General features: G+C 30.0%; 3 protein-coding genes across 3 annotated transcripts in view; 1 reads left to right on the forward strand and 2 right to left on the reverse strand.

Annotated features, from left to right (window-relative positions):
* The first annotated feature begins 22,306 nt into the window (after positions 1 to 22,306).
* LOC107450518 (neurogenic locus Notch protein) lies at positions 22,307 to 91,024 on the forward strand. The gene is made up of 32 exons (XM_016066331.3): positions 22,307 to 22,710; positions 35,658 to 35,736; positions 67,796 to 68,070; positions 68,754 to 68,949; positions 69,028 to 69,161; positions 69,350 to 69,472; positions 69,561 to 69,794; positions 69,944 to 70,099; positions 70,450 to 70,632; positions 73,622 to 73,849; positions 75,217 to 75,564; positions 75,699 to 75,917; positions 76,255 to 76,611; positions 77,175 to 77,330; positions 77,451 to 77,679; positions 78,590 to 78,791; positions 78,895 to 79,048; positions 79,635 to 79,838; positions 79,961 to 80,195; positions 80,984 to 81,203; positions 82,088 to 82,292; positions 82,992 to 83,219; positions 84,283 to 84,421; positions 84,548 to 84,707; positions 84,829 to 84,989; positions 85,094 to 85,172; positions 85,292 to 85,593; positions 86,729 to 87,051; positions 87,590 to 87,745; positions 87,856 to 88,007; positions 88,742 to 88,889; positions 89,002 to 91,024. Exons 1-32 carry the CDS (start codon positions 22,641 to 22,643, stop codon positions 90,399 to 90,401), a joined length of 7,455 nt encoding a protein of 2,484 aa, XP_015921817.1. The 5' UTR covers positions 22,307 to 22,640; the 3' UTR covers positions 90,402 to 91,024.
* Positions 91,025 to 97,577: 6,553 nt separating this feature from the next.
* LOC107450520 (serine-rich adhesin for platelets) lies at positions 97,578 to 115,012 on the reverse strand. The gene is made up of 7 exons (XM_016066332.4): positions 114,405 to 115,012; positions 110,951 to 111,034; positions 108,933 to 109,074; positions 105,036 to 105,151; positions 101,934 to 103,106; positions 99,544 to 99,803; positions 97,578 to 97,918 (listed from the first exon to the last, which is right to left on the reverse strand). The coding sequence occupies exons 1-7, from the start codon at positions 114,555 to 114,557 to the stop codon at positions 97,915 to 97,917; spliced, it is 1,932 nt and encodes a 643-aa protein (XP_015921818.1). The 5' UTR covers positions 114,558 to 115,012; the 3' UTR covers positions 97,578 to 97,914.
* A 6,128-nt stretch (positions 115,013 to 121,140) lies between these two features.
* Positions 121,141 to 129,333, reverse strand: part of LOC107439662 (tRNA-guanine transglycosylase) — a gene marked incomplete in the record, with an annotated part of 11,287 nt that continues 3,094 nt past the window's right edge. Inside the window, 3 exon segments of the mRNA XM_043052131.2 lie at positions 121,141 to 121,486; positions 123,604 to 123,798; positions 125,516 to 125,591. Coding sequence (XP_042908065.2) covers positions 121,334 to 121,486; positions 123,604 to 123,798; positions 125,516 to 125,591 — 424 coding nt within the window.

A 129,333-nucleotide genomic window follows, 5' to 3' on the forward strand; every position in this document is an offset into this window, starting at 1 on the left:
TTAAAATTGAAGTTTTATTTCCAGCTTAAAGTACTTAAACTGAGACTTTTTTTTAAAATTTTCCTTGACGAAAAGAGTTTCGATATGGCAACCTTTAATAATCTCCAAAATGGAAATGCTAATTATTAGAACCATGTCATTTTTTTTAAAATTTATTTTATGTCATACTACGATTTGCTAAAAGCAAATCGTAGTACAGCATGACATAAATTTAGCAAGGTGCCTATAAAAACAGATTTATATAAAGCTAAATAAAAACAAAGATTTTAGTTAAAATATTTTAGGATATAAAAAATCAAAAAAGTTTGCATAATTGAAGTTCCGCGCACATTGATGTAACAAACCAAACTTCCTATACCAGACGTTGAGATATCCTCCAAACACAACGGGATTCAACAGACCCAATTTTATTCCACCATACTCTACAATTCAGAAACTTTACATCCCATTTAACTGCTTACAAAACTTCTTCAAAATTAAGATTACGAACGAGAAAGAGAAAAAACCGTGTGAACTAAAGAAAACCTGGTTAAAAGTCCATACAAATTGGAGTCTTGCTGTGAAGTTCTCCTTTTTGGACCACCATCTTCGGAGACAGGAAGTTTCTCCCTTTCAGGCTTTTGTTGTACCAGAGTACGTCATGCGGAGATTTTCGAAGAGGATAGTTTTTAATCGAGTTGTTTGGTAGTTAAATTCTTACAAATCGTGGGAGTTAGTGTTACTTTAAGTTATTATTTTTTTTTCTTCTAAATGCTGCAACCATTTATATAAGGTTATTCTCCCCATAGTTCCGTTTAAAATTAGGTGAAAATATGAATTTTTTTTTAGTGAAAGATTTTTTTCTTTCTTTTCGAACTTTATTGTAATTTTTAAGTATAATTTTTTAGGACTCTGTAAGTTTTTTTATGTGTGCAACATAGTAAATGTATACTTTTTTAAGACTATTTCAATAATAATAATAAATCATCGAAGTAATTAACAATTAGACAAAAATGTATTAATATAAAAAATATATATAATTTTTTTCTTTTGTTAATATTCATTAATAGCAAATTGAAAATAAAAAGGGTTATTTTTAATAAGGACCAAGGAAGAGAGAAAACAAACAAATTCCTTTAATATATTTTTAATATCAGCTTTACACCTTTTCTTCTTCTTTTTTTTTTTGTTTTTTTCAACTTTACATAATCATTTGAAAGTTTCACTTCAAAAAGTTCATCGCGCGAATCTAAATCAGAATACCATTTAAAAAATCACAGTTAAAGTATTTTGACCTAATTACCTAATTAATTAACTTACTCCTGGCAACAGCTAGGATGATTATTAGAACAAAACGACGAATGGTTTAAGTTATTGAAAACGGATTCATGGAATTACTAATTTTTTAGTACAGCAATTGCTATATTTTCGATTTTCTAGATGGTTTAATTCGATCCTGTTTTTAATAAAATTTTAATTTGCTTCATATTTTACTGTATTTATTACGTCGTAAATTAGCTCTGTTGTTTAATAAAGTTGTTCTCTTGTTTAATGAATAAGGTTCTGACAATTTATTAGAAAGCATTTTTGAAAGCTTATACGCCAATAAAATAGAAAGCCACACTGAAAAAGCTTTAAACTCGAAGCAAAACTTTAATTTTACTCTATAAATACCATCTTGCCGAAAATAATTATTTAGGATTTAGAGCTGGCAAACAACTTGAATCTTTAAAAAATTCGGCTCGCTCCGATATCCCGTGCCCTGGTGGTAAAGTACATTATTTGGATGAGGAATCTCTCCAACTAAAGTTGATAAATGGGGAAAATGAGAATTAAAGTAGTCTTTAGTCTGAATGTAAAACTTAAATAAGAGGAAAATATCCCGTGTCCTTGAGGTAAAGTATATGATTTGGATAAGGAATCTCTCTAACTAAAGTTGATAAATGGGAAAAATCAGAATTAAATCAGACGCAGACGTAAAATATCTTCAGTGGTAGACAAATCAAGGGTTAGAATCCCCTTGCCGTCAGGATAACCGTGGGAGATTTTCGTGGTTTTCATCTCCTTGTTAAGCAATTCCAGGTTATTTTCCCGAGGGTAAATTTCTCACAATTCTTGATACAGGAGTTCCCTTGTCTTCTGGATTGGGTTCAAAATTACAAGGCTATGGGGTTGAACATTGGTAGTCGTGTACTCAAAATTGAGTCGACTGTTCAACGACAGTTAAAGTAAATTACCATAAAAAGTTTTATTCCATTGACGATAAAGCCCTAAAAAATAGCCTTTAAAATTTTACATATATATGGAATATTCGTCATGTTTTTTTGTTTTTTTTCAAATAAAATTTTTCCAATTTTTCGCACATCTGTTCGTACAGGGACTAATATAGGGGATAAGGACATTTAACTTTCCCCGGGGGGGTTCAGAAAAGCAACACGCTTTTGNCGTAAAAGTAAGCACATCAGCGGAAATAAGCTTCGTAAGTGGGAATTCCACGCAAAATGTGGGAAGTATTTAAAGATCTCGCTGAGAATTCGAACTCATTAATAGTTGGAAATGCCGCACTTAACTTACCTTTGATATCACCTTAATAATGTTTCCTCTCATGTGGAACATGATACAGATTACATAGTTGAGAAGAAAAATAAAGGAAATCTACACAAAGCTTAGTTAGTATTTAGGCATAACGGAAACTACAAATATATTTGAGTATTTCTCACGGAAGTCATTTGGTTCTGTTTCAAGGGCGAGGCACTTTCTGTGTAGGAACCACGGTTAGACAACTTTTTTTTTTGAGAAACGAATAACACCCATGTTCGCGGACATGGGTTTTTGTGTTTATTTTGAGTTGGTCTTAGATTGGCATTTGATTTAAATAGAATGGAAGTGAGATACGAAAGCGCGGAATCTTTAACATTTAATTTCCTGAGCAGGCAAAGAAGCAACATTAACGTCTTCTGTGTCCACAGTCTTTGGGACCAGTTTTTAAAATAAGGATGCATAACCGCTTGAGAAATTTTTCATGACTATTTCATTTCGATTGGAATTTCAATTTTAAATTTTTATTATGCTTCAAATTTTAAAACAAATTTCAAGAAATATTTTTTAGAAATGTATCCAATTAATTTCATAACAATTAATGTTATTATTCAAACTTTCATTGTAAAATTCTGATGTAATTTTCTGTTAGGTATTGATTTAATACAAATGAGGAGATTGCTCAAAATTTCTATTGTTATAAAGGAAAATTTCATTCACTCCCTTCATGTTTAATTAATCATTGATTGATTAAGCGTCAATTACTAATTAATTAAGCATCAATCATTAAACGATTAAGCATCAATAACAATCATTGATTTATTATTAATTTTTAAAAAAATTTTTTGAATTAATTTTTTTTCTTCTTTAGCGTAATAATTTTTGTTAGCAACGTGGCACTTTTAAATCTTAGATGTTGAATATTTATCACTTAACTATTTAAGCTTTTTACAATTGTTTTTATGATGTTTTGTAATTGTTTTTAGAAGAACATGATAATAGTGTCCTCTCTGATAATTAGTATGAAAATTATTATATTATACACGAAATGATTGTTCCAATGCAGACATGAATGTATACGTAGTAATATTTATTTACATATTATTTTTTCTGTAAGGGTAGTTAAACACAAAATTTATATGTTCCTTGCAAGAAAAAGAAATGGGCACAAATTGCTAATTCCTGTAGTTCTCGATTTTTCGCGCAAAACTTAATTTTGATCAGGATGTTAATTACTATTTTGGTGATTCGATTTAAAAATTGTTAAATATCTGAACTTATAGTGCATAATTCAACAGTAAATTAACCCACATTTGCTAGCATTAATCACTAATAATTGAAAAAGCAAGGTCTCTGATTTTCGTACTAAGTTAGATTACGCCGTCAGATTTTATCCACAGGTAAAGGATTTTTGTTATATGGCAAAGCAGTTCTAGTACTTATTGTGGCACGTCTTTAATGAGCATTGACTTTCATGAATATTGTAAACAAGTAGAAGTGACTTTAATTGGAAACGAAAAATAAAGCACTGAACTCGTCAAACACGAGAAATAGAACATTATTTGTAGAACAAAGTGAAAAACGCGGGGGTTCATTCTATGACCCCAGTAACTGGAGACAAAGCTTCTATTGGGGTAAGAAATATGCCATAAAGTCCTTCTAATTATTCACAAGTGGCAGAAAAAGATAGAAAACTCAACTATTTTCTAAAAAAGGGATATACAGGTGTCAATCTTCTTAGGAATCAGAACTTATAGTATACATGGTAACATAAATTGACCCCCCGAGTGACCTCCCGGGTTAGAAATTAACTTAATGCTAAAACAGCCGATATCAGCATATTAATGCCTTCAAAGAATTTTTTTCCAGAATTTAAAATTTTTTAAATTTTTACACCGTTTCTTAAATTGCAAATAAAATATAAGTATGAAAAATTATTCACNAAAAAAAAAAAAAAAAAAAAAAAAGAAAGAAAGAAAGAAAGGAAAAAAAAGAAGAAAAAAAAGAAAGAAAAGAAGTCACTTATCTAGCAATTTTTTGAACAAACAAATAAACAGTATAAACTATCGAAGAATAAGAAGATTGGCGTGTCAGGTGGTTTAGCCAATTCGACAACTGTTCACACGATTTTTGGCTTAGTGATCAATCATTCACAAATAAGGCGGACATTTTGAAATCCTCCAGATGAAAGGTTTCAAATCATGTCAAACAGAAAAATACGATATTTTTAAATGCAAATCCTTCTTCCTTCGCAGCATGATCAAAGAATACAAATAAATCCCTACTAATCCGCCATGAGGCTTATGTATTAGTAAAAGACCACCTCAAAGATAGAAGGAAATATCATACTAAAATTAATTTTTAGAGGGGTTTTTTAATGCTCTTATAAAAATCTCATCAACATTAAGCCATAATGTCGATACTGCAATCCGGTGCAAGTTTGCTCAAATCTTAATTAGGTGTTGACTTGAGTCACGTTTCTATTCAGGTTTGAACCGTGATATGGTGTAATGGAGTTGCTTAAAAGTGATAACGATGGTTACAATTTAGTACCATATAAAGATAGTCACAACTTCGAGCTGTATAATGATTCAAAACGTTCCTAAATATTTAACAGCGTAGCTCTCATCAAGTAGCTAATATCAATTTTCTATTTCATTTTTAAGAACTTTCGTTTCCGTTAATTTTTAGTCTTTGTTTGTTATATGATAAATTATTTATACGATTTCATTTTCTCTACTTGCGGATTTTTCAATAATCACCCCACTTAAAAATATACACATTTGAAGTCACAATTTAATATTCAAGCGAGCTTGAAATAAATCCTCATTTAAATCTGTTGAAACACTAGTGAAGAACGTTGAATCAAAAACATTAAAACCAGTAGGAATATAGTTTGTCTATATTTTATAATTTTTATAACCGTAGTTGAACAGCCGACCCAATTTTATAGATTTGCGACCACTAATGTTCAACCCCGTAGCCTTGTAATTTTGAACCCAATCCAGAAGACAAGGGAAGTTCTGGATCAAGCATTGGGAGAAATTTGCCTTCATGGAGAACTTTTTGATGGAGCTAACCCGCATTTGCGTTACATGGAGAAGAAGACCACGAGAACCCTCATGATTAGCCTGACGACAAGGGGACTCTAACCCATGATCCGTCTACCACTGAAGATATTACACGTCAGCACTGTGGTCTATGCAAGCCGGATGCGGAATTCGCATCGACTGGGATTCGAACCTGGCTCGCTTCATTGGAAGGCGCTCTATCCCCTGAGCCATCGCGGCTCATAGTTTGTCTATAAAAAAAACTCCCCTCGCCACGAAGTCTAAGACCGCCTGCTGCTATGGAAACCATTAACGTAGTTTAAACGTAGCTGCTAGTTTAACGTAGTTTAACGTAGCTGCTATGGAAACCATTAACGTCATATGCAGGGGCCCATCTGAAGAAATAGCCCATTTCAAAGAGGGGAGACCCGAGCCAAACCCTGTCTTAAATAATGACCCAACACCCCTACTTGAAATGGTTAAACCTCGTAACCATAGTGTCAGATTAAATTAACAAAATCGAAAAAAATGTTTTAGAATAACAAACTGGCTCATGTAAAACATGAATAAATATTTCTAAATAATTCTTTGTGTTTAAAATCTAATTATTCCAATTCAATAGCCCATTCCAATAACCAATTTTTTATTCAAAACCATTTTGTACAAATTAATTTCTCGAGCGGTGTAAATTACATAGGTGAATAAATATATAAATTGAGTTCTCCAGCAAAGTTTGGTTCCTTAAAGTAGTAGAGTAGTCACTACATTTCGAAAATAGTAAAGTAGTCACTACATTTTATAAAAAAAAAGAAGTTGTAGTTAACTACAATTGTAACAAAATAGTTGTAGTAAGCTACAAAAATAATGTAGTTTTTCCGACCACTGATTATGTGCCACAGAATCAATAAAAGCAATAATGTCTTTTTCCTTCAATTCAACCATATCACATAACCATTTATTAAAATTCTATCGCCAAATAAGATCGCCAGTCTCCGAGAATTCTCACGCTTCAAACACCTGTCTCAGTTTCCCAGGAATAACCACCATCAAACAAGTGCAACAAATGTCTCAAAAATGAAATGAAGGGTCTTCCCTTCATCAATCCCATCTCACACTTCAAATCCCAGTGGAGTTGGTTGCGCGCACTCTCTCTCCCAATTTGAATCGGAAGCACTTTCCCACGCAACATTGAAGTGGCTATCTACTGGTGTGGGTGTGTGTGTAGAGCCCGCGAACAACAACAGAACGAGTTGGATAATCAAGTCGGGGCTATTAATCCGATTCGCTTCTTGATTTCTTTAGTGGCTCTATAAACTGAGCTCTCTCTTTTGAACTTTTTTGATAAACTCTTTCTGAAAAAAATTATTTTAAAAATTGGAGAGAAAAAAGTAACTTAAAGGTTTCGTCGGTTTAATTTTTATTTAATTAAATATCTTATTATTATTATTATTTTTTTTTTTTTTTACAGTTAAGTAAAGGAAGTTCCTTCTGGATTTATAGTTTCTATAAGATAAATATTAAAGTTGTGTATTAAATAAATTTTTTTCCCTCCCTTTCATGTCTGTGAAAGTGAAATCTCGCCGATCTCTAAAATCTCTGCAGGAGTTTCGTATGTGATAAGGTTGCAAGTTTAATTCATCTTCGGACGGTTTGATATAGAATTTATCTTCAGTCGCAACAGGGAATTTATCACCAATCAAAGTGTCTACCATTTTTCGAACAGCAATCGATATTTTTAAAGTTGACTAAAAAATTATTTATTTTTGTCTGACTGAGCACAAAAAAATGTTGGGTATAAAAACTTTTTAATAAGCTTCTATCACCACGGAAAATTCTATCCCCGTTTTCGAAAAATACGCTCTCCGTTTTTCTTTTTAGGTTCGACAGTAATGAAACTAACGAGGGCATCACTTCTGAAATTAATTTCTATCACCACTAAAAAGTATCCTTACGTTTTTTATTCTTGACGCAGAATTTTCATAAAACAAATTTTTAATATTTTTTTTCTTCATTATTCTGTATTAATTTAGGTGAAAATACTATATTTAGTATTTTAATAATTTATGGTTACAAATTACAGCTATAAACACAGACGTCCTTTTCTGCGTTAAAGTTAAAATCTTCCAAACAATAAATAGCCAAATTTTTGCACCCATTTGCAGTTATTTAGAGCTAAGAGAAACAGTTACTAATCGTCGAAATTTCTTTAGTTTACAAAATGAATCATTGATAAATTTTTGAATATGGGGAAGAAAAAAAAACACGCAAGACAAAAAAAATAAATAAATAAATAAATAAACAAAATTCTTATGAAAATGTTCATGTTTCCATAAATATCCAAGCTAGGCTTGAGAAATTTTGTGCACTTATTGCATATAACAACCAAAATAATTTTTAAAATACACGTGCAATATATATATATATATATATATATACATATGTATATACATTTGAAAATAATGTTTTTAAACACCCTGTGCCAAAAAATGTAGCAGTATATTTGTATATATGTATATACTATATACATTGATTACTAACTAATTACTATTTTCCTGCTCCTTCGAGTAAATCGGGTTGAGAAGCGACATTAATGAGCCATATTTCTGTGAAAATCATTCTTGCTCAAATTCAGTTTCACTATTGCTATAGGTAATGTTTTCAAAACTTAAAAGAAAATAGTAATTAATTTTAAGATAAATGCACGAATTAATTCAAGTCAAAACAAACATTTTAGAGGCGTTCCTAGATCCATTAATTGAAGACAAATGATGCCGCTTTCTAAAAAGAAAAAAAAAGTTAGCCCTTTTTCTGGGAAATCAGACCAGGAGAGGACATTTGGGATTGGTCAAGCGAGAGAATACTCTCCTTGATGAAGAGGGGGTGGAATAAAAAAGAAGAATATTCACCGATGCTTATCCAAATAAAGAAGACTGTCTCTGGAATCTTCTTATGTATATACTTAAAATTAGACAAGGACACCGAATATCTGGATGCAAAGGGATAAAAAAAAAATGTTCCATAGTAAAACTATTGTTGATTCCAGGAGATCGATCTTCCACGGCATTATTTTATAAGGTCAGGGTTGTCTTCACATCTTTCAAGATTTTTTTTTCTCTTTCCTTTTCGTGTAACCTTTTATTTCGAAAGTAAAAACGATTAGATTGATTTTAGTTTAGAGGAAAGCTAAATCGTTTGCCACACCTACCCTGTTAGAAATTTTAGAGCATTTTTTAGAGGAAAGCGAAATCGTTTGTCCACATCTACCCTGTTAGAAATTTTAGAACATTCCATATTTAGAAGAAAGCGAAATCGTTTGCCACGTCTACCCTGTTAGAAATTTTAGAACATTCCATATTTAGAGGAAAGCGAAATCGTTTGTCCACATCTACCCTGTTAGAAATTTTAGAACATTCCATATTTAGAAGAAAGCGAAATCGTTTGCCACGTCTACCCTGTTAGAAATTTTAGAACATCCCATATTTAGAAGAAAGCGAAATCGTTTGTTCACATCTACCCTGTTAGAAATTTTAGAACATTCCATATTTAAAGTACGCTGAGCAAAAAAAACAACAAAAAAAGACCATCCTGAATAACGTTTGATCTAATGATCAGATCTTCACGTTCTAGGACTAAATCTTAATGATTTAATAGGGTGATCTCAAATATGCTAGTTAATTAGTGCATATGATGTTTTAAGTTCCGAAATCAGACACAAAAACGCACTTTCTCTGCATAAACATACATTTTATCGACGGATTCGGATTTCTGCCCCCAAAATATCGCAATCCAGGAAATACGGTTCTCATAATTTGGTCAGGAGAGCGATCCAAAGTTTGGATCTCTTAATGTTAATTTTACTTTTTGCGTATTTCGCCATATTTCAAGAACTTTTTAAGCGACTAGAAACATTTTTGCACACAACTATAAAATTCTTTTTTCCAAAGACAATTCTGTACAAAATATAACTTTTATTAAGAAATTTTTACTATTTTATTTAATAATGGTAACAAATACATTGAATCGTTAGGTATACAATTTTTTACATCATTTTGCGGAATGTAATTTTGCATGGTAAAAAAAAATTGATCAAAATGGGTCGAATAGTTGAAAAATCGAAATTTAAAAATACGACTTTTCAAAGCATGATTTCTCAGAAACTGTTCTATCGATTTCGCTCAAATTTCGTATTTTGTCACTTAAAATTATTTTCTTCAAAATAATATTAAAAAAAACTGTACACCGATCTATATCCAATCATTAGATTAAAAGTTATTCAGGGTGGTACGTTTTTTATTTTGCGCTCTGTACATGTCCTTAAAAAAAACTTAGGTATGTAAAAAACAATTATCTTGTGTTGGCGATCTATTTTCTCTTAATTAGAAATCCTTATCCTCTTGGGTGGTTTATTATTAAGTGAAAATCTGAGGTCTTTACATGATTTCGTAGACTGCTCTAGATTTGAAAATAACCACTTGCCGCTTGGAGTTCACAAAAGGAAAGTGGCAACAAGAATTATATAAACAACCGGGTCACGTATCGTTTATTTTTTCTCTCTCTCGCTCGTTTTTTTATTTTTTATTTTGAAAATCATTTAATGGTAAAAGTACAGCAATGCAGAAAAACTCTGAAAAACAGAATTTGTCTAATGTTTTTATTCATAATTTTGATCCTTCAGAATGCATCAATTTGTGGCGAAAAGATTCATGTGGAAAGTAAATTCTATAACTATTCTTATGTTTCAAAGTTGTAATATAAATGTTACCGTTAAAGTGTGAAATCCGTTACTTCATAGAACAACTAGGTATTTCATTTTCTCTTAATATTAATTTGTCTTTATTTTTTTGTTCAAATTAACACTATTTAATGAAGTAGAATAACACATTGGTAACTAAAATTGTCGCAAAGACATCAGAGAAGTTGCCATAGAGGGAAAAATTGAGCTGAAGACTCCATTTTAAATAGTTAAAAGAAATTTTTACACCAAACACTTTAAAAAAGTTAAAAAAAATGCATTTGAATTTGAGTGGTTGAATAAAAAGTATATTTTATCAACGATTGAAAATTTGAACAAGATATAGAAAAATTTATATAGGGAGAGTGGGAACTAATAATAGGAATTGAAAATAAAGAGGATTGTCGAAACATCAAGGAAGTAGCCGTGATTTAAATAATAGCGTTACGAAGATCTTTTAATATCATTCTAGCATTAATTTTTACAAAAATGAGATTTCGTTGAAAACGTTACAATTTATGTCAACTTTCATTATAGGTTAAATAAGCATATTGAAAACAAAATTTATCACATTAGTACTCATTTTATGCGAAATTTACAGATCTATAACTTCTCTATTTACCTTTTTTTCAATGCAGAGAGTTGTTTGGGAAATATTTGAATAAAAAGAAAGAAAAAAAAAAACGCAGAAGCATCAAATTTTAGGTCAAGTTTCATGACTTAGGAGCCATTGCTCATATCTCCGGAGATGGAAAACTTAGCTAATTCACATTGAGACATTACAAAGAGATTTAAAACTGAAAATTTTGGAGGCAATTTTTTCCGAATGTGGCATGTTTTTGCTTCCTAATTATTGGTCTGTAAGATTCAAACATATGTAAGGACTGTAAGGCTCAAGGCTGTAAGAATGTGCCTTGGTGTAATGTAATGAAAAAAAAAAGAAAGAAAAATGGAATGAGACGCGGTGGGTCTGGAGATAGAGCATTCGCCTCCCAATGTGGTCGGGTTCGAATCCAAACGGTGGCTGTAAATTCTGCTTCCGGTTCGCACCGACCACAAAGGTTGACGTAAAATATCCTCATTGGTAGGCGGATCATAGGTTAGACTCCCCTTACCGTGGGGTAACCGTAGAAGGTTCTCGTGATCTTCCTCTCCATGTAAGGCAAATACTGGTTAGTTTCATCAATAAATCTTCTACGAAGAACAGTTTAATCCAATATTTGATCCAGGAGTTCCCTTGTGTTTTGTGTTGGGTTCAAAAATGCAAGGATACGGATAATTGATCGTCGTAAACTTTGAATTAGGTCGGCTGTTCATCACCGTTTATAAGTGAAATAAAATAAAAAAAGACTGCTTGCAAACTTGTCCTTTTTAAAAAAAGAAAAAGAAAAAAAATTGGGTTCTAAGTTGCAGAAATATTTTCCCCTCTCTCTCATTTTTTTACTCGATTCAATACCCTCTTTGACGAAAAATTATATTTTTAAGCCCTTTTTTGAACCACAATATTGCTCAATTTGCTAAAACATTTCGTTTGGTGCTATGTTTAAACCATATCATAAAATTTCTTAAGATAATGATAAATAATCTATAATAGACAATCAAGTTAGATGATGAAATTGCATGCTTAAAAATATACACTTTTTCCATTTTGGCCTTTTACATGGTGGAAATTCTTGGAGAGAAAAAGAATAACCACTTGATTGTGTTCCCCTAAACAAGAAATTATGGGTTTTGACGTCTAGTCAAATTGATTTATCGTCGAATAGCTCCTGGAGAGGTAATTATTAGGTGTACAGAATCACTGCCTGTCAACACAGTGGGTGTTTTGAAAACTTTCCATTCATGGTAAGTTTTATCTCACGGTTTTACACATGCCACCACATTTGAATACTGATAAAAATGGACACATTTGTCATTTCTTGAATTTTTCTGTGCAAACGAATAGGTCTCCTCTTACTATTGTAGAAAATTACTCAGACGGTATGACAAAAATATCGTATTGAACTTATAAAGAGGTTCTTGAACCACGCCATCTTGGATTTTAGGTTAAATTTTTAATTTATGTTTTCTTGATATATTCTTTGGCTTGTAACATCCTAAATAACTTTTGATCGTATGATTCGGTTCTGGGACTTAATCTTAATATTTCGAGAGGGTAACTTCAAGTACGCTAATTAGTTGGTGCCGACGATATTTTAAGTTACAAAATCACAGACAGAAGATAGAAGATTATTTTAAGACAAAAAAAAATTTACTTTCTCTAAACATGCAATCTTATGATTAATTCGAATTTCTGACTATTCCATGACCCCCCCCCCCATAATTTAGTTGGGTGCCGCAATCCGGGATATATGGTCCGCAGAATTCGGTCAAAAGAGCGGTCCAAAGAGCGGTACTTTCTGCGTTTTTCACTATAGCTCGAAATTTTTTTTAAGCGAATTGAAGAATTCTTTCTCATAAAATTCATTTATACAAAAATATTTCCATGCAAAAAACAACTTTTAGTAAATATTTATTATTATTTTTTTTTTGTAAGATATTTAAACCTTTACATCATTTTAAAAAAATTTAATTTTACATGGCAAAATAAAAAATTTGAACAAAACCGGTCGAATGGATCCTGAGAAATCGAATTTTAAAAAAAATCGTATATATAAAATTCGATTTCTCGGAAACTATTCAACCGATTTCGCTCAAATTTTATATTTTGCCTTGTAAAATTACGTATTTTAAGCCAACGTCAAAAATTGTATACCTTACAATTCAATATTTTTTTTGACTCTTATTGAATAATATAAGAACAAATAACTAATACGATAAAAAAAACATTTAAAAGAAAGTACTTTGATTCCTGCTAACTAATGTTAGCTTTCTTATTAGTTTCTCACAGAGTTGGTCAAAAATGTAATCGATTACATTTTTTGATTACAGTAATCAATTACTTGTAATCATGATTACAATTTTCAGAAATTTTGATTACAGCTGTAATCATGATTACAATATTAATTACAGTAATCAATTACTTGTAATCGTGATTACAAGTAATCACAACGAAAACGATTACGGGTAATTATGATTACAAGTAATCAAAATATATGATTACATGTAATCATGATTTCATGTAATTATGATTACATGCAATCTAAATATACGATTACAAGACTATTGTATTCCTCTAAATGATTATATTTTACAGCAGATAGTATGATGTATTTTATAATGATACATTTTGCACGTATTTACATGTACTGCATTTTGTGCGTATTTGTATACGTACGAATGAATGTAACTAAAATGTATGTACATATGTTTTTTCAATATCTTTTTTCAATCCTTTAAGCCTTGAATTTGTAAGCAATTGTGAGTTAGTAACTTCCTTTTTTTTTAATTCAGGTCTACTACTTTCAGACATGGAAACAGATCTCTCGGAAAGTAAACATCATTCTATCAAAATTATCTGCTTTGACAGGTTAATCCTTTTTAAGGCCTGTTTAGACGATCCAATTTCTTGGACAGAGATTGATTGATATTGATGGAAACTTGTTTTGCTTTGAGCTTGGATCGTGTAAACAAACATCCAAGAACTTGGTCCAACTTCTTGGACGATAGTAGAGCATGTTCTACNCATGTAATTATGATTACATGCAATCTAAATACACGATTACAAGACTATTGTATTCTTCTAAATGATTATATTTTACAGCAGATAGTATAATGTATTTTATAATGATACATTTCGCACGTATTTACATGTACTGCATTTTGTACGTATTTGTATACGTACAAATGAATGTAACTAAAATGTATGTACATATGTTTTTTCAATCCTTTAAGCCTTGAATTTGTAAGCAATTGTGAGTTAGTAACTTCTTTTCTTTTTATTCAGGTTTACTACTTTCAGACATGGAAACAGATCTCTCGGAAAGTAAACATCATTCTATCAAAATTATCTGATTTGACAGGTTAATCCTTTTTAGAAGATGGATAGTATACTAAAAAAACTTGAAAGTGACATTGAGTTTGTATAGGCAACTGTAACTCCATGGTTCATACCCATGTTGCTAGTTCCTATGTTGTTTCAAGCAATAGTGCCTGATAAAGTGTAAAAAATAAGAAAATAAATATTTTTTTAAAAAATGTGATTGCTTTGTTACGATCACTGTTTACCCATTGGTCAAATGTTTGCTTTCTTTCCTGAATTGACTCTGATAAACGCAACAACATTTCAGATCATGGATTGCAAAAACTGTTTTAATTGATGTTTGTCCTCGTGTCGTCTGATTGGTTTTCAAATCCTGCCTATATGCGTGTTTCAAGACGTCACAAAATACTTTTCCTGAGCCCCTGAATTAGACAGGCCGACTCATCACCTATTTTTGGAGCAAAGAGCTAACATAAACACAATACTAACATAACGTTAACTTGCGAACTTGTTTTCTCCAATATTGCTTGATAGGTCAGCTCTGATAGTATAGGAGCCTTATTCGTCAGTATTCATATTTCTATTAAAATCACAGCCAAGAGAGTAATCATAAGTTAATAATAAACGTAATATAAAAATGCTTTTAATTATTATTATATAAATGCAATAAGAATGACTGCTGGTGAAAATAAAATAAAAATAAAAAGCTGTCGCCACAGCAACACATGCAATGACGACGCACTCGCACTGTCAGGGCCTGATTATCGCCTAGGCACGGGCCTGGGGCCCACACTTTCTGGGGGCCTCAAAAATTAGTAAAAAATCCACAATATTTCATTAAAAAAAATACTGAAAGAAACAGTTTATCTCAAAAGAGGCATTTCTTATTTCAAATTTTCTTTATATTGTGATAAACCAAACTCGTTTAAACATTGCACTAATCAGTTTCGAAAGTACAACTAAAATTTAATTGGTGCAATCTTTAGTCCGATGACTTTGGCAAATGCAACTAGAATGCATATTCGCAAAGTCCATTATAAATGATAAGTGTCAACAAGAACTTAACAAAGATGTAAAGCTGTAGATGGAAGGCTGCAACCTTTAAAATAATTAAGCTAATCAGTGACTTTAGCAAAAATCACTGATTTCAATTGTTGGTGGTCAACAAACTATTTTTATTTTCATACAACATTGTTTTGTTGTTTTATATTTTGCTTTAATAATTATATGTTTAAACTTTATCTTAGAAAAATAATATTCAACTGTCTACTTTCAAAATTTTTTAGAATGTTTCTCTTGAACCATGCAGTTTAATAGATTCTTTTTATAGTTAGAACTACTCTCCAGAAATTTAATTTCGAAATATTTTGTTAGGGGCCCTGAAAATTTTGTAGGCCTTGGGCCAGAATNTTGTTGTTTTATATTTTGCTTTAATAATTATATGTTTAAACTTTATCTTAGAAAAATAATCTTCAATTGTCTACTTTCAAAATTTTTTAGAATGTTTCTCTTGAATCATGCAGTTTAATAGATTCTTTTTATAGTTAGAACTACTCTCCAGAAATTTAATTTCGAAATATTTTGTTAGGGGCCCCGAAAATTTTGTAGGCCGTGGGTCAGAATTTGTCTTGATCGGTCCCTGCGCACTGTTTACTTTTACTATTGAACACAGTTGAAAAGTGTCAGCGCGTCCAAATAAGGTACGCACGCCATTAAACCCAAAACAACTCCCATTTTGACAGTGGGTAAAAAAAAAAAAATTCCATAACTCGTATGGGAATTTTTAAAAGCCGCTCGATAAGTTTTATTGATAAATCATTCATGAATAATTTAACTCATATTTATTGTAATTTGAGTTTTAAGAAAGAAAAAGTATGTAAATAATTGGGTATAATATAGCCTACGTCACAGGTTGTGTTGTTCCTACTAAATTTAACCCATGAACTGCATTTTCTGCGAGCCTAACTTCAAGCCACAAATAAACAAACGAAGTGTTCGATCGTTTAAATAGCTGCTCGTCAGATTTTATTGCATTATAAAGAAAAGTTATTGAAACTAAATACAACTAAATGCAACTAAATAAACAACAACTAAAACAAATAACAACAACTACTAATAACAATAACTGAATAAACAACAACTGAATTCCATTCGTTTAGCATTGCGTCATATGTTGTTCCTACTAAATCGAAGTAGTTGTGTTTTTTTCATATTATACCCAATTAAAAATTTTTCTATGAATGTAGAGAAAAAAATAAAAGAGGATGTAATAAAATAAGAAGAAAACTTAAGAGAATGCAATACCACGGGAGAATCCATTCACGGCTCATTTTGTTTCGCCTCCATAAATAATTTAAAACATGATTTTTCAAAGCTTTGAATGTATAGTTAGAATATTTTTAAAAAAATTAGTGTATGTTATTAAATGTCTGCAATCTTGCAAGATTTTTCTCTTTGATAAAATTCTTTGGCGTAGTTTTTCGAAGATGTGTCGCCAAAGAGCTAAAAAAAAAAAAAAAAAAAAAAAAAAAAAAAAAAAAAAAAAAAAAAAAAAAAAAAAANAAAAAAACATTTTAAGTGCTTTACACTTGAAGCAAAACGATGATTTTAAATTATATATATAATTTTGCAGTGTAAAATTATCCGGTCTTCAGAACAGACAATTAACTTAAATATTTTGAAAGTTATTAAACTTTTATAGAAATCGCCAATTCGGCGATATTTTCCCACCTAGATGAAAATTATCAAAATCACTGGCTTATTCTCACTTTTTGCAAATTTTTGTAATCCCAGATAATACAGCATTGCAGTAAGTTTATAAATTGTTAAAAGTTAGACCACAAACGCTTCTCATTTTCTCAAAGCTGTGACTTTTCTACAAATTGACGTTTTGCGAAATTTTCAAAATAAGCACAGAGAGCGCTAGCTTTAGTTAGGCAAAACTTTACCTCACAGTTATGATCAGTGGTCAGAAAAACTGCATTATTTTTGTAGTTTACTACAACTATAACAATGCTCAAATGTAGTTAACTGAGTTTGCTACAAATGTAGTTAACTGAGTCGAGATGGCTCAGAGGATAGAGCGTTAGCCTTCCAATTAGGTGAACCGAGTTCGAATCCCAGCGATGGCTGGTCGATACGAATTACGCATCTGGATCGCACCGACTACAGTGCTGACGTAAAATATCCTCAGTGGTAGACGGATCATGGGTTAGAGTCCCCTTGTCGTCAGACTAACCGTGGGAGGTTTTCGTGGCTTTCCTCGCCATGCAACTCAAATGCGGATTAGTTCCATCAGAAAGTCTTCCACGAAAGCAAATTTCTTCCAATACTTGATCCAGGAGTTCCCTTGTCTTTTGGTTTGGATTCAAAATTACAAAGCTACGGCGTTGAACATTTGTAGTCATAAAATTGGGTCGGCTGTTCAACGATGGTCATAAAATAAAGTAAAATGTAGTTAACTAAAACTAATAGTTAACTTTTCTTAAAATATCTTGACTACAAACTACTTTAGAATTGTAGTAACTACTCAACTATGTTAAAGAGACGAACTTACATTAAATGTAAGGAAATAATTAGTTTACATAAGCCCGTTTGTTATTCCAAAAAATTTTTTTTTCTCGAATTTATTTATTTCATCTTCAACTTTTTATACCCTTCTCGGCAGCGAATATTTAATTTAAGAAATGCGAAATTATCAAATACTTGAAATTTTTTCCTTGTTTAATGCTCTTATATTTTCTCTAAGAAATTAAGTGTATGTTGAAAACACGTTCCCTTCCTTGTTGATGTTGCACGAGTGTTCATTCGCATGTAAAAGTGTGACCAAATTGATTAATTATTTGTTTTTCGTATTGGCTACTTTAAGTATTAGTTACAGGTAATACTAAATAATTAATTCCAGTTAACGCTCAACTGCAGAAACAGGGTCCTTTTCATTTCATCCATTGATGGATCCGCTAAGATTTGTACCCATCAAATTCGAAAAATTAGTTACGTTAGAGTCAGATTTATGCACTGAAGTAGTTGTCAGAAATCGCCACTAAGTACTTTTTTTTTTTTTTTTTTTTTTTTTTTTTTTTNTTTTTTTTTTTTTTTTGTAATCGCACTACTCGCTACACTACTTTTTTCTTTTAAAGAAAAAAAGTAGCACACTATGCTACAAGCTACAAGTAAAAGTAGCAACTATAGTAGTTTCACTACTGTTGCTTATGACCACTGGTCATGAGTAACTGTATAAAAAGAAGAATAAAAAGAAGTGAGTGAAAAGTACAAAAAGAAGTGAGAGAAAGATTTTTACTGAAAAGCAAAACTTTTTCTTATTAAACATCATACATATTTCATTAATAATTTCGAAAAATAGGGGGGGGGGAGTTAATTACGTATTATTTAATTTTTTTAAGACTTATCAGACAAAAATGAAATTCAGTTCCCCACCCGTTTTTTGAGAGAATTTTTTTTTAAATTTATTTTTCAAGAGCTAGATTTTTCGATGTGGGGAATAAATTTTTGTGAAATTTTAATTTTGTGATTGGAAAATATTAGAGAAGTTGAAATAAAGAAAGAAACAAGAATAAAAAATTAATTAATTATAATCTATCCCATATCTAATTGAAGAGCTTAGTGGAAGAAGCAAGGTAAGTGACATTTTCTTGAGTAATCTGAAATTAATCAGAAAAAATAACATATAGTGACCGGTCGGATCAGCATGGTTATGTTTAATGTAACAAAACTGTTCTTGCTTTTGCTTTAATTTTAACACAATAAATGCAAAATAGTTTTGAATATGATTGCATGGTTTTTATTTCAAATTCGGTAGTAGTAAATAAAATAAGGCGAAGAGTTTATCAATACTAATATCCCACCTTCTAATCAATTGATACTAAAATATAATAGTTTGGTTTTTCTTCTTATCCTGATAATAGCCTTTCTGAAAATGCCACTTACCTTGTTTTCCTACTAAGCTTTTCAATTAAGTACATATTTGTTTTATTACTTATTGTTTTAATTAATTATGACTTTTTGTTTGTTGAAATAGTTAAAACGAATGATTTTAGTCTCAACAGGCTAATTAATTGTTTATAGATAGATAGATTACGCAATTAAAAATGTTAATCGAACTTTGAAACCAATAAACAATGCATTAAAATATTTTTCTTAGTTTATTAGTGATAAGTTAAGGCTGTTTTTCGAAAGCTCCGTCGTAATATTAAATTATGATTTTTTGCGAACACTATGCTATTTTTATAACTTCTGTAAGTATGCAACTGTTAGGTCAAGTTTAGCCTATCTAAAGCCAGCGCTGTCTACGCCGCTTATTTTGAAAATGGCGCAAAACGTCAATATGGAGAAAATCCACAGTTTTGTGAAAATGAAAAGCGTTTGTAGTCTCAGCTAATGAAAATTTGCAAAAACTGAGAATAAGGCAGTCATTTTGATAATTCTCATCTATATGGAAAAATCTCGCCTGATTGGCGATTTTCAAACTAGTTTATTAACTTTTAAAATATTTAAGTTACTCGACCGTTCTAAAATCTAGATAATTTTTCACAGCAAAATATTTAGTTTAAAATCATCGTTTGCTTCAAGTGTAAGACACTTAAACTGTGGTTTTTTACTATTATTTTTCTTTTATTATTATTATTTTACTTTTTTTATTATTATTATGTGTTTTTGTGATAATTTTCCTCTGGGTGAAAAAATATCACCAAATTTGCGATTTTTTAAAAAAGTTTAATAACTTTCAAAATATTTAAGTTATTTGCTTATTAAGTTATTATTTTAACAATTAATAAGCAATATTCAGGAAAGCTAGCTCTCAGAAAACAACAATCAACTAATATTCATTGTATAACATTCGATGAAGCTTCTTCAACAGGTAGCAATTTATCTAGTGCTGTTCAAAATGCGTGCGAATTGAGCGGCGTTCTGATTGGCTAGACATTTCCAAGGCGGAGTGTTACAGTTTTATGCAAAAAAATCAACTTTCAAAGAATAAATAAAAGTAAACATGCCAAAAACAGAAAAATTACATCTGATTCAGAGAGTATTCTTTATGGTACTGTATCCAGTTTTTTTAAATATCACAACTTGATAATGAACTCTTTTCTTAGAAGAGGAGGAGCTATAGGCTTTGGACAATGTTACGACAGGATAAATCCCTTTTAAAACGGAGTTTTTATCGCTCTTTTGGCGCGCGCTTCTTTAATTTGTGAGATAGTCGCGGCTGTTTCGGGTGTTTTGTTTTGCTGCGCAAAAATTTATGACACTTGAAATTACGATTTGTATCGAAAAATAAACTAGAAATTCGATCGACAAAATTAGAAAAAGATTTGAGAATTGCTAACTGCTGTGAAAATAAATACTGCAAAAAACAAAAACAACAAAACAAACAGTAAAAATAAATAAATAAATAAAATAAAATGAAGAAACGAAAAACTATGTTGGCTGACCCATTGTCTACTGAAAAGAGTCTGGAGAGTTGAAATTCGACTTGTTGAAAGGGCCATTTTCAATTATAAATCAAACACGATTTTTTTTCCCCTCGAAATTTTAATATGTTGAAAGTCAATGCAAATTTCGGTGCATTTTTCAAGAATTTTTTAAAAAAAAAAAAATTTTTTTTTGCTTAAATTACTGATTAATTTATCTATTTTGTCGACAAATGTATCGCTTTCGAGAACATTTTATTAGCTCACGCGTAACTTAGCGCCAAAATTAGCAAAGAAAAAAACTAGAAAAAAAAGGAAGAAAAAATGCTAAAAAAATAAATAAATGCTGTGAAAAAAACAGTCCAGTAATAAATAAATAAATAAAATAAGAAAAATAATAAATAAGTAAAATTAAAAGAAATTATAAGTAAATAAAAGAAAAAAGAAAGAAAATGAAAACCATGTTGATCTATTGTCCGCTGAAAAGAGACTGGAGAGCTGAAATTTAACATGTTGAAAAAGGCCATTTTCAATTATAAATCTGACACAATTTTTTTTCTGAAATTTTAATATGTGGAAAGTTGATGCAATTTTAAGTGCATTTTTCGTGAATTATTATTATTTCTTTTTTTGCTTAATTACTGATTAATTTATCCATTTTTTTTTTCGATAAATTTATCGCTTTCGATAACTTTTTAATAGCTCACGCTTAACTTAACGCCAAGATAATAATGATAATAAAAAGAAATGAGTAAAGGAAATAAAAGAAATTAAAAAAAAAAAAAAAAGAAAAAGCGATCAGATGTTGCCAGATATCAATCATAACGCATCGAAATTGTTAAAAATATCAATGTCTTAATGTATCATCCATAAAAACCCGTGAAATCTATTTCACCGTAAAATCCATTTCACTGCAAAAACCATTTTTACCGGTAAAATACTATAACTTAAATTTTACAGTAACATTTAATTAAATAGAGTGATTTAATGATTTTAAGGTAATAATTACTGTAACAAATACGATATACGACAAATTCATTGTTCCGTAACATTTTTCAGTAAAAGTGGATTTTATATTAGTGTAGTAACGATTTTTTTTAGTTTTGCATTTGAGTTAGCAATTAATATTATTATTATTTTTTTTACAAAAACTAAAGAATTAAAGCTTTAATAGTGTATAATAAAGAAAAAAAAAGTGTAAAAAGAAAATAGTATTTGAAAATGAATAATATTTTAGTAAATCGCAAATGAATAATGAATTAATATGAATGGATGAATTAAAAACATATAGTCAACTAGAATTTTTTTTCCTTAAGGAATCTGGAATCATAAATTTTATAGCGAATATTCTATTAGTTCTTTTTTGTTTCATTAAAATACGTTATCACATAAAATTAAATAAAGAAAAGAAAATAGTCTATAATTTATTGTACTAAACATTAAAAGAGGATTTAAATATTGAATTAGTCATGTATATAAATATGATACATTAGTTTCGGAGAGGATAACAACCCTATCTGCGTCCGTGAGAAATCTCAAACGCAATAATTAAAGCCGTTAAAAAGTTATGCTTTCTTCTTCCAGATGGGAATCTCACCAAACGTCGCCAACTCGCCAAAACCGTATCAATGGGATTAGGGATGAAAAGATAAATATTCCCCATCCTCGTCTGATAGATTAGCAACCCTAAGAGAGGGACGCTGACTGGATTCAACTTTTTAACAACAGGTCAAACTTAGTCATAAGAGATTGTGGAGTGCAACGAGGAGGTAGTGTCGGTGGTGCTATAGAGATTTAAAAAAAAAAATTAAAAATTAATTAACAGTGATTTATAAATGAACGCTAATTAATTAAGTGTTGTGTCATCTTCTGCACTTGGATTACTTTTACATTGTTGGATTACGGGATTATTAAAACAACTATTCCATGAATTTCTGTCGGACTTAGAAACGAACCGGTGTCGGCGAGTGCCTATTTATAGGAGAAAGATGGGGTACCGTGCTGGATTGTTTTGGGGTACAATTTTGACGGTGGTTGTTTCGATTGTTGAAATTCAAGGTAATTTTTATGCTATTTTTCTAAGTATTTATCTGAATATATTTTGTTATCCAAGTGTTTAAGTATTATTGTCATTTAGGTATTGAAAATATACTGGTAGACAATATTCTAGTGTTCCTTTTTTTTCCAACACGTTGCCTTTCTTAATTAAATTAAATTTTTAAATTTCAGGTTAATTGTATTTGCAATGAGTATATAAATAATTAATTACTGTTTATAAATTATATATGATACATTTTAACAAGCGCAATACTTCTAAATAAATATTGGAATGAAAAAGTTTCACATTGACTAAGCAAGAGAAATTAATATTCAATAGAAAAATAATTAATTTATAAATTAATTATTAATAATTTAATTAAATTGCAATAGTTAATTAATAATATATTCATAATTAATTATAATTATTGCTTATATGTGATTTATTGATCTAAATCTATAATAAAGAACGTGTGAAAAATAGTCACTTTCAAAAACTCAAACAGCTACAGTTTTTTATGTATTAATATTATACAAATAGTTTGATAAATAAGTATTCCTTAAGTGGTTGTTTTAAAATGATGAGATATTAGTTAACCAACTGCTTTGTTAAAATTATTAACCATAATGAATTTTTTTCAAAATTTAAGTAAGCTTAATAAATTTATGATTATTTTTTATATTCTTAACTATTCTATTTATTCTTAAAAGCAATATTTTCGCAGAATGTTACTTTTATTTGAACAAATACGTCAAATTATAATGATTTCATAATAACAATCTTCGCTGTATTTAATGACTCTAATTTATTCCTTTTACTAATGAATTATTTTTAGATAAAAAAATGATTTATCCTTAAACGTTCATGAATATTTTCATTATTAGAAACTAAAGCATCCAGAAAGCCTCCTAAGCTTTCTTAACTATTAATTTTTTAATTAATTCTGAATGCTGATATAAAAAAATTAAGGCTAAGATTTTTATATCTTTAATAGTATGCTGCGTTTGCAGGTCAAATTCATAAAGTTATGAAAAAATTACGTCACATTGTTTACAAAGCATAAGGAAATTATAAATGATCCATTTCTATAGAAATTAAAAGCATCGTCCATGTGCTAATAAATCACTTTTGTCATTGGTTAAAACTAAATTGTTTTTAAATGCGCTAAATTAGTTCAAATTTACCGTATTCAAAGATTTTTAAATGTATTATAAAATCGATAATTGTGTATTTAGATAAATTTATTAATATTTAGGATATTCTAGAATGCGGATGTAGATTTGAAAGATATTTAGGGACAATATGGATAAATTCATGTAATTGTATTATAAATATGTAATATCCTAATAAGTTTATTCTAATAATATATGGTTGAGTTATTCTTAAAAGTTCTTTATTATATGTATCCTAGCAACAACCTTCGCCCCCAGTTAAGCTCAAAATTGGCTTGATATGGGTCCTATATCGGAATGTCTAGATTTTTAATATGGTCCTAGAATGGCCTATTTTGAATCACTAATGAATATAAAATATCGGGTGAATCTGATAATTCTATATAGGGCCGGACCGATATTAGTTATAAAATATCGGGTGAATCGGGCAATTTTATATAGGACCGATATTGGTTGTAAAATATTTTGTGAATCAGACAATTTTGTATAGGGCCGATATTGGTTGCAAAATGACTGTAAAATATCGGGTGAATCTGGCACTGGTTGTTAACTGACTGTAAAATATTTTGTGAATCGGATAATTCTATATAGGGCCGGGTCGATATTAGTTGTAAAATATCGGGCGAATCGGGCAATTATATATAGGACCGATATTGGTTGTTAAGTGGCTGTAAAATATTTTGTGAATCAGACAATTTTGTATAGGGCCGACATTGGTTGCAAAATGGTTGTAAAATATCGGGTGAATCGGGCAATTCTATGTAGGACCGATATCAGAAAAATAATGGCCCTTTGAGCCCTTATTGAGCCGAGATTCTTGATTATTGGTCCAATGTGGGCTCAAGTTATTTTGCCAGCCGGTTATGTTTGAACTGAAGAGTTTGGGGAACAATGCAAGACATGTGAAGGAATTGTGATTCAAAAGTCAGGATGAAGCGAATCTCTTTAGTATCAAAAACTTACATAGAAAAAAGTAGCTTTTTACATTATTAAAACACTGGTTTGCTTGTTAGATTGTTACTGTTAAAATAATTTCAAAATTAAATCGGGACGAAAGAACACAAGACTTGTTTTTTCACAATAAACCCATAATTACTTTTCATACATTGATTAATCGATTTTGTAATTCAGCACTAGTTTTAAACATAAGCCAATCTTTTAAAACAATTTGGCGGTGAAAATCGTTAATTTTGTTCGATAAGCCAATTTTTTAAAGCAAATGAGTCAATTTCATATCAAAGCAAATTTGTTTAGAAATTTATTTTTCAACAAATTATAATTTCAACAAATTGATGAGATAAAATCTTTATTTGATTCAAAACAGTGCGAATTCTGTTATGATTGATAGGGCTGTGAGAGATGAGGGTGTAATTCTTTAATTGGCCGGATAGGATCGCTTTCATTTACAGACAAGTGTGAGCTTCTAGCCGGATTGACGCCGAGGTCGACCTAATTGTTGACCAATTAATTTCAGTCATGTGGTCTCGTTAACCACTTCCACTCTGTAAAAAACGATGGGGCTTCAAAAGCGTTTATGTGTGTCAACTTTTATATGACAACGTGGTTTTTATATTATATGATGGTTTTGATAGCACAATAATAACACAATTTCGCCGTAAGAATTTTGAGGAATCTTATATCGAGCTATATAAATGGTTAAGAATTTTTGAGGAATCATATATCGAATTATATAAAAGGTTAAGAATTTTTGAGGTATCTTATATCGGACTATATAAAAGGTTAATAATTTTGAGGAATCTGATATCAAACTAGTGTATAAGAAGTTAAGAATTTTGAGGAATCTTATATCGAACTATATAAAAGGTTAAGAATTTTGAGGAATCTTATATCGAACTATATAAAAAGTTAAGAGTTTTGAGGAATCTTATATCGAACTACATAAAAAGTTAAGAATTTTGAGGAATCTTATATCGAACTAGAAGTTAAGAATTTTTAGGAATCTTATATCCCAGTGTTTCCCAAAGTGTGGTACGCGTACCCCCAGGGGTACGGGAACAGTTTAGCGGGGTACGCTTTTTATGCGAAATATCTTACAACATATATCAAAATTTCTTATTTAAAAACAAAACTAGCAATGAAAATTTACAATTACGTATTTTTCTATTGGCTATTTTTTGCAGAGTTAACAGTTAATAGTTAGTGGTGTCAACAGCCAGTTGTAATTTTTAACTTATGTGCATTTTTTATAATAAAAAATACATTAATTTTTTTATTAGGGGTACACAGTGCTGCGAAAAATTTAGAAAGGGTACACAAAATTCATAAGTTTGGGAAACACTGTTATATCCTATATAAAAAGTTAAGAATTTTGAGGAATCTTATATCAAATTATATAAAATTTAAAAATTTTGTGGAATCTTATATTAAACTACATAAAAGGTTAAGAATTTTGAGGAATCTTATATCGAACTATATTGAATTATTAATTTAATATTATAATTTCAATATTAGTTAATTTCACTTTTATCATCTTATTTATTATTACCTTATTAAGATTACAGCAAACTTGATCGATATTGTGATTCAATGCTGAACTGATTTAATTAAGAGTGAAGTTAAGGGTTATATTAAGGTTTCAAAAACACGATTAAAGTTAAATTCAGACTAACTTGCTCAATTTTATGATTCAATATTGAACCTCTATGACAAATTTAAAAGAAAGAATAAGCCAGTTCAGGCTAACCTAGAGTAAGCCATAAAGTTTCGGTTACTGAAAAAAATATTTTTCTTTTTCAAGATTTGGAAATAGAAACAAATTATTTCATAAATTATTTTCAGTTTGGTGTTATAAAAATTTCTTTTCAGTATTTGAAACTTCATGGCCTATTCTAGGTGTTGTGGAACTAACTTTTTCTATAGTTTAAATTTTAAATTAGTTATGGAGGTAAAAGAGAAATAGAGACGTAAAGTTTCTTGACGTGATTTGACGTCCTTTTAAGGATGGTACGGCATTTCAAGTCCATATGAGGTAAAAGTGATTAAGATAGCTGCCAACTTGCTCGATATTACGATTTAATGTTAAACCGACTTTACCGAAAGTGCAGTTAAGGATAGTACATAGGTTTCTAATACGCGAAGAAAATTTGAATTAAAAGTATTAAGATTGCTGCAAAATTATTGCTCGATATTATGATTCGATGTTGAGCCGACTTTATTGAGATTTTAGCCAGGGATAGAACCTTTTGAATCATTAAAGATTTTACCAAGCTTTTTAATGCACAAAGAAAAGTTTGAAGTTATTAAAATCGCTGAAAGCTTCCTCGATATTATGATCCAATGTTGAAACGAATTTACTGAGAGGACTATTGAAACGAATTTACTTGTCAAGGATGGTTCAATGGTTTCAAACAAAAGAGAAAAAGTTAACTGTCCCTCTTTTAGAACATGAATTAATTTTCTTTGTAAAACTGTAATATTTTTAAGAATAGAATCTGATAGCTCTTTAAATCCGGGGGAGTACAAGAAATCTCAATGTGTCCTTTATCTCCTATTCCCGCTGCTATTATTTACGCATAGAAAAAAAAAAGCATTTGAAACAGTGGTTTCCGAGCTTGTTTGCACACTTTATATACTTTTGTAAATAATTCAGTACTCTTCTCCCTATTCTAAAAAGTAAGTTTTTCCACATTTGTGACCCCCTTCAATCTTTTTCTCAACTATACAACACAAAAACAGCCCTCATTTTTTACCACCGTCTAAAAAACGAAGGCGCAAATAAGAAGATAAAGGTGCTGTATCAAAAAATTCTATAAAAGACTGAATTAGGAACACCGAGAAAAGGAACAAGGATTTTGAATGTGTGTGTAACGAGCGGGAGGGGTAAGGGGTGTGGGGTTTGCTAAGAGAGCCGGACCCTTTCCCACGGTTCTCTCTCCGAGTCATGCAATGTCTGCATTTTGCTCTGCACTACTGGTTCTCTCCCCTCTTCGACATTTCGTTTGTCGCCCCCCTCCCCTTTTTCTTCCCTTCATCAAACTATACCATGTGTTAAGAAAACTGTAGCATTTCCGCTGTGTGAAGTTCAGGTGGTAGGGGCACCTTTTTTGGATTAATATTTAGAAATACAGACCTGCACCAAGACTTTTGATCGATGATATGAGTTGAGTTGTTCCATAACTTTCCCGAATTTAAAAAAAAAAAATTAAATTTTAAAAATTTAAATTCATGCTGTTAAATTTAGCATAACCTAGCATCTTTTGTTACTGTTATTTAAGTATTAATTTAATTTAATCTCTTCTTATTAACGGGTTTAGTTAGTAAGTAGTAATTAAAATAAAGTTTTAACTTGGTTATTTAGAAACATACAGACATTATTTAGAAAACAGACCGGCACCAAAACTTTTTTGATCGATGTTGTCCCATAACAGTTGAGTTGTTCCATAACTTTCCCGAATTGAAAAAAAAAGTAAATTCTAAAAGTTTAATTCATGCTGTTAAATTTAGCATAACCTAGCATCTTTTGTTACTGTGATTCAAGTATTAATTTAATTTGATCTCTTATTATTAACGGATTTAGTTAGTAGCAATTAAATCAGGTTTTAACTTAATTGGATTAAATTAATTCTTAAATTAGTGGGAATTGTTTAATCCCAAGCCTTAAATTAGTGAGTTACAATTCAAATAGTTTTAAAATGAAAATAGGTTTGATGAAGCCTTAATTTAACGAGAATCGATTAGATAAATGCTTAAATTAGCGAATTATGATGGAATCGAGTCTTAAATTAATGAAAATCGTTTAATTAAATCCTTCATTTGGAAAAACAACGAAATTTTTATAGAAAAAACGGATTTGCCTATTTAACTGAATGCATAATTGCTTTAAAATTGTCTTGTAAAAGGTATGCAATGCATAGTTTCTGATAAAAGAGAACTGAAGATATCATTATTTCTAAATGTCATAAAATACTTACTGATAAAAATATTTACAATTTTGAAATGACATTATAATATTTATTGAATTGCATATATGCTTTTATAAAAATGCCGTTTTTGTTAAGTACTTAAACACGACTATTGTCATAATGAAAAAATCTGTAGTAAAATTTTTAAAACTTTTTAAGTTTGAGATAACAATTTCAGAGCTTTTGATATTGATTTATTATTGTTCAACATGTTTTATTGAACCAAATAAGCATTTAAATATAAAACGTACTAAACTTTAGTTATCAGCGGTCTCATACAAGTTATTTTAGATATATATTCAGTAGTTTAGTTAATTAGAGAATGCTACATTTGTTTCAAAAGTGACGTCTTTAAAATTTATCCTAATGTATTACTTAAAAGAGTATTAGATAAATCTGTAGATTTTAGTTCGAATTGCGTCATTTATATATCACTTACGCTGCTTTAAAAATAATCTTTTCATTACAGGTAGAGTAATATTATTATTCTAACAGAATTAAGCTCTCTTTTTTTAATCAAACCGTGCCGAATTTAGAAGAAGTTGGCTCAAGTTTCATCTAAAATGCAGAGAAGTTGCTCTATATTGAAATCGATTAAAAAATTCGCTATCGGAAAAATTCCATTTACAGAAGTTATAGGTTTTTGCAGTTATGTAATTAAACGATACGAAATTTCTCGTTAATGTGATAAATCTATAAGTCAGTAGTATGTGATGGTGATAATTATGACACTTAAATTAATTAATGAAATAATACACAATGCAAATTTATTAAAATCATTAATTTTATCGCATAAATAAACGGCTCAAACATTATAGAGACATTCCAGTTTTCAACAGGATTGCAAAAAACCTGAGTTTTTCCAGAAAAATCCAACCCGGGTGGGTTTTATTAGGCTTTTCTGGGTTTTTCATGTTTCATTAGGTTTTTTTTTAAAAGAGGCACTGTCTAATCAATGACCGTACAGTCAAATATAGCCAGCAAGGTGACTCTCCAGTCTCCAAACAAGCTTTTTCACCATAGCTTCATTTTTTTAAGCTAGACTACATATATATTTAAATAGAATAGCTCTTTAATATAATCAATTCTAGAAAAACCCACTTTCGGGTGGTTTTACTGGATTTTTCAGAGTGGGTTTTACTCTATAAAACCCACCCGGGTTTTAATGGGTAGGTGGGTTTTTTGCAACCCCGGTTTTCAATTGCAAAAAACTGAAAAGAATATATGTCTAAAAAATTCCAAAAAAAGACAAACAAAAGATAAACAAAGAGTAAAATAACTGAAAATTCTTAAGTGACGAAAATCGAATTAAAAAATATCGAGAAAATTCCTTATATTGGAGACTAGATGGAAAATATTTAACACTGAAAAATTTCCTTTTAGGAAGAAATTCATTGTAGGGATACTCTATTGGAATAAAAATAATCACTTCAGACTATTTGAAATAATCATTCAGACCATTGTATTTATGTTAGTGTAAGAAAAGATAATGTTGGTAAGAGCAATGAGGCGGCTCTTTTCAAAACAGATGGGTTTATTTATTCTTTCAGAGGTTGTGCAAATAAAAAAAAAAAGGATTTTATGCTTGTGAAGAATAGTAATAATATTATGATAGCAGTTCTAATGGTCTCACTTTATTCATAAGAAGATGATTCTTCTCTGGGGAATATTTTCTTCAACCAAAGTAACCTGATTTGAAAGAGCTTTTTCCTTGTGTTAGCTAATCCCATAATTAAACTTCCTGCAAACGATGCTAAACAGGAAACGTTAGTTAGTTAATTGAATGGCATTTATTCTCGACTTAAGTACAATCCCACCATTTACAAATGAAGATTAAGGTGAGAAAACGGTTTATGTCATGAAAGATAATTCTGAGAAAAAGGCATTTGTCGGTTTGAGAATTCCCAGAAGCGAGCATTCAATTGAAATGGTAAAAATAAAAGCGAACGTCACAAGCATTTTTTGCATCTCCTAAAAATTTCAATATAAAATTTATAATTTTTGATGTTAAAAATCGGATTGGATCCTAAAAATTCTTCCCCCATCACTACTTTCTTATTTGTATAATTTTCTTTACTGTACTTCTCTCTGTTCTTTTCTACGCGTGGACATAAACTGTTTTTCCCCTGTGCGGCTCATCTTCACTGCATAATAACTCTCTAGGAGAGCCCATTTTCTACGTGTTGATTTATCAAAACTTAGTATTCCTCAAAATGCACAAGATGGCGTTTCAATTGTCAGTTTTGTGAAAAATGAATTTAAACCGTTCTCCCCCCACCCCCACCTTGATCTTTGAATGTCGTATTTGCAAACTTTAAAATCATGGAATGACGAATTCCGCATCCTGCTTGCACCGACCACAGTGCTGATTTATAATATCCTCAGTGGTAGATGGATCAGGGATTAAAGTCCTCTTGCTGACAAGCTAGCCTCGGAAGGTTTTCGCGGTTTTCCTCTCCATGTAACGCAAATGCGGGTTAGTTCCATCGAAAAGTCCTCCACGCAGGCAAATTTCTCTCTATACTTGATCCTGGAGTTCTCTTATCTTCTGAATTGGGCTCAGAATTACACGCGTTAGTAGTTGTAAACCCAAGAAAATTGGGTCATCTGTTCAACAACGGTTATAAAATACAATAAAATCATAGAACTCAATTTAAAAAAATTCTCGCAGTTCTAATTATTTTGATAGTAAGTCTATTTATCATTTTCACTTCAATGTTTTAAAACTCTCAAAAATTTAATTTTTAAAAAAANAAAAAAAAAAAAAAAAAAAGAAAATTTAATTATTAGAATTGCTCGAGATTTTTTTCTTTCGTTAACTGAGTTACATGTAATTTCAAAATCGGCAAATACATTTTCGAAAATGGAACTGCATGTGATAGCAATTTTAGATAGAGTTTAAAAGGAACATAATTTTGTATGCTCCTAAATAATAAAATAGTAGAACAGGGATTTGACTCTGAATAATGATAATAATAATATTTTAAATACTACTAATAATGATAATAAAAGGAAGTGTTGAATTTTCCTTAGCACCCAGAACTCTAAATCTAAATTACATATTTCAACAAAAGCAAAAAGCAATCCGTATCGTAATAAATAGGTATCTGGAATTTTTTAAAGTACACACACATAAATACTATTTTTTGTAAATATACATTCTAAAACCTGAGAAACATTTCTCATCAAAATTAGTCAAGTTTCTTATTACTATTTTTAAAATAAATAACTTACAAATATATTCTATTGTCTTACTTCCAATTACGTGATTCATTATGTCGCGATTCCTTTCTTTGGCCTAGAGAACCAAAATTTAATTGGTTCATCATAAGATTCCAATCTTTCAAATGGTTGAGATAGTTCCCAGGGTCATTGTCTTTGGCATTACCTTGAAAGAGCAATTTGCATTCAATTTTAATATATTTAAGCGTATTTAAAGAAATAATAATAACCTACACTATTTTGACTTGTAGTCTGTTAGCGTGTGTTTTTCAGTCTGTATATAGTAGTATAGTAAAATAGAACAGTTGTCTGTGTTTTTTAACACCGTAAAATAAATGCATACTGTTACATTTTATAAATGATATCAATAGTTTGTCTAATAAAACGCATAAGTTTCGAGTTGATAAATTAGTAAGGTAGAAATTTGTGAGAATAGGAATTATTTGAAATTAATTTTCAAGGGAGTTTGTAATGCCATGTTTTAAAAAGAAACTTTAAATAATTTTTTTCTTTTCTGTAAGGCACGCACAAGGGGCTGTATCAGAGATGGCAATCCTATGGCACGTGTGCCACTAGGTGACACGTGACATCTTGGTAGTAATTTTTTATTCTAAATTAAAATGATTAAGTATAAATTATTTATGATATTGAATTAAATAAAAGGAAATTGAAAAATGAGAATTAAAATTTGTATATATTTTATTTCAATTGCGTAATTGAAAAATATTTTATTTCAATTGAAATAAAAACGCAAGACAAAAATATGTTATTATGTTTAATTATTTTTTTAAATGCAGAATTAAAAGTCAAATTTTTCTTCAAGATTTTGCGTATCGGATTATTTAATGACTAAGAAATAGAAGAATAAGTAAGTTACTCGAAAAATTTTGTCACCGTGGAATCTAAAGGTTTTTATCCTAATTTTTTGTGCTGATGGGTGTCTTATGTTACACCAGTAGAGGATGCTTATGAAAAGGATTATTTTAACGTCCCTTCCATATCTTTGTTTATGGGATTGAGTTTTTTCCCCTCATCTCCATCTGTGGTAAAGAGAGAGAGAGGTGCAAAAGAAGATGACACAAGTGGATGGGAGAAGAAGAGCCCCAGCTGTTGAACTTCCATCAAGAGGTTGTTTTTTCGTGGGACGAGCGGAACACAAGTTGGAAAATGTGTTCTCAATTTGAAACCTGATAAGGCAATGTGATAATGAATCACTCAACTTCCTCTGCGAGTAAAAGTGTCCATGGATTGGTTGTATCGTAATAATTACTTCGATCTCCAGTTGCTTATTACAATAATTAGTGAGGTGGTTCAGTATCATTTGCTCTCTTTTAGGAGGTCCGATAAGCTGTTTTAAATTTTTCAGCTGTTGACCTTCCCCATGATGAACTTGTATATCCATTCTTACTTGACATGGGATATCTTTAAAAAAGAGTATAAGTTGTTCAAAATACGTAGGGTGTGTTTATGGAAAAAGGCTTAATAGTAAAATTTAAATATTTTTTTCGCGTTGAAATGTAAAATTTTTTTTTTTTTTTTTTTTTTTTACTANTTTTTTTTTTTTTTTTTTGGAGTTTAAGGAATTTCGAAATAACTTAATATGTTTTTCCACTAACTTGTTTCTCCGCTAAGCTTATTCAACATGTTTTTCGCCGAGCTTGAGCATCTTATTCAACATATTCTTCCACTAAACTAGCTTCTTACCTTAACATGTTCTCCCATTAAACTAGATTCTTACTTAGCATGTTCTTTCACTAAGTTTTCCCAACAAAATATTGAGAAGAGAAAAAAAATTTTCAGATTAAAAACAAGAAATAAAAAAAGTTCATTTTATTTTATTTTTAATCTGTTTCTTAATTTATATTCTTAAATATAAGTGAGTTTAATAACACACTATGAAGGCTTTAAAAAAATTTTTCATATATTGTAGGGAGTTAATTACTATAACTTTTCATTAACTGCTAGATCGTGTCATTATAATTTATCAGAAATAAAGAGTCATAACATTAATTTTCCAATCAGCTTCGAATAAATTCCCCAAAATATTCTCTTCGAATAAAATAAATAGATGCACGTATTCTTTTATTTTTTATATTCTTGTGACAAAATTGTTTAAGATATTCATAAATTACCTGAAAGCTAAAACAATTACTAAAATAACAAAAATCTTATATTTGTTTATTTTAATTATTGTTTTAAAATGCATTTTCTTAGACATCGATTGACTGGCTCAGATAACCCAGTTAAAGAACAATGCACGCGTAACAAATTATTAATTATCGCCTGCTCCATAATTGATAGTGATCTCAAAAAATGCGCCAGATTATTGTTTCGAACTTTTATTTATTTATTTTTCTTTCTGATAGACAATGTAAGTTAAAATCTCTTTTCAGTGGTCTTAGGTTTCTTTTTTTCTTTCATCTTTTCCGTCGTCTAATACCTAAGAAGAAGAAAAACTTAAAGAGTTTATCTTTATTGGTCAATGTGTGTGATTTATTTTTTATCATGCATGATATTAGGAAATGACTGATGGTAAAGAAAAAGTCTTCTCATTTTATTTTTCCTAAAAATTTAGAATCAATTTTTTTCAAACTTTTCGTTTGTTTTTCTTGTTATAGTTCAACATTTAAGAATAAAAATTATTATTTTTGGTCAATAGCTAGTTCGTTCGTTATTTACGTTTAATGGTTAAACAAAGAAATTACGCTTATTTTAATTTTAGAAGAAACATTTTCCACTATTCAAAAAATATGTTTACGAAAGATTTTTTCTTTACAAAAGTTTTCAATATATTTTAAAAAGTATCAGCAATTTCTGAGAAAAGGTACAAAATAAACTTTTGTAGCATGAACTAACGTGAACTTTTATTTTATGAAAAATTTTATATGTAATATTTTAAAAACGGGAAAAAACGCTTTTTTTTTTATAGATTTAAAAACCTTTTTTATATTGTTATTCTAGTTCAACCATGAATTGACTTTTTTCAACGTCTTTTTGTAATTTTTAAATTTTTTTCTTCTTTTCAATTCATTATCGAATTAACTTTAGTCATGCATCATTAAACAATGCGCGTGATATTTAAAGTAATTTTTTTTAGCTTTTTATGTGTTTAATTAATTTTCTTGAAGCGTTGTTATTTTTTATTGTTAATTTTTTTTTTTAATAAACCATTATCATCGCAGATATGGCCAATAAAAGATTGAAGAGAAAAGGAAAGAGAGAAAGTGCATTACTGAATCGGCTTTACTGGTGAATCATTGATTGGGCGAATCAATCATTGGGCAAATTAGCCTATCTTAGATGGGTCTAATCTGTTTTGTTACCAGATTAAAAAAAAATGTTATTATAATCTTAAATCTACAATTTTTAGTATGGCAAATATAATTACCACATTTATTTACATATTTTAAAACTTTGTACATATTTTGAAAGTTTTTTTTTCTTTTTCCTTTCTTTCTTTCCTTCTTTTTTTTTTTTTTTTTTTTTTGATTTTNTTTTTTTTTTTTTTTTTTTTCTTATAAAATGTCAAAGTGAAGCGAAATTTTAGAAAATGTGAAAAACTTCATTGTAATAACATGAACAAAAAGAAAAATATATTTTTAACACAATTTTCAATAAATCTTATTATAATGTATGTTTGATTTGTTTCAGGTCTTGCTTCATGCTCCCCAAACCCCTGTCAAAACGGTGCCTCTTGCGTTGCCAACCCAAAAGGAGAATTTTATTGCAAGTAAGTAATAAAAATAATTACATATTTTAGTTCTAATATTTCCTAGTGTAAACACCATTACTTTAACTTGACACGTTAATTTATATAATAAATAAATTATTATTGTATAGAATTATTGTTCTGCGAATAAAATCATTGATAATTAAAAAATCATTCTTATTAATTAATAATTTTTTTTTCTGTAGAAAAATATTTTTACATTAAAACGTATAGTTTGAATATTTTTTTTCTCCAAAGAATTAGTACATTTTTTTTAATATCTGCAATTTGGCAAGGTTTTTCTCTTTGGTAAAAATCATTAACATGGTTTTTCGAAGATCTGTCGCTAAGGAAAATAAAAGTTTAAAAAAACAACAATTTAAGTGCCTTTTACTGAAAGCGATGGTTTTAAACTATATATGTCATCTTGCCGTGAAAAATTATATGGGCTTTAGAACGGACAAATAACTAAAATATTTTAAAAGTTATTAAACTTTTATAAAAATCGCCAATTTGGCGATATTTTACCCCATAGAAGAAAATTATCAAAATTACTGCCTTATCCTCAGTTTTCGAAAATTTTTTTGAGCTCAGACTATGCAACATTGGAGTGAGTTTTTAAATATTAGAAGATTAGACCGCAAACGCTTTTCATTTTTACAAAACTGTGACTTTACCCCATATTGACGTTTTGCACCATTTTCAGAATGAGTATAGAGGGCGCTGGCTAAAGATAGGCTAAACTTGACCATACAGTCATGAGTAACTGTTGCAAACTCACAGCAGTCATGAAAATGGCATTATTCTCAAAAAAGCATTAATTTATATGACAACGGAGCCTTCGAAAAAAAAAAGCCCTAAAAAAATTGAAAAATCATTCTTATTAATTATCGTTTTTATTTCCTTTCTGAAGAAAAATATTTTTACACTAAAACGAATGCGTAATTTGAATATTTTTTAGTAAATTCTTTAAAGTGTATCTCCAATTGGGAGAGATTTTTCTCCTAGATATAAAAATCATAAATAATTCTAAATTTTTAGCATATTTTAATAAGCATAAACAATTTAATGTTTTAGTATTTTTTCAAATATTAATTAATTAAATTGCGAGAGCTTAACATCTTTCCATATCCTAAATCACCACGTTTGGAAAAACATATTCTTCGCTTAAAAGCCCTCGAAGAACAGGAATAGAACTGTCGATGTCGTTTGGATATTCATTTTTTTTTTCATTCGGAAAAAAGAAAAGTAAAATCGAAGTTAAAATATATTAAGAAGTGAAGAAAAAAATATTTTAGAGATTATTTTCACATTCTCTTTTGTCCTTTCTTCATACTGGTTGTGCAGAAATAATAGCGAGAAGAGTTCTCGGGGAATGTTAGTCATGCGGGCCTTTTAAATCGGCTTCTGAAGGGGCCCATCTGCCGGATCGCATCAAACGATTCCGTTGCAGATCACGTGACGCCATGGCTTTTGTTAGTTCTTTAACGGTTTTTCTGTACATTCAGGACCTTTTTCTGGCAAATATGTTTTATCGATTGTTTTTAGATTGAAATATAATTTTAAACTAATACGTACTGAATTGCATTGGCAGTAATTATAAAATTATTCTTTAAATAAGTCGAAGGAAGTTTTTAATTAATAAACCTTTTTATTGAGGTGTTAATGTATTAAAAAAATAAAAATACATAAAATCATAATGAAAATAATACTTTGAACTTTTAATCATTATTTAATAAATTCTAAGTCATAATTAATTAAATTTTTATAGACAAATATTAATAATAATATTTTTTAATAATTAATGCAAAAATAATGTTATTAATAATAATATTTTGATAAAAATTGAGCTTGTCCAATATTTTTTTTTGTTATTCCTTTCGTAATATACTAGATTTCTTTTATTTATATTCAGACAATGTTTATTTGTATTTTCTTTTTATCGAAATTAAATTTTATACTATAGAACTAATCGCATTCATGGCTCATGCACGATCTTATGAAAAGGTTGAATTTTGAAGAGTTAAACTTTTCTTCACTATTAAAAATAATTCCGTAATGAGTTTACTGAATGAGTTTTGTGTATTTTTTATTTCGGTATTTTGAATTATTAATTTCAGCAACGGGTTTTGTGTAAAATTAACTTTTTAGCTTGATATTTTGAGTTATTATTAAACTGGTTTTGAGCAAAATAAACTTTCTATTTTTATAAATAATTTGAGCTATCATTAATTAAGTTTTTGAGTAAAATAAACTTTTCAGAGTGATATTTTAGAGTTACTATTAAACTGGTTCGGAACAGAATGAACTTTTTAGTATGACGGTAATTTGAGCTAATATTAAACGAGTTTCATGCAAAATGAACGTTACGGCATGATATTTTGAGTTACTATTAAACTGGGTTTTGGCAAAATAAACTTTTTAGTATGATAGTAATTTGAGCTAATATTAAACGAGTCTTATGCAAAATAAACGTTTCGGCGTGATATTTTGAGTTACTATTAAACTGGTTTTGGGCAAAATAAACTGTCTAGTACATAAACTGTCCTAACGCGACATTTTAAGTAATTATTAAACGAGTAAATAAACATTCTAAATTGACATTTATCTTACAATTCCATTTCAAAAAACTGATATGAGCCACTTAACATCAATTTTGAATCATGTCTGTTTTAACGTAACTATCTTTCTTTAAATTTACTTAATTTAACTCCAACACCGTAATCATTTTCGTAAATAGCTTTTCTCCCTTGTCAATTGGCAGAACTCTTCCTCACTGCATGATTCAATAATTTGCGCAGGTGACAAGCATAAGGCCACGAGTCGTTACGTGTACGCGACCGTTACACTCACACGATAAAAAGTGTTCTATGTTTTTATATAAATCTATAATCCAATGAAAGAGCTTTCAATAATAGATGAAGTTTTAATGTTTTTGCAGAGATCTATCGCCTAATGAATATTGGAGAGTTTTAAGTACAAAGAGATGAAAATAATCATTATGAAACTGTTTTGTAAATTTTAAGATGTAATTAAAAATCATATTTTTCCCTCTTCCACAAAAAGAAAGCGTAAAAGCTGAGTTGTTATTGCCGTATTTCAAAACTCAGCTTTAGTTTGTTTGTTTTTTCCATTACTAATTTTAAATAAATCTAAATTTTATTAAGATTAAAATATAATTAAGATTAAAATATAATTAAGATTTCGTATCGAAAAATAAAATAAAAAGTTGCTCGCTAAAAAGTAAACATTCGTAAATGTTTTATTTTGTTTCGCAAAAATAAGGCTTTGAGATTCTAAACTTGTACTTTTTAAATGCATTGTTACATTTAATATTAGATTACATTTCACGAAATTCAATTACAAGAAAAAAATATAAAATTAAAATGCCACATTCAAGGCTATTGTATTTAATTTAATTACAAAAAGTAACGTTTTGTTTATGTTTTCGCAACTGAAAAATTGAATATAAATTAGAAATTGAGGTGAAAAAAATTAGTTTGTATAAATAAGCAACTTGATTCCCATTGTTGTGATTAAAAAGAAGAAAGTATAGAATAAAAAAAAAAGTTTCTTTTATTCTTTGAATCTACCTGTTTGAACAGGTGATAACAAGTACAGAACTAAGAAACGAATAAATGGGAGAAGTTACTTTATTCTTTCCCCCTTTTCCAAGCTGTTCTAACCATATCACCTGTAAGTTTTTTTTTTTTTTTTTTAGTTATTCTTCATTCATCAATTCACCCGTTACTTAGTAGATTGAATAAGAATATCCGTTTCTTTTTATTTGTTCATTTAGCATAAATTCTAAAATAATATGTAAATTATAGAGTTCAAATTAAATTTATTAGATTAATTTATTTCTTTTTATTGATTGCAAGCAGACTATTGTGCCAGTTATTGCACAATATGAAAGGATTCAATTTCAAATAAATCTAAGAATATGCTAGATCTGCGTAAAACGTAAAATCAAATAGTTGAAATATCTATATTTGATCCAGTATGGAATTATTTTTGTTGAAAATAAGAAAAATTTTAATCCGGTATATTTTAAAATTTTACAAAATGAAAAAAATAAAAACTTTTGGGTTTATTTATTTTTTTATTATTTTTTTTTATATTTATTTTTGTCAGAGGAAGTATTTCAAAATTCCTAACTAGATTTTTTTCATACATTTGTCAGTTGAATAATTACTTCAATCTAGTTTTTTTTTCTTCATTTTCTAAATGTAATTCTGGTAAAGAGGTGTAATATTTTAAGTTTACTGCGCAATGTTTCATACTTTTTAACCAGATATGTTAAAAATAGTAAATAAAATTTATTTTTGCAAAAAAAAAAAAAAAAAAAAATTTACTTCAAAACGTATTTCTTTTTCTTTCCTCTTTTCCTTTTTAAAGGAAATATCAATAACTAAAGCATTCTTAAAATACTATTTTTTTTTAAAAAAAAATATAAGTTAGTAACATTAATTTAACAATAAACCACATTACAGATTTTAATTATTCTCCAAAGATTACATTTACTCTTAAAATATTTCAACTTAATATTTTCCAAGTGTAAATGAAATTTTGCAATGTTAACTTAATACCTGAAAAATCTAATTTAGCAGTTAAAATGTCATGTTAGTTATATAAAAAATAATTAGTTAAGATAATTCTTTTAACTGTGTAATTTTTTAAACATATTTTCCCCATAATTAAACATATTTATAAGAACTTGTCTTATTTGTTAATAAAACGTTCTGAAGAGAGTAGTTTGTGTTTATCTCGTATTTCCTTAAGATATATTTTTTTCATCCCTTTTTACCCATGATTATAGGAATTATTAATTTTTGCAAGCTTTGTTCCAATCACAGACTTCCCATCGGCCCCGCCTTCATTTTGCGGCTTCTGGGTATTTGGTAGCAATGTAAGATTCACAAACAAGTTTTTCTTACGCCGTCATTGTCTTGGGGATCAATCACTAATTACAAAATTTCATGAACGTTGAAAAAAAATAATCAATATCATTTATTATTGGGAATAGAGATGATATTTATGTCAATCATTTAAATAAAAATTAGCTATTTAAAAAGGAATGTTTTACTATTTAAAAATATTTATAATTTAAAATCATATCTCTCATAAAAACATGTTTTTACGGTGTGCCAAACTTTAATTGCTAATCCATGTATCTTTCTCAATTTCTAATCTCTGAAATTTGTTACAACGTTTGTATTTTTAGTAGCAAAATACATTTAGTTGCATTTAAAAAAAACCATTTCTTGATTTTAAGAATGTTAAGGTCTACTGTCAGTCAGTATAGAACACTAATAAACCTTGTCCCTTTAAATAAGGCGGTTGTTAAGGATAAAATATGACATAAAACAGTTTCTTGATGTTTGAATGAATTTCTAACTCTCACTCATCGAAATATCAATTAACATATATTGTTACACAATGTGTAAAGAAAATAAATGAGGGAAGGCATGCCAAGTGATAAATTAAAAATTTAAATAATGCTTTTACACCAGATAATTTTCTACAGGCATATTTTTCCATTAAAAATCGCCATGAAAGTTTCCTGGTGTTTCGATGTATTACTGAAATTTTTGAAATGTCATTTAACTTGGTCTTCTACTTTATACTTTCTAATCCTTTTCAGTTAAATGTTCTTCTAATGAGCTGCTTTCTTTAAAAAAAACTTTAAAAAAAAAATTGGAGAATGTGTTTGTAGTAGTACTTTCCTGTTGTTTCTATACATTGCGACGTTGATTTATTCACGTCATTAAAATGTTGTCTAACATGCTCTTCCAATACATGCCTCCTAATCCTTTTCTGGAACATATTCTTCCACTATGTATTTCCTGATCCTTTTCATGAACATATTCTTCCACTATATATTTCCTTATCATTTTCAGTAACAAACTCTTCCACTATATGCATTCTGATCCTTTGCAGGAACACATTCTTCCACTATATATTTGCTGATTCTTTTCCGTAACATACTCTTCTATTATATGCATTCTGATCCTTTTCAATAACATATTCTTCCACCATGCGCATTCTGATCTTTTTCAGTAACATATTCTTCCACTATGCGCATTCTGATCATTTTCAGTAACATATTCTTCCACTATGCACATTCTGATCATTTTCAGTAACATATTCTTCCACTATATATTTTCTGATCATTTTCAGTAACATATTCTTCCAATAGACTCTTTTTTTTTATACATTTGATGTCAAAATGTAATGCTTCCAGATTTTCAAATAAAGGTAGTTTTTGTCGTAAAAACACATTCGCAAACATCTCTCTGGAATTCGATTTTTCTCGAATTCTCTGATGCACTCTCCACTTTTTAATATTTTGAGAAATGCATAAAACCTCTCGTGATCTCAGTAGTAGTCTTAAGCACGACATTACTCAAGGTAAAAAAACACACCTGCAATAAACCAAGTGGAGGAATTTTTGTTTAAACAAAAAACGTATAGATCATTTTAAGAAGTAAATACATTCGTGTTCGACGTTCATGCAAAATTACAACATGAACCCTCCAAAAAAGAAATGGGGCTGACTTTCACCTTGAGATTTTTTCTTCAGGGAGTTGGGACGATTACTTGGCTCGTCGTGACTCGATCTTCAATAATTTCGTGACTTTCTTACATAAGGTATGAAAGGGGGCTGAGCTTCTTTTCTCGCCAATTTCGCAACCGTAACCCCCCATTTAAAAACAAAAAAAGGGGCATCTGTTTTGAGGTTTTTGTCGTGTGGATGGTTTCTTTATTAATCAGCTAGAAGAAGGATGTAGATGTTTTTTTTAATCTTCATTAGATGCATGGCTTAATCGTGACAGATCACGGACACGTGGCCCTTTTTGTGTTTATATTTTTGAATAAGATGGCATTTTGATAATCAGTTTTGATAGGGTTAAATGTAGTACTTTGTAGTGATCACAGCTTTTTTCCAGATGACCAATTAAAATAGCCACATTGTATGTAGAAAGATTTTTTAGAAAGTGAACAAGAACATTTTGCAGATTTCTGTTATGAAATAAAATACCAGGATTGCAACAAGAACTTGGAATAAATGTTATTTTTTTTTTTTAAATGTATATTATCGAGGCTTAAAAAATTAGATATTTTTTATGTTGAGAAGTACCTAAAACCGCAATATATTGGAAGTTGTGATAATATTTTTCAATGTATTGCAAGTTTGTTGCTACCTTAATAAAGTGATAAATTGAACAGTTCAAATTGTACGAAACTATTGTATAATTAGGTTATGATAATATGGTTTAATATATTTCAAGTTTATTTAAACCTTAATAAAGTGATAAATTGAATCGTATTTCTGTTCAAATTGAATAAAGGTATTGTATAATCAAATGAAAAAGTATGATAATATGGTTCTATCATAATAAGGTTACAGCAAACTTGATCTAATATGGCTGAAAAAGCTCTAAAATTTCTAACAGCGAATTATTAAATGAAAATTAATATAGAATAACATAATTGGGCCAATTTTTAATCCAGTTACTCTAGATTACTCCTATTTGTTCTTATGTATTGTTATTATTAAAAAGAACTCAAATTGTGTTGCACTTTACGGTTTACTAAATAAACAAGGTTAATTTAAAAAATATATTCTTGGGTTGAGCAAATAAAGATATTTAGCAAATATAGAGAGCTTTTCTCAATGTAATTCGCCAAGAATAAGTGAATGAATGAAATTCACTTTTTTATTAATTTATTTCTGTTATTGTTTTTCAAAAAGAGGATTGAATTAACTGTAACTTTAACTAGAAGAGTCACTATAGCTCTATCATACTAAAAGGCGAAATATAACAGTTAGTAATAATATTAAAATAAAGTAGAAATGGAAGTAATAAAAGTTATTTGACTAACTGATAGATAAGCTGTTAGTTTGAAATTTCATGATATCTAAATAGTTATTTAGAAGTTCTCTTATTTCGCTCATAGGCGTCAATTTTTTACTTCATTAGTTGGCGATTGAATTATTTATTTTAATTGCGTCATTTGTTCGAAATAATCTACTTTTCCAAGCTTAGAATATTGTATTTAGTACTTATGATTACTGCTAAAGAAATAGTTCATTTAATCTATAATACATAAAAGATTTAATTTACTTATAGAATAAATTAACGATTAGAATATTTTAAAAATAATGTATTCTTAAATTGTTTTAAAAAAACATTTTTAAAATCGAAATCAAAGCTGTTCAGTTTCATTAAAGAAATTACGCCATGAAATTCGATAACCCTTTTTGGGCTTTTAACTCTAAAAACCAGTAATCTCAACACCTCCGATTCCTATCCAAATAAACAAAACCGCAATATCTTGGTCACCCCTTTTTGGCCTCTCCCAATGAAGAAGGCAGAGAAACAGGCTTCAGGGCCTGTTTGGGAAGAGAGGCCCGTGGATTCGGATCAGGGTCTTGCTTGCAGGCGAAGAAAACTTCTACCAGAACCACCGTGGGAACGACTTCTGCCAAACAAAGACGATGCCTCGTCAGCCATCTGGCCTTCTCTAGATCCTGAACCCCCCCCTCTCCCCTTCCTATGTCACTTCTTTTATCCCCCCTCCCCTTCTTTCTTATATCGGGAGTGGTTGCAGGGAAGATAAGGAAAAAAAACTACCCTTTTTATGGTTGGTTTAGGATATGATAGTTATACAAGCTCTAGTCTTTTTGATACTGATCTCGTTCCTTTTTATTCTATTTAATATTTAAAATAATATGAGATCTTTAAATGTCCGATCTTTGTGATTTACTTTCGCTTCATCTAATGTTATTTAAATTGTTTACTGATATTTAAATTTGATTTAGAAGCGTAAGAGATATTTGTTTAATAAAACATGAAAATCTCTATTTAATGCTTTTTTTTTAATAGTTAAATTTTAACAATCAAAGGAATTTTGCTAAAAAATTGAAATATTTAAGGTTAATTTGAAAATTTGAGATTAACTCAATGTTGATTTTTTTTACCACATCGTAAACATTACATAACATAAACATAATATACATAACCATTTGATACATAAACATTTAAATAACATATACACACATAAACATTTAAATAACATATACACACATAAACATTTAAAAAAAAATCGGTATTTATTGCATTTTTTTTTTTTTTTAAATTGTAGAACTCAAGAAATTGAAAAATATTGGAGAAAATTCACAGTTGAAACTTGTTATGTAATTTTGAGAATACTTTTTATTCCACTGTTTTGAGAAATCTGTGTTTTGATAGTTTTTTAAGTATTAAGAGGACGCCATACTACGGGAGAAACTGTTTGTCACAATTTCTTTTTCACTTTCTTCACGAATTTAAACTGTTTGTCACAATTTCTTCTTCACTTTCTTAACGAATTTCAAATTAATGTATAGAAAAAGTGAGTTCAGACTAACCTAAAGTAAGTGATAAAGTTTCAAATACTGAAAAGAAATTTTTTAAATTATCAAAAATGAAAATAAATTATGATAAGATAACTTGAGGATTACGCAATGGAGAAGTTATCTTCCAATAATTTGTTTGCAATTTGATATTTCGAATTTTTTTTCATGTAAAATTTCATGGTTTACTCTAGTTTAGACTAAACTCATTTTTTTCTTACTTTTAAATTTGTAGTGGAGGCGAAAGAAAATTGTGACGAAAAGTTTCTCCGTATTATGGCGTAAACACATGATTTTAATGAGTAAAAAGCTTCGTGGTTGAGAATTAGTAGACCTAAGATTAATAAAAGACAAAATAACGTTTTCTAACAAATTTCGTTTCCATAGTTTTTAATAAAATATCAAGATATTTGGATTCTGCTTCTCATAAATTCCATGGTATTAACCCTGTTTTGTAATAAATTATTTTACCATTGTTTCTATAATATAAATGGAATTGTAAGGGTAAGTTTAATGGTTGTCGTCTTCTTATTAAACTATCGTTTTCATTTTATTTTATACTGGACGTTGGTAGGAGGGGTTTTCTGCGTAAAAGAAGGAATGTTTCTAATATCAGCTGCCTTTTAGCAACCTCTGGTAAATTCGTGATCAGTTGGAATCGTGGTTTACCTGCACGAGAGGTTTGTTTCTGTTACAAGCAAGGTTAGGAATGTGATTTTCTCCTCCCTCCCATCATTTTTTTTTCTTTCTTTTAGCTGCGCACCGAACTGAAATTCGTAGTGTTTAAGAATGTTTTCGATGATTGCAACCAACGGCGGAAATAATGTTTGCAAAATCAGTTTTAAGAGTTCGGTCTATACACGAACGAATATGTAACGACCCGCAGACGATTCATTCCTGAACGAATAGAAAATGCCGATATAATTTCAAATCTATAGGCAATGACTATGTAAAGTAGATAAATTTTAAATACAGTACTGTAATGATTTTGACGAGCTTTGATGTTTTATTATTATATCAAGTTCATTTCTATTATTTGTCCATGAAATAGTTTGCAGGTTTTGCAACTTAATTAAATAGAAACAATTTAACATTATTACAACTAATAGTTGGTCTGTGGCAGAAAAATCTCCGTGTCTTGGCAACTTCCGGGCAGCTGCCCCTCCCCCCCCCCGAGAGAAAAAAAAACTTCAGAAAGGGACCAACTCGAAACCCCACCCCACAAGCAAACATGTACATGTTTTTTTCTTTTTAATTGCAAATTTAAAATCTATTAATCACCTTGGAGATTGTAGTTGGCACGACAGATCACGATACGGAAATATCCCTAATAGTCAAAGTGTTATCAAAAGGGGTTGGTTATAGCGTTTGCAAGAATGTATTAGTTGCCAAAGTGCAATTCAGACCTAAGCCAATTAAAAGCAGCGCCGTAATTTTAAAACTATTGGCGGCAATCGCTATCGCCACCCTTCTGAATAATTCTACCCAATAGAACTTATTGAATGTTAGCTGGTAAGAAAGTAAAATGAGTTATCTATAAATACTCCAATTAAAACTGGCGATGGCATATTTAACCAATTGGCGACAATCGCTTATTCAGTGATATTATCCAACCCAACACAAATTATCACGTCTTTCTGTTTCAACTATCAAAACAAAACTCTTTATTATACCTTAATTGTCTTCTTGAAACGTTTTTATTTTTCCTAATTTAAGAGTAGCTATTACATAACATCATGTAAATCTGCAGACATTCCATTTATAAATGAAAACAAACAGGAGTTAATACCAAATTGCTTTTTATGAGAATGAAAATAGAACAAAAATACTTCTGAATAAATATGTTGTAAATAAATGAAATGCTATAATATACATCTAGTTAATCTGACTTCCCGAAGATATTGGAGGCGAATTCTTTCTAAACATAAATTGAAATTATTATTTTAGAACCTTATTGAGTGATTTATTAATAAAATTATGTGTTAAAACTGTCTAATAATATATGTTTCTAACTTGCAATTTAAAATTTTCTTGGTAGCTGTAGTTTTAAATTATAAATATTTATTCGTCAATATTACCTTTAATGACTTATTTGTCGTTTTATTTTTTACTTAAGGATGTGTTTTTACACAACTTTTATAATTATTGAATTATTTTTTTTAAAATCTAATTTTAAAAAGTGAATTGGTAGTAGAATTGAATTATTTTCATACCCCTTATCAATTAATAATATGTCTCTTAGATCACGTTTTAATTAGTGAATTGTGTTTTTTTTAATACTTTTTTATTTGAGAATTGTTTTTTATACTATTTTTCAATTCATAAGGACAACTTATTTTAGATTACGCTTTGAGCGATAACAGCGCTTTAAGTTTTAAATGACGTAATGGCGAACATGATAATGATCATAATTAAATAACGAACATATTTGCTGCATTTTCAACTGTAAAATTTAATTATAGGTACTCATAAGTATTTGGTGTTGTCGCATTCATGTTGACGTAATAATATACGGTGTGCGAAAAAAGAGCACCCAAAAAGCACCCGAATTTTGTTCAACTGTAGTACTTCCTTGCAATCTTTTTTCCGTACTTTCATAAATAATTTAACTTAATGTTTGTACTAAGAAAAATTTATAAGAAACACATTTTAATTGACACATTTCAATAATATTAATAAATCAAAATTACCTGTGGTATATAATTTGTTTTATTGTATTTTTAAAATTGTTACTTCAGAAATGATATTATTGCTTCTCAGCTGACATTTACTATTAATTTGCTAAGTTTCACTTAATAAAATAATAATCAAATTCAATTTAAGTAAAAAAAAAAAATTTTTTTTCCAAACAAATTATTTAAAATAATTTTAAGGTCACTTGTTAATCATAAATCAGTACTTATTAGACCTTAACATTAATTAAAACTAAAAAGACGTTAAGATTATTTACTTCAGACAGTATTTTTTAGGTTGAAATCGGTTCTATTGTGTTGATTATACTTGCTCCTTTTAAAAGCAATAGTTTAAATAACCAATTTTATTACTTGTTCACACACATACTCACTTAAGATCAAAAATATTAAAATGCATGTATATCGATCGTGAGATCATGTCATGACCATTAATCAGACATTGAATTCGCATGTCGTAATTTTTTTTTAAATTCTTCACATCAAAAATTATTCTGTTTTTAGTGGTATTGCATGTTTTTAGTGGTATGCTCGTTTCTGGTGCTTTTTTTCTGTCATTCATAATTTTCTTAATTATAAGATAGTATTATAAGATGGAATTATAAGACGCAAACATGGTTCAACTTAGTGAATTTGAAACAAATTTTGCGGTGGTTGAACCATAGTTTTAAAAAACACCAATATTAATGTTCGACCTGAAATAAGAATCAATTTAATTAACAAATATGGAGTAAATTNAAAAAAAAAAAAAAAAAAAAAAAAAAAAAACTACTTTAACTCTAGCCTTGTTGTATTTACTTATTCTATTTATTGTTATGAAACAATTCACGGATAGAAAAGAAATAAAATAACCGTTTCTACGCTTTTTTTCTTCTTCATGAAACGTAGCTTTAACAAATCCATTTATAAAGAGCGCCTTGCTTAGAAATTCCATGTTCCCTTTTGTTTATGAATGAAAGGAAGGACGTGTCTTTACCAAACAGATTATGTCACGTGACCCTGGTGTAGGCGGTTTTTGTTGAATGGAGTTGTACGATCCATCCTAACGGAAGTGGAGCGATGGGTATGAACCGGAAGTCCTCGATGTTACTTTGTTGACCACATTTTTATTTTTGACACCATCTTCTTTTAACATTTACGCTTTTATGCCATCTATACTCATGTCCTTGTAGAATTAAATTGCGATTAACCCTTTTTCCTCCAAAAGTATTGAGAAATTATTAAAACTCTCTTATACATTATAGAAGTATATTTTGCGGTTTTCTCTTTGATGAAATACTTTTTATATCATATTATACTTATATAAACTATTGTAATTGATATTTTTTTCTACCAACTTTTTTTTAAAATAATTATTATACTCAATATATTGTTCTATGCGATAAGTTGAAAATAACAATTTATAAAATAAGGTATAAGGTCTGTTTAGAAGAAATTTTGGTCCGTTAACGGACCCTTCACAAAATAACTTAGCTTTTAATCGGACCCTTCACAAATTTGTTTATCTTCATTATTATTTTGTTAATCGAATAAATCCTTCCCAGGAAGGGTGAGGGAAGGAAAAACATGTAAACAAACTAAATTTTGTCTTCGGCAGACGCTTCTTCCTTTATTCGTCCGAAATGAATATTCTGCGTTCAGCAATATAGACTAAATACCAAATATTTATATGTTGCATTGCAAATTTAGTAGCTGCAATAGCTGTTTATTTTTTAAAATGTAATTCTTTTAATTATAATTTTGCAGTGTTGAGCATAATCTTGTATGTCTTTACAATTTTAAAATTCCTTGAAAAAGTTTTTTTGCAGTAACGGACCCTATTTGCACAAATTCACAAAAGCGGACCCTTGTTGAAAGAATGTGACTTAGCGTTTATTTTACATTCACAAATTATGAGTAATTTTTTCACAATTTTACAAAAACGGACCCTTTTACAAAATGTCTGGACAGACTCCTGATTGGAGTGTAGAAGAATGCGTTCTTACATTTTAACCATAATCCAATAGTAGTAGAAGTTTCAATAATAAGAATTCAATAAACATTGAACGCGCTTTTGGAGCCCGCTTCAAACTGTTCTGACGATGCCATTCTAACAAATTGAAAAGTTTAATCGCTTTCCACCTTTATAAGAGGAGTAGTGGTATTCTTTCCTCCTCTTTTCGTTATAAATAAACGATCTTGTGTGGAATTCAAATGTTTTGAAAGCAAACTTTTCGTTTTAATACAAAATATTATCCAACGCTGAACCGACACTATTAATAATTTTTGAAATATATTTTTTCATAAAAATTCATAGAAAATATTCATTTAGCAATCGAGAATTCGATTGGTGCTTTTAAAGTAGAAAGATCAAACTACATTCAGTAAGAATGTTCCCTAAGTTTCTGAGAATCTTGGATTGTATTTTGTTATTCTTTATGATTTGAACTTCTCTATTGCTGTTTGATTTTCTGAAAGAAATATTTAAACTATTGACTCACTTAAAAATTATGAATTAAATCAATCGAAAAATCACAGTTAAGCGATTAACAACCAATAACCGTCAAACTATAGATTTCTCAAAAGTTGAAGAAATTTGGATCGGGCTCAAAAAGCTTTGTGTCATGGAACATACCTATTTATTATAAAGAAAATGAAAACGATATTTTTTCAAAGTCAAAAGAAATATCGATATAAAGAGATTACTTTAATTTTGAGCGGAAAAAACAATAGTTAAAATATTATTCATTTAATTTTTAGAGAATACACAAAATTATAAAAAAAAATGTGTTTGTTACAATGCCATTGAAATTAAAATGAAAGTTTTGTTTTAAGAATGTAATTGAAATTCGTAAAAAAATATTTTAAAATTTGCCATTTATTATTAACAAATCTTTTAGAGAGTGTTTTTGTCCAAAATAAAATTATTTTTATGTATGGTTATTGATTCCACAAGCAAGGAAATATGCGTCCAAAAATAATCAAACCAATGCAGCTAATGATATATGATAACAGTGAATGATATTCCACAACAAAAATGACAAAATTACCATCTTTAAATTCAGAATAAATACATAAAATTCCCTTAGGCGGCAAATGTTATTTATTTATTTATTTTTTTGTAATCCTATGATAACGCAAAAAAATAACAATTTGCGGACACTTTGAAAAATCTAGAAGAAAGTTCGAAAAAATAAAATGTTACACTTCAGTAGTTGGCAACAGCTTTGAATGAAGAAAGAAACCTCATCCGCAGACGATTTTATAACAATCAGTAGTTGATATCTCAGGTATGTGTCACACCAGTACTTATTATCTTCTGCGTTGCCGAACGATATTACATATTCCGTAGAAGTTTTTTTCATTTTGGTACTTGATTGCAAGTTGCCTTGTGTCGTTCGTAAAGATCCTGAAATTGCGACTTACATATGCTATTAAAGGATTTAAGTGTTCGGAAAATCATATAACGCCCCGAGCATAAACGTTTCAAATCTCTCACGAAGATTTAGGAACATCATTAGAGACGGACAGGTTATTTTTTGTACGTTAACTATGTGATTTGACCGATTGAAGTTTCCTAGTTATCGAGACTCCCACTATCAAGGTAATTGTTCAATTTTCGTTCACCTGCACGTGGAGGATTTCACAAAAAGTTCACAAATGACTTTGCCTCTTGCTGCTTCTTATTTGAAGTGCGTGTAACCAAAAAAACTTATAAATACGCATTAACAACAGTGGAATGCATTTTAAAAATGAAATAAAAAAAATTACGCGTAGAATCTTTTTTTTTTTCAACCGTAACTTTATTTTACGACTATAAAATAAGAAGAAAACAAGATATTTTTATTAGGTTAAATTCTTTTTATCACGTTTTTAAGTATTTACTGAACTTAAAAATTTATTCAAACAAATATTTGTGAATTATAACGAAATGAAGTTCTTTAAAGCCAAAATTATAGAAATTATAAGTATTATTATATTTGTACTTATGATGTTTTCTATTCCATGGAAATGATTATGTATACATTTGTATGAATTTGAAGTAAAATTTTGTAAAGTTGCGAAAGTAAAAATATTTAATAAACATAAAATTTCGCATCGTCCATTTTTCAGATTGTGATATGATTAACAAAATATGAATTAATATCCCTGAATGATTTCTTACTTTTGATTCGAGAGATTCAGTTTTTTCTTCATGCAATTTTCTTTTCTCCTTTCCTATTTTGAAAATTAAATTGGTTATTTTAAATAATTTTTTTAAAATTAAATTAATAATTTTAAAAATAAAGTACAAATATTATATTATTGTAATCTATCAAAAGCGAATTCCGTTGTTTGTTAATATCTCATAAATTAGAGAAATAACATACAATTTTCGTTGTTTGTAGAAGAAAAACGGACAGTTGACTGCTTAAAATCAGTTATCCAGACCACAGAAACAATTGTTATTAAACCTGTAAAAATCAATAGATCACTTAGGGGATAATCCCTGCTTTCAGAACAGTGAAACACATCATAGCCATTGTTTAAATGCGCATTGAAGCGGGACTTGTGTAATCGTTTGGGACACTATAGCGTACCCCTTCATCCTCCGCACCCCGGATTTCGACATTGTTTTATTCATCCTCCAATTATCTTTATCTTTCACATTTAGATTCCACTGTTGGTTCCCTTCATTTTTTTTTGTTGCTTCATTCTATTTTTGTTCAGAGACCCCGAGTTAGGAGGCTAAAAATCGCTATCATTGTTTTTGGACTCAAAATTTAGCGGACAATTGACAATCTGACATATAAATGTGGTAAACTATTTCATACAAATCGATGTTAACATTTTACATTAACCGCTGAAACTGAATAAAATATTTGAATTTTTTCGTTGGAGACTTAAAATCGTCATTATTCTTATTGGAATTCGATTTAGCGCACATTCATGCTGCAATTTTTTTTAAAAACAAATCGATGTTAATATTTTTTTATTAACAACTGAAAAATTTTGGAATTTTAAATTTTTTTTTTTTTTTTTTTTTTTTTTTTTTTTTTTGTTCCACCATTTTGATTTTTAGGTATTTCGTTTCTGGAGATCTAAGATCGCTGTCATTAATTTAGGGCGCAAAATTTAACGCACTGTCTGATATGTTAGCAATTATTTTAAACGCTTATATTAAAAGTTAAAAACTATTATTGTATTTTAATTCTAATTTTTTTAAAAATTTCGAATTTTCGGATTTTTTAATCATTTTATTACGCTTTATGTTTGAAACTATTGAATTGAAGAAAATAATTAAACCTGTATTGTTTTTGGACTGAAATGTTAGACATTCTATGCTTGGAATTCATATTAGCTGTACAAACTATTTTGTATTTATTGTAAGTAATGATTTTAATTTAGGTATTTAATTCGTTTTCTATTAAACGGAAAGGTTTAATAGAAAACCAATAGAACCATAATATTTTATTCATTTTAGCATTTTATTATTTTTTTAAGAATATTTTTTATGTCCGTTATGATAATATCCCCTTCACGCAATTCAAAATATAGAGAAGCACGATAATAATAAAAAAATTCGAACACAAAGCCTAGTTAATTATTTAGGCAGCCTAATTATTTAGACAAAGACAAGATTTTCTCAAATGCCTATAAGATTGGGATCACATACAAATAAAATAATACGCAAAAAAAATAAGAGGAAAAAAAATTAAAAATGAGAATAATTAAAAATTGGTATTTTGATCCCTGATTTCTAGTTCAAAAAGAACATTTCTCAGTTTTTTAAATATTGTTAGCAAAAAATTAGACAAAATCACGTCTGCATACAATTTGCTTGAGGCTGATAAAAAGAATTAAACGACAAATAAAATGGAATATCTCTACTAACTTGATTAACCGGGCGCTTCATTCAAAAGAAAGTTAACTGACCCCGCTCTTTGCACAGGTCATGAGAAAAGCGATCTTGCCTTAAGATCATAAGGACAAAGTAAAGCGTATTCTACAATCGATGACGTTAAAAGATAAATATAAATGATGAATTGATATTTGATGATGGAAAGAATGAGGTGTAACTTTTTCGTTTCATGTACCACAAGAATAAATATCGCACATAAATTTGATGTAATGTGTTAGGTTATATATAGTGTAAATGTTTTGAAGTATTTCGTAATCGTAATATATATTTATGCTGTTAAAAAAAATCAAATAAAATGATAAACAGATTGTTTATGATAAGTCCTCTATCTCAGATGTAAAAGATATTTTAAAAGTTGAAAACTCCTTTTCCAAAATGACCGCTTAAATCGTTTGCTAGAAAAAGTTCAAACGATATTTGACTTTTTCTTTTTAATTCTTAATTTTTTTCAGAGTTATTATGGAATAATTTATATCCAATTTATTATTATTTAATTTCGAATATAATCTTGAAAAACTCCTAAATGACTAAAATGCTCACTTGAAAACAAAATTTCAAGTTTTCAAAAATGAGTTTTTTCATCGTTCGCCTGAAAATTAAAACGATATTTGATACTTTTCTTTCTCCCTTCAATTTTTCTTCTTAATTAAAACATGAAATTATTTGTTTATTTAGTATTTTTATTTATTTATTTTTTTCCTTTATTTTCCGAGAACATAAATCAAATTATTTTTTATTAAGTAAAAATATAGTAATAAAATCTATCAGATGACGAGCGAATGATAATATTAAAAATAATATTTTTTTCAATTCTGTAAGTAAAATATACAAATATTACTTGAAAGGCAGATGTTGTATTTCTTCCATTAGAAACTGCATTTCTCCCATCCCCTTTTCCAGATTTCCAAGACACGCGTATATGCATCGTGGGAAAAGTTACCCACCATATTTTTTTCTGTTGCCCTTATTTTATTACTAAATCATTTTCTGCGAAAGAGGTGCAGGTGATGTGTTGAGGAAAAACTTTTTTTCCATCTTTATTTTATAACTTTTGGGGCTGTACCCTTCCTAAACTTTTAGTAAATGTAAATGATGTCTCCAGTTCCGATTCTCAAAGCTAATTTTATATTGCTATAACCGTTTAATTAAACAAATGAGAGTAGGCCTAGTTAAAGTGTAATTCATTCAAATTTCTTATACCCGCGCACTTGTTCCTGCACTGAAAACATCTGCTTTAATTTCATTCAAATTACCTGTTGTGATTCAATTTCACTCTTTCATTATTTCCCACCTGCTTCGGCTACCCTTGAGTGATGCCGAAACCGGTAGTTTCTTGTAATTGTAAAACTATTTGGTACTACAATTAGTGGTATGAATAATGTATTGCTCAATCTTTTTTAAAAATTTAATTTTAAATATCTTTTATTCAATCTTATGCAAATTACTTAAGCGAAAACATATAACCTTTTCTTTATGCATGGGAATAAGAATTACTTCTAAAAGTAATTCCGATTCGAAGTGGTTTTTATTCACGTTGAATCAGTGATAAAGAATTTCTTCGATTTCTTTCATTGTTTTAATAAATAGCAAATGTAAACGAAATTTCTGTAAATCAAGTATTTCTTGTATTTCGTAACAATAATAATCACTACATTTCTTCAAGGACCCCTTTCCAATTAATATTTTAAAAATAGGTTGTGCTTTTCGAGTTGTTTCTTACATAGTGATAAAAAAAAATTATGAGCGATTTACAAATATTTAACAATTGACTTTTTTGATCACTTTGTTTACAATTCAGTAATAGTTGGTTTTATTAAAAAAAATTTTTCAATGCTATTACGTAAAGAAGCTGAATTAGTTCTCTAATTACATACCCTAAACTGTTAATTTCCTTAGTCATTGTGTAAGAGCGTGTCTTTTTTTTAATGTACCATTTACTAGCTATGTGTGATTGTTTTTTAAAACAGTATTTAATTAGTCAGTTTGCATGTAATAACGTTAACATTTTGGACATTATTGTATCATTGATACATTATAGTAATTTATGGCACTAGACAATTAAGTTATTAATACTAAATTGTTCTCGGGGGGAAAAAAACATATTTTTTTCAATAAACCAATTAAAACTATCTGTGATTCTAGATTATATTAAGTGTCACATTTAGTGTCTAATTAATTAATTAATAAATTGTTGATTACGTTTAAATTTTGGATATTATTGTATCATTGAAGCAGTAGTAATTAAGGCACTGGACTATTAAGTCATTAACACTAAGTTGTTCTTGAAGAAAAGCATCTTTTCTTTAATGAACCGATTAAGTATCTGTGATTTTTTGGCACACCCTGTATCTAATTTAATTAATTAGTAAACTGTTAATTTCGTATAAATTTTGGATATTGTATCATTGAGAAACTATAGTAATTTAGACACTGAACTATTAAGTCATTAACACTAAAAAGAAAAACATATTTTCCTTAATAAACCGATTATTTATCTGTGATTCTAGTTCATAATTAATTAGTAAATTGTTAATTGCGTCTCTGTCGTAGAAATTATAATATCATGGAGATTTTATTATGGCTATATGGTATGCTCTTGAAGAAAAGCATATTTTTTTGTACATATTTAGCTTTCTAGATTAAGATAAGTTAGAATTTAATAAGTTAGTAAATAATAATTTATACTTTGGACATAATTGTATTATTAAAATTTTATTACGCCCCAAGGAAACAAAAATATTTTTTTTCAATATACATTTTATGCTATTTAGCTTTTTGTAAAAGTAGATTGAGACATTCTGTTTCTAATTAGCAAATAGTAAACTACGTTTAAATTGTAGATGTGTATTATTTTGTCACTATTTCGGCCATACGAAAAGCCCCTTGTCAAGAAATATCTTTTCTTTGATATACATTTTATACCACTTAGCAATATGTAGATTCAAATAAGTAGTACTTTGTATCTAATTAGTTTGTGAATTACGTTTAAATTGTGGACATTATTGGGATTGATCATCACCTGCCCCCCAGTCTCGAAAAGAGCCAACATTGGCAAGGCTAGTAAGAAGGTCGTGAAGAATTTCTGAAGCAGCTGCTTTCGAACACCTGGCGTCTGCACTGAACTTGTTGCGCCAGGTTTCTGATTTCTTATTTTCTTTTCTTCTTGTCAGCATCTGCGTCTATGGATATTCCTAAAACTTATACTTGAAGTTAAAAGAAATGTAACTTTCAGTCGGATTAAATGTGATTTTTAACTCTTTGTAGCTAAGTGGTGTGAAATTTTTTTAACATGGTTTTCTTAACATCTTTCGCCAAAGAAAATGAGAAGACCACATTTTAAGTGCTTTATACTTGAAGTCAAGCTTGAGTTTTAAACAATAAATGCCATCGTATCGTGAAGAATTATTTGGGATATAGAACGGACAAATTATTAAAATATTTTAAAAGTTATTAAACATCTTTAAAAATCACCAATTAGACGACGTGGCATTTCTTTTTTCTGGATGAAAATTATCAAAATCAATACTTTATTCCCATTTTTTGCAACTTTTTTATGAGTCCAGGTATGGAGTATGTTTTCAAATATTAAAAAAAAATTAGACCAAAAAATTAGACCAAGCGTTAGCTTTTCATTTTCTCACAATTGTTTCTTTTCTCCATATTGAAGTTAAAGCCATTTTCAGAAACAACAAAGATGGCTCCGGCTAAAGATAGGCTTAACTTGAACTAAAAGTCATTTGTGACTCTTACAATGTCACATTAGTTATGAAAATAGCATATTATTCTCACAAAAGTATCATTTCATGCGACTGCGAAAACAGCCTCTTTTAAAAATTAGTTATGGGGATAATCAATTTCGAATTAACATGGGAAATTAATTTAAAAACTAGATTTGCAGATGACTGAAGGAAGTTTCCGTCTTTCTTCTTTTTCATAAATTATAGCCTTCTTTACTGTTTAACAACATGAAATATATTTATCATTAAAAAGGCAATATTAAAAAAAAAAACTTAATAATAAAATCAATGAACATTATCAAACATTTGTGCCAAGCAATAGTTTGATTTACAAAACTTTTTACGTCATTATTAATTTATTTTTTTTAAATCTTGTGTTTATTCGAAATTATTAAAAATCATGTGTGCAAATGTGTGCCCCAATATATTTATTGAAAGTCTTCGGCTCTTATAGTGTTTCTATATTTGATCAAAGATAAAAAAAAATTGTTTTATATTGGAAAAGTTATTACTGCATTCCAGTGCTTATTATTTTATTTGTATAATTTCAATAAAAAAACGCTGAATGACTATTTTGTCGATCGTAATCAATTCATCGAACTTATGAAGCTGTTTTGAATGAAAATGCCATAAAACCTAATTCATTGGTATACTGATCGAGCTATCTTTCTGAAGTACTTACTTCTTTGAATGCAATGCAAAAAAGAATNAATCAATACTTTATTCCCATTTTTTGCAACTTTTTATGAGCCCAGGTATGGAGTATGTTTTCAAATATTAAAAAAAATTAGACCATTTAATTAGACCAAGCGTTAGCTTTTCATTTTCTCACAATTGTTTCTTTTCTCCATATTCTCCAATTCAGCCATTTTCAGAATCAACAAAGATGGCTCCGGCTAAAGATAGGCTTAACTTGAACTAAAAGTCATTTGTGACTCTTACAATGTCACATTAGTTATGAAAATAGCGTATTATTCTCACAAAAGTATCATTTCATGCGACTGCGAAAACAACCTCTTTTAAAAATTAGTTAAGGGGATAATCAATTTCGAATGGGAAATTAATTTAAAAACTAGATTTGCAAATGACTGAAAGAATTTTTTTCATAAATGATGGCCTTCTTTACTGTTGACCAACATGAAATATATTTATCGTAAAAAAAAGCAATATTAAAAAATAATAATAATGAAATTAATGAACATTATCAAACATTTGTGTAAAGCAACAGTTTGATTTACAAAAATTGTTGCCATTATTATTTTTTTTTTTTTAAATCTTGTGTTTATTCAAAATTATTAAAAATCTATCTGGTATGTGTGTAAATGTGCTTCAATTTATTGAAAATTATTGGCGCTTATAGTGTTTTGTACATTTGATCAAAGATAAAAAAAATTGTTTTATGTTGGAAAAGTTATTACTGCATTCCAGTGCTTATTATTTTATTTGTATAATTTCAATAAAAAAACGCTGAATGACTATTTTGTCGATCGTAATCAATTCATCGAACTTATGAAGCTGTTTTGAATGAAAATGCCATAAAACCTAATTCATTGGTATACTGATCGAGCTATCTTTCTGAAGTACTTACTTCTTTGAATGCAATGCAAAAAAGAATGCGTTCCCCCCTTTCATTTATTTATTTTTTAAGAAAAAATAAGTCTAAGAAAAACGTTTTGGCGGTAATTTTGGCCGTGAGGTCCTCTAAATTATGAGTCTCATTCGTTGCGCGCTATTGATTCTGCTGTGGATTTCATGGTTGGTGTCTTTACGCACACCTGCGTATTAAATGAAAGAATCTAAAAATTCCCCCCCCACCTACAAAAATATTTTGTTATCGGAATATTTTTTTCCATTTGTCTTTTTAGAAAATTAATTGAAAGGTATCGATTTTTTTACTTTTGTACGACCGTCTTAACTTAGAAAGCTAGATGGCGGAAATAAGCAAAATAGCCACTTCAAAATTATCAATTTGAAACAAGTTATTATTTGTTCCATTCTCCCTTGTAAGACTGAGGGTAGTAAGAAGAAAATCTCCTTAAGGGGTTCCTGCTTTATGGCAGTACGATAAATTTACCAAATGAATTTTTCAGAAATTTATGCTAAGGCTTTTAATAATTCGAGTTGAATAAAAAAAAAATGGGGAAAATAAAAAGACCTAAGGTGTTCTTTAATTCAATTTAATCTTTCTTAATTAAAAAGAAAAAAAAAAAGTCTGATTTGAGGATTTATCTTATAACCTGTATTTCAGTAAGAGAGGTTTTCTCTAAAAAAAATTCCACAGTTAGTAAAAGAAATTTAAAAAAAAAAAAAAAAAAAAAAAAAAAATCTGAAACATTCCAAATTATTATTTAATCATTCACACCTTTGTTGTCATCATAGCTGCTAACAAGTAAACGATTGCATTGTTGAATATGCGATAAATTTTCATTTCTAATTCAATGCCAGTTATTATTTTATTAGAACATGTCCCAAAATAGCATTCTATGTTGATCTTCGCAACCAGGGACTAAAACTAGATTCAGATAAACATAAATTTATGTTAACCGCAACTGTAATTAATTGAATTGTAAAGACTAAATATGACGATAAATATTCAATATTAATTTAATTTCCTAATTGGATACCTGCGAGTGACGTCATCGAGGTAAATCGTGGCATTTGCTCATTCAGAAACCAATCATGCTCGACACACACGTGTGACGTTGCTTGCAGATATCCAATCAAATCTGATTTAAATTACTTCCTAAGGCATAATCACTTCCCTTCTTCTTAAGTTGCAAGTATCCAATTCTGATATGTTTATCTTTGTAACATCAGAAAATTAAAAAATTTTACCAGTTAAGGCAAAACTAGATTAAGATCAACAAATTTATTCACCATAACTGTGTCTAATTATTAAACTAATTGATAATCTGTTCTTTCCCTGCTGTCCTACAGGGGGCAATTTCCTTGGCGCCAGGCACCCGGAAACACACTTTCTTGGAATAGAGGGGTTCTCATCTCGGTGGGTGGTAAATAAGAAACCTACAAGGGATTTTACAACTACTTATGTCCCTGTTTTCCTAGACCTCCTGTTTTTCTTTTCCTTCTCCGAATCGTTTTGTTTGATGACCTCCAACCCTAGATAGCCTGCGCGTGGCTAGGCTGAGGTCATTTGTAGACGGGAAAGGTGGTGCATATTTTTCGCCATCACCCTGAAATTTTTTAAGAGTACCCCCCACCCCTGCTACTGCTTTGTAAAAGGAAAAGAATTTCTATTATCTTCTTTTCAGAAAAGGAGTTTCTTGGCCTATAAAAAGAATTTATTGTGTGATAGTGGAACGTGGATATTTGCTGATTTGTTACGGCTTGCTACTACCCTCAGGATTTCAAATTTACCCCTACTGTCGAATGTGTTTTGTTGCTACAATCACATTCTATGAAAGAAAAGTTGTTTTCACGCTTTTTAAGTAAATTTATAACTTTCTTCATTTCTTTTTATAGACCTTTAATGTAAAATAGTAATCATATTACAGACTCGTTTAATCATTGTGATAACATTAATGACTACTGTAATGATGGGGATTTTATGTAAAATGGTGATCATATTAATGACTCAGGTAATGATGGTGATTTTATGTAGAGTGGTAATCACATTAACGACTCGTGTAATGATGGGGATTTTATGTAAAATGGTGATCACATTATTGCAATCGTGTTAATTTTGTGTAAAATGGTGATCACATTAATGTAATCATGGTGATTTCATGTAAAATGGTGGTTACGTAATTATTCAGATATTAACTAAAGTAATCAGTTAATTTCAACTCAATTAAATTGCTCAGTTATTGCGAGATTACCCATTTTCGGTTTTCAGAATTATTTTTACATGTATTAAAAATTGAAACTGGTCTAGCCCTATAGGCAGGTTAATGCTTATAACTAATTGATCTTAAAGGATGAGGTTTTGGATTCTTTTTACTATACCAATTTTTTGTGATTCTGTTCATTTAGAGTTTTTGTTAATTTTTTGGTGCCTATATTTAAACCCATGTTAAATGTTTTTTTTCTTTCTTACTAATATCGTGTTACTTTTTCCATTCATTAATTCATTACACCCATGTTAAATTTTTTTCGTACTAGAATCGTTTTGCCGATTCCATTTATTAACAAAACTTAGAAACAAATATTTAGTGTAATAGACCCTTGATAGAATAGACGTAATAGGCAATTTTGAGACATCTATTTTTTTGATCTCAAAAGATACTAAATTGATTTCCTCAGTTCTGCCATTTTTTTCGCGTTCCTAAGCATGATTAATTTTTTTTCCATTATTATTAGTATCCTCTCCTATTTATATTGATTTTTTTCATAATCTGATATTGTAAGTGACAGAATAATGCTTAGGTCTATTGCATTTCTCTATAATATAGATTAGAATATTCTTCTTCTATTGATCATCACTTATTTTTCTAATCTCAATTGAGTTCGATAGTTTCTTTCTAATTTCAATAGCAGAACTCAATAATCCCCAATCGGGTACTGAACTTAATGAAAAAAATTGATTGCTATAATGATTATAGACTATTTCGTCATGACAGTGCTCGTGGGTTAGGATGAAGTAGCTAAAGGTATTTTTCGGAGATAGTTCCTTCTCACGAAGTTTGGAATGAATGGGCACCCCCGGCGTTTTATTATTCTTTTTTATCGCTTTTTGTTACACAACGAGTTCACTCCCTTTGCCAATCGTGTTATTTATCGTCGAGAAAAACTAGTTTCAGAATATTTTCTTACAGAATGCGATTATTAAAAATTAAGCCTAGCTATTATTATTACTCTTCTTTTTTTTTATTATTTCTATGCATTATCGTCTGCGTAACATTTTTTGAGTAATGATTTTTCTTTGATGGATTGAATTCTCGAAATTGCTCCTGATTTATTTTTCGTCTGTTTTGATGTTTATGATAGTTTCGATATCTCTTGTTTCTACAAATCATTTAAAATGATTAAATCGTGAATTTTGATTTTTTTTTTTTGGTAAAAAAATCTAAAAGGTTTCTTTTACATAATAAAAATTTGTGGAAGAGTTGGACTGTTAACATAGTTTCCCCAATTTTAAGCGCCACATTTGCATAAAATTATTTCATAATTGCGTAAGATTGGAATAGATTTTTAAATGTATAAAAATTGTCTCAAAATAGTTAATTATTTTTGTAAAACTGATTTTTCTTTAGATTAACATTCTGCAAGGGACAAAACCTAGCCCAACAGACAAAAAAAGCTGTTACGAACCAATAACAGTTATAAAACTAGCTCATTATTTGCCCAAAACCAATATTTCATAGACGAAAAAGCCTTCGAAGAACAACCTTGAGAAAAAGACGCAAAAAATTTTGTAAGGACGATTTTAACACGTAAGTTGATATAACTGCGCTAAGTAGACATTAGATAAGACAAAAATATGCAATAGGAAGTATTTTAATTACAATTTGAAAGAAGAAAAAAAAAACTATTCGTTTAAAATAAGTAGAAAGACAAGGCACTCAAAACTAAAGCACCTTCAAGAAAAAGACAAGTATTTAAATTCTTTTTTAATCCTTATTTCCTTGGTTGTAACTACTAATGATGTCTCTACTTTAAATATGAAAGAAAAAATGAATGGTTATAATTCATAACTGTAATCACAGAGAGTGAGAAACGTCATAATGGGGAGAAAAAAATTAATCTAGCGCTGAAGGATCACATCTCATATAGTGTCAGTTTTTCGAAGAAAAAAAGTGCAAGTGCTAGATGTGAGGGATGCGGATGACGATATGAGCCGGCGAGAGCAGGTGCAATAAGCAGTGAAGCAACCGCCGTTCCCAAGAGAAAAACTTCGGCAGGAAGTCGCCTGTGTGCATCGGTATGTGACCTCCCTCCTCCTTTCTACTATCTCCTCACATTATCTATGGTAACGCCATCTATCCGATAAAAAAGAAACGATTTTGAATGGGACCTTTTAATTAAGATGCAAAGCGCGACTGATTGATTTGACTGAGCATCATTATATCAACTTAATTAAATTCAAATGCCGTATTAATGAGTTAAAAATCACAGGCTTATTCAGTGAAATTTAACGTTTTCTTATGCAATATTGCTATTATAGGCGTTCGTTTTTGTGTGATAATTTAGGAAGAAAAAAAATGTTTCTGTTTACGAGTTGGAGCAATTTTAAAAGCATTCTTGTTTAAAACTTTAAATCCCTTTTTATGAAATTTTTTTTTTTATGATTTACGTAAACTGATGATTATAATGAGTTTACGAAAACTTATAAGACTTTCTAAACTGATTGTAGAATTAACGAAATGAAAAAATTTGCACGCAAAATATAAATATTTCAAAATAGCACCATCCGCATATCTTTTTGTTCTTACATTAACACAATGATTAGTGCTAGTGTTATTAATAGTTTCAATTAAAACCCCTTATTACGTTTTTCTATAGTAGTATGTTCAGTGACATTTTAGTAAATTGAGAAAATCATTTTAAAAAAATGTGCAGAAACATCAAGACGCGGTCTATAGTAATTTAAAATCGTCATATTACTTTGACAAAATAAATTTAGATTCTATTGAGCTGGCCGTATGAACTTTAACCATTGTAAGTATTTTTTCTTCTTCTTCAGAATGTTCTTTAACACGTTCTTCTACTAAGCTCTTTAACTTTATATATCTGAAGTTATAAGCAAATGCCCTGTTTGGCCGTACAATGTAGGAAAAATAAGTATTTATTAGCATACACACTAGCGCATAATTAATTGAAAATCATTTCCAATTATTGGCTTCGATAGTTATTTCTGAAATCCTTTAACAGTGTTTTTCCAAGCTATTTTGCCAATGAAATTAAAAGAGCCACAATTTAAGGGACTTACACTTGAGAAAAATCTGTAATTCTAAACTATATATAACATCTTCCCGTAAAGAATTATCTCGGCTTAAGAACGACTTAATATTAAACGGTATTAAGCCGTTTAATATTAAGAAAGGCTTACTATTTATATTATACTCGACTTAATATTTAAAAAAAATATTAAGCTTTTTTAAAAATCGCTCATTTGGCGACATTTTCCCACCTCGAGGAAAATTTTCCTTATGAATAAGTAATTCTCCCTTTTTGTAAATTTTAATAAGCCCATGTAATGCAACGTTGGAGTAAATTTTCTAATACTAAAATGTTACACCGTAAACGCTTTTCATTATCACAAAACTGTGGCTTTTCGGACGTTTTGCACCATTTTCAGAATTAGCAAATAGCGCACCGGTTAAAGGTAAGGTAAATTTGAGACAGGTTAAGTCATGAATAATTGTTGTGAACTTACAGCCTATGAAAATAGCCTATTATTCGCAAAAAAAGCTATTTTCTGTGACGACAGAACTTTTGACGAGTTCCTCTCCTCTAAGGAATTCTGAGCAAGGGCCATGTTTGGACAAAAAATGTGAAAATGCCTATAATAATCGATTTTTGCTATAGATATATAAGTAAAACCAAAAACCACTAACAATCATTGAACTTTTTCTTAATAGAACAACATAACCTTCTATGGCAATTGATTATTTTGCAACAAAATCATTAGCAAATTCACATTATATGTTTGTTCCTTTGTAACAATCAACAGAAATAGAAAATAGCGTGCCCACTTGTGCAAATCCTTTCTAAATGTTACGTGCCATATTACAAATGTAACGACATAAATGTCAACAGAGCATGCGAAAGCAGGGTGGGCCATGTTCACAATAGTTATAAAAGAACAGTTATTCTTGAACGTTGATGGAATATTTATTTTACGCCTTTCCGCTTTATTTTTCAGATTTATAATTTTTTTTCTTCCGGTTCTAAATTAAAGCGGAAATTTAATATATTTTAGCAACAAAAGATTCTCATGTTCTAGTGTCCGATTTCTTCGCTTTGTGAAATATGTGGCTATTTTAAATGCCTGCTAAGCAGATGTTTCCGTAATAGCTCGGACAGATGTTTTCATTTGTTTGTGGTTCTTTAAACACAAGTTATCTTCTCAATACTCTGTTTTTTTTTTAATTCCTTAGTTCTTTTTTGCAAATAATATTACAATATCTTTAAAGTTCCATCTATATTATCCAATTAAACTATCGTTTTCCCATATCATGATACAGCGGTTCTAAAGTTTTATGGTTTTGAGCTTTCATATATCACTTGTATTAAACGTACTTTTTTTTTTTAAATTTATTTTTTATGTCCCGTTGACACGTATACCCCGAGAAATAACATACGTGTGCGTACCATATTTTTGGCACACATACCATACTTTGGATACGCGTACCATATTTTAAGCAACACTACCATAAATGCATTGATAGTGTCTACGTGTTAAAGGCAAGGTAAAATAAAGAAATTTAGATTTTGTTTATTTGTATTTTGTTCCTCTATTGATTTAGATTCTATTTTAAAGGTGATATATATCCAATATATTAATTCAATCAACGCTTATCTCTTTTAGAGAACTAAATTTTTTTTTGCATTTTATGCAAAAATAAATCCAAATTGATGCATTCTTTAAAATTTTCCAAACTTATTGAGAATTTTAGGTAGTTAATAGTTTAGATAATAGTACACTTAAAAATTCATTTTGTTGCTTGTAAATTATTTTCAATTAATTTTTTTGTATATGATATGTTATAAATTTTGTATACTTGGATTGATATTTTTAAATTCGTTACTTATGTACTCGTATACTACTAGCTTACTTATGATTTTTGAAAACTAATTTGATATTTTTACTTGCCTTTTCTTTTTTTTAATCTCAAATTAAGATTGTTTTTAATTAAATAATTGAACTTTCAGTTGGAAATGGAAGACTAAACTTTTTTCTAAACCTTTTATTCTTCATCTAATTATCATTTCTCGCCCTTGCTTTAACTTCATACTTAAAGGTTTTTTTTTTTTTTCAATTAAATAACTAAACTTAAAATATGTTATGATTAACTAATATCTTTGATAAATCTTTTTATTCTTTATCTTATTATCATTACTTGCCATTGCTATTTCAGCTTAAAGATATAAATATAAGTTAGATATAAGTTAATATAAGTTAAATTATCGAACTTTTAATTGAAAATGGCAACTAAATTTTTAAAATATGAACTTGTGAACCATATGGCAATATACATTAATATTGGCCAGATGGGTGAGCAAGGGGCGTTCGTGACACCCAATAATAGTCGTCATTGCACCCTACTATTCCTGGGCACCTAACTTCACGTAACAATGGCGTCTCCTAGCGGTTTTCCCGCGCTCTCAACCGGAACTATCGATGTCGCTATTGTTAGCGGTTACGGTTTCGATGACTTTTCTTAGCCAGATTGGGCGTAAAAAAATTATTTTAATACATGATCCCGCTTATGGTACTGTGTTTCTTTTCTATGAATGTTCAAGCACCTGTTCTTGGTACCACTTGTGGATGGGGGCAAAATTAACTTCTCTCTTTGCTGAAGTGTATATAATAAACAGAAGGATAACTTGTAAATGGGGTTTTGGTGTTATATATAATCCATTTTTCAAAGATCTGGGAAATTTAGAGGACTTTGTTTAGCTTCTTTGTCAAATCGGATTTAGGAGTGGGAATCTTGATGGAGAATGAATTAGAAATGATATATTTTTTTTGAGGGAGAGGGTGTTTCAACAGGTGTCATTTCAATCATTCTAAATTTTAAAAAATAATTTTTTACCGATGCCCGAACTTTCAACTTCTATACCCCATCTGTTATATTACATTCAACGATAGGTTTCCTTTAAAACTGTAATTATGTTTGAAATTTTTTTTTATTAGAAAAAAAGAAGAAAAAGAAGAAATAAATTTAAATTATAAATAAATAAATATAGACAAAAATGAATGTAATGTAGTACTAATATTTTTCGTGTTTTATGTTTATTTCTAATGCAGTGTATTTATATGTTAAGTTTTATTATTTATAACCTTTTTAATAAATTATTTCATGGTATGTTGTTTGTTAAAAACACTTAAAAAAATTTTTTTAAATTCTTATTGCGATAAAAAATTCTATCAATTTTTATTATGTGACCAAATAGTCCTAATTCCCAGTGCCTGATTGGACGGATTCACTTTTAAAAATAAGTTCAATTAATTTTTATCATTTAGACTTTTTTTTGTGACTGATTGAAGCATTTATATAGAAAATTGATATAATTTTTAAAACAAATTGTAAAGTTAATTAAAAAAATATTTCTGTGCGCAATATATTCTTAACTAAATCCTACTTAAATTTATATGGTGTTTACCTTTTATATGTAACATAATGCATTTGAATATATTATAAAAGTGAGTTAGTCTGTAAATTATATATATATTTTTAATTTGCAGTTGTTCACCATTCCATGTTGGACAGTATTGTCAGCATTTGAACCCCTGCCACACTGGACCTGGACCTCGATGTCAAAACGGTGGTACCTGCAAAGTCGGATTGTCGCCTAAAAATGTGCCAACCTTCTCTTGTGTATGCCCAATTGGTTATTCGGCCTCACTCTGTGAAATAGCTGTTCCCAACAGTTGTGACAGCAATCCATGTCACAATGGAGGAATTTGCAACCTACACCAACTCGATAACTACACTTGTACCTGCGCTGTTGGATACAGAGGTAAGATTACAATTATCTTACCTGTTTTTTTTCTTCTTTTTTTCTTCCTATTTTCATAATGTTACAAAGACTCTTTTTTTCTTCCATATCTTCTTTCTTGCTATTTTTTTAAAAATTACATTAGATAGATTATCTAATGTTTTGTTGTAAAGTTGATTTTAAATAAATTTTCGATCAATTATAAGGCAGGTAAATAAAAGAAAGCCTATTTTTCTCAGCAATGGTCGGTACTTACACTTGTTCCAAAACTATTTATTATTATAAGTTAATGTTTTTTTTTTTATTTAAAAACAATTATTGTTTTCCGAATACTTATCCTGTCTTTTTCTTTCTTTGTCTATTTTATACCACCAATCATTCATTAATTTTGTTTAGAAAAATAATTATCGTTTGCAAAAATATTTTTCTTGATTTCATTCTAGAAAATCGTATGCAAAAATATCGTTTTTCTTACTTAAAAAAAAACAAACAATTATTATCGTTATTTCCGTTACAAAAATAACTCGTTTCATCATCAAGATCGGTGAATGCGATTCTTTTTGGAATGGTTGTTTTTAATCGTTATTTACGAATGAAACACGTGCACAAAAGTATTTGTTAATATAAAATTTCTGTTTGACATTGCACTTTTTTCTCTATGTTATTGAACTGTTATTCATGATAATCGTCCTTGTTACTTCCAGGGCATCATTGCGAAGAAGTCGATCATTGCTCATCTCGACCATGCCGCAATGGCGCTACTTGCCTATCCAAACAAGACAACTACAAATGTACGTGTGCTGAAGGATTCACTGGTAACACCTGTACAAATGATATTGACGAATGCGTTAAAGAACCTTGCATGCATGGCAATTGCGTGAATACTGTCGGTTCTTATAGGTAAATATTGTAACGATCATTTAACATTTAGTTAAATCAACAATTTTTAAAAACTAAATTGGTATTTTTAATGATTAGATGTACCTGTGAAACTGGCTACACTGGACAGAATTGTGAATCTCAATATATCCCCTGTGAACCTAGTCCATGTGAAAATGGCGGAACGTGCAAGGCTATTGATTCTCTAAACTATCAGTGCTTTTGCCCCGAAGGTAAATAATTTACATTTTAATAGTACATCAATGATCATATTAAGGGAGATGAAATCAGTGTTGGTGGTAAATCCAGCTTTATGCTTGAACGAAATGTCTGCAAGATTCAAGGGTTTATCGCCGCCACTGGTTTAGGTTTTCATCTTCCATTTATTTTATAGTTATGCTAAATGAAATATTAATTTCAGGTTTTACTGGTACAAACTGTGAAGAAAACATAGATGATTGCCCCGGGAACATTTGTCAAAATCAAGCAAAATGCATTGATGGCATCAACAGTTATACTTGCCAGTGTCCTCCAACCTATACCGGTAAGTTCGAGCTGTTAAAATAGTTTACTGTTCGAATATTTAAATTTATAGTTCGAATACTTAAATTTAAAACGTAAATTTTTTTTAGGCTCTTACTGTAGTAAGGATGTGGATGAATGTTCTGTTCGTCCTAGCGTATGCAAAAACGGTGCAACTTGCTCGAATACTATTGGTGGTTATTCTTGCATTTGCGTCAATGGATGGTCCGGAGTGGATTGCAGTGAAAATATCGATGATTGTGCTGGTGCTGCTTGCTTCAACGGTGCAACATGTCATGACCGCGTAGGGTCTTTTTACTGCCAATGTGCTCCTGGTAAAACAGGTAAAAAATTTTTTTAGTAACTTAAATAGCTTACGATGTCCATATCTTCATACTATTTAATTTGATCTTATATGAAAGATGTTCTTGTATCTGATCCTACTAAATTATAAAACTGCATTCTAATGTGTGAATTTCTTTTCGATTTCAAGGTCTCCTATGCCATTTGGATGATGCATGTGCTAGCAATCCCTGTCATGTTGGGGCTATTTGTGATACCAGCCCTATTGATGGAACATACATATGCTCGTGCCCTAGTGGATTCAAAGGGGTAGACTGCACACAAGATGTTGACGAATGTGAAGAAGGTACATATCGGTGCAATTTTATATAAAAATTTACCTGAATATATATTATTAGTACATTTTATTTTCGCAAAATGGATCGCTAAAAATAATTGTACAAAATGAATCAGTGAGTTAATTAAATTACGCGTACCTGCTGTGCGATTGAAGAAGTAAGTTCGCTAAGCACTTATATTTTCTCCTCAGATGCACAGCAGTGCTGATACGAGTCAATAATTTAGATGAAGAACAACGAATTAGAAATAAGAAATTGAAGTAAAGTGGTTCGGATAAACCAATTAAAACTACCCTTTGGTATTGAAATTGCAATTTGAATCTTTTTTTTATTCCATGTTTTCCGTTTTTATTCTTAGGATCTCCTTGTGAGCATGGTGGAATTTGTGTCAACACTCCCGGATCATTTCATTGTGATTGCACGAAAGGTTTCACTGGACCAAGATGTGAAATCAACATCAATGAATGCGATTCAAATCCATGCAAAAATGAAGGAACATGTCTGGACGAGCGTGGAGGATTTCGATGCGTTTGCATGCCAGGTATACATTTACTTCCACTTTTTTTCTATTTTAAAGGTGATATATATCCAATNTTTTTTTTGTAAGACTTCAATTTAGTTTTAATTAATACCTGAATTGGAATGATTTACGGTTAAATATAGGGATCAACTTTTAGACAAACTTAAACAATAAAATTTTTTGCCAATGATAATTATTGTTCTTATGATAAATTTGCGCAGCCCAAGTATCGTAATTCACAAAAACGATATCGTAAAAACTTAGCTTTGAACATTGTACAATATCGTAGCGAAACACTGTACTATATAAAAATGGACCCCTTTTATAAAGTATATTCAATATCGCGAAACGATATTGTTCGATATTGTAAAAACATTGGGGAACGTCGATCGATATCTCTCAGCATTTCGGATGTCTCTAAATTTATATTTTAGATTTATTTTTTGGAATGATAACAATTTGACGTCATTTTTTGTCTTTTAAATGATTAATTTTGATTTAAGAACACAATAAAGTTTAAAATGGAAAGTTTTACAAACAGACTTTTAATGTGAAATCGACGGGAATCGTACAATATCGTACACACAATGTCGATTTTTGCCAATATTGACAATGGCGGTCGATGTAGACTAAAGCTGTTACAATATCCCTGTGCTTCTTGGGAGATGCTTCTATTTTATTATAAATGAATTTTAATATGTTTAAAGAAAGCGTTTGATTTATATTTGGTTTAAGAATAAACCGTAAAAATTTTTTTTGAAACTCTCTTTATTCCAAGAAATATATTTAAAAATAGTTTAAATATTCCTAGATTATCAATGGAAAAATTGGTAAGAACGAGAAATATTCATCAAAACTTTTATAAACAGGGGAAAAACCTTGTTAATTCCTTTTCATCTGTCTATTTTTTAAAAAAAATTATTTATAATTTTTATGACGAGGTAAAAAATAGCAAAATAAAAATTGAATTCTGGCATTTGATTATTTTTAAAGTTAATCTTTATTGTAACAAACTGAAAATTATACTGTAAGAAGCAAGTAAATTATCATGAATCATTTATAGATGTAAATGTTTCAATTATTTAATATCTAACTAAAAATTGTTTAAAGATACACATTATTAAATTCTATATAACAAGGAGAAAAAATCATAAATATTTACAAATCATTTTTTTTTCTTTATATTCCTGTTAAGCATTTTTATTTTTTATGCTTATAATTTTAGTGACGCAATTCAAAAAAAGCGCGTCGATTGAAAGTAGTCTAACGTAATAAATGCTATATTCAATCAAAGGAATTCTTTTAAAATAGGCCAAGTTCAACTTCTGGTTATCTTCTTATACGATGATTTTCCTAAACAGCAGATGGCTTTGATTACCCCTGCTGTCTGCAGTAGATCAAAGGTCTCATCGAAAAACCTGTCTTATAAACCCCCATAAAACTACACCCCCTTACTTGTCTTGCTGAGAAAGTTATTTTTCTATAAGACAAGCCGATCGACAACACCTTTTATACTCCTTTATCGCTCATTTTGGCGATCGCCAAGAAAAGATTAAGTGACATTTTTACAATTATGTTAAAATTGGAATAACTTTTTCGTTTCTCTAAATAATGATTCATTGAAATTTTCGTGGATAGTTATTTGGATCATTTGAATTCTCAAAATAAATTGGATGAATTTGGTTAACTTTTCTTCTGGTATATTTCGGCAACCATAAAATTGCGGTGTCTACCCAAAGAAACTGGTAGCGGGAGTTCAACATAGGTCAAAGAAACGGGAACCACCCTGTATATTTTGCTACTGGCTTTTATTTTTCTTAACTTCAACTATTATCTATTTTGCTTATGGGCCTCTGCGATTACTGATTTTGTTTTTCATTTTATTATTTTTATCTTATTTGAATTACCTTTGTAAAATAAAAATTATTCGTCTGGCATATTTGATTTTTATTTTTGTTCTTTTCTTTTTCAAGTAAATGAACTAAACTTTATTCCATAAACCACATATATTTCGACTACATTTTTTTTAAAATCTTACATTTCGATTACTGCTCTGAAATTTGTTTACATATTTTAAATAATTATCTATTGTAGTATTATTTTTTAACATTTCTTCAAAAATCTCAAATAATCGTGACGTTTATCGTATGCGATTAAATGCTGACTTATCGTAGGTAAATTAGTAACGTGGTAAATAATTGCAGGTAATTATTTAAGATTAAATTATTTCAACTTAAGGTTAAATAATTATTTCAATTTTTTTTCAAAAAAAAAAAATACGTAAGATCAAAAAAAATTGTCGAAAGATAACGAATCACGTTTGAAGAGGGCGATAGCAATGGAATAGGCTTTGTTGTTTTTAATTATGCCTTTTTCAACAGTAATTCGTCAGATTTTGGTAGCTTCCTGTTTAAACATTGATTTACGACCTTCAATATGTATATTTCTTTTACAATTTTTTTTATTAACAAAATATTAAAAACCTATCCCAAGTAGCACAATTCACAAAAACGATATCGTAAAAACTTAGAAAACTTATACTTCTACAATATCGTAGCAAAACATTGTACTATATAAAAATTGACCCCTTTTATAACGTATATTCAATATCGCGAATCAATATTGATCGATAATGTAAAAAAGTTGGGGAACGTCGATCGATATCTCTCAGCATTTCGGATATCTCTAAATTTATATTTTAATTTTATTTTTTGGAATTATAACAATTTGACGTCATTTTTTGTCTTTTAAATGATTTATTTTGATTTAAGAACACAATAAAGTTTAAAATGAAAAGTTTTACAAACAGACTTATAATGTGAAATCGACGGGAATCGTACAATATCGTACACACGATGTCAATTTTCGTCAATATTGACAATGTCGGTCAATGTAGACTAAAGCTGTTACAATATCCCTGTGCTACTTGGGATATAAAGATCTTTAATTAATGTATATTATTAAAAAAATAGTATCTTGACATCGATTTAATGTTGTTGCATCTATTTAGGTTACAGTGGTTCCCATTGCGAGGAAGATATCGATGAGTGTTCGCCGAATCCTTGTCTCAATGGAGGAATGTGCAGTGACAGAATCAACGCTTTTAAGTGTCTCTGTCCAATCGGATTTTCAGGTAGAAAGTGCGAGATCAATGAAGATGACTGCATGTCCCATCCATGCCAGAATGGTGGAAATTGCACTGATGACATTGCAAGCTATACTTGTCACTGCAATCCTGGTAATTTTTAAATTTTGTTCCTTACAGTTTGTTACATTTTTTACAGGAATAGTTTTTTTGACTTTAATTCTTTTTTAACTTTTTTTTCAGAAACATCATCAAAATTGCATCGCGATATTTGAAATATCGCCATAATTAAAAAAGATTATCGATGATCGATTTTTTAATTATTGTTTGTCGATATATCGCCCAACTTTAGTTTTCCCACTGAATTAAGCAATATCGCGATTTATGGTCAGAAAATATCGTTATTTCGCGATCTATATCGAATGTAGTTTTTTTAAATAATAAATTTTCAATATCTATGGATTTTATATTGTGGAATGTTACCCCAAATAAAGGAAAAAATCTTCTTTATTTCAAAATTTAGTTAAACGTTGTTTGAAATTTTGCCACACGATATTTATCGATATTCACGATAATATCATAAAAATCACAACATTACCCTAATCGATATCGCTATAGTATCTTCGTTAATTATCATGTACTCAATGTCATATTCATGGACGATAGATACATCATCAGAATATATTTTAAATATCGCGATAATTAAAAGATCGATAATCGTTTTTTTAATTATTGTTAGTTGATATATCGCATATCTTTAGTTTTCTCATTGAATTAAGAAGGCTGATATATTATTTTTTATTCTACAGTTTATAAGAAACAGAAACAATACAGTTATAAAATATTTAATTCTTGATTTGATTAGGAAATAATTATTTAAGGAAAATTTTTTGAACTTAAATATTCCAGCTTGTTCACGATTTTTACAAAAAGGATACGATATCTAAGAGGATAAAAATTGGCCTGTTGAAAAAATTTTAAGCATTAGCAGAGGTGGTTGTGCTCCAGAAAAAATCCGGATTTCCGGATTTTGCCTTAACTACGCTCCGGAAGTTTCTGGAAATCTTAGGTCCAGCAGTTTTAAGAAATCATCGATCACATTTATGTGTAAAAATTCTTGAATATTTTATTTGAAAATATTTGGACTGGGCCATGGCGCAGAATAGATCAAGATGGCAAAAACTTATTGGGACGGCCTTGGCCTGTCATAGGCTGTAGTGCCCAAGAAGAAGAACTAGAATTTATACTTGGCATCTTTCACTTGTAAATATTTTTTCTGGTAGAATAATAAATATGATGAGAGATAAAAAATAAACTTATACAAAATTATTCATTTAAATTATGCTGTATATAATTTATTTAGAATTCAATGTTTCGAAAATATCAATGATTTAAATTTATAAAGACATTATGTGTCTTTAATGATTGTTCTCAAGAAATTTTCCGGATTTTTGAGTTGGGCTCACAATCACCCCTGCATTAGCCATCACAATAAATTAATGATTTTTGATTCATTGCAGGTTTCTCTGGTACAAACTGTGAAACGAACATAAATGATTGTTTGTCTTCTCCTTGTCATCATGGGCAATGCATTGATGGAACAAACTCTTTTGTGTGCATGTGTGACCCTGGTTATAAAGGTCTGTTGTGCCAAACACAGATAGACGAATGCCTCAGCAAGCCTTGTCAACATGGCGGTATTTGTGAGGATCTTGTCAATGGATACCAATGCAGATGTCGCCCCGGAACATCGGGCACAAACTGTGAATACAACATCAATGAGTGCTCCAGCAATCCATGCCGTAATGGAGCTGTATGTGTTGATGGAATTAATACCTACAACTGCCAGTGTGTCCCTGGTTTCACTGGTAAGTGAATTTAAAATCAGTTTTAATAACTATAATTATTGATTCTAATTTAAAAGCTTAATGGATAATTTTTGCTTTTAAAACCATAATATAGTTTTGTATTATTTAATATTTAATGATTATGTTGTTTGTAGGTCTACATTGTGAAACAAACATTAATGAATGTGCTAGTAATCCATGTGCTAATGGCGGCATCTGTACTGATATGGTCAATGGCTTCAAATGTGAGTGTCCCAGAGGATATTATGACGCTCGATGTTTGTCCGATGTCAACGAGTGTGCCAGCAACCCTTGTCTCAACGGAGGAACGTGTGAAGATGAAGTCAACAAATTTAAATGCCATTGCATTAGTGGTAAGTTGTTTTCAGTAGCTTAAATCAGTGTTGCATGTTGCATGCTTAATTCATTATTTATGAAGTTTCATCAATTAAGTATTTTCAGCTCTGAAGTCATTGATATTATAAAAATTGACGCAACATTTAAAACAACTTCTTTTTATCTCATGTTTTGTCTGTCTTCAATTGATCCTCCCTTTAAGTAATTTTTCTTTATAGATGCATATAATAGGTAACAGTTTAAACCCTTTGGTTCAGAATGTGTAAAAGCAAGATTATATTCTCAAATAATATACAGTGCTAAATAATTTCTTGTTTATTGGCTGACTTAAATTTTTCTCCTCCTGCATTTTAGGTTATGGTGGACATCGTTGTGAAATCGAAATTGACGAGTGCCAGTCAAACCCCTGTCAACATGGAGGTATTTGTCACGATCGATTGGCATCTTACGAATGCTCTTGCTTGCCAGGATACAGTGGTCAGAACTGTGAATCTAATGTGGACGATTGTGAAAGCAGTCCTTGCTTGAATGGGGGATCCTGCATTGATCTAGTGAATGCCTATCAGTGTGTTTGTGAAGTACCATTTACTGGCTTGAGATGTGACAATGAACTGAATCCATGTTCACCCAACAAATGCAAAAACAATGCCAAATGCAGTCCATCATCAAATTATCTTGACTTTGCTTGCTCATGTGAATTAGGATACACAGGTAAAAGAGAGATACACTTTTTTTTGGTAATTTGTGATAGGAAATTTTTTGACAGCATTTAAAGTTTTGTTTAATAGTAATATAATGAAGGGAATTATCCATACAGGCATTGCTAATATATAATTACAATTGAAGCAATAAATTAATTAAGAGGTTTAAGAAAATAGCTTTGAAATTAATTACATGACTATTGTAATGAATTAAAAATAATATTTGGCAAAAGTGAAAGCTATACCCAATTATATGATAAATTTTATATTGACTTAATTGCATGTTGTAACTTTACATATCTTAATTATAAATAACATCATTTGTAATTCACCACAGTATTAATTATAATATTTGTTAATAAATAAATTGCATCTATAACCAAAATTATATGACTATAACACATCATTGAATCATCTTGTATTTATTATCATAAGCTTGCCATTATTGAATACATATAAAAAATTGTAAATCACATTTTTTTACATCATTAATTGAAGTTATTTTAATATTTGTATATATGAGTTATAAATGTTGATGAAAGAATCGCATCTAATTTCGTTAAATATATCCAGGTCATCTCTGTAATGAAGACATCGATGAATGTGCAGTATCATCCCCTTGCCGCAATGGTGCTACTTGTGTCAATACAAATGGGTCATATACATGTGTTTGTGCTAAAGGCTATGAAGGCAGAGACTGTTTGATAAATACTGATGATTGTGCTAAATGTAAGCATAAATGATAAGCACAATCTTGACAACTTTGCATTTTTGAGTGAAGTTAGAAATTACATTTTTAAATGTTTGCAATTTTTATCCTATTTTAATACTTGCTATATCTATTTTTAGTTCCTTGTCAAAATGGTGGTACATGCTTAGACGGGATTGGGGAATACAACTGTTTATGCGTTGATGGATTTGGAGGAAAACATTGTGAAGTCGATGTGAATGAGTGTGCTAACTTTCCTTGTCTAAATGGTGCAACTTGTAATGATTATGTCAACAGCTACACTTGCACATGTCCTCTTGGATTTAGTGGAACTAAATGCCAAACTAATGATGAAGACTGCACTTCCAGGTATAGTTATTTGAATATATAGTCCATTCTTTTTTGTTTAATATTTGATGGTTAGTACTCGTAGTTATGTGTCGATTAAAACTAATTAAAGACAAACTAATTTAAGAAAATTAAAATTAAGAAACTAATTAAAGATGAGCTAGGTATCCTGCTAATATTGTGAGACATTTGTAAAAAAAAGTTTCCTTTTTTAAATAAATATATGTTATTAAATAAATATTTATTTAAATCCTATGTAACATATCTATGTTACCTATTGAAGGGGAAATCCTTTTCTGTTGAAAGACTTAGGAACATATAATAAGCATCGTTTGCAAATAGTTCAAGAACGCATTTTTGGAGGAATCCTAATTGATTTTGTGGTATTGTGCTGTTCTTTTTCTTGGGCACTACAGCCTATGACAGGCCAAGGCTGTCCCAATAAATTTTTACCATCATAATTTATTCTGTGCCATGGCCTTCCAGTTAGCTATTAAGCTGTTATCCAGTTGAAATATCTCATGTTTTACGTTACTGGCTGGAAACAATACTAAGGATTAATTTGTAAAGATGTCAGCTTTGGAAAAAGTGTGACATATCCTTGTATTGCTTCAAGCCCTTTTAGAATTTTATGATGGAAAAAAATAAGACTTATAAACACTCTTTATGTAGCAAAGCATTCTACAACAATAGTTTGCTAGTTGCTTAAAGTTAATTTAAAGTATTTCATATACAAAATGTGAATCCTGAGTTTTTCAGTACTTAAATAATAGGCCTCAACTGCCTCGTTTTGTCCAAGTGTGTCTCATTGTTATGAAGCTTGTTTTTAGCTTTTGGAAGCTTCATTCTTGTTTTTTATTATATTTTGATTTTCTTGAATTAGATTTCACTTGTACTTATTATTTTTCTCACTTCATTTCATTGTGTACAGTTCTTGTATGAATGGAGGAACATGCATTGATAGTATCAACAGCTATGTGTGCCAGTGCACTCCTGGATATACTGGATCAAACTGCCAATTCCACATCAATGAATGCGATTCTCAGCCCTGTCATAGTGGTGCTACATGTATTGACCATGTTGGATATTATTCTTGCCTCTGCCCTTTTGGTTACACAGGAATACACTGTGATGTAAGTTAGATTCTGCTATCAGTTAACATTTTGATATCAGGTTAAAAAGTGTACAAAATTCAATGTGTTCACATATGATATATCTTATTACTTTCATTTTTAGACTTTTGTTGATTGGTGCAGCACAAGTCCCTGCTTGAATGGTGCTACGTGCATGCAGTTAAATAATACCTATGGGTGCACTTGCCAACCTGGATGGACTGGAATGCTTTGTGATGTTTCTATGGTGTCTTGTTCAGATGCTGCAGCACAAAAAGGTAACTTAGTTAAACATGATCTGGTTTGACAAAATTCTATTTTAAAATGTGTTGAAACATCAGGCACTGCTTTCCGTAAAATATTATCTTATTTAGTATACAATTGTAATAAATTAATAACCCATAATAATCATCATCATCAATGGCTCGACAGCCCAAGGTGGGCCTTGGCCTTCTCAAGAAGCTTTTTCCAGACTAACCTTTTTTTTTTTTTGCTAGTGTTTTCCAATTTTTAGTTTTTAAGACCAAAAGGTCTTTCTCTAGGCCATCTATCCATCTCAAATTCGGCCTGCCTCTTTTTCGTGTGCCAACTGGTCTGGCATCCATATTTGTGACAGACAAAAAATTACTTATAAACTGAGATATTCGAATACGTTTGAAATTATGCTTTATGTGTATTTGATTTTTCTTCATCTTGCATTTTTTTTCTAATGATTTTAATAGTACTTAGGTCAAACATTACTACTATACATAGGTGACAATTTATCGACAAAATTTTAATTTTCATTAGGTCATTAATTTGTTTTTATGCTCTTGGAATTATTTATGCTCCTTGGCTAATTAATGCTTTTTTTTTTACAATCAGGTATTGATGTACAAGATTTGTGCAAAAATGGAGGAACTTGTGAGAATCGAGGAAATAGTCATCATTGCATTTGCAGCAGTGGTTATGAAGGCAGTTACTGTCAGCATGAGATAAATGAATGCAGTTCTCAACCATGCCAAAATGGTGCCACTTGCAACGATTTGGTTGGCCAGTATTCTTGTGATTGTCCTCCTGGATTTCAAGGTATTTTTTTGTTGTTGCAAATATGATAGGAATAGAATTTTGATGATTGAGATTTTAGGAGATTTCATCTATGCTTATATTTGCATCCACCAATAATACATGGTATATTTATCTCCATACAGGATTGAATTGTGAGTTTAACATCAATGATTGTGATCCAAACCCTTGTCGAAATGGAGGCATTTGCCATGACTTTGTGAACAAATTTGTGTGCTCTTGTCCTCATGGTACTCTTGGCATCTTATGTGAAATAAACACCAATGAATGCTTTGAAGGAGCTTGCCACCATGATGGTGTCTGCATTGATAAAATTGGCCATTATGAATGCCAATGCCAGCCTGGATTTGTTGGGCCAAGGTAAGTTAAACTTATTGCAATCCAGTGGTAGTCAAACTAGGTCTGCGTACACGCAAGTTTTTCGTTCCTCGATGAAATAGGTACGCCACAAAAGAAATGTTATCTTTCACAAGAAAACAAATTGAAGGACAGGGCTTACTGCATTCTAATTCTTCATAAATCTATCAATACTTAACCCCCTTTGTTGACCGTACAGGTGAGCAAACTACCTTCCAGACCCCATCCTGTAGCATCCATCATGTTAAAGGGGGGCAACCACAAATGATTTGTAGATACAAATTTTAGTGTGAGTTAAATTTGGTTGGTGGAATCAAAGTTTGTGTGCAGGCAGCCTAAATTAATTTGTTACTTAATTACACAAACACGTTAAAATGATAAATGCAAATATTTCAAACTATCAAAATTACTCAAATCTTTATAACTGTAAATAAAAATATACTAAACTGAAGAGGTTGATCATTCGGGTCATGTATTTCTAAATTTAATTTCTGTGAAATGAGTGAACAATTAGAAAATCCTACTGTATTGTAGCTTGTTAAGTTGACCTTTTGTTAAAAGTGATTCTAATGATCAAGTTCCAAGCTGGCTAAGACAGTTAAATCCCCTTTATAAATTGACCACTATGTAGACAATGAAATTGTGGTTCCACAAGTGTTCCTCTGATACAATTTTCACTGTGCCAACATAGGAAGGAGGATAAAAAAAGGTTAACTACTCATGCTTTACATAAATAAATAAAAAATATTTATTTCTTAATTGATATTGAAAATTGTTATTTTGATCTTCAGGTGTGAAGGTGATGTCAATGAATGCCTTGCTGATCCTTGCAAATGGCCTGGTACACAAGATTGTGTTCAGTTGGTGAATGATTACAGATGTGATTGTAAACCAGGCTACATGGGTAGGCATTGCGAGATGAAAGTTAATTTCTGTGCTACCAATCCATGCGCAAACGGCGGAGTTTGCAGTTATAGTCCAAATGGATCTCCAGTATGCATTTGTCCAGAGGTAAATTTTATTGTTTACTACACTTTGCTTCCAAATTTTAAAAGTGTCCATATCATGAGCAAAAATAAATGTATTATATAATTAAAAAATGAATGAGTCTCAATTAGTGTAAAAAATATATTTTAAAAAAAACTTATTTATATTATGTTATAAAGTAAAAATTTTAAGTTACCGAGAATTGTTTGGAAATGTAAACAATTGAAAAATTTATGCATTCATATTTTTCTATAAGAACTGTGCTAAATTTAACTTTCAAATTTTACACATTTAGCTTTCAATTTATATTAATTAATTTTAATTTCACAATATTTTTTATTATGATTTTCTCATTATTATGTTTACCATAACTTTAAAATGCTTTTAAACAACAAAAAAATCTAATCTTTTAAACAATAAATGAATACATGCATTATTTTATTACGAAATTATGCTTTTAAAGTGATAAAAATCGAAAAACAATTTTTTTTTGAACAAATAATTCTTCTAAAACAGAAATTTCTTAATAGTTTTTAATTTTATCACTTTCATTTTATAATAAAAGTAACTCATGCCAATACATTACACCTTTTGGGTAATAAATTATTCTATAGCAATAGTTTGTAAGTCCTGCTAAATTTAACTTATAATTTTAGCAATTTCTTATTATTTCTTAAGAAAAATATAAAAACAGTTTTTGTGATTGAAATTAATTATTTTATTCAAAGAAGCTTAATTTTGTATGAGGAGAAGCGATACTTTTATTTTCTCCTTAAAAAGAATATACTGTGTGAATTATCAAAAATGAAATCAATTTGAATGAGATATGATCACCCCTTTTTATGTCAAAAATAAATGAACAAATAAATAATTGTGTGGTATTATAATATTTATTTTATTTTTTGCAGGGATTTTGGGGTGAGACTTGTACTCATACCAACACAACATGTGCTAGCTATCCATGTAAGAATGGTGGTCAATGTAAGCCAAAGAGTCATGGTTATACATGCGTTTGTCCTCAAGGTATGGGTGGCAAGCACTGTGAAAATGATTTAATTGATGATTGCTTATCCTCTCCTTGTTTGCATGGAGGTGACTGCATTGATCGCATAGGTAAGAATGGCTCACGCACCAATTAACATTTGAATTCTTAATTCATTGCTCAAAATACACAAGAATTTTGTAAACATTTGCCTATTGAAAAATAGGCTAGCAAAAAAAGGAAGAAAGAAAGATAAAGTTAGCAGTCCATATCCTACATGAAATTTTCTAAAATTTGTCGATTCATGACAAATGTTATGTAATCACATCATTATTATATAATTTTGGTTTATTTACAAAAAGTGAAATCTAAACAAATTCTTTTTATTTTATGTTTTTATTACAAAATACCAAAACATATTTAAAGGTTTTATTATGAAAAACCATACTTATGTGGTTTATGCTTGGAACTTTCTGACTAAGAAAAAACTTAAGCAGGAGTAATAATAGAGTATATTTTGAAGTCAACTACAAAACTGTCAGGGTTTATTTAGTTTTAAATTTGTACATTTTAAAGTGGTACAAGCAGTTTAAATCCTGAAAATCATTTTTGATTAGATGCAGTAAAAGTAGGAAATTCAAATGATATCTCTAAGTTTTTTTAATGTAAATTCTACATTTCATGCAACAGTAGCAAATATTTCGATACATATTTTTTAAATTTGTTTTTATTCCCCTTTCATAAATTGAATTTTTTTTCCGTTCAGATTTTGCTTTTTACTTACTTTTTTATATTGTGTTTCAGAATGTAATTTTTAATCTATTTCATAGGTAAATTTGAATGTGACTGTCCCCCAGAATGGAATGGCTTGCGATGTGATATCTACGATGCAACATTTGGTGGTGGAATACCAGCTGAGAATCCAATCCAAAAGTCTTTGGAGGAAGAGAGGAAACTCTGTGTGATTAATCGATGTGAGGACAAAGAAAAGAATAATATTTGCGATGAGGAATGTAACAGCTATGCTTGCAACTTTGATGGAGGAGACTGTTCGCTAGGTATTTCTATGGATTATAAATTACTTTGCAATTTATTTTATAAGTCTTCATAAAAATGATGGAAAAAAAAACTATGCATACTAAGAAACTTATACCAATCACTATTGAGATTCGTAAAATGAAAAAAAAAAATTCAATAAATCGAAAACCAGCTTGTTTGAAAATTCAAAAAGCTGTTTCAAACTAAAGATGAGTGTCTTCCAGCCTCACTAAAAAAAAATTGATTTTCGAAGATTTTAATCCTTTCATTACCATTTTTAACCTCAGAAAAGGTTTCCCCCCCACAATGAAATATCAATTTACAACACCTTATGCATATAGTTTTTTTTTCCTTCTAATTTTTCAAGGATTTTAGAAATTTATTTTAATGATCTCAACCAAAAATTTTAAATAAAAATATAAAGTCGTGTATCTAGAAAATATATAATTAGTTCCTTTTGTGTATTAATGTTGTTTAAAATGACTTCATTCTTTTTATGGATTTTTATTTTAAATTAAGAACTTTTTATTAAGTTTCTCTCAAGATCTACTTTTTGAATTTGCTAACTGCTAGTTATAATTTTAGAATTCAGGAAATCAATTTAATAATACCCATTCTAATCCTTATACATAAATTGGAGCAATTTAACCCCAATAAACTATAATACAATAACTGAGCAATTTTCGGTTTTAGAGCTCTGCCAAGTTTCCAAGTTTAGCGCTCTGCAATAAAATATTAGTAAGAACCATAATAGTTGTCTCATCTATTGCTTGTTACAAAAATCAGTTATGACTTACAGAATGAAGTTTGAAAATTCTAGCAAATCTTAATAGTCTTATAGTATAGTTTATGCGATTTTGAAACTGGTGTATATGATAGTAAAGTTGTGATAGATTGATGATATTCATGATGGCAGAAATGAAGTGTGACGTTGGTGTTTCTCGCTCATCTAAATTAAAACCCTTTTAGTCAATTTGCCCGTTTCTAATAATTAACTTTCTTTGATCTTGCATTAAGCCACACATAAATGTAAACATTCTAATCTTAAACTCAACAAATTTTATATGTATATTTTTCTTTTAGGCATAAACCCTTGGAAAAACTGCAAAGCTGGTATCAAATGTTGGGATGTCTTCCAAGACAAGCAGTGTAACATTGAATGCAACAACATTGACTGCCTTTATGATGGATTCGACTGTGATCAATTGTTAATGCCCTGCAAGTAAGTATATTGAAAATTCACTAGTTCATAATATTTCAATAAAATTTCTTAATTAATTAAAAATTAATTCATAAAATTAATAAATCTTGATAAAAAAAATTTATTAATGTTTTATTATTATTCTAGTGAGCATTATGATACTTATTGTCTGAGGAACTATGGGAATGGCTATTGTGACAATGGATGTAACAATGAGGAATGTAACTGGGATGGTTTGGATTGTGAACCTGATCCTCCTGTATTGGCTGCTGGATCTTTAGTCCTTGTTGTGCTCATGGAACCAGAGGTAAGTTTAGTTTGTATTTTTGAATATTTACAAAACTGTCAGTGTCATTGAGTTTTTATCACATTTAAACATATATTTAAATAAAATGACAAAACTAAAAATGACTCATCCTTATTTACAGGTATTTTTGAACAATAGTATATCATTTTTAAGAGAAATGGGCCATGCTTTAAGGACTAATGTCAGACTAAAAATGGATGAAAATAACCGACCCATGGTATACCAGTGGAGATCTTCTGAATTTGACCCATCATCAATTTTGAGACCTTTTAGAAGTACTGGGTAGGTTTATTAGAATCATACTTAAAATAGAAAAATTATTACCAGTTTTTTTTACAAAATTTTTTAATGTAATTTATGAGTTATTAAACTTTTTCTTCTTATAGAACCCAAATATATCTGGAAATCGACAATAGACGTTGTTCTAGGCTTAATGATGGAGAGTGCTTTGTTAGTGCCAAAAAGGTAATAAAGCCACAAATATGTAGATTAAATAATTTTTTATTTCAACAAATAGCAAATTTTTTTCTGTTGTAATTTTTTAATTATTACATAATTTTTATAATTTCATCCTTTTATTCCAGGCTGCACAGTTCCTTGCTGCAGCACATTCGAGACATGCTTTGTCTACTGCCTTCCCCATTTCACAAATTCAAGAATCATCTGATGATCGTGATGGGCCAGTGTTTGAAGATTACTCTAAATTGACTTATTTCTGGATTGGAGGTGGAGTTGTTCTTTTTACCATTTTGGTCTTGGGAGTATTGGTTGGTTCTAACCGCAAACGTGCCAGAGGAATAACATGGTTTCCCGAAGGCTTCCTAAGAAACAATAGTGGCCAAAGGAGACGTTCTCACAGGCGTGGACCCGATGGCCAGGAAATGAGGTTAGTATAAAATTTTTAGTTATAATTGGAGAGCTTAAAGAATGATGTTAAGTGATGTAACAATTAAGTGATGCACTGTGCCAAGTATTTTTTAGATCTTCCTCTTTTTCTATATTGCCCTGAGGGTTCAAATCAAAAACTTGTTTAACTTTAAATTTTTTAGGTTTACGTAGAATATAACGAATCCATTTCCATTTACGTTTTTAATTTCCAGATCAAGCGGTTTCTGTTTTGCTTTTCTAAGGATTTCTGTATTACAAATTTTATGGGACCACTTGATACGCAATATTTTTCTTAAACAGTTGTTAAATACTTGAAATTTTTTTTGCGTTACTTTTATTGCTGTGCCATGTTTCAGATCCACATAGTAGGACATATTTAACATTAGTATAACATAATTTATTGAGAATAGCGTAACTGCTTTGGACTTTATTTAATTTATTTAGTACATCTTTCTTTTTCGTTGTTAGTTATACTCCCTCCTCTGTTTACCTCCTCTAGTTTATTATTTTCTAAGAATATGTAATTTAATTGTTTGGGATTAATTTTCAAAAAGTTATAATTGAAGCGCTTAGTCAAGGATGTTAAGTGATACCATATAAGCATGCTAGATTTCAGTTTTAGAGCATATTATGGCCATAACTCCAAGTATAAAATGTTAATCCATTTGATCAAGTCATTAAATAAGGCAATTCTCATAAGAAAAAATATATTTTGTACAGAGCTTTTTGATAATGATGGCATTAATTACTTAAACCTTACATGTTCTTGTAGAACTTGCTTTAATTAACGTTCTGCAGAATAAGAATTGAATTAACAATTATTAACATATTTATAACAAGACATTTATATTTAACTTTATTATTAATGTTATATGCCAAATTATCAGGTGTATATAACTGTATATTTGACTTACATTCTGAAAAATTTTATGCATTATAACAATTATACATTTTGGTTTTTAAATTGCTTTCTTTATTATACATTGATTTAATTTATAAGTATATTAAATTTGGCATTCAAAATCCTAAATTCAACAATAAAAATATTCAACACCAATATATTGATTTTAGTTTCACAAATTAAATTGAGGCTGATTCTATTTTTTCCTAAAACCCTTTTATATTAATTTCAGGAACTTACACAAACAGTGCTCCATTAACCATCTAGAAATAATGGATAATGGCTTGGGACCCCCTGAAAGTCAATGGAGTGATGATGACATGGACCACCCCCCAATGAAGAGAATGAGAAGTGATAGGTCACCCAATCCCAGCTATGGTGATACTCACACAGTAATGACCACTGATGATTACGATGACAATGATCCTCGTCCATGGACTCAACAACATCTTGATGCTGCAGACATTCGAAATCCAGATATTTTAGCCCTAACACCCCCTCAAGGCGACAATGATTTAGATCCCAATTGTGTTGATGTGGATGTCAGAGGACCTGGTACGTAAAATATTACTTACAGTTACAATTTTACAAATTTCTTTTACACCTGTATTATGATTTTAAAATATCGCCAATTAAAATTTAATAAATGAATAACTTTAAACTAAACTTTAATTTTTTTCCCTTTTGGCATGAAGTAACTTAATTTTAATTTCTGCTTTAATATTATCCCCCCCCCCTTTAATTTGACCATTCCTTACTTAATGTAAAGAAAATGTATCAAATGAAACATAGCTGACCTTTAAAGAAAAATTTCGGAAATGAAGCTATCTTCAAGAAGATATCTTCATTCTCTATTCCAGAGCTGATACAATTTCTAACCAAATTATATTGGGAATGAAAATAATCTCTTACTCATTACTTTACTCATTACTTAACTCATTACTTTGGCTATTTAGGTTTCTTAGATATAAATTTAAGTTCAGATATTTTTTACATAAAATCATTAAGTAATTACTCAATATATTTTTTAGAATTTCCTCCAGAATATAAATTTATTTCATTTTTTGAGAATTAATGTATTCTTTTCCGGCAGGTGGCTTAACTCCATTGATGTTGGCATCATTTAGAAGTGGGGTAAATGGATTTGCTGACATGAAAGATGAATTTGATGAAGACAATGGCTCAGGCAATATTCTGACAGACTTGATTATGCAAGGAGCTGACATAAATATTTCAACGGAAAGAACAGGTAAGAACTATGCAATAATTAATGAAAGCACTTATAGTAATTAATGATAGTGTAATTTTGTTTTATGTTTAAGTGAACCCTGAAAATTAATGTGTTTTTAATTATTTTAGGAGAAACACCTTTACATTTGGCTGCCCGGTATGCTAGAGCTGATGCTGCCAAGAAACTTTTGGATGCTGGTGCAGACGCAAACGCTCAAGATAATACTGGTCGTACACCTTTGCACGCCGCTGTTGCTGCAGATGCACAAGGAGTGTTCCAGGTTTGTACTTTGAGCTTATATTTCTCTATGACTAAGTTAATGAATGGTGTAGTAAATAAAAATTTAAAACTTTTAGTTACCAGAGAACTTTGTTTTAATATTCAAACTTTTGATTTTTGAAAATGTAATTTTTGCCTATAACATAATCCTATTACGTAATATATGCTATAACATAACTAGCATCCTCTGTCAGAAGAGAGTTGAGATTCTTGATACTTCAGACTATAGTACGTACTATAACAACAACTTCATTTTTGTGTGTTTGTATATTTGTAATTGTGGGTAAATATTCATTGATTATTTTGTGGACCTCTTACTTTATCCATTTTGGTTTTAAGACCAATTACCATTTAATTAATTTTCCTGGTTGATTTTGGCTTAAATCAACATCAAAGAAATATTATGAGATTTCAAAAATTAATTTATTCTTTGCCCTTATCTAGAAGATTAGAATGATGTTAACTATTTACATGTAAGTCGTAGGAGTCAGGCCGCAAATATAAATAAATATTAATTTAAGCATATTCTAAAGTTTTTTTAAAACTGCTTTTAAACTATTATTTAATGTGAAATGCTAATTATAATAGAAGTTTAAACTTGTGAATTTAATGCTTCTTTTTCTCTCTATTTGCTTATACATAACAAAAACAAAATATTACAATTTTTAGCATTTTTACTGATACAAATAAACCTTTTTTTTAACCCCATTTGTAATAAGTTGTACTTTTTTTTAGATATTATTACGGAATAGAGCCACCAACCTCAATGCAAAAATGCATGATGGTACCACACCTCTGATACTCGCAGCAAGATTGGCTATTGAAGGAATGGTTGAAATTTTAATAAATGCTGAAGCTGATATTAATGCAGCTGATGATCTTGGTAAGAATTCTTTTTTATTTTAATCCAGTAAATAAAAATGAATTTATATATACTCTTATAACTTAAACCAAGGACACGGACTTTTAATTCAATGCACATTATTTTTTTATAGGAAAAACTGCTTTACACTGGGCAGCAGCTGTGAACAATATAGAAGCTGTACAAGTACTGTTATCTCATGGAGCAAACCGAGACGCACAAGATGCCAAGGAAGAAACTCCCTTATTTTTGGCCGCAAGAGAAGGAAGCTATCAGGCTGTGAAAATTCTTTTGGAACATTTTGCCAATAGAGACATAACTGATCACATGGATCGATTACCGAGAGATGTTGCCGTAGAAAGGAGGCATAAAGACATCGTCAGATTACTCGATGATTACATGCCTTCCAGTCCTCCAATTAATATCCCACCAAATGGTCCAATGGGTTCTCCTGGGCTAATGGGCCCAAATAATATGCTCGGATCAACTAAGTCAGTTAAACCAAAGAAAAGACCGAAGTTAAATACAATTGCTGGTCTACCTATTAAAGAACAAGAAATGTTGTGTGCTGAGGCTAGCGTCCGAAGGAAGCCGTCGATGAAAAAGAGGAAAGAACCGCCACCCATGCTTATAAAAAATAGTGATGGTTCTATTACACTATCCCCTGTGAATTCTCTAGAATCCCCTTCGGCAGTTTCTTATATGGAAGGCACCCCTTCACCTCGTGATTCCATCTTCAATGGACACATGGGAATGTCGCATCCCAATCTTTTGAATGTGGATGGAAATTGCACCATGTCTAACAAACAACCTCCCTCTTATGAAGACTGTATTAGTGCAGCTACTCATATTTACGACATGATGGGCATGGATGCTCTCACAATGGGTCTGGGCAATAACTTTGGTAACAATGGTTTATTAAGCAACCAGCAAATGCAGCAAAAGAATTTGAAGCCAAATCATCCCAGGCAGAATTCCATGCCTAGCAGCATGTCCCAGAACCTCACTGTACCTACCTCCCTCGCATATACCATGTCAAACACTATGAACAAACAGCGACCCTCTTTGCCTACGTCTCCAACGCACATGGCAGCCATGCGTGCAGCTCATCACCAGAAGACAGTGCAAATGCAGTCTCATCCTAATGTCGGTAACACATACGACTACCCACCATTGACTGACCTTCATTCTATGCTAACCGCACCAAAAACTTCAGTGGCCAACTCAAACATGCATATTAACCATCAACAATCGTATCATTACCCCACCCCTCCATCTCAACACAGTCAAGCTGACGCTACACCACAACCATACCTTTTAGGACCTGAAACTTACCTAACACCTTCCCCGGAATCACCCGGGCAGTGGTCTAGTTCTTCACCTCACTCTGCTCAATCGGACTGGTCGGAGGGCATTTCAAGCCCAATGGGACCCACTGGCATGCACCCCTCTTTGTCAGTTAGTGAGCAGCAAAAGTCACAACAGCAAGCTGTACAGCAATCTCATTTAGGACCTGAAGCTGTTTTTATTTGAAAATGTAATAGCTGTATAGAATATTGAGATTAAGTCATTTATATTATACATACATATTTAAATTACACTCGATGTCATATGAGAGAAATTTGATGGTGTTTGTGTACATAAACTATTGCACCGGTAGGATCGAAATGAAGTTCTTCTGAGTGAAACATTGTTTTCTCATATGAAGTGGTTTATAAATCAGCATATTTTTAGCAATAATTTTTACCTCAGAAATGCATTATTTTACTTCATATGGGAATGTCAGACACTACATATTTTGTTTCAAACTAAGGGAATTTTGAGAAGATTTTTAAAAAAAATTTCTCAATTCCTTATTTTAAATTTTTTTTAAATTTGTAAAAAATCATCAGTTTTAGTAATCTGTTACAATTAGTGAGCAAACCTTAATTTGCTGCATGCAAGGGCTTACTTTTTGGTCCTGCTATTAAATTCAAAACAATCATTTTAGTATATTGATGTAAATGACAATTCTAAACATTAAATTAATGAATATTAATCTAGTGAATCTTGAAGTTTAAAAAAAAAAAATTAGGTTCTGAAAAGTTCATTGCCCCTTTGATGACGAATTTTTATTAAACATATTTTCCATACTTCATTATTTTATTTTTGTAAAATTAAAATAAGTGAAAAATATTATATTTATTATTTTAATAATTTATGAATATAATAAGTTATGAAATACAGCATGAAACACTAGTGTCATTTTTTGCGTTAAAGATAAATAATTCAAACACTGGTCACTTTCAAGCAATAATTTTTCAAATGTGCAGTTATTTAAATCTAAGAAAAACAGTTAAACATCATCGAAATTTCTTTTATTTACAAAATCAATTATTGATAAATTTTTGAATGAAAAAAATTTCAAACTTCTTTTACCTCTCAAAAACAAACTAGTTTTTTTTTTATTTTTAAATAAGTATAATTTTGATAATCTAACAATTTTTTTAATTAACCATTAGACTGTTTTTGTTGATTATAAAATATCAAAATGCATTTTTGCTTGTATTTAGAGTGTCAGGAAAATATATATACATAAAAGGGACAGCAGTGTCCAATCTGCGCCAAAGGGCCAAATGAATCTTTCTACCTCTCTCCATAATCTAAAAATAGCTTAATGACTATGAAAAAAAAAACAGCACTAAAGATTGGCATCCATGTTCAGGTATTCATTGTGTGTTTATTTAGTTGATCACATGTTTCACGAAAGCTTTATTGTCCTACTTCAAGCTATAAACATTCTTTTAAAAATTGTGATAGTTAAAAGAAGTTTTAACAGTAATAATTTTGGTTATGTTAATTAAATGTTATGCAATTCTCTCAGATACCGATGATTGTACAGTTTGTTTTAATGTACATATTTGTGTTGTAGCAGAGGAATTATGCATGTTTGTACATCTTGTATTATTTTGAATGTAACATATTTATATTGCTCATTCGTGTACATGTTTTTGTTGTATTTATTTATAAAGAGCGAAATTTTCTTTTTAACCAAGTGAACATGACAATTGTAGACACTTTTGAATTATAAAATTTTTATTTCTTGTGCTATTCATTGACTTATAGATTTTTCTACAATTTGGTGGCAAAAAATATTAATTTTTAATCGAAGTGAGGGGTGCAACTCACAGAAAATTTAATAGTTCTTTGGCGTGCCACATTGTTCTAATGGCCAGAAAATATTCCTGACAATAAATATAAAATTTGTAATCTTTTATATTTTATTTATTCTGATAAGAAAAACTATCCATTATAAAAAGCAGTATTAAATTTTGTAAATTAATTTTGCTGTAAAAATTCAACAAGTCTTCCATGTTATTTTTTTCTCAATTCATTTTGTAATAAATAATTCATGACCACATTTTTTTGACCTTTATACCTATGAGCTGTGAGATTTTTGATAAATTTGTACATGGCATTATATATTCCACAGAATTTTGCATTAGTAATTTTATTCTACAAAAATTCTTATCTGCATCTATGTTAATATACAATTTTTTAATAAAAATCATTATTGAATGTGATATTTGTGATTTTATTTTTATGCTAGCCAGCACATTAAGTCTTCATACACTTTTATTAACACTTCAATGCCTAAATTGCAACTTATTTATAAATATTTCGTATATTAAAATAGAATGCCATTGCATAACTTAACCAAGGACATCAATTTAAAATTTCTCAAACTCCTGCATCTAACCTGTTTAAATTGAATATTGCTTTAAGATCAATAATAATTAAGAAAAGCGGAAAGAAATATCTAAAAATGTATGATATTGCATGAAAAGAAAGGTATTTTTACATTAGACGAGATGAATGAAAGTTCTAAATGACATCCATGTAAATAAAATTAAAAAAATTTTTGTTGATAGCTGTAAATAAAGATTTGCCTTGCCTTTATTTCGGAATTGATTTTTTGATTCATGATTGTTGTTACAGTCATGTCAAAAACGTTAGATACCCAGATTTTGATGACATTTCTCTTTTATTTCAATTAATTGAAATAAAATGTATTTTTCAATTCTCAAAGCACAAAACTTATAATAGATATTTAGCAAAACATTACTTAAGATTATTTATAAAAGCTTGATTATGTATTTTCCAAATATGAATATGTCAGAATTTCAAGTACTCAATCTTTTTAGCACTTACAGACTCATCAACGTTTGACAATTTTACCCTGACCTGCTGAGGAGGGAGAAACGTTTGACTGTTTATATTTTAGATTGTTTATGTTTAATAATTTTAATTTAATTGTATTTAAACAAGTCTTCAAAATAAAATACAATTACAGGCTAGGTTTTGGTCTATAGAATCTCATACAAACCAGAAAGAAATACACCAGTAAATAAAATGGAAATAATTTAAATACATGTTCCTTGTCCATGGCTCGGGGGTCTTAGACCACTCTCTTAAATGAAATAAATATATTTGTATAAATTGTCTACAAGTATAGGTTTTTTTTTCATTATACCTACTTCATTATTAATTTTTTAAACATTTCATGCATTAAATTTAAAAAAATTCTAACTTTAATCTAATGTAAGGTGGGGAAAGGGATGCATTTTTGTAGCCCTAGATTTATATAAAATTTATATTTAATTGCATATTAAAGTAATTATGCAAGTAAATGTGTATATAATAGTTAAAGTTAAGTAAATGTACTCAAAGTCTAAGTCTCAATAGTTACGTAAATGTGTATATAAAGGCAAAATAGTTAATTGTAAAGAAAATATTCTAAAAAAATTTTTTTTGCTGTACCATAACATAAGGAAAAATTGAGTATCATACTGTTTTTCCTGCGAAAATAAGGCTTTTGCGCCTGCTGTGTCGAAAACCAGGTCCTTTTCCTTTAAAGAATTTTTTTTATTTATAAATATGGTTTATTCTTTTCACAGTGTATGCACATGTAAAAAGTCCTAAAAGTATAAATTTAATCGCATTTTAAATAAGAAAAATATGTCCATTTATGTATTGACGTATACATGTAAAAAATTAAGCTTCTGTGATATCTGACTGACGATTTCTCATACCCACAGACACAATAACTTTGATTTTCAACAAGTTGAATTAAAAATGCACCCATTTTGTTCCAGAATATTTTTCGTAATCCATGAAAAAGATGGAAAAAAATCCTACTTGAAAGAAAAGCAAGAAAACGTTGCAATAATACGTTAAGTGGTTAAGAAGTTGATTTAATTCGACACTTTTTATGCAAATTGAATGAGTCTGAAAAATGTTTTCGAAAATGCCATTTAAAGCTTATTTCAACAAAACCAACAGCTAGGTTTCTTTCATTTACATGAATTTTTACTTATAACTTTTAGAACAACATTATCAAATGTACAGTCTGTTGATTTGTTCAGAAATGCATGGTTAAAACTTTTTTTTATATTTACCTTACAATCGCATTTAATAAAAAATCTTCATCAATGAATGCTTGAATTTCCTATGTTTCGATATTTTTCTGAGTTATCTACAAGGGCAGTGATGAAAGTTGAAATTACTGCAATCAATTATACTCGCATACATTTTTCAAAATTGCATGAAATAAATGAACTTAACATAGAATCAAAAATATGAAGACCTAAAAATGTTTAAGTTTAGCAGTAATTAATTTTGTTTGTCCTCACAATTTTGTTTCTTGCTTTCTATGAAATGCCATTTAACTTCAATGCTTTTTTCAATGAGACCACGAAGATTTAACACTTTTCTTTCATAGTTTTTATAAACCAATTAAGAACCAATTAAAAATTTAAGGAAATTCTTAAAGAAGTAAAGAAATACAATAGCGACCCTCATATTTTTCACCTACAAATTTGATTGGATTTTAACATAATTCCAAAGTTGTGAAATAAATAAAATCAAGTTTTGAATTATCGTCTGCTGATCAACTAAACTAATTTTCGTAGATATAAATTGGAATTCATTTAAAAGAATTAACAATACAAAACAGTGGCAAAGCTGAGGTTTTCAAATATATTTTATGCTCTTGTGATATACTTAATGAAAAAAGAAAAAAATTAATAAAAAAAATACAATATTAAAATAGTAGGAAGAAAATTTTTTTTTAAAAAAAGTCGTTTGGCAAATAGGGCCCTAAACTTATTTTGTGTTTGTTATTTTGTGTTGACAGAGGTTACGTTGTACTAAAAGGTAAATGTACAGTTAAAAAGAGCCAAAAAAAATTAATGACTTCCAAATATTTGACAAATATGGTTCAATAGTAAGGTCATTAACAATTAAGTTTTTGTTTTTGATGATGTAGTAACTCTCCCAAAAAAAGTCAATAACTGAAAATACATTTATGGATAAGAGGTTAAAAAAAATGGAACCTTCGGCCTTCAATGTGGTGGATGATGGAGTTCTTAGTTTTCGACGAAGCCTTGATGTTCTTTGAGCCGATATGTAAGTACTAGTATACCACTGCGTAATTTTTTAAATGGATTTTTTTTCATCTAATTTTAACATTACCCTACAGTATATACGCATTCAAGAATAATTAACCCGTAGAAGTTTTAAATTTAAATTGCGCTTTTCCAGGGCAGTTCTAAAAAGACAATGTTGAGTACAGCTAGTTTTAAATGTTACGAGCATTTTATATATAGAAAAAGGAAACATTAGATTAAAAAAAATTTTATTAAATTTTCAGCCATCAGATTATATCGTAACAAATTTATGGGAAAAACTATCGCTATGCGATTCGGACAATTCGCTATTTCATATGCAAGAAAATAGTATTTTGTTGCAAAAATATTCAATTGAAACCTAAGAAAATACTTTAAAATGTTTGAAAAACTATTTTAAGGATGAATAAATAAGTTTAAAGTACTTACTTTATTCTATTTTCTGTCAAAATAAGATATTGATCTTTACATTTGGAAACTCCATTAAACAATAGATAACTTTTTTTCTAAAACTCTTTCACGCAATAAAAATAATTATCTAGTGTTGTCTTTCATTAAGAATATCAAGTAATCGTCCCATTGAGACTTTATTCTATTATTTTATTTATTTTGTAATTCTATTATGTTATTTATTTATTTTGTAAATATCTAGAAACTTTTCGTGTGTGAGCGTGTGCAAAGATTGTATAAGTGTATAAGTTTTTTAAAGTTTTAATGAATTTTTATTTTTTAATATAAATTACTTTAGTTAAATAAATATTTACTACTTTAAAATAAATTATAATCCTGCTAAATTTGTGAACGGAAAAAAATTTAAAAGCAAAATCGAATCCGATAATAATTAACGGAGAAAATATGAGTGCATTGGGTTAAAATCAAATGATCTGCGCCCGTTCTTCAATCGCTCTTAACGGTGGCTTTCCTGCATTACACCTTCAGCGCCCAAGTTGGGGGAAAGATCCTTACGACTTAACATTGATAGTATAGGAAGTTTCCCTTCTTTACGCGAAGCGTATAAGTTCTTTGGCGTGTGCATGCATATGATACATTGGTTCAGAAATTAATACTGCTGTCGTAAGTTAGACTTGTTTAAAAAAATGGTAAATAAATATATAATGACGATAAATTGCAAAAGAGAAAATTGTGAGCGCATTATTGCGATCACTAGTTAACCACTGGTCATTTTTTTTTCTTTCTTTTGTTAAATGGACAGACTTTCAAAAATTAATTTTCAAATTTATATTAAGATTAGACACGAATTATAAATAAGTTAATTATAAATAAAAAAACAGTCAACTCCAAGAAGTTCAAAAATTATCGTCTGCTTTTTTTTTATTTGATCTGCTTGTGCTTTTTATTTTATTAAAGCTTATGTTAGCTTGATTTTTTATGACTCTTACAACTCTTTGTTTATGATTAGGATGTTGACGTTTATCTAGTCGAAAAGTCTCCCGGACATTAAGAACTTGAAACACCCAATTTCCCTATGGGTAATAAATAAAATTGAAATATATGCATAGAATTTTCGCAATGATTTATGCTAATTCCTTTCACTAGACAGAATTATAAAGTCTAAAAACTTCACTGTGAATTATATTGTCAGAGATAAAAATTTTCCGTCATTTTAAATTCAATGTCTCAAAATATTTTAGTTTGATTTACTTAAAATTTTTCATGAATGTTTTCTATACAAGTCTAGGGAATAGACTACGGACTAGTGGATTAAACTATTTCATATTTTAAAGCTAATATAAAAATAACTGATCACAAGTTTTGATCTTTTCTGTAAAATAAGTTTCGATAATTGCTGCAAAATATCTAAGTAATATGTCAAGCGCTTAATCTATTTCTTAATATGAGTATAATGAAGCAAGAATATTTAAGAAATAATAAATTTCATCAAAGCTATGTGATTTTGAAAAAGAGATCGATTTGTTTTTTTTGACCAGCTTTTCCCCATAATTTCTAAAAAGAAATTCTTAAACCTTTTAATATTCATTCTATGTTTTAGTATATATTACACACATAAATCTAAATAAAAAGTATTTAAATTAAAAATTTCAAAATTTTGCCTCTGGCGATAAGAATGTTAAATGGATTTTATTATGCTTGGTGATTAGCAATTTGGAATCATCGTTAGTGGTAAATTATGTTTAAGTTCGCTAAAATTTGGTACATTGGCAAAAGAACAAACTATTTTGAAAATAAATTATTCGATGATATCTAGCAATTTTAAAAATCATACAAGGAAAAGAAATAGAAAACAAGTAATAATTTATTATTTATTGTAAACTCTTTCTTTATAGAAAATACACTTACAAACATGATATTCATACTCTGTCTCACTACTCAAAATTTTCAAATTTTTTTTTTATTATTATTATTATTTTTTTTAACATTTTTTTAAAGCACAGCTTTCTAACAATATTAACATTACTTTGAATTTAACTATACATTAGACATTTCAAAATAATTTTACATAGGACAACTAAATATTTATATCATTGCAAAGTATTGAGCACATTTTACCCAAAATATCTTTTTAAGTTGCAGACTACTTCTTTCAATGATTTTTCAGCATTTACTTTTCAACACCAAGATCATCTAAAATATTCAATATTAGTAGTAAAATAATTATCGTTTGAAATTTTACACAATCAACACGCACAATCAAAAAAGGCAAAATATATGTGCACATGTCGAACAATAATCATGCAATAATATTGGACCTGGATTCAAAAAGTGGTTGATTTCTTATAAGAATCGCAATGAAGCCTGTGAGAAACTTTAAAAACGGCTGAACTTTGAAACTTATTTTTGCTTTTTCATATTGACATGGTGCACAATTTAACAGGGAAGATTTTTTTTAAATTTATGGTCATTAATTTTTTTAATTTGCGTTTAAAACAATTTCTTTTTTCAATTAAAAAAAATTTTTTTTTTGTCGAAACTATTTTAGAGGCGTAAAAGATAATTACAAACAGTTTTTTAATATTGATTCAAAAGTTTTTCAAAAACACCTCAAATTAGTCATTTTTACATAAGATAGAACTTTCGATTAAAAAGCATGTAATATATCGATCTCAAAAATTCCAATGGGTGTTTTTGGGTAAGTTTTTGATGAGACTAGGCCCTCGAATCACCCTGAAAAAGTGGTAAAAGCGGTGGTAAAACCTTTAAGCTTCTAAATAAAGTTAAAACAATGCGAAAACAGATCGTCAGAAGTGAAAAGCCTTCAGAGTCGAAACCAAGAATAAGTGAGTAACACAGAGAGTCAGAAGAAAATTTCAAACAAGTTATAACAAAGGAAAAGGGAATTGTCTAATAGTATAAGAGGAGTAAGACCAGAGAAGATGATCAGAAAATAGAAAGCAGATTTAAAAAAAATTGTGATGAGGTAGATTGAAAACCCCAGATTTTAAAGGATGCTAAAACGGAAAGATATTTCAGAATATTTAGAACGAATGTAAAATCAAAAATTCATCAACTAAATTAGAGTTTTTCAAAATATGAAATGATTTTCACGTTAGTTAGGTCTATGTCGCTTCAGTTCAGAATCTAGGTCAGTTGCAGACAGTATAAACTGTCTGCAACTGACCTTAATTTCTACTTGATAAGAAATATTATGAGAGGTGATTAGATGACAAGCAATAATTTCATTCCTAATATTTAAGGGTTTGATGTTTTTATTTATATGATGTTTATACGTTTTGTCCTTAAGAATTTCGAATTTTTTAATAGTACTCGTCAACTTATCAACACCATAGTGTTTTTTTTAAACCTGGGATTGTTTTTGCAGGCTTAAAAAGAAAACATTGCGTACCGAAATCAAGAAGATCAGAGGTTAGAAACTAAGTATGACGAAAAAAGATACGAGATCTCGAGTTGATCCCTTTATTACTGAAAGAAAGCAAACACCTTGAGAGGAATTTAATATTGAATAACAGAGTTTAGCAAAACGTTCTTGATTAAAAGAAATCAATTACTTGCAATTATGATAGAATTTTAAATTACTTCTGTAACATTGCTTATGCCTAAAGGAGAATTTTTGAGAAGAATCATAGTTTGAGAATTACTGTTATTAGAGAACTGTCCTCAAGATTCGAGGATGTCTGGTCACCTTACACCCCCCTTTTCAACAAAACCTCTCCCCCGCTTGATGCTTACGTACGTAACACTTGACAGACCCCTTATAGTAATTATTTTTATACTAATTCTACGACGCATACCTGTCACCATCTATTTCGAAGGTCACTCTTTCTTTTCTTTTTCGGTATCTTTCTCGTATTTCTTCAGCCATCAGTTTCTGAGCTGGCGATGGTCTTGAAATAGAGTGTCCCTCATCTTCGCTCTCTTCATAGGATGCAGCAGACATGTATCCGGAAGTGTGGGCGGATGTAGAAGGCGAAAAAGAATCCTCTTCTTCCGTGGGTTTTTCGGATATCGACGTCATTGGAGACATTTTTGAGGTATGCATTGTCGTATCCACCTGGAATATAGTGTCGTTTCTTTAAAAGTTAACGCAAATACGTTTTTAATTATTACTGATTGCGCAAGTTCAGTAAAGAGTTGAAATCCTCAAAGTATATGGCGCAAAAATAAGGATTAGTAAAATAGTCGGAAGCAAAAAACGTGATTAAAGCACAGATGAAAGTACATAAAGTCGTGCTCCCAGAAAAGTCCAGAGCTAAAGTTTGGTTCGAACAACATTACAACTACCGACTGCACACTCTGAAATTATGCACAAATTTGACAGGCAAACATCGACAAAATTACTCAAGTTAAAAAACGTAATTTTTATAAGCTCAAGCGAGTTCGTACACCTTTCTTTTATTGAAATATTTTAGTTTGTTCTCGGTTGTACTTAGTCTGACAGCATAAATTTGCCCTTTAGGTCGAATATTGGGCTGTGTCTGACAACATACATTTGCCGTTGCTCTCCTATGTCGGACAGTCCGACATAGTACCGCATTATTAATTTCTGAAGTGAAATCAGTTTTGTTAGTGATTTGTTTAAATTGTGATTTGTTCAAAAATAATTATACCAGGGGAGAGAAGAATTTTTTTTCAAAAAATGAACCTCAATGAATTAAAAGCATAGGGGAGAGTGGGGTCAATTGTAACAATTTTTACTTAACTATTTTTAACTAACAAAAAATCAAATATATTATTAGTATTAATTGACAGACGAGTAAAGTAGACTATCCTCTACTAGAAAAAAAATAAATACCTTATTTTAAATGTTATTATATTAGTTATTAACAATTTTTGACAGTCGTGCACTTGTTACAATTGTCCCCACATGCGGGGTCAATTGTAGCAGTTCATAAATTCAACTAAAACATAGTTAATTATTCATATTATTATAGTTGTGATATATTTTTTTATTGATCAAAATAGTAGTGATATTTTAGGAGTAAAAATAATAATGAGCAGAGACCTAAAGGGTTAAACTTTTAACTTTAAGGGGTTAAAAATTTTAATTTATGCTGTGAAAGGTGACAAATAAAATAATGCACATGCAACATAATATAAATGATATAGGAAACTATTGGTGGTTCTTAAAGAGTTAAGTAATGGTTTGTAAACATAAGATTATTTATTTTCAGCTGTTACAATCGTCCCTTTACTTATTGTTACAATTGTCCCCAAGACGCCATTTCAGCTTCATTTGTTAAAAACAATGCTAGTTAATTAGCAAAACTAATCTTTTTTTTATTGAAATGTTAATTAAGGTGTCCACTTACATATTCGGTTACTAATTTTTATTTGTTTAAACAAAATTACTTTGTTACAATATAATATTCTAATACCAAAAAAAGTACTTGCGTGGCGTGAAAATATCTTTTGTGATGTAACTCTTTCAAAAGTACATAAAAATGGTTGCCATCAGGGGTGTACATGTAGATTTATTAAATACACCTTGTGCGCCACCTAGGAACCAAATCTAGAACCCGACACTCGAAATTTTTGCTCTGTTACAATCGTACCCTGTTACAATTGACCCCACTCTCCCCTACTAAATTTACCTGAAAAACTAAGTTTTCTTTGAAATTTTTACCATTTGCATTTTAGTTTTCATGTAGTACGTGTTTTAACTAAACTTTTTTTTTTACATATATCAATGTATAATTTATTAAGTAAATGCTCGTGTTAAATTTAAAGAAATTCATTACGATAAAAATCTTAGAATTTTAATTACGGCTAATTTAATAATAAAAAAATTCCCTCGTATATAAAAATTAAAGAAAAAAACTAGTAAAATTTTCGCCAAATTTTTTAAATATTTTCTCGCGTAAATGAGTCATTTATCATAATATCAGTGTGTCAAATTTAAAATTGACAAGAAACAAACGAGTAACACCACTGTGATAATTTGAAACAATTTTTTTCCTAATTTGATAATCAAACATTTTGTAGATTATCTATCGTCTGCAATTATGTCAAACATTATAAAGATTTTTAAAAAAATTTCCGGAATTTTTTTTTTATTATTATTCAAAACGAAACCACACTTTGCATTTTATCTTCATATAATAAAGAAGTTTATTTTTTCCTATATAGACCTAGTGGTCTTTACCCTTTAAGAAAATTTATGAATATTAGAACGTTTTCTTACTTCGTCTACTTGTCCTTTAACCTTAAAAGAAGAAAACCCCGTTTGTAGATACTTGTCATAGCTATTTTTTGATTTTGAGTAAGGCTTCATTCTGCCATTCCTAATAGATTTTCTATTGGCTGTTTTATAAAGTTTGCAGCTATCCGATATAACTGGTCCAGAAGCTGGAACCAGTCTTGAAGATAATTTCTTACGAAAATTAGAATTTCTAACAATTATTGACAAATCCCCTCCAGAACGGAAACTGCAGTTCTTTTCTTCAAACCCGCTGTCCGTTAAACGGCTTGACGAAGCTGACTTATCTTTGTCATTCACATCAGGCAAAGTTTCATCCATGTAGATTTCCTTGAAGTCAGTAACTGCAGCGTCAACGTGAATAGCAGAGTTGTCAAGGTTTTCTAATTCTCGGAGAACTTTTGTGTGGTCAGTAGTAGATGTTCGACGAATTTCTGAATGAGGATTTGGAGAATAAATACTTCTTTTGGAAGATAAATCTATCACTCCAAGAGCTGGATCTGGAAGGTCAGAGTTTTCCATGGACGATTGGAGACTAGTTGATTGTTCATCCATGCTTTCACCTTTGGCTCTTTTTATCATTTGTAATCGTCTTGCTGTAGTACCTTGACTCATAGGTGAAAACGTAAGTTTGGCTTTGGTGGGACACTGAGTCAAACTAGAATTAAATTGTAAGTTTGGCGAATAGGTAGATTTTTCCAAGACGCTAGGAGACCATATTCTGACTGGTGTGCCTGGCTTACATTCGCTTTTGTAGGCTACCATTGGTCTGTTACTGGAATCTGGATTTCCACAGGAGTTAATGGATTCATCGTACGAGCGTACTGGAGTTTTAATCAGGGATGTGTGTTTCAGGCGAGGAATAAGTCTAGTTTTAAGAAAATCAGGAGAAACAGGTTCCGCTGAACTTCTGCCAGCGCTAAATTGGAGAGAGCCACTCTTGAGAGAGCCATGTTTTGAATTTTTAATATCGCTTAGTGAAGAACGAGATCGCAGGTGCAAGGGAACTGGAAGATCTGCAGAGCTGTCCGACTCGCTTTCACTCGATGTTGATTCAGAAGACGAGGAAAGTGCAGATTTCAATATTTCTGGATCTGGTTTAGGGAGGTCTGATGTATAAACCCAATCGTATAACTGGTCGTCGTTTGCATTTAAAATCTGAAAGATTAAAATATAATTATCGTTATTTGCGTAACAAGATGAGTTTTACAAGAGTGTTATTGCTAAAACGTAGAAACCAGTTATTCTGCAGATTATCTAGATAATATGCAGATTAATAAAGACGATCTGTCAAAATGACGAAAAATTGTTTTATTTTTTGTATATTAGTTAGGTAATCTGCGAACTAACTAGATAAGTTACACATTACCTAATAGGTATGCATTAAAGGGAAAGTAAGATCTTTGGCATAGCAACGTATTTGTATGCTTGAATTAAAGCAATGTTACTTATTTTTGGTTATCTAAAAATAAGCAAGTTACTAGTTATTACAATCAAACAACTCACACATTAGTTAATAGAATCAGTGATGAATCACTTTAAAAATTTAAATACAAAGAATGAAACTGTTTAAAATACTACAATTAAGGAAATTAACAAAACATTTATTTATTTTCAAAATCTAAGGAACCGAGTCAATTACAATACAACAATCAACAAGAAAGAGAAAAACAAACTTTTGAACTCAATACGAAAACCGCTAATTCACATTGTCGGAGTTAATTGCGGAAAACTCTTCAGTTTGCAATTTAACGGATTATCTTAGTTAATCTGCGGATAGTGCGTATTAACACTAGGTTGCCTAAAGGAAGTCATTTTGACTGATTTTTCATTTGCAAAAATGTACAAATAATAATGCATAAATTAATATATTTTCTTTCCAAGTGAAGTAAATTTTTTTATTGCTAATATTGACTAATAACTTGTTATATAACTGTAAATATGAAAAATATGAAAAATTAAACAAATTTCTTTATACATTAGTTATTCTTTCACATTGCAGTCATTTTGACTGCTTTTGGGCAATATAGATATATACTTAGTTTCAGTCTTTCTAGTGATAAAAGCTTTTGAAACTTTTTTTTTTAGTGGAAACATAATATTTATTCATAGAGCTATCAGAGCAAAAGTCTACACTAATAAAAATGAGTAAGACAAAGCCTACATATTCATTTATAATAATATCGCATTTAACAAAATTCCAGATTTTACAAATAAAATGTTTTTTTTTTTTTTTTTTTTTTTTTTTTTTTTTAAAAAANTTTTTTTTTTTTTTTTTTTTTTTTTTTTTTTTTTTTTTTTTTTTTTGTTGAGACATTGTTATAATATAAATTAGAGTAAACTTTTTTGGAGAGTAGTTACTTTTTCTCGGATTCATCGTTAGAAATTAAATTAGGGGATATTAAGGGAAGAATCGTATTTATATTTATTGCATGGCTAAATCTGAGGTAGTTTTTCTGAGAAAATTCCAAGACGGGCTTGAAGTTTAATTTCTTTTTTAGCTAAAATATTTTTATATTTCTCTATATTAAAAAATCGTAAGGACAGACGCAGACACTGTTTTGGGTTTTTAACTTAACGTAGCATATTGTTTTGCTGCGCAAAAACTAAGTCTTAGGCACACAGAATTGCGAGACATTGTAAAACAATGCGCAGGGAATACGGTAGAATAAAAAAATCTAGTATTCGGCAAAGCAATGTCGTTTCGGCGCAATCAATATTAATTAGTCTTAAAATATATATATATATATTATATTTTTAATCTGATGCACATTGCATGAGATATTAGACTGTTCTTATATTTTTTGAATAGTTTGTAATTTTTTTAATACAGTTAGAATAGCTTCAGAAAATATTTGACTAAACGGTATCTATTCGCATTAAAATAATTTAAAATTAAAAGAGTTTTGTTCCTGACTAAACTCAATTTAAATATATATATATATTTATGAGATCTATTACTAGACTATTACGTTTTTAAAAAAAAATAGTTTTAAAAGAGTGCCTTAGTCAACTTACACTGAAACAAAATAGCCTTAAATAGTTAGAATCTCTGTAAATTTAATTGAAACTTGTTTATAAACTTACATTTCTGAAGTCCAATGTTTTTATAGTTTTGGGTTTTTGTCGGAAACAAATCCCAGTTAAGAAAGCAATTGAAATAACTACGCAAACAATAGGTGAACACACAGACGCAGAATAGGCTAGAAAAGATAAAAGAAAATTATAGAAAACACTTTAAAAAAAGGAATACATTTATTAATTTAAGAAATAATTTATCTTTGCTATAACAACTGAAATAGCAATTTATATTACTGTAGAACCGACTTGTAACATGCCTTCGCATTTAAAGGGACTCAGAATTTAAAAGCGCGAAATGGAATGTTTTGTTTGGTCAGATGTTATAATGTACACACTTTTAGCGAACAATTTTTTCAATTTTTCTCTGAATTAATGAGAGAAATAAGTTTTGATGCCTGGACTAGCATAAGAAATAATGAAAAATAGCATAGTACACTATTGGTGTCACTTAGAAATAGTTTTTTTGTTATTGATAACAGGGCATAATTAACAGGCGAAACTGGCCACAATAGAACTGGCGACTAAATATAAGAGATGACGATTAAAAAAGTCGCCACTCGATCCCTCACTTTTTAGTCTAAAATGCACCCCATGTGTATTTCAATATTTTTATTTTTTTTCTCCAAAAAATATGGAATTATGAATATTTTGAAAATTAATTCATTCCTCGCTTGATTCGTAACATTCTCCATTTTTAGAAATGCCTTGCATTATTAATGTCAGTAGCTTTTTTCGTGGTTTAAAATTTTCAATTTTTGAAAAAGTGGCGACTGTAAAAAATGCTACTGATTATAACGGAGTACCTTCAAGTGACATAGTGCGGGTATCTCGATTCTGATTGGTTGTTGAAACGTGGCATTTGTTTACGTCAGTAACTGTTCTTTCCATTCTATTTCGAGTAAGCAAAGCTCGTCATATCTCGATTCTCTCAAGTGACACATTCTATATTCTTTCACAAAGATTTCAATTCTCTCACCACATATTTCTTACTAACGAGGCCGTGTAGATCATAAACTAATTATACATCAAAGTTGTCGTCTTCACAAAGTTCTAATTTATGTGAAGAAACTTAGCACGTCATTAACATACTATCTTGTTTACAAGCGATCAGCAGGCGCTGAGGTCATAAGTCCCGTGTCTGTATCTTTATCGTCTTCTCGAATTGCAAGTACCCAATGATGCCCACTCGATCCTAATTGGTAGTTGAAACGTGAATTTGTTTACGTTATCAACTGTTCTTTCCATTCATTCTATTTCGAGTAAGCCTGTCAAGTATCAATTCTCTTAAGAGACACATTCTATATTCTTTCACAAAGATTTCAATTCTTTCACTGTATATTTCTTACTTAACACAAAGACATGCGCGAAGCCATGTGGAAAATAAACTAAATATGCATCAAAGTTGCTAGGTACTCAAATAAAAATTTATCACGGTTACAATAAAGTACATTAATAATAATTCTAAGCAAAATGACGCAGACGAGAAAAAAATTATTTTTCCACGAATTCGATGTGCGATACGGCTCTGTATTTTGACTTCATTAAATAACATTCTAACTTATGTGGGGAAACTTACCTCAACTGTAACACGCCATTTTGTTTATAAACGATCAGCTGGCGCTGACGTCATAGGTCACATGTGTAGGTTTCTGTGGTCCTCTTGAAGTGCAAATACCAAATGACTAATTTATAGGCCAATTTATATTTAATACCTAATTTATGATGACTGATTTCGCTCTGTAAGGCGCGACTTTCTGAGAAAAGAAGAATGTTCAGGTTAGCTCAATGTCTTATTTGCAGAAGATGCGGAAGAATTTTGAGGAGGTTTGATGAGGTGTTTAAATGGTAGCGGAAACTTCATTTTGGGGCCGTTCAAACATTATGCAAGCATATTTTTTGGCAATTTTGGACCCCCTTGTCAGCAAAATAAGCAAAATCCTCCTCCCTAGTTTATATAAGAAAGTTACAACCAACCCCTCTGGTTTTAGCTTTAACTGATTTTTGCTGTAGTAGGGTAAACTAACCAGTGAAGGAACACTTAAGCCTCGCTTGCCTCTTAAAAAATCATATTAATTTCAAAATTCGTAATTTTAGTTAAATGACAGTGTCAACATATTTGTTACTAATTGCAAATTATGTAAAAAAATTGTAGAGAACTTACATAATATTGTTTTAAAGTTTTGGAGGTTCAAATAACAAGTAGTAAGAAGACCAAGTAAAGGAACAGCTCTTACTAGTGAAGGAACACAAAATTTCCCAGTAAAGCAACACTTAATTTTGGTTATTTTTTAATGCTCTTTATGAATTTATATGCCATACAAGTATCTAAAAACAAGCATATTCTTGAAATTATAACATACAAATACTTGGAAAATGTTAACTTTTTTTTGTAATCATGAATTGAAAGGGAAAGTGTCAACATATTAACACATACTGTTCATTCACTAGGAAAACTATGCCCAGTAAAGGAACATGCCTGTTCCTTCACTGGTTAGAAGTTGTTTTTTGTATTTTTAACATACTTTTGATGCAAAACATCACTAAAGGTACAAGAAAATTAAAGCTTTTCTTTCATTAACTTAGAAAGAACCCAGTAAAGGAACACTTGTTCCCTCACTGGTTTTTCATCGTTTGGTGATCCAGTGAATAAAGTTATCTCAGTACATGATTATGCTAGGCTATGATGCTTAAAAAAAGTAAAACGTAACTACAATAACTATATTTTGAATTCTTATTTTCACATTGAGAAAAATAAACTATTACATGCATTTAATTCCACTTCAAACATATAAATACAAACACTCACCTTATAATTTTTTCAAAGAAAGAAGGTATTGCAGAGATAATAACAAATTAAAAATTTTTTTCAGAGAAGTCTGTGACCAGGTAATCCAAAACATTGCTAGATGACTTCCTATTGTTTGGCAGTAAGCTATTGTTACCAATCAATCTGAACTTTCAAATTCTTATTTTTAATCAATATATATGAAATGTTCCTTCACTGGTTGGTTTACCCTAATCTAGTTTTAGGAATAAATTCAAATAAAGAACTTTAACATTAGACCTAAAGTTAACGTTTTAATTCATGGTATAAAACTTTTGATGTAGAATATTCTTTGAGAATCTTGTGTTCAAAACTATAGCCCCCTGAAATTCTTTGAAGAATTTTCTTCTTCCGAAATTCAATTTTTTCACATGCACTTTTTTGTTGCGTTTTTCGTTTGCGTTTTAAGAAAATTTTGAAAATAAGAGGATTTTAATGTCATAACGCACTTCAACTACTCCTTTTCAGTAAAAATAAGCAAATCACAAACCCCCTCCTCTACGTTAGGTGCTTACGTAATGTCACACGTAAGAAAAGTTTTATCCATGCACCTAAATTTCTTATTCAGCTGCTTAAAATATCGGAACGGAAAGATTCATCAGAAAAAGACAGAATTTAAATGTATACAAATTTTAAAAAACATTTTGAACAGAGCAATTTGAAATTTAAAAAAACGAAATTGGAATGAAATCGGTCGAATAGTTTCTGATATAACATTTCAAAAAAATAATATTTTTGAATTTCCCTTTCTCTAGACTTTTTCAACAGGTTTAATTTCGATCATAATACACAGTTTAAATCTTTCTATTTTACAATTAAATTTTTTCATTTCTTATCGTAAATAAAATAAATTAAAAATTATCTTTATATGGATTGATTATTTATTTGTTGAAAGAATAAATTTTATTAACTTTTGATAAATGAATGTTATAATTTTCGATTCATTTACGAATTAGACAAATGCCCAAACAGTTAAATAAACCTTAAAGGGACTAAATTTTCGACCCGTTTTCTTGATTTTTTAGATTGAAAAATTAGATATGCGGAATTTACTGATAATTAAAATAGTTCCAGCTTACCATAAGCAAGAATTTCATCTTTGACTCCAAGGTTTTCCAGGTTAATGGCTAGGAGACTATTGCTTTCACCAATAATCAGCATCGTGGCGGTTGTTGAGTTTAGCAATAATATCGAGCCCACCAAACTTGCTAGGAACTTCCTCTAAAATGAATTTTTTAAAATTGTATATTAAAAACCAAATTTTTTTAAAAAAATATATTCTATTTTTTTATTATACAATTTTTTTTTCTCTCACAAATTTCTGAGGGCAACAATATTGATAGAAATTTTATACCCCTTCTAGTCCAGTTAACTTTTCCACGTAAATAGATCGTTACTGCTCTATCTCCAACTGGCCAATAAGGACTTCACTCTTGAGCAGTTTGGATCTAGAGTGTCCAGGAATGTAAAACCTCAATTTTTTGCAAACAAAATAGACGTCGCACGATTACACGATTTCCCTACTCTCTACACTTTTCTCGTTTATGTTACCATAGTTTCAGAAATTTTTTTCCTATGACAGTACATTTCAGTAAGAAATTAGAATACTGGCTTGGGGAAAAAGTAGATTTTTCGTAACTATGGTTACGGAGAGGGGAAAAGTGTAGAGGGTGATGGATTCGTGTAATATTGAGACGAACGACCGTTCTAATTCCTAAAGTATAAGTAGCATTGAAAAGCACGTAATTATTCATTAAAATTTAAAATTCATTTTTTAAAAAAAATAAATAATTTAACTGTATTTAAAATGTAGATGTTGCCGAATATGTATTGTCTGTTAATCTATTTTAATTCAAAAATTCTTTTGAAAGTAAGTTCATGCTATTTATTATTATTTTTTTTTTAAAGTCAAACTACGGAAAAAAAGATTCAAGATTACTAACGACAGCAGGGGAAAAAGTATAATTAAAAGAAAGTCCGCAGCTGACAATGGGTCATAAAGAGTCTATTTCGGCTAATACAATACATATAAAATTTTAACAATTATAAACAAGTAAAACTATGTATTTACTATAAAATAAATGAATAAAGCTATGTGTTTATTATTTTTAGTAAGTTCAAGTAATTAGCTTTGATAATCTTCAAAAGCAAGTTTTAAAAGAATAAAATGAAAGCAAAATGACGCACAAATGACAAATCACAATTGAGAAAGGCAGAACGGAAAAATGTATTGTTTAATTAAACTTCCAAATATTTCCTCCGATAATCAAACAAATTTTGAGGTTTTCAATCTCTCCTCCTTAAGTTTTGATTCTTTATATTATGGCAGTATTTATTTCTGCCTCGCTGAAATATTAATTTGTAACCCCTAATGCAGTGTTGCCAACTTTTTATGCTTTCTGAGAAAATTTTCTCTAGTAATAAGAAAGTTTTTAATTGACAATTTTTTGGTTACAAAATTTGATTTTTTAAGTTATTTTCCTTAGTAATAGAACCGAATGGTTAACAGTTATTTTTCTTATCAATACGTGTGAATAATTTACAAGTTAAAATAAAAAGCCACTTCATTAAAAATTCTCGCTTTTAAAATGATGACGAAATGAACCAAAATTCTGAAAGCTGTAGTCTTTGTTTATCAATCTATGAAGTATTTTGCTAAAAGCGTAATAGTTGACAGCTTGCTAATGTGCATCAATATATCTATATAATTTTTTGAGAAGGATTTTATTATATACATACACACTTAAAAAATGTAAACGAGAAAGAGAAATGTAAGTAATAATAATATTTGCTTTGTTATTATAATTTGGTACTTGTAATTCAAGAAGAAGTGAAGAGGTTAAGCCTAACCATATGATTTCAATCAAATTTAATTGGATATCTGTAAGCGACGTCATGCGTATACTTGAAACTGATTGGCTTCTGAATCGACAAATGACACGATTTTCCAATCATGACGTCACTTCCAGGTGTGCAAATGATATTTGCTGACAATATAAGAACATATTGCATGGCAAGCATAAATTACTAATTTTGGAATGAATCAATGAATTCATATTACACATTACTGGTATAAAATTCAAATAAAAAAACTCACACGATTCGAATGCTTGTTTGAATTTTTGTTTATTCTCTTCCAGACAGTTGACGCTATTCCAAGAAGTATACCAACTGTTATGTTCTAAAAGTAAATACACAAGTTTTAAAACGAACTTATTGGATCATTTTGAGAATAACTAAGAGGTATCTTAGCAAAATAGTTCGTATAAAAAATTGTTAACAGCGCGCAAAATAAAAACTGAACACAATACCTTTTCAGCGAATAAATGGATTTTTGGGTACTAAGAATCAAGCTTAATGATTCGACGGGATAACATAAATATACTTATTTATGATAGACTTAAGAGTAATAAAAATCAGATAAAAGCCCACTTTCTCGAATAACTTTTTATTTTTGACGAATTTGAATTCTTGACCAGTGATTCCAAATTTTTTTTCAAACTATGATCTTCTAATGGGAATCAGATTTTTAGATCAAGTTTATTTAAGATAGATAGGTAGATATTTTATTTACGTCGCACTAGAGCGGCGCAATGGGCTATTGGCGACGGTCTGGGAAACCTCCCTGAGGATGATCTGAAGACATGCTATCGCAATATTGATCATCTGCAGGGGGGGGGCACCCCTGCTTTGGTAGCCCGATGATCTGCACGCGAAGTCGAGCACTTTACGGTAGAACAGTTTAACGAAGACCGATACCGCGCATCCTCGGTTCCTACGCAGGCTGACCAGAGTGGTCACCCATCCGCTTACTGACCACATCCAGTGACTTCTGTGTTTTACTGGGAACCTTGTCTGTGCGATCAGTCCTTTGCAGGACTGTTTATTTAAGAATTCTGAACACATAAATCAAAGAAAGAAATCTTTGAAATTAGTCAATGTGAAGAGCGAAATTTTTTCATAATCTCATCAATAATTATCTTAAAATTAGGTTTTATGACTGGCAACGGAATTTGTTGGTCTGAAGCGGCAATTAGAAGAGTTTCGAAACTGTTTTTGGTCTATACGTAAGCTTAAAATTATTACAAAAAACCTAAGTTTTTGTTGGAAGGAAAACAAAGAATTTATGAGAACGTTAAGAGAAATAATTTACATTATTTTTGAATTTGGTTATTTTATTCTGAATAAAAAATTCGAAAGAGAATGCCTAATGCAAATTTTTATGAATGCATAAACCTTTTCATAATTTATTAGAATTTTAAAAATGTTTTGCTTTTTATGATCGTATTTAGTAAAAATAATCGTATAGTTTTGTAAAAAGAACCGAAAGATCATCAATGAGTTATTAATTGGATATAAATATAATTACAGGTTTTGAAATTTTTTTCTGGTAAAAGAAGTTCTAACACTCGGAATTTTTGTAACCCTTTCACGGAACCAAAGGGTTCCGCTTAACCTCTGATTTTTTTTTTAGAACCTAATATCGGGAACAGGCAAAATGTGGAAAATTTGATTCCATTTGTTTCGTTAAAACTGGTTTAATAAAAATAATTTTATTTTACCAGATAGCGATTGAATTTTTTTATGTTAAGATAACAAACTTCATTTTAAATTATGTTATTTTAAATAATTATCCAAAATCCGGCAAAAAATTACGTTTTTTTAAATAAAAAATTTTTTTAAAAATTTCATTACTCAGAAACGAGTCGATCGATTTCGTTTAAATTTAGTATATTTTCTTTTAAGACTACTTTCAAATGAAGTAAGAATTATGTTTCAAATTTATAAAAAACAAAATCTTAAAAAAACAAATAGCATTTTGCAAGAAACTATCATTTGATAAATAAAAATAGAATTTTGGGCAATTTTTTTTTTTTTTTGATTCACCCAAATACTTTTAGAGCAAAATATGCAATGATTTAACATTAAAAGATCCAAACTTTCGACCAGTCTTAGTTATTTGGACCCTATTTTCCATTTCACAGTCACCACCCCTTATTTTGTGAGAAAAATTTTAATATCTTGTGCTAATTTACAAATTTACTTGAGTGCAGTAAGACCGAAAAATTTTTTTAAAAAAAAGAAAGAAATTGATGTGTAGTTCTGAAAAAGTAATTAAAAAAATTAAGTGTAATTTCTTTCATTGATCCTTAAGAGCACTCTATATCGCTGGTGAAACTTTTTATTTTAAATTCTGTTTTACCTCCATTGGTAACTTTATATTTTAAGTAAAGATATAAAGTGTATTCAGGTAAACTTACAATAAACAATTCAAATGCTGGAAAAGGTGTTTTCAATGTACCAAAACGCAAATAAATTATAGCAGGATTAATCAGGATCACGCAGTGTGGAAGTATTCTAGAAATATTTTGTTTGCATTTTTTTTAAAAAATTCAGCATTTGAAATTTGTCCTTTATTTAGTTTAAATGAACTCGCTTTTTTTTTCTCTTTAAAATTTTCGATTGACAATTGGTAAACCAATTTTCCATAAGGGTTTTCTTCGTCTGAAAAACTGGGCAGAAAAAATCACGAAAAAGTATTTAAACTTGCAATAACTATGAAATAAATTAAAAATTTTAAAACAAAATTCGCTTTCTGTTCGCAAATAAAAATGAAGCTTTCAGCACGCCAGAGTTTAACTCAGCAGTTGCGTTCTAACTGGTACAGATCGACAAAACAAGGTTCCCCCCTTACCACAAATTTAGCAATTAATAATTCTGGAACTAATTGTCGAATGTTAAACCTGCTTTAGTTCATCATTTCTTATAGTTTTCGCGCAGCAGAACAAAAGGCAACGTAAGAAAAAAGAAAGTGAAAAAAACTAAATAATTCTTGAACTAATTGTCGAATGCTAAACCTGTTTTAGTCCATCATTTCTTATAATTCTGACGTAGCTAAACACAAGGTAACTTAAGAAAGAAAAAAAAAAATCGCGAGAAAAGCATTTTAAATTACAATAATTTTTAAGCAAGTTAAAATTAAAAAAAAAATTTGAGTTAAGTTCATATACAAAACTGTCTTTTTCAGCTCGTTAAATTTAAACTTTGTAGAGTCGTTATTCCTGAGAAATTAAATAGATTTTTGAGAAAAAATTTGAAAGCCTGAATGGTATATTGTGGGTAATAGCACAAAAAAAATGTTGAAAATCGGGATATGATGGACCTGATTTAGAGAAAAATCAAAATTTGAGCTATAAATAAGATTAACTCAAGTAACGAAGAATAAATCAATTTGGTTGACCGAAGATCGTGGACTTTGTACTTGTCTGGAAAAAGTAAACTATCTGAGGTGACCGTAAAAACTTGGCAGAATAAAATCTTGTTCATTAGCTGCATTTCATAACGTGTTTAAGAAACCTGACAAAACATGTAATTGCAATAATATCACTTAAAATTTTCGTCCTATAACTCTTCGAAATTTGCAAATGTTTTTAATCTTTCTTTCGTGACACATCGATTTAGAAAACTGATCCTATTATAATTATCATTCAAAATAAAGTTAAAATAATTCGAAAAAAACTTAAATTATAAAATAATAATTAATAACTTACACATAAGGCAGACAAAATATTGGGCCCAAACAGCAAATAGGCATACTTTGATTTCAAGAGAACGATAGCAGCTATTACTTGTACAATTCCAACAGATATGAAGACTGCTGCAGCGGCCAAACGCCCGCACGCTCTAGGACAACACCTCGCCATTTATTAAAACAAATCATGAATATTCAAAAATTAATAGTAAACTTTGCTTGCGGACCAGCACAAGCTCAGAAATTAATCCTCCAGATAGTTAATTTATGCTTAATTAGTAATTTCTACACGATTTCTTTGTTTACAATTTACACTTGAAGTTTGTTCAATACACAAGGAATTCAACATAACGGTTGTAATTAAAATCCTGATCGTCTATAGGTTATAGAATCGCACGCATTGAAACTACTTCCCATTTAGCAGCAACATCGGATACGTCATTTTGGTTAAATACAATTAGGCCGAAACTGCCGAGAGGTTAAGACCCTAGATAACGACTCAGGTTCGGGCTAGGAAAAAATCTCATCACTAAAAAAAGAACAGCAAAAAAGCACTTGATTGAAATATGGTCGACATCTTAACAGCTATACATCTGTATACTGCTCGCTTGATGAAGTTGAAGCATTGAGGTATAGGAATATGATAGATGCATTCATTTACGCCGCACTAGAGCTGCACAATGGACTATTGGTGACTGTCTGGGAAACATCCCTGTGGACGATCCGGAGACAATATACATACGTCACATCCACCCCGTTTTACTGGGAGGACACATTCACACACCAAACATCCGCAAATCGAAATTGAACCATAGCAGGTTCAATCTTTGATCCAGTACCTCCAGAGGTAATGATTTTTTATGGGAACTTGGAGGACTTTGAGACACCGACAGATTCAGCGTGCTCCAGTCACCAATTTGTACACGGGGAGCCTTCGGTCAGCAAGAATCGAGCTCACGACCTTCAGCCATGGGCCCAACGACCTATCAGACTGGCTATTCCGACCCCAGGAGTATGATATAATAGGACAGTGGTTCGTACCTCGATTTCATCAAAAAAATCAACGTTTACACAAACAGTAGTGATAGTACTTTACTTAAATCACACCAGAGCTACGCAACAGGCTATAGGTCCAGGGATCAGCCCTGAGGATAATCCGAAAATATGCCATCACACTTTTGATCATCTGCAGAAGGGATGGTTCCAAAGCTTTAGTAGCCCAACGAACTCCGAGCGAGGTCGAGCAGTTTATGGTAGAACAGTTAAAATGGAACCGATAGCATGCACCCTCGATCCTTTCGCAAGCCGATCAAAGTGGTCACCCACCCGCTCTCTGACAGTGAGGATTGACTTTGGAGATCTATTGAGACTATATCTTATGATTACTCAGTCCATTGTAAGACGCTTACACAAATAATACAGTTGTATAAATAGAAACTATTAAGTCCATATGAGCGGAGCAGTCCAAAAACTCCGACATTGCCCAACAGAAACTCCAAGAAAAACTGATGGAAATAGAAATCTGGTGTCTAGACTGGAAGTTTAAAGTATNGGCCGAAACTGCCGAGAGGTTAAGACCCTAGATAACGACTCAGGTTCGGGCTAGGAAAAAATCTCATCACTAAAAAAAGAACAGCAAAAAAGCACTTGATTGAAATATGGTCGACATCTTAACAGCTATGCATCTGTATACTGCTCGCTTGATGAAGTTGAAGCATTGAGGTATAGGAATAAGATAGGTAGATGCATTCATTTACGCCGCACTAGAGCTGCACAATGGACCATTGGTGACTGTCTGGGAAACTTCCCTGTGGATGATCCGGAGACAATATACATACGTCACATCTATCCCGTTTTACAGGGAGGACACATTCATACACCAACAAATCGCTCTCAAATCGTAATTTGGCCCTGAACTATAGCAGATTCAATTTCTGATCCAGTACCTCGAAAGGTAATGACTTTTTTATGGGAACTTGGAGGACTTTGAGACCCCGACAGATTCAGCGTGCTCCAGTCACCATTTTGTACACGGGGAGCCTTCGGTCAGCAAGAATCGAACTCACGACCATCAACCATGGGCCCAACGACCTATCAGACTGACTATTTCGGCCCCAGGAGTATGATATAATGACAGTGGTTCGTATCTCGATTTCATAAAAAAAATCAACGTTTACACAAACAGTAGTGATAGTACTTTACTTAAATCACACCAGAGCTACGCAACAGGCTATAGGTAACTATCCGAGGATTAGCCCTGAGGATAATTCGAAAATAAGACATCACAATTTTGATCATCTGCAGAAGGGATGGTTCTAAAGCTTTAGTAGCCTAACGAACTTCGAGCAGTTTATGGTAGAAAAGTTAAAATAGAACCGATAGCGCGCACCCTCGATCCTTTCGCAAGCCGATCAAAGTGGTCACCCACCCGCTCTCTGCCAGTGAGGATTGACTTCGGAAATCTACTGAGACTATATCTTATGATCAGTCAGTCCACTGTAGGACGCTTACACAAATAACACAATAGTTGTACAAATAGAAACTATTAAGATCAGATGAGCGGAGTTCAAAAACTCCAACATTGTCCTACAAAAACTCCTAGGAAAGCTGAAGGAAACGGAAACCTGGTGTCTAGATTGGAAGTTTAAAGTTAACCACAACTACTAATTATCCAGCATAAAAGTAAATCCTCCCAAAAAACCAAGCTGTTCTCTTTCTTTGATGAAACTATCCCCATTGTCTAAACTAAGGAGCGAAATATCTTGGTTTAGTCATTAACAGTAAACTCAGTTTTAAAGTTCATGTCAAATCAACTACCAATGAAGCACAAGCAACCAGTCAGAAATTACAAATTCTTCATCAAAACTCGAGACTTAAACGCTTACTCTACATTTCAATGATACGTTCTATCCTGTCCCGCAGTGGACTGATCATTAAGAAACGGTTCCCAGCAGATCACCGAAGTCAAGCATCACTGGCTGCGGTCAGTGTGCGGGTGGGTGACCCACTCGGATCAGTCTGTGTAGGGACCGAGGGTGTGCGGTATTGGTCCTCGTTAAACTGTGCTACAGTAAAGTGCTCGACTTCGCACGCAGGTCGTTGGGCTACTTTCTAATATTAAAATATATTAATATTAGAAATAATCTACGGCTATAAAAAGTAAATTCGGCAATAAAAATGTAAATATGTAACAAAATTTAGTTAAACATACTGACTCGACTTCACTGTGCAAGAAAATTCGTAGCGCAGCAAAAAATTTCGAAATAAATAAATAAATAAAATGATGGAAAAAAAAGTGACTGCTGTTATAGTGCGGATTTCAGGAGAACTCTTCAAGGCACCCGTCTCGCGTCGTGGTGGGTACTATGGTTACGAGGAAAGGTCACTTCGAATAGGGGTGTGGGGTGAATAGTTTGATCTTAGGGTAGGCTGTCGTGAGTAAACCAATCGACAACTTCTTTCCTCCATTTCACCCCCATTAGAAATGTGCTCTCGCTTGTCCATAGCAGCAGACAACCCCAGACTATAAGTCTGGAGGAGTTCTCACAGCAGCACTATATTTAAGTCACAACTTTTTTTCTTCTTTCTTTTTTGTTGTTGTTGACATGCAGGTTTATTTTCAGGTGTAAAGGAAAGTGAATAATGGGTAATTTAAACATATTACAGTCGGATACCACTATAATGAACCGCTTGTGGATGCAACAATGAGTCCCCTTATAAATAGCATATCCAAACTCTATAAAAAAATTATTTTTGCATATTGCAATAGTATTGTTAATAATAGTGAATTCAATAGCTCATAATTTGCTTTATAAATATGTGGACTATTGCTAAATATGTAGAGTCTCTCTACAACATAGATTCTTTTCAGCAAATTTTTTTTCTTTAGCAAAATTTTTAATAGGAACATTGAAAATATTTTCTATATAATGAATGTATCTGAGTGCAAACAACACATCGACTCTCTTTTTTGATCTGGAAGAGAGGTAGTCTTCCAGTGGAACCCTGGCCATTGAGGCATCTACGGAAATGAACGGGCTGCCATGTTGGCTAGAGAGGCTTCAGCATTGCATCCACCTTCTCATCCAGTTCCTCTTAGAAATGCAAGGTGGCTTCTTAAGAGCAAATTCAGACACGGAGCAATATCTGCTTTTAGGGTTGCTGTTGTTCATTTACGTCGCACTAGAGCTGCGCAATGGGCTATTGGCGACGGTCTGGGAAACATCCCTCAAGATGATCCGAAGACATGCCATCACAACTTTGATCCTCTGCGGAGGGGATGGCATCCCCGCTTCGGTAGCCCGACGACCTGCACGCGAAGTCGAGCACTTTACGGTAGAACAGTTTAACGAGGACCAATACCGCACACCCTCGGTCCCTACGCAGGCTGATCCAAGTGGTCACCCACCCTGCTCTTAGGGGCTAGCCTTCTTGATGGCCAGCAGCGCTCTCATCTTTCCCTCCTTCCTAGGGTCGAGGGAGTTGATTGTCTTAGAATAATTACTGGACATGACTACTTGCACGCCCATCTATTTAAAGTTAACCTGGTCAATTCATCTCTTTGTGCGCTCTGTAACACTTCGCCTATGACTGGGGAGCATCTATTTGATTGCCCCTCTCTTCTTGACATTCTTTCCTGTGACGACTTTCGTGCCCTCTCACCTTCTGGAGCTACTTCACTGTCGTATTGGACTGAAAGACGCCTTATGTCTGAGAAGACGATAGCGGGCCTAATTTAAAATATATATATATATATATAATGAATGTTTTTAGATAAAATGTTGTACCGAATTTACATTAAAGTTGCACCTAAAACCACATCAATGATTGTTAGATAGGTTTCAATATATGTTTAAATTAATTAAGTATTTATGATGATCAAGAACATTTTAATTGAAATTTATTAAATAAAGAAGAATAAGAATGATATGTTTTTGTAAAATTAGTAATTTTATTTGGCAAAATGGGAATTTCGACACAAAAATCTAAGTTTGCGGTGCCCCTGGAAAAGTCTCATTTTAAACACTCTTTTATAATATCCATTCATTTTTAATCTAAAGTCATAATTTTCATCTGGTTTTTTGAACTTATCACATTTACAAAAATTTTGCCACATTTATTCCAATATCTTCACAAAGGAAATTTGAGTTCACTATAATCGAAGTACCCATTTCTTAGTTGTCCACTATAAGTGTACGAAATAAGTTTCATTAAATAATAGTTTAGATAGGAACACTAAGAAAGTTCAGTACAACAGTGTTTACATTATCTTGGGTTCATTATAGCAGAGTATCAGGACCCCGCCAATTTTATCGAGCATCCATATCCAGGTAACACACATTATCAACCACATTCAGATTAAAATTAACCTTAAAACGATTCACAATAACAGTTGAAGTTTTGGAAATGCATCAATATATGAGTTCTTAAAAATCAAATTGAAATAACTTGTTTAGGCCCGACATATTATATACTTATGCAGAATTTAAAATCAGGGAAAACTCTATAAAGTGGATATCTTAGGGAAAGAAAAATATGTTCGCTATAGAAATGTTTTGTTTAGGAGAAAAACATGCAAATTCAGAAATCTATAATGCTGAAAGTTATTTTATCTAAATTAACATGATGGATGAATAGATAATTTGAAATCTGTAAATACATTGATATTTAAATTAAATACAAAAACTCATAATTAATAAAATGCAAAAATAACTGGAGATAAATACAATATATTTGTCTTATTTTCATTCTAAAATTGCTTTCAACAAATGAGATTATGCAATAACATGTTTTTATTATTAGGGTTTGTAAACGAAGCATTTTATAGAAGTATAATGGACAATGATTGCAAGCAAACAGAAATATTTTCTTATAAATGTCTTTAATTATTCTAATGCTTTAACTAATTTAGATATCATTGAAGATTAATTAGAAACTTTTTCTAAACATGTTTTTATCCATATAAACGAGCAGACATTTTTTTAGAGCTATATTTTATTAAAATATTTGTTCCATAGAAAGTTATGCCATTTTTATATTGTTTTGCATAAATGTAATAATACTCAGCTGGGTAATAAACTAAAATTTTACCAGGTTTGCACAACTCCTTAATTGTAGTCAAACATGTACTGCTAGGCATTATTTTTTTCTTACACGAGGCGCTTCAAAAAATTTCTAAGCTGAAATCAATGTTCAATTTCAAATAGAATATGAGAAAATTTGCTGTCGAACAGTTATGCGAATTAAAGGTGTCGTGTCACTACTGTCTACATGAATGTGCTTAAAATGCAAAGGTTTGCATATCCCAACATGTTTCATTTGTCATGAAAATTTCAAATGCGTGGTGTACTATTTAATGACTAGTGGTATGTGTGTGTTTGTATATATACACACACACACATATAGTAATAAATAATATCAAATCAATTATAATATTAATACAATATTTGTGCAGACTGAAAAGAATAACAGGAAACAGTTGTGTAGCTTTAAATAATGGTCATTTAAAAATTATTTCGGACAATCTGATAACATGAAAAAAGTGTTTTATGAATGTTTTTGCAAAGATTGGAAGAAACTCAGGCTAAAAATTTAAATACTAACTCAGTTCATTTTCACATGTCATTTCAAAACATAAGCTTGATCTAAAAACCATCTAAGGAAGTATAATATCACCTAATTATTAATATGAGAAATAATTTAACATTATATTTATAATGCAAAGCATTAAGTAGTTAACTAAATTCACACCATGATTATTGTCTTTTTTCTTTATTGGTCAATATGCAAATTTGAAGTTATTAACATATATTAAGTAATGTGCAACACAAACAATGGAATAAAATGTATAAAAAATTCTAAAAAACAGTATAACATTTTTTCAAAAATGCATTATGTTCTTGTCTTTGGCAGTAGAAAAAATATAATATTTAATAACAATGGTCCTTTTTAAGCTGGAAGATGAATGTTTACAGCTTTCAAGGCATCCTCAGCCCATCTGGGATATTCTTTAGAAGGATACATTTGCAGCATAAAATCCTCAATAAATTTAGGAAACTTGTCTTCAAGAATACTTTCTCGGATCGACTTCATTAAATTCATCTACAAAGGATATCAAAATATATAGTATCCAAGTTTATTTCACTTCACCAAAAGTTACAGTACACAAAATTTACTAGCATTGTTTCATAAAAAAGAATATTGTATAACTAATAAATACAGCATTAATTTGTTTTGTTTTACCTTTTTGTATTACATTAGAAGTTAAAACAGAAAAGATTTTTTAAAAGTTTGCCCACCATTTCTTCAATACTAAACAAACCATTTTAAGAATTCGTTCAAAACGTTGAAAACCACAAGAAGAAGAAAAAGAAAACTAATCATAACAAAAACTTTTAGTATAGTTCTAGGCCATCTTGATAGGGTGGTCACTTCTTTTTTAAAACTTTTACACAAAAGAATTTAGATAAATAAGTTTCAGTAAGTACTTTATAAGTGGGTTATAAAGTATCTAGGTTAAATAGGTCATATAACCAACACTCATATTTAATTTCTAGAAAAAATTCCATAAGTTTTCGAATTATCCACAAATAATCTCAATTGAGATTACTATAAAAAAATCTTATTTAGGATGGAACAATTTAATCATTATTTAAATGAGTACTTAACAGCAGCAGTACAACAGCTCAAGAAGGGGGGGAGGGCTTCACCTTCTCTGAAAAATTTATCTGTATCATTCTCAATATTGATAGTTGCTTAACAGTTCAATATCCTGATAGTTTTAAAATCTGCACCTGAATTCAATCATCAAAGTTTTAGATGTCATTTAGCTAGAAAGGTTAGATTAGATATGTACGATCATAAAAAGTTTAAAATAGAACAGAATTTAAATTAAAAAAATAAACTACTTTTGAAATAGTTCATTGTAAATGCCCAAATCACTAAGAATCCATCTTTTCAAAGTTTGAAATACTACTATTTTATGAAAACAATTATGTTATGTTAATGGCTTTGTAACTTTGTAACAAAGTTTTATAAGTATTTGATGATCTTACATTTCTTTTCCAAAGCAGACTGATGATTTCATTAAAGAAAAATTAAGGATTTTAGATAGTAGTGTTCAAAAGAGATGTAACCACCACCTTCATAATTTCAGATCGAACTCATAATTCTTACTCTTTTGATCAGCTAGTTCACCAACATCCATAAACTTGTAATTGGAAAACACTGAGTGGCAATCAAATGTTTTAACTGTTTTGTGGATTCTTCTGCTGGTAGTTGTTTTTGTCACTTATTCGGTTGTGTAAAGCAAAGATATGTCTTTCCAGAATGTACATAATAGTTTGTGGATAATAATGTTTTGAAAAACCTTTTGAGTTTCTATAGCATTGTTAAATTTACAGCTCTTTAACTCTTTTGGGCCCGGTGGCCGAGTGGTAGTGCTTTGCGCTCCCGTGCCACAGGATCTTCGAGCCGGGAATTAAACACTGGAGGGTTTCGCATTCGGCTGTCCATCTAACCGGAAGATCTGCTCTTGCATCCCAGAGCCCAAGGTGAAGAAAACTGAGATGGGCACAGTAGGCCTGGGTCCTCTATGGGCGCGGCACTGAGTTTAGTTTAACTCTTTAGGGAAGAACTTACAGTGAATGCTGAAAGTTCAACAAGAGGGGATGTAACTGATCGTTTTCCCACTTATTTTAATTTTGCCGTGTTTGCCACAGTAAAGGTCTAAATTTAAAACATACTATAGTTAGGATATCATTTCCATTTTCAAACCTCTTTTAGCAGGTTTCAGGGACATATATTGAATTATGCCAAGTCTTCCTTTATATTTTATCATAGCATGGATGAATTCTTGTATGGTGCAAAATTAAGTTCTCAGTTTTCCTTTTCTCGATATGACAGAATCAAAAATATAATTTAGCAGTAAAAAGTGATTATAAAATGCTTATTTTCAACAAATAGTAACAGTAATTATCAACGACCGTCTAAATAAAGTACTTAAATAAATAAGTTAAAAAGTCACTATTTTTCTTTGAACATCTAGTTCGTCAGAATGTAAGAATAAACTAACAAAGCTTAAAAATTATTGATTTATCATCCTAAAAAAGACGATAAAAATCAGAGCATTAAAGAACTTCAAATCAAAGCATTTTAAAGTTGTTCAATTCTACCCCCACCAAAACAAAAAAAAAAAAAAAAATGCCATAAAATTATACCTGATAGGTAATATTATGAGTAGTTATTAGATGACAAGCAACAGTTTCTTTTCTAATTGTTTCATAAATGTAGGCTCTACAATATCGTACACACGTAGGACACTTGCAATTTTCATCTATAGGTCTAAAATCTTTAGAGAATTCCTTATGTTTCAAATTTATTTCTCCACCAGGGACTAGGGCTGTTCCAAACCTCTGAAATTTTCAAATTAAAAATAATAAAAGAATAATTAATCACATTTATAGCATCATATTTATAATACAGTAGAACCTAGACCCTTTATTTATCAAGGGACCATTCATTAAGATTGATAGATACAAGGAAATAATGACTTTAAAATGTATGAAAGGTAATAGAGAAATAATGGACTGGAAAATTAACTAATTTACAATGAGTATTGAAGATTTTAATTGGAAAAAAATATATATATACTTATGGCAAAAATATTTAGGATTCAGAAGAAAGATGAATAACCACATTTATTTAAACTATTTGGAAATTTTGGTTAGAATACATTCAATTTTTAGCACAAACAGTAATTTTCAACATTTGCAACAGATTGCTGCCTACTTTTTGTATGTAAGTCCGCATGGAATATAGAAAGTTATTCCCCGTTTCAAAGGTTTTTAGGTCTTCTGCAAATGTTGTGGTTCTACTTCACGATGTTCACATGACTTGCGGCTTCTTCAGCTCCAACCACCATTTCAATGAATTGACAACCCCACAAATTTCAAGATCTTTTATCAACTGGTACAGGTATGAGGCATTTTCTCATAACTGTAACAAATCCTTATTTTCTCCATCTTTAGCATCAAAAGTAGCAGTTTTTCTTCTCAAAACGAAATATCTTCAATATCTTTTTTTAATGCAGGCAGAATTTCTGTGTGACAGACGCAGGAGTCTGCTAGTTTCAAAAATTGGTGACGAAACCATTAAAGCAATGTGATGTGTACGGGAAAGTGAAAGATGCGTGAATGATGGATAGTGGTTTGACTGAACAATTAAAACTCCAATTTCTTACCGAAATAAAGTAAAAGTAAACTACCCTAATTATGTTTGAAATGAATGGTAAAACTGAGTTTGGGCAAAATTAGTTTGTTAGTTAAATCAGACTAATTGTCTCCAAATAATCAAGTTTTTAAGATAAAATATTTCTTGAATAAAAATTGGTAGAATGATTAGCTTGAAGAATTTACAGCATGGATAGGAAAAAATCCAGTAGATCTTACAAAATAATATGAATTTCATGCTAAAAGTCATAAATGTCTTGATCACTTATATGAACAACTGCGATGTCACAAAGTAATTAATCTACAAGGGGGAGACCACCACTAAGAATGCATTTTATGTTTTATTTTATAACTGATTTTCAAAAATAAATAAAACTTTGTATTTTTGACTATCAATGTTCAACTTTGTCCCCGAGTAATTTTCCAATTCAGAAGACAAGGGAACTCCTCAAACAAGTATAGAGACAGTCTTCATGGGGAACTTTTTGATGGAATCAACCTGTATTTGTGTTACATGGAGCGGAAAATCTCTCAAAGTTAGCCTGGCAGCCACTTTATGTCAGCACTATGGTCGATTCAAGGTGGAAACAGAATTCATATTGACTAATCATCACGGGGATTTGAACATGGCCCACCTCATTGGGAGGCAAGCCCTCTATCCTGTAAGTTATTGTAACCCGGAAAAAGATTTAAAAATATTAAAAGTAATTAATTGGACAAAAAAAATTATTCGACAGACTCCATTTAAAGAAAGAAACTTGTTGGGATGACCAAGGCTTGCTTTGGGTTGTACAGCCAAGAAGAAAATTACCAAAAACTGTAGTAACAAGCACTAGTTTTCTGACGAAATGAAATAATAAGAGTTTATGTAGGATAAGTACAACAACAAAAAAAAACTTACAGCTGTTCTTGTTGGATAAACACAGTCAAACATATCACAGCCCAATGCAGAACATACAACTAAATCAACAGCAAATCTGGAAAACATTAACAATAAAATAAATTCATCTGCTACATTAAACAGTACTGACATTCAGTTTAAATATATTTTACACTTTGCATAGAAAAAAAAAAAGAAATTAGTATTCACAAGAATAAAAAAATTCTTCAACATATATATATATATATATATACAGGGTGGTCCTAAAATATATGTCAAAAATGTAAAGCTAGGTAGAAGGGACATAAATAAGCATATTTCGATAGGAATGTGTGTGCAGTAATTGCACATTAAAGCACTAGCTTGTAAAACAGTATGAATCAAAGGATACTTAAAAGACAAAAGAAAACAAAAATACTACCGACTCAAGGCGGCATTACCGCACTCACAATCCTATATGAAATATGCTGTCCCCTCTACCTACCTTTGCATTTTTGGCATATATTTTAGGACCACCCATTATATATGTTTATTTCATCAAAGAAAATTATAAAAATAATTATACGCTCTTATAATAATATTTTCTGAAATTATTCATTTATCATAGAAAATCAATAAATTGACAAGAGCTTATACACTGAAAAGCAATTCAATTGAAAAGCAAAGAGAAGAGAGGGAAAAAAAACAATCAACATTGAAAACAGAAACAAACTGAAACAATAAAAATAATATTTATTTAAACTGTAACTTAATAAACTAAACAAAGTTATTATATAACAGGTATTTAACAGCTGACCCAATTTTGAGTTTATGACTATCAAAGTTCAACTCCATAGCCTTGTAATTTTGAACCCAATCTAGAAGACAAGGGAACTCCTAGATCAAGTGATGGGATAAACTAACCATTGTGGAATACCTTTTAATGGAACTGATCTACATTTGTCTTATAAGGTGACGAAAACCACCTATGGTCAAACCATCTACCATTGATGATATTTTAAGTCAGAACTGCAGTCAGTGTAAGCCGGGAGCAGAATTAATATCAACCAGCTATTTGAACATGGGTCACCTTATTGAGAAGCAAAAACTTTATTCCTTAAGCCATCACGGCTCTAAACACTTATTAAAAAATATGTTATTCTGCCAACCTTGACATAGTGGTTTGAGGTCTATAAATAGGTCATCAGTTAATCCCAAGTTGATAACTACCAACATTTAGAAATTGAGCTAATTCCTTCATAGTTATCCAAGACCAGATTATGTAGATAATTTTTGAACAAAAAGTANCATAATTAAAAAAATATATAGTCTTTTAATTTATGATCTTTGAATAAAAAAATTGCAAGATCCGGAACTCAACATTCCACCGAAGTTCCGAGTAGGACCGAACCTACAACAACGTACCTTTGAGGCGAACGCTCTAACCACTACACCACGACTCTTGTACCTGACAAAGAAGATTTAAATTTAAATCATGTGTTTTTACGTTATTATGTTCGTTACATGACAAGTTGTAACAAATTTTTACTTTATTCAGTATTTTGGAAATTCTTTAATTTCATCTTAGTTTAGTTTCATAAGAATTAAAACTCATAGTTTCCTTGTCAGTTATTGACAATGAGCAGACTCAATATTATCAACAAACAAATATTTATCTCCAGTTTAAATAAACAAAAATAATTATAAGTATTTAAAAATAGAATACAAATTGTAATAAAAATCTACACTGTTCAGTTTATTCAAATTTAAGAGAGACGTAAAATAATATCCTTCTTGGGCACTCACATTCTTTTTTAGAAACATTTTTACCATTGAATTTACGTTTATAATCCCAAAAAATTAACGTAAACATAACTATGCAACAAAGCGTAACTTTTTCGTTAATAAAACGTTTTTAAAAATCGGTAAAAAAATGGGTAAAATGTACACGTTAATATAACGTATTTTTAGTACTCATTTTTAACGAAATATTTAAAGGGAAAATTGATAGCGTTAAAATACCGTCATTTTAACGCATACGTTTTAACGAATGAAGAAATGGTGAAAATCATCACGTGAAATTGACGTAATTTTAACGTTAAGTCCAAAACCTTATACCGAACGAACGTATTTTTTACGTTTATTTGCCCCTTCATGCTGCATGGGTAAGTACAAGTAATCTAATATTAATTGGTTATAAACAGACTAAACCCTACTTAGGTTAGTTAAAATAAATTGAATATGGAACAGGATAATGTTTTAAATTTTTTTCGCTATAAAACATAAATGATTCTTTTATAAAACACTCAGACTGAATTTCAATAGTGTAGTAATATAGCTAAAAACATATATAAACTAATACAAGTAAATATATTGCACTCCAGCAAGAACAGTGTCATAACTCCAAAATGCAGCATTTGAGAAAAATCAACTTGAAGAATACTATAAAACTTATTCTGAAATAGCACAATCTTTTTATAAATTTCAGTTAAGTATTTAATGGTGGTAAATTCCTTTAAACTCAATAGTGTGGCGGCACTCTTGATGGGGCACTTCATATATATTTTTTATTGACATAACCTCAAAATTGCTATTTTTTGAATTGTGACACTTTTCTTCCAGGGGTGCAATGTTTTAAAAAAAATGTTTTTTTTCCGCAATTTTAACACAGTGATTATGAGAACTGAATAGGATGATATTTTAATAAATTAAAAATCTGTATTAGAAAGCATCGAAAGTATCAGGAAGGTTATCATATTTTCATTAATCCATAGCCAACAACAAGATGCTCAGAAACTTGGAAATTTAAGTGTTAATGAATTTTAACTAAATATGTTTTTTGCCAATAACAGGGATGTGATTGACAAAAACACAAAAAAGAGGAAGTTTATAACTGAAGCATTAAACGTGCAAAAGAAAAAATGATTTGAATTCAATAGCCAATCAGATGATGATTACATTATTATCTATTCAAATAAATATAAATAAATGGTAATTATGTTCTTAAATAAAATCTTGATTAAAAAAATTCCTTTTTTAATAATTTAGATAACTTTGAGTAATTATGCATAAGCATGATTTTATGTATCACATCATTTCAAAAAACATTTCTTTAATTTAATGGTCAAAGGACCTTTATGGACTTTCTCATCAGTTCTTTGTTTTTTCGATTGTCTTTTATTAACATGACTGATCTGTAGACTGCGTTTTGCAGACTTTTGATCATCAGTGTTGATAGGACAAGAGAGTTCATTTCTCACACAATTTTTAGAGGCCTTAGATTAAGAATCGCGATGTTGGATTTCAAAATCGCGTGAATNGTTTTGCAGACTTTTGATCATCAGTGTTGATAGGACAAGAGAGTTCATTTCTCGAACAAATTTTTGGAGGCCTTAGATTAAGAATCGCGATGTTGGATTTCAAAATCGCGTGAATAAGAATCGCGATGCTTGATTTTAAAATCGCGTGAAAAAGAATCGCGATGCCGGATTTTAAAATCGCGTGAATAAGGCGATATCAGATTTTAAAATCACGATGTTAGATTTTAAGATTGCGTGAATAAGAATCGCGATGTTCGATTTTAAAATAGGGTGAATAAGAATCGCGATGTTGGATTTTAAGAGTGCGTGAATAAGAATCGCGATGTTCGATTTTAAAATAGGGTGAATAAGAATCGCGATGTTGGATTTTAAGAGTGCGTGAATAAGAATCGCGATGTTCGATTTTAAAATAGGGTGAATAAGAATCGCGATGTTGGATTTTAAGAGTGCGTGAATAAGAATCGCGATGTTCGATTTTAAAATAGGGTGAATAAGAATCGCGATGTTGGATTTTAAGAGTGCGTGAATAAGAATCGCGAT

Source organism: Parasteatoda tepidariorum, chromosome 8 (genome assembly GCF_043381705.1).
Source record: "Parasteatoda tepidariorum isolate YZ-2023 chromosome 8, CAS_Ptep_4.0, whole genome shotgun sequence".
Classification (NCBI taxonomy): domain Eukaryota; kingdom Metazoa; phylum Arthropoda; class Arachnida; order Araneae; family Theridiidae; genus Parasteatoda; species Parasteatoda tepidariorum.

What these genes read in the sequence shown, in the direction of transcription:
- LOC107450520 (XM_016066332.4), bottom strand. Translation starts at nt 114,557, where the DNA reads ATGGCGAGGTGTTGTCCTAGAGCGTGCGGGCGTTTGGCCGCTGCAGCA. An exon ending in AAACATTGGACTTCAGAAAT is followed by an intron (nt 103,107 to 105,035) that starts GTAAGTTTATAA and finishes TTAATCTTTCAG; the next exon opens with ATTTTAAATGCAAACGACGA. An exon ending in TTAAAGGACAAGTAGACGAA is followed by an intron (nt 99,804 to 101,933) that starts GTAAGAAAACGT and finishes ACTATATTCCAG; the next exon opens with GTGGATACGACAATGCATAC.
- LOC107450518 (XM_016066331.3), top strand. Translation starts at nt 22,641, where the DNA reads ATGGGGTACCGTGCTGGATTGTTTTGGGGTACAATTTTGACGGTGGTT. An exon ending in ACACAGGAATACACTGTGAT is followed by an intron (nt 78,792 to 78,894) that starts GTAAGTTAGATT and finishes TTTCATTTTTAG; the next exon opens with ACTTTTGTTGATTGGTGCAG. An exon ending in CCCGATGGCCAGGAAATGAG is followed by an intron (nt 85,594 to 86,728) that starts GTTAGTATAAAA and finishes TATTAATTTCAG; the next exon opens with GAACTTACACAAACAGTGCT.